General features: G+C 39.7%; 2 protein-coding genes across 9 annotated transcripts in view; both read right to left on the bottom strand.

Moving 5' to 3' along the window:
* Positions 1-2475: 2475 nt before the first annotated feature.
* Positions 2476-71141, bottom strand: ccdc87 (coiled-coil domain containing 87). Its single transcript, XM_048610585.1, has 20 exons — positions 71037-71141; positions 67611-67806; positions 64610-64758; positions 63238-63488; positions 61262-61496; positions 61069-61162; positions 57789-57880; positions 57170-57324; positions 49626-49755; positions 45926-46132; positions 43333-43449; positions 40856-40992; positions 32069-32174; positions 24012-24112; positions 19881-19996; positions 16510-16517; positions 13669-13839; positions 7420-7534; positions 5294-5436; positions 2476-2712 (listed from the first exon to the last, which is right to left on the bottom strand). The coding sequence occupies exons 2-20, from the start codon at positions 67792-67794 to the stop codon at positions 2476-2478; spliced, it is 2748 nt and encodes a 915-aa protein (XP_048466542.1). The 5' UTR covers positions 67795-67806; positions 71037-71141.
* A 10475-nt stretch (positions 71142-81616) lies between these two features.
* The window catches only part of LOC109919034 (T-complex protein 11-like protein 2), a 40789-nt gene continuing 13198 nt past the window's right edge, over positions 81617-109207 (bottom strand). For all 8 annotated transcript variants that reach the window (XM_048610226.1, XM_048610229.1, XM_048610230.1 and 5 more), the window contains exons 5-11: positions 105956-106076; positions 98449-98669; positions 98088-98224; positions 97149-97339; positions 93817-93998; positions 86907-87079; positions 81617-83812 (exon numbers count right to left, since the gene is read on the bottom strand). In XM_048610226.1, the coding sequence (XP_048466183.1) occupies positions 83571-83812; positions 86907-87079; positions 93817-93998; positions 97149-97339; positions 98088-98224; positions 98449-98669; positions 105956-106076 (1267 nt within the window). In that variant the 3' untranslated portion in view covers positions 81617-83570. The remainder of the gene's footprint in view (positions 83813-86906; positions 87080-93816; positions 93999-97148; positions 97340-98087; positions 98225-98448; positions 98670-105955; positions 106077-109207) is intronic.

The raw sequence follows: 109207 nt of genomic DNA, 5'->3' as shown, positions 1-109207 counted from the left end.
ATACCAACCATTAGAACACACAGCCGGAACATGCACCTACCGGAAGCAGCAAAAACCAGACCATATATAATTTTGAACTGGCACAAGACAACAGTGCATCACAGGAGGGTCCACAGCACTGAGGATGTCACCTAGAAGGGGATGAAACGTCTGCTATCAAACCTCCCAGCTCGGCGAATACACCAACATCTAAAACCAGCACTGAGCTACAAATCTTTACTCAAACCCTGATCATCTCAGCTTACTTCAGAGGGTTCCAGCAGCACAGGTGTTGTTGGTGGTCAGTTAGCTCAATTGGCTGGACAGCTGGTTTGCCATGCAGAGTGACACCAACTGCGTAAGTCTGTCTTCGCACACCAGCTTAGGTTACCATGAAGGTCCTGATTTCTCAACTTTGCCCTCATCTGAGATTTGGTGACCCTCAGGTTGAACGCGCAACCAGTCACCTCTCTCTCATTAGACAGCAGCCCTATGGTCCTCAAGGACTAAAGTGACTTACGTTCTTCAGCTATTGCGATTCATTCCACTTGATAGCAAGAAATGGCTAAGTCACTGGACACTGTAAAAGTTATGGGCGCTGGCAATATTCTGTCAATAATGCGAAAGAAGTGCTCCAGAACTTGCTGCATGCCTGGCCAAGCATACAACAACAATATTGGTATCTACCTGGCAATATGGAAAATGGCTCAGGTTTGATTTGCCATAAAAAACGCAGATACCACCTGGTCAAGTATTGGCTTATCAGTGTACTCTCTATCATCACTAAAGTGATGGAAGGGGTCATCAACTATGCTATGAAGTGGCACCTGCTTAGCAAAAAGCTGCTTACTCATGCTAAGTTTGGGTTCTACCAGGGCCACTCAGCCCCTCACCTTAGTACAGCCTTACTTCAAACACAGACAAAAGAACTGACAGCAGAGGTGAGTTGAGAGTGACTGCCCTTGACATCAAGGCAGAAATACTCCATGTGGTATCAGGAGCCCTAGCCAAACTAGAGTAAATGGGAATCAGGCAGAAAACTCTCCCTTGTTTGGAATCATACCTAGGACAGAAGAAGATTGCTGTGGTTATTGGAGGTCAGTCAGCTCAGACTAAGAACATTGCTGCAGGAGTTCCTCAAAGTAGTACAGTAAGCCTAAACATTTCAGTTGCTTGGTCCATAACCATTCCTCCATCATAAGATCAGAGTGAGGATGTTAACTGACGATCGCACGATGTTCAACATCATTCGCAACTCCTCAGAAACTGAAGCATTCAAAATGCAGCAAGACCTGGACAATATCCAACTTTGGCTGACAAGTGACAAATAAAATATGCCCTACTCTAGTGTCAAGCAATGACCATTTCCAACAGGAGAGAATCTATCCGTTGCCCTTTGACATTCAATGACATTAACATCACTGAATACTCCACTATCAATGCCAGGAAACTCAACTGCACTATCCATATAAAGGGGCTTTTGTGGCGCTGTGGTAGTCTCCCTTCCTCTGGGCTAGGGGTTCCGTGTTTAAGTACTACTTGCCACAAAGGTGTCTCAAATCATGCCCAAACTATTTCAAAACACTTATAAATGATGTGGTTACAATAGCAGGTCAGAGGTTAGGAATCCTGCAACGAGTAACTTTTCTCTCGCAGAAATGGAATATTCCCCATTTGTCTTTATGTGTGCAGCACCAACAGCATTCAAGATGATTGACACCATCCAAATATTCAAAGCACAAGTATTCACCACCTCCACTAGTGATGCACAGTAACAGCAGTGTAAAATATTTAATTCACCAAAGATCCTTAAACAGCACTTTCCAAACCCATGGTCACTATTATCTAGGAGGACAAGGGTAGCAGGTATAAAGGAACATGACTACCTGCAAGGTCCTCTACAGGCCACTCAACATACTGACTCGGAAATATATTTCCACTCTTTCACTATCACTGATTCAAAATCATGGAGCTCACTCCCTACATCATTGTGGGTGTACCTACACCAAATGGGCTGCAGCAGTTTAAGAAAAAAGCTCACCACCAACTTCTCAAATACAATTAGGGATGGGCAATAAATGCTGGCATAACCAGTGAAATCCCGCGAATGAATTACAAGGAAAAATAAGTAAGTCCTAAGAAATGGAACAAACAAAATTAGTAGGAAAAAAAAAACTCACATACAGTTTAACTAAGATACTTAACCGAAATAAAGATGTATACAAATTATATTGTCTGCAATTCTTATGTAAATAGTTAAATAGTTAATGGGAATAGGTGGTTCTCTCTCCATTGGATGGAGTCGTACCTAGCACAAAGAAAGACGGTTGTGGTTGCTGGAGATCAGTCATCTCAGCTCTAGAACATTTCTGCAGGAGTTTCTCAAAGTAGTTCCCGAGGCCCGACAATTTTCAGCTCTTCAAAAAACACCTTCCCTCTATCATAAGGTCAGAAGATGGGATATTCTCTGCATGACTGCAAAATGGTCAGCATCATTCACAACCCCTGATACACTGAAGCAATCCATGTCCAAAGACCCAGACAGTATCCAGATTTGGGTTGCCAAGTAACATGGATGCCACACTGTTCCAGGCAATAACCATCTCCATCGAGAAAATCAATGCATAGCTTCTCGAAATTTAATGGCACTACCATTGCTGAATCCATCACTATTAACATCTTGGTGTTACCATTGACCAGAAACTGAACTGTATTAGCCGTGTAGGCCTGTGGCTACAAGAACAGGTCCGAAACTAGGTATCCGGAAATGAGTAACTCAACTCTGTACTCCCCAAAGCTTCTCCATCATCTACAAGGCACAAGTGAGGATTGTAATGGTATAGTCCCCACCATGTGAATAACTAAATCTTGAAAAACATTCAAGAAGCTTTACACCATTCAGGACAATGTAGCCAGTTTGATTGGCACCACATCCTCAATTATTCACTCCTTCCACTATCAAGACATAGTAGCAGAAACGTGTACCATAACAGCACGAGATGAAGAAGCAGAATAGGCCATTCAGTCCATCAAGTCTGCTCCACCATTCAATGAGATCATTGCAAATCTGATAATCCCCAATTCAATTTTCCAGCTTTTTCCCTGATAACCCTCGATTCCCTTACTGATTAAAAATCTGTGTATCTCAGCCTTGGATATACAGCCTCTACATTTCTCTGTGGTAAAGAATTCCAAAATTCAATACCCTCTGAGAGAGTCCTCCACATCTCTGTCCTAAATTGGCAATCCCTCATTCTGAGATTACGCCCTCTGGTCCCAAACTCTCCCATAAGGGAAAACATCTCTGCATTCACCATGTCAAGTCGCCTAAGAATCTGGTATGTTTCACTATTGTCACCTCTATTTCGTCTTATTTCCAATGAATACAGGCCGAACCTACCTACCAATCTACTCAACTTCTCATTATAAGACAGTCCCTCCATACCTAGGATCAGGCTAGACAACTGTCTTTGGACTACCTTCAATGCCAGTATATCTTTTGTTCAAAAAGTATCTGCTACTGTTCACAGTATTCCAGCAGTGGTCTGACTAGTGCCTTGTATAGTTATAGCAAAACCTCCTTATTTTTGTACTCAATTCTCTTTGAAATAAAGGCCAACATTCATTTGCTTTCCCTTTCACTTGCTGACCTTGTAAGCTAGCTTTTTGTGATTTATGCACGTGGACGCCCAAATCCTTTGGCGCATTAGCTTTTTGCAATCATTCTCCATTTAAGTAATATTTAACTTCTTTATTCTTCCTCACAAAGTGCATGACCTAATTTTCTCACATGACATTCCATTTGTCAGATCTCTGCCTACTCACTTAACCTGTCTATATTCTTTTGCAGACTGTGTCATCATTGTTTATGCCTTCCCATCCAGTTTCATGTCATTCACAAACTTAGCTATGGTACATTCACCTCCCTTATCCAAGCTATTAATACATATTACAGACAACCATGGCCCAAGCACTGATCCATCGCACTCAACTACTTTCAGGTTGCCATCTTGAAAATGCCCCCTTTATCCCATCTCTCTGTTTTGTGTTAGTTAGCCAATCCTCTATCCATGCTAATAAACTACCTCCAACACCATGGTTTCCTATTACGTAATCTAACATGTACAGCCTTATTAAATGTTTTCTGGAAATCCAGATATATTACATCCACTTCTTCCCCTTTATCTATCCTACTTTCTACCTTCTCAAAGAATTCTAATAAATTTGTGAGATATGATTTCCCCTTCACAAAGTCACATTGACTCTGCTTGATCATAGTGTGTATTTCTAAAATCTCTGCTATTACATCCTTTATAACAGATTCTAATATTCTTCCCAGAACAGATCTATAGTTACTTGTTTTTGTCTCCTCACCTTTTGGAATATAGATATCACATTGGCAGTTTCCAATCCTCCAAGACTTTTTGAGAATCAATGGATTCTTGGAAGATTACCACCAATTTATCCACTACCTTTACAGCTACTTCCTTTAATAGCCTAGGATGTATCCCATCAGGTGTAGGGGACTTATATGTCTTTAGACCCATTAGTTTCCCCAAGCACATTTTTTCTTGCAGTGAGTAATTGTATTTATTTCCTCTTCCTTCTTTCCCCTTGATGATTTAGTGTTTTTAAATGCTATTAGTGTTTTCTACATAAAGACTAATGAAAAGTATTTATTCAACTCCTCTGCCACTTCATGGTTTCCCTTTATTATTTCTCGTACCTCATTCACTAAGGGGCATATATTCACTTTAGCCTCTTTCTTCCTCTACATATATTGAAAGAATCTCTTGCTATTCATCTTGATATTACTTGCAAATTTACTGTCAAATTTTATATTGTTCCTCTTTGTTTTATTTTTGGTCATCTTTTGTTGGTTTTCGAAACTGCCCCAATCATCTGGCTTACCAATAACGTTTGCCACATTGAATATTTTTTTCTTTCAATTTGATGCAATCTTTATCATACTCTACCATGTTATGGTCACTGCTTTCTAGGGATATTTTACTCTGACATCATTTATTAAATCTAGTTCATTACACACCACCAGATTCAAAATAACTGAGTCAAAATCTTGGAACTCACTCCCTAATAATGTTGTGGGTGATTGTTGTACCCAAACAAAAAAGACTGCAGTGTTTCAAGAAGGCACTTCACCACTACCTTCTCAAGAGCAACAAGGATAGCCCTCAATCCCAAAGCCACATCCCATGAATGAAAACAAAAGCCAGTGCAAATATAGAAATTCCAAGCAGAAAATCACATTATGGAGAGCAAAGACTTTATTGCTATCATAAATTGGTGTTTCTACCTTGAAGGTAACCACATCCTCAAAATTGTTTTTGATTTTCTTTAGAATTGTTGACAATTGACTTTCAATTTGTGCCATGTCAGAATAAAGCTTATCCCTCTCTTTGGACTCCCTTAATCTTGCGATCGAAGTACCCCAGTAGCCTGTAACATACAAAAACAGAAATGATATAGCATTACCACCAAATTATTCTTGAAGGGGTGAACTTATTTTTGTCCAAAAATAAGGCCCTGTTCAATATTGCAATAACGACTATATTTTGCATTCCACTGAAGCTGACAGCTGTTAGTGGATCTCCAAGCACATTTATAGAGACTAGAATGCTACGCTGTTTATTGCTTGCCACAGAGCTTACATATCCACTCTAAACAAGCCCTCCTAGTCCTGTCTGGCTCTCCTTTACATACACACAGGGATATTTTTATATCACCTGGTTTAGGCATATTGCGATATACCTCTGGAGCAGGTGAGACTTAAACCCAGGCCTCTTGGCTCAGAGGTAGGGACACTACCACAAAAACCACATGAGCTTTTTTATATTAATAAAAAAGTATATACATATAATTAAGTAATCAATACCCATAATCAGTTTCTCTTAACAGTTTCAACTATTGGGTATTTAACATCTACTAACATAACCTATTAGATTCAAATGCCAGTAACGTATTGAGTCCACACATGCACAGATTAATGTGGATATCCAGATACAATCACTAATTCTAAACTCCTCCAACAAGTGTGCAATCCCCAAGAAATCAGCGAATTTACGAAAACTTCCACTTTTACGCTATTTGTTTCATTATAAAAACAACTAAAAAGTTACACCTTGTTGAGTGCAGTTTAACTAGGTTTTTACCAGTGTGCCAAGTTTGTGATCAGTGCAAAACAACCTAAGCGGCCCAGAAAAGCTGACTTTATATTTCTGCAATGTCAAATTTCTTCATTACAATAAAGAAAATTCAACATTGGTTAAAACAAAATTTATAATGTTTGTTTAGGATGATTAACCAGTGTTAATCTAACCATTCTCATATATTTAGCTATCTGAAAACTTCTGAGAAACTCAGAAGTGACTTTTATGGATTAATTGCCAAGTAGAATGTTGGTGAGTGCGATCTTCAATTTGAAGACATTGCACTTATAGAGTGTTAAGACCAAAGCACTGTTAGGGGGGACTTTGTTATTGGAAGTCCATTTGATTATGAATGATTCAGAGGATTGATTGAGGGAGATTTTGTTTAAAAGGACACTGAAAATTTCACCCTGGTGGGGTAGGGAGAAGAAGTGGAAAGAGGTTGGACTCTAAACACAAGACTATATTCTGCCGACATTGTAGTATATCTTAATGTGTAATGGGAGTTTTCAGTTTTGTTGAGAAATTAGTGGGAAATGCCTTCTCTGTAGTTTAGTGTATTAGCTGTCTACTAAGTAATATATAGTCCATGTTGATTTTAGTTTGTAACATTAAAAGCCTTAAAGTGTGAAATCTTATTGTGCAATTCATTACATTGGTCACTAGGAAGTTGTTTCTCCTTTTAAGAATTGTCATTATCTACCAGGATTTTAACAATACAAATACATTCTTTGCTACAGTAGTAAAATATTTATGTTTAGACACTTTATGACAATAATCCTGATGTTAAATGGAAGTAGAATATACAGCATTTCTTTTAGTTGAGCAATCAAAACAACCAATAACACACTAAAAAAAAATGCTCATCCTTAATCTTGTCCAAATTAAGTTTTTCACGTATGCTGTCTTTAATATTTAATTTGAAATTATTCATAAAGACAGACGATTAAACTATGACTGAATTCTTTTGCAAAACCCCACAATGCATATAAATTTTCTTAGTAAAATCTAATGTGGTCAGAAAAAAAAAAATAATTCTTGGCAAGTCATACTTACCTGACACCATTCAAAACTGTAGAACATTTAGAAATTTCAAAATACTGGATAACCAATCTTACTGAATCCTGGAATGTCATGAACACAGCATGGTTCAACAAAGCTGTGCAAATCCAGTAGGAAACCTGTTCATCACCAGATAGAACAAATCCTGTTTCTGCAGATAATTGAGGCTGCAGATGAGGCTTGTCATCATTTGGCCTTTTCAAAAGCCTACCTTTCACAAAAAATCGATTAGGGTTTGATGCAAATCTCTCAAATCGTTCAAGTTTACTCAAAATGCACTCTCTTTCTTTAATCAGTTTCACAGCAGCTTCCCAGGCCTCCAGAGCCTAAAACAAAAGAAGGAAAAGTACGCAGTTCTTACTAATACACCAAATATACGGAATTCACATATGACCAGCACAATGAATGAGAGGCAATGAGTGTGACAGTAGTTGGCTTCATTCTTTTTCAGAAAATAATTTATTTTAGATCACCACCATCCCTGCAGATACCTTAAAACATGGCCAACTCTTGCCATTTCCTACCATGAATTTAATTCTCTAATCTCACTGAGGGCACTTGTAGAACGCTCCTCTGTAGTCTTCCGAGGTTTAATAAGAATTAATTTGGTTATCTCTGAGCTAAATATGCTTGTTCAGCAAAGTAGCACTGATTTACAGAATTTAGATGAGGTTGCATGAAACAGTATTTAATTAGTGAATTTGGTAGTTGCACTGTATGGTGTTAAATTATATTATATGCATAGTCACTACGGCAGTTTCCATAGTGATAGGATACATGCTAAAAGCATTGAGGGCATACTAATTAGTTTTGGCACTTCGCACAAAAGGAAGGGTTTTGTCAAAGACATTCAACTTCCAGTGCTGAATGTGCAAATACACTAATAAAAAACTGTGCTCAAAAAAAATCACAATTTAAAATTCTGGATTACACAGTTCACAGATGTAAATCAGGTCACCACTGGACATTTTCCACAGCTTTTTACGTGGAACTGAAAGACAATGATGATGAGATTTAGAAGCACTTTAATATTAAACAGTAAAAGTTTTCATGACAATGCATACCATGTTCTAGTACCATCTTTAGGTCAGGTTTCGTTTGAATGAGAGGAAGAACTGTGCTTTAGAGCACAGGACTGAAGTGAAATTTGGGAAATTGTTTCAAGACAAACGTTAAAGCCTCTAAAGGAACAATGATGTGATGAGAGATTAAAGATGGCCTGAAGATCATGCAACAGGACAACAGGGATTCTATATTACACTGACATCAAACCTTTACAGCATGAAACGAAATTATGGATAAATTAGGTCAAGAGAGGCCTGGATTTTCGGATGGCCAGTCGTTAGGACCTTAAGAGTTTTAATTAGGGGAGTTTGTGGCTACTGGACCAGATGTGCTGAGTGTGTCCGGCCCGGAGATTGGTTTACCTTCCTCAGCCTGAACTGCTACATGCCTGATGTTGGCTACCAAGTTTCAAGGTGGAAAGCGTAATGACATCCAGACTTTTCCAAAAGGAGACTTTTCAGGTGTTTGTATGTGGCTCCTCTTCTGGCTGGACGCGTCTTTGAACAACCCTGTCTCCTTGTCAGCAAGGACCATCTGGAGTGAGGCCAAGGTGCCTCGTTCCCCTGACAGCTTGCTATTGGTGCAGAGCAATGGAGTGTAGTCTGTATACGCAACCAGCAGTCACAAAGTATACTTGACCTGCCTCTCCATGGCAGCCACCAAGCTGTCCACAGAGGAAGCACAGTACACACAGTGTAGGTAACTTCTCCAATATTCAAATCAGCTTGCCCATTGCCTTTGACAAACCTGCCTGCTCCTGTGTTTGTTTGTGTATTTTAATGAAGTTGTTAATTGCTGAGACCATGGAGTCCTCACCTGCCTGAGGATGAGCAGGTGCCTGGTCTCCAGCAATTCTCAGAGTATGCTCTCGACTCTAAGCAAGGTAAAATGAATGGAGGGAACATGTAACTGGAGGAGTAGCCAGGGCAGCAGGAAGAGAACCTATGATTGGAGAAGCTATTTTGGAGTCAGTCCTATAACAAGGAGAGTTTACTAAGGTCAAAGCAAATCAAGGGGAGCTGTCATTTTGCCTGCTTGAGCAAGGTGAGTGCCTAATGGGGCTGTGCCCTGAGTTTGAGTTGGGAAGTTGGAGTGGAGGGTGTGAAGTGTGGCAGGATGGAGCCATTCTACTGGTGGGGGAGGTCCAGTACCAAGGTGAAGAGAAACCTCTCACCCTTCCTCAGCTCCATCTTGACCAGCTTTTCGATCTGCCTCAACGTAGAAACAGAATACAGGAAGACTGATGATTCCTTCTCCATATGCCGGAGGAGACTGGCCAAGGCTGGGAGCCTGCGGCTACTCACTGAGTTTTTACCCCCAAGTAATGGTCACATAAACTTAAAGCTCATCACATATGGGATGGTAGTGGTGGTGGTGGTGGTTCGGAGCTGTGGTAGAGCTGGAAAGAGTTGGCGCAGAGGAGGTTAGCCTGGTTTTGGAGAAATTTTCTATAAACTGCAGAGTCAAAAGAAAGATGTTGTGAGAATCAACCATTTTCCAGGTATTTTATCTGGAAAACTGTATTTTATCTCTGTCATTTGATGCTGGAGGCTTAGAAATTTAAAGTTTAGGATATAGGCCAGTATCATAGGGAAAATAATATTTTAATATGTTTGGAAACAAAATATTGATCAGCTACAATGTTATAGGTCAACTTATAGTTCTAAAAGTTCAAGACAATCAACATTAATGTAGCAGAACAGAAATTTTGTGCTAATAAAATTTCACAGATAGTTAAATAATAATACAGTATCTCATCAGTAAAATACCTTACATTATATTGTGAACAAAATGTCAATTCAGGAACTTTGGATACACAAAATATCTTAGATTTTCAAAACAGTGAGGAAGCAAACTAGGGCAGAATAATCAAATAAACAGCTGAAATTCCATACAACATTTTGTGTTCATTACATTTTAGTATAAGAAATCACTAGGGTCTACAATTAAGGACACAGTGACTGATCAGCTGAACACTTTCAGTGTGTTAAGAAAAAACTTGTAACTGATGGATTATGCCTGACAAACCTCAGCACATTTTTAACAGATTAAATAAGTATCCAGGGAAATGTCTATCAATGTAAGTTATATAGACTTTCAAAAGGCATCTGATAAGTTTCTCATAAGATACTGTTTGTTAAAGTTAAAGCTTGTGGAATTGAAGGCAAATTATTGACCCAGTTAGCAAGTTATCAGTGGTAAGAGACAGAGTGGTAATGAGCAAGTGCTATAAGTGGATGGATGTGGCCAGCAAGGTTCTCTACTGGGGCTTCAATATATACAATGAAAATGAAAAATGAACCCTCAAGAAAATCTCAAAATGAACTCGATTAAAAAAAAACTTTTTTTGGTAGCCAGAATGGGTCAATTTGGTCTCCCTGCTCCAGTCTTCTCCAGTCTTACGTTTGTACAAATGGCTGAGTTGCTGAGGCATAAGCTGACTAAACATGGTTCTTTTAATCAGCTTTCTGAGAAAATCTCAGAAGCAGAAACACCACAAGATTTTATGGTGTCTTTCAGGATCACAGGTGAGGCTGGATTTGGCTGAAAAATCATGCCATGATCATGACCAATTTGCAAAAGTTGCAATTGCCTATAACTGTCAGATAAACTCAGAATAAAGAAGATGATGGATAGTGGAGATGGGACAGGGCAGCTGGTGGAAAAATCAGGTCAGATCACCAGTGGAACTGTTGATCACAAGGAAAGAATTAGTAAGTGATGCTACAAAGGCAGCCCAGCACATTAAGCCACATAAAGTGCTAAGAATGGACCTGTGGATACAGTAGAAATACTGGATGAGGCTGCCCTATCGGAGGCAGGGAGTAGACACATGATCACAGACTGGCAGGACAGAAGAGGTCATAGATGTCCAAAAGCAAGCCTCAGGAAACTGGTAAAGTAGCAAAACATTAGGAATGATAATTGTCAAAGTAATACTTAGCTCTAAGTGCTAACTGGCATACTGGAGGCCAAAAAATTTTAAACTGCTCCACAGCAACATTTCAGAGATAGTAGGAACTGCAGATGCTGGAGAATCTGAGATAATAAGGTGTAGAGCTGGATGAACACAGCAGGCCAAGCAGCATCAGAGGAGCAGGAAGGCTGACGTTTCGGACCCTTTTCTGAAGAAGGGTCTAGGCCCGAAACGTCAGCCTTCCTGCTCCTCTGGTGCTGCTTGGCCTGCTGCGTTCATCCAACTCTACACCTCGCTACCACAGCAACATTTGGTGGTTAAATCTTGTAACTGCATTGGAAGAGTTTATTAAAACACAAAATAGCAGTTATTGCATTTCACCTGTGTTTGTGGCAGGCAAGTTATGATACATTGAATGGTGAATATACTAGTTAGAGTACACCTACAGGTATTACAGATAGATACAGTCTCTAATATGGTGTGATTCTACATTGCATTGAAAAGATTAATGGCATCCATGTGTGCATGCACACGATTTAAATATAAAATAAATAAGATCATTAGCAGTCTACAGTTATTTCATTAGCAAAACCTGTATTTTGAGGTGAATAAATCGCAATTCAGATAACATTAATAACTGGTATTTTTGTAGCAACTGTATATAAATCTCTTTCTTTAAATATGCTGTCATCAACTCTCTCCTTAAAAAAAACCCCTCAACTTCACAGTCCTTCCAAACTTCAGCTCCATCTAAAACATCCCATTACTCTGCAAAATTGTTGAATGTGCTGTCGCTGCCCAAATCTACGCTTATATTTCCTGAGTTTCTACATCCGAATTCACCTCATCAGATTTCCAGCTGTGCCACAATACCAAAACGGCTCTTACCAAGACCATAAGTAATTTCAAGTATAACTGTGACAAAGGTAAACTTTCCCTGCTCATCCTTCTGACCCATTTGCAGTCTTTGACATATTAACGACACCATCCTCCTCCAACACTTTGTCACTGCCATCCAGCTGAATGGGACTGCTCTCATCAAGTTCCAATCTTATCTAATTGTATCCAGAGTTTCCATTGCAATGATTTATCATCCTGCTCCCACACCATCATTTCTGCAGTTGACTCCTTGATATGCTGCTATTTCTCAACCAAAAGAAGACAGCATTAGTTTCATACACATGTTGATAAAACCTAGCTCAATCTCACCATTATTTCTCAAAGCACTTCCACTGTTACTAAATGATTAATATTGACAATGTCTTAATTTTAAAATTCTCATCCTTGTTTTCAAATCCCTTCTTGGTTTTGTCCTTTCCTATCTCTGTAATCCCCTTGAGTCCCACAACCCTCCAAGATATCTGAGCATCTTCAGCATCCTCGATTTTATTTTTGTTCCATTGTTGCTGGACATAGTTTAGTTGCCAAGTCCCCAAACTCTGGAATTCACTTTCTATATCACTCCACCTCATTATTTTGCTTTGATCTTTATAGACATCCTTAAAATCTATCCTTACAACCAAGGTCTTATGCATCTGGCCTGTAGTTTGGTGTCTTAATTTGTTTTACAGTGCTACTCTGAAATATCTTGATGTTTTATTAAATATATAATACATAGTTGTCGTAAAATTAAAAATGTCAAGGCACTGAACAAAGTCTCAATAGCCCAAACAGTTTTGGATGCATTGAGACGGACTGCAATTTGGTTAAGTATTGAATTGGATCCAGGTTTTTAATAAATGCTTAAAAAGGTGCAAAAATTTGTTACCAAATCCCAGAAATCTCAGTTGCAATCAGATTACTTCATCATATGTGGTACCAAAACTTTGAGGTGAAAATCTCCAACAACAGATTATTCACATTATCGTATTAGGGTTTTGGGAGACTAGAGTAAACCTGTGATGATATCACAGAGTTGCTCCTCACTGAGCATTAACATTGTGAGTGGAGTTACAGAGGATCAAGAGAAAAACACACGGAGAGCTAGGCAGAAGCCTGAAACCTAACCATGAGAATGGTAGAAACATGTCGAGAGAAGCTTGTGGAACAGACTGACAAGCATAGGTCATTGAATTTATGCAATAGTCTTATAATAATGTCAGAAAGATTAGAGCCTGGTATACGTCTGAATACCATTTATTGTAGCATTTAATTTTGGTCTGTAATAAATAGTACTATAAAGAGTTACAAATCTGAAGATAGTTCTTGACCTTGCCTTTTCCTCGACCACATTAAACCACGCAACAAAATGCACAAATCTAGGACATTATGTGTGTCAGTCTTTTTCAGGGGATACAGAGCTTTGCAAATTAGCATTAGAAAGTTTCAGCAGATGTACCTTAGAAGTGCCGAGTGATGTTTCACTATACAACTATCAAAAGCTTGATAACGTGCAAATTTCCTTCAAACAAAAATGTATGTACACTATATTTATGGTAAAAGATGCTGTACCAATTTAAACCTATTCCATCCATATACCTTTGAAACACGAACTTTGTGTTTAAAAGAACTGTATTTAATAGCCATATCAAGACGTTCCGAATCAGGGACGTGCAGAGTGGTCCAAATACGTTGCAGTCTGTTCTGGATCTCCTCTAGATCTTCTTGGTAAGGTTTCTTCCCAAGCCGTTTCTGAACCTGTACATAGTCCTATTAATGGAAGGAATAAAAGAAATGCAGTAGAGGTTGTCCTTTTTGTTTTAAACACGCACTTGATGCATTTTTATAAAAGAAACCACAAAACTCTCCATTCAAAAGCTTAGGTTTATCTATTATGTCCCATTCTGAGCCATTTGGTACTGTGATTTAGTTGATAGTATTTTTGGCTTGCTTATAGGAGATACACAGCATTCATTGCTGCAGGGACTTTGGCAAAAGTCTGGATTGAATGGGACAGGACAAGTTCTTCTGATATTCCTTCCTGTGAGGAATCACTGGTGACGTGGTTGAGATTGCAAATTCAGAAGGCAATGGCTCAACATGAAGTTACTATATATGGAGTGAAAAAGAAACAATCAGAAATAGTTATAAAGTCAAAAGGATTTCAGAAAGGAAAATCATATCTAATAAACTGGATGAATGTTCTTTTAACAGATATAATAGGTAGAAAAAATTCAATCAATATGATGTGCATGATTTTTCACACAGGAGGCTACATTGACGAAAATTAAATGCATAATTAGAAAATGATGGAAAATAGGATGAAAACCTGGATAGGAGGAGGAAAAAAGGGTAGGAGGGAGTATTGGGAGCACTGTGAAGCATACCAAAGGTTTTGGTTCTGAACCTTTTTGTTTCATTGTTACATTAACGATTTAGAAGTTCAACCAGAAACTATGTTTGCAGACAATATTCAGTTTTTAAAGAGGCAATGTAAATTATTCTGAAGACTAAAGGGAGGTGCAACATAATATTGATAAGAAGCAATTATTAAACAATAGGAGGTTGAATGAAATTGCTCCACAGAACTTGTCTTCATTCATCTAAAACCATAGCTTGCTAACAACTATCTATGTAGGCTCACACATGGAGGATATCCACTTTATCTAAGTACCAGACAGTGATCACTGCCCTTAAAACCTACACCTAGCAATATTCTGCAACATTGGGAAGGCACATGGCGAGAAGAATTCTCACTCAGCTTTGGAGGTGATAGGTCAAGTTAAGAATGTTTTCAAAAGTGTACATGACTTTATTATTAGGGGAATCCATATTGCAAGGGAGTTATGTCAAAACATTATAAGGTCAAGCCTGGACTGGGATACTGTGCCAAATTACATGCACCACATGTTGAAAAGAAAGTCAAGGCTGTGGAGAGGATGCAGCAGAGATTTACTCGAATAATACCAGGGATGAAGGATTTCAGTCATGTGGAAAGGCGAAGAAGTTGCAGTTGTTCTCCTTATGTCTATGAAGGTTAAGAGAAGACTTGATAGAAACATTCAAAATTGTGAAAGGTTTTGATTGAATAAATGAGGAGAACCTTTCTAGTGACAGAGGGTCTGTAACCAGAAGACACAGATGACAGGGGAGTCATTGTATGGTTCCTTTAAAGATCCTTAAAGATACATAGTTCCTTTAGAGGTCCTTCTGTACGGTTTGATTTTATTTTATAGACATATAACATGATATGGGGATCTGAACAGGGTTATGGAGTTATGACAATTGCTCACTCAGCAAACAAATATCAAAACATACTGGTTAAGTCTGATGCCTGTTTTGATGTTATTTCTTTGTAATTCTGAGAAATAGCATTCCCAGAGTGCATCAAGTGCAGTGTGTAGTGCCAAACAAATCTACTTCTTCAGTCACCTTCTCCATTACAAAGTATAACCAAAATTCTTTCCAACTTTACAGCTCCTTGATAAAAAAAAGTCAGAGCTGCCTAAAATTAACTGTTAATAAAATCAAAGACAACAATGTCCAAATTTATCAGCAAAGACAATACACGTAGTAACTATCTCTAGCAATTACATCTGAATGCAAACAATAACTTTGAGCAAATAAAAACTAAAAGAACTGCAGATGCTGTGAATCAGAAACAAAAACAGAAATTGCTTGAAAAGCTCAACAGGTCTGGCAGTATCTGTGGAGGGAAATCAGAGTTAACGCTTCAGGTCCAGTGACCTATCCTCAGAACGTTCTGAATACCTTTGAGCAATTGTGTATCTAGCTGAGCGTACAGACATTTTCTAATTAACTTATTCAGAGATGTTAATAGTAATTACAGCAAGTGGACAATTCCTTTTCAACTCACATCTCTAAGCCTTGATTTTTAAGAACGCGTACCCAAGTATTCTAAGCTTAGTGAAGCAAATTGCAGCCCTATGGGGAAAATAAATACATATCCCTTGAGATTTACCTAAATTCCATTCTATTCTGTCCTATTCATACAGTTCATTTAGCAGTTTAATTTGAAGTTCCTTAGAGATAGCTATGCATTTTCACACATCAGAAAAAATTTACTAAAACATCTTGATGATTAATCAATCCACTTGTGACATCCAATTTATGAAAAATGAGAATGCAAACAGATAGCCTCAGCAGTAAAGAGAACAATGTTGATGACTTCAATTACAACAATTTGAAATTCTTGCATGCTGCTATATTACTGGGCATCCCCTGAAATGAGAAAGTTTATCAATATTCTGTGCTTGTCGTAATTATGACATGTGTATTAATATATATTAATGTTCATCTTACTCTACGTTATTGCAAGATACTTAGACACACCAGTATATGACCACCTGCATTATAAAAGGACATAAAATGATATGACGCAGAAATCATTACCTTTTCACCCACAGTGGACAACCTTACCTTGGCAACTGCAAAAGCCAAATAAAAAAACAAAATCAATACTAAAATAAAACAATTCTACATTTCCATTTAGCATTATAGTTATATATCACAGATAAATGCAGAAAACAATAATAGCATTTAATACTACATTAACCGGTTATTTAGATTCTTCAGTAATAACTTTTACCTAATTAACAATTTAAAGAACAAAATTATAATATTCAGAACAATTTAAACACAAAGATACAAAAATAGAATAATACACAATGGAAAAAAGTTTCAATTGAAATGAAGTCCCCAATGACATTGGATTTCAGAAATCTGATTTTCTTAGTTTTATATCAGACGATATTTGTATGGCACCTGGAACTCAAGCAAAGATCAACTTTCATTGATACCAGTGAGCTTGGTGTGAGTATCTTGTGTTTCAAAATAGGCAGTTGTCCAAATGGAAGAACTCATATTGCAATATTAGTTGCACATTTTTAACTTATCTGTGAATTTTTGCTCTTCGATGCAAATGCATTATTCATAATCATCCTCCTCAACACCTGCTTTCAGATATTCCATACACTCAAGTCTGCAACTATGTTTAGTTATATGTTTTCACCTAATCAGAACATTTGTTAATAGCTCAAACATTGTGGCCACCAAGTATGTACAGCATTGTTTATTCTGTGATATACTGTGACACAGTATGTGTGCGAAAGAAAATGGTTATAGAAATATATTGTCTGAAAATCATTATGCTGGATAAGTATCCAATGTGGTAGGTAGCATGGACATTCTTCTCCTGCTCTGAAAATGCATTGACCATAATGGATTGGGTTCTTCCATAACTGTGTGCAGTGTGCATACTAGAAACATCTTATTAAACTCATTTAGGGTCCTATATATGACGTGCAATGAGATCCATGCTTCTTTTTTTTTCATTAACAGGATGAGGGCATCACTGCCTAGGCAGCACTTACTACCCATCCCTAATTAAGAGTCAACTTGCATCCACTTTGCAGTAAAAACCTAAATGCATGTGTTGCATCCTCAAATGCAACATCACAAGTGACTAACCCCTACAATTTACAACAACTAGTGAGGCAGTATAAGTCCTAAGAGACTGTCATGCATGGTCACAGACATTCACCCCAACCATGGCAGAGAAGGAAAAACTGCTGATCTGCTTTACAGACAGGCATCTGGAGGTCGGTGGTGGATAGTGCGATATGGAGGAGGGCCGTCCTCTTCAACCAAGACCAATAGAGAAGGCCACAACACAAGACTTGCCAGTCTGGTTTGAGGGTACCACCCAGGGCAGTACAATCCCCATAGTCCAGTGGAATGCCCAGCAATAATTAAAGAGGGTTGATAAACTTCTCCGCTCCACCACTATAAGTGCCACCACCTGCTTCTGCTACTGCACTCACCTCCCAACTCATGCTCTACCACTCTTACTATCCTCCCTCACTCGCTCTTGTCCACACCAGCATTTCTCACACATGCATACACTGAGCACTCCTCTACCACTAACCCTGCACGACCTCTGCGGTGTCTACTCACTCAGTCACCCATTCAGTTTACCTCACTACATTACCCCACCTGCAACAGCAGCAAGTGTACCACCCACTTTCATCTCACTCACTCCCTCACTTTCTTTCCTTCCAAGAGAAAATAACTTTGAAAGGGCAGATGGTTAAATGCTGGACATTCACCTCCTCACCCACTACAAGGCAAGGACACTGGGGCCTGCCAGTGAAGACTGGACTACTCCTGTGGGGTTGCGGAAACTTCCATGTCCTGGCATAGAGATATGAAGTATTATTCGTTGTTGTGTTACTCTTCTTTACCCCTACCATACATTTAATGTTAATATGCCTCAACTTTTATCCCTTGGTCACACATTCATTCTTTTGTCTTCTTCAGGCATCGGTGGGATGTCCACAGTGTCTGCTGTCAAAAGGCCCATCCAGCAAAACATACTCTCCTCCAGGAGGATGCACTTGCCTCTGGGCAGTATGTCTGGTCCCTCTATATAAAAGGATTCCAGGGTTGCCTGACCAAATTTCCAAGGCCAACAACTCCACTGTAGGACAGACATCTTACACCCCAATTGCAAAATCTGGGACTGCACTGTGATATAGCAGGAGGGAAAGAAAGACGATGACATTCTGAGGAACAGAGGATCCAAGGTGTGAAGCGAGTGGCTCCGCAATCATATGTAGGCAACGGTTAAATCATCGTTCGCTGCTACTTTGGCAACTTGGCTCCATTTTATCAAGTAGACAAACATCGTGACTGCATTACATGCATCAGTGGGATTCATCTGTCATCTTGCACGATATGATCAGGATTGCTTGGGCCAAAGATGTGCAATACACACAACTGGCTAATGCCAAAGCTTCACAAAATGTGTTCTGCTCACTGTATATTTTTCTTCAGTGTATGGGTATGTCTGTAATGTTGTTGCCCTTTTAAGGACCTCACATCACTTCAGCTTAATGCTCTCTCCTTTACAGAATAAAATATATAACGTGCCCACTTTGGGCGTGGTCACAGCCACAATCATCTCCATTGCACACTTGTTATTGAAAGCCCAATGGGAGACAACAGAAGTTGGTCCTCAAATAGTGAGTCTCAGGCTCGGCCTCTCTGTCTTGGTGAATTGCCATATGGAAATATCCCCTTCCTGGTAGCCCTACTCATCACCTCCACAGGCCTTGCACTTCCCCAATTCCTGAGAAAACCCACCTATCATGTCTCCCTATCTAGTCTTCGTCTGTCCACTTTACCACCCCAGCCCCATACATATACAGTAGCCATGCCAGTATTGTAGTGCATTGTCTCCTCATGGAAGCCAGGAGTCTTGCTCACCATCAATGATTGTGCCTCTTGCATGACCCTTTTCCTTCCCATGCTCCATTGCCTCTCTCCCCACTTTACACATTGAGCCAGCTCCTTCAGTATTGTAATTCCTTCTGCATTCCAGCAATATGACTCAAATCAACACAATTAATTCTTTAGCCTTCAGTAGCTGGAATGAGCCTCCTCCATTCTCTGAGTCTTGATGCAGATTGCCAAGAGTACCTGTCATTTTCTAGTCAATCTTCATTAGCCTTCCGCTGAAAGCTTAAGGCTGTGAAGTCAGCTCCTGAATCCCCTGGACTAAACTAAATATATAATCACTTCCTCTGGCTAGGCATCCTATTCCGCTGGCTTCTCTTAATGCAATCCCAGACCAATGCTCACATGGTTCTTGGCAAAGGAAACATGCAGCATTCTTTGTCAAACATGCTCAAACATGCTGGATCGTCTCTTATAAAGCTATTCTCTAGGTAGCTCTTTTGTACAAGATAGACTACCATAGAAAAAAAGTTTACTGGGAACAAAAATTCTACCTTGTGATAGTGGTTCTTTTCCGAGGCCACCAAGCATTACAGAGTTAATATTCCATGATCCAGCAACAAATTCCTCCTTTAGGTGCCGAATTTCTGCAATTTCCATTTCTTGTTTCCTGTTTTAAGAAATGAAAAAAAGATTAATTAGATCCTTCAACCCACAAATTATTAAAAATAGAAGCCATAACAGCCCAAATATTGTAGTGGTATTGATGACAAACATGTCAGCAGTCACTAGCATTACAACTCTGAAAAAAACAGCAGTTTCAGCACTTTGCACATGCACAGTGTAACAGAAATTCTCTCCCTAATGGCACTGTGGTCGACTTACAGCACATGGTCTGCAGCAGTTGAAGAACAAAGATCACTACCATCTTCTCAAGGGCAACTGGGGATGGGATATAAATGTTGGCACAACCAGCAATGCACAAATCTCATGAATGAATAAAAATAAAATCACCAGCTACTGTCAGTCATTCTATTCTCCTGCTGAAGAAGATCTCCCAGAGGAAAAATAAATGAAAGGAAAAAAAAACCTTTTAAAAGCTCTGGTGTATCTGGGTTTAAAATTACTGCCATTCAGCCTCAGTTGTCCACATTTTATAATTGTGTAATGTCAATTTTCTCCATTACGATGAAAATCACATTTGTTTCTATTTATTATATTTCAGCTTTCAACTAAATCCAATTATAATTATTTATTTGTTGCATGAAGATTTAAACTAAAAATAAAATAATTTACTGATTTGTTATTTGTAAGAATGTTTCAATACTATCAGGTAATAACTTGCCTTTTTATATTCATTCATAGGGACGTGAGCATTACTAGCAACGCCAGCATTTACTGTCCACCCTTGAAAAGGTAGTCGTGACTGCTTTCTTGAATCACTGAAATCCTTGGGGTCTGGGTATACCCACAGTTCAACTAGGAAGTGAGGTCTAGGTCTTGATCCACCAGCAGTGAAATAATGGCAATACAGTTGCAAGTCAAGAGGGTGCGTGGCATGGAGGGAACTTGTGGGTGGTGATGTTCCCATGCAACAGCTGCCCTTGTCCTTCTAGGTGATGGAGGTCACAAGTTTGAAGATGCTGTTGATGGAATCTGAGTGAGTTGCTGCATTGCATCTTGTAGAAGTATTGCGTGTCAATGCTGACTGGAGTCAATGTTGAAGGTGGGACTGAGGCAAGTGGGGAGTTTTCCGAAACATGCCTGATCTATTCCTTTCAATGACGGACAGGCACTGGGAAATGGAGAGGAGTTACTCACAACAGAACTCCTAGCCTCTGCATTGCTCTTGTAGTCAGAATATTCATACGGGTGGTCCAGTTCACTTTCTGGTCAGTGGTTGATAGTTTGGTTCATAATGATGACGCAATGTAATGCCAAGGGGAAATGGTTAGATTCTCTCAATTTGGTCTTGGTTATTGCCTGGCACTTGTGTGACACAAACGTTAATTTCCACTATCAGTACAAGCCTGGATACTGTCCAGGTCTTGCTACATATGGATATGGGCTAAGTATCAGTACACGAGGAGTAGCGAATAGTGCTGAAAAATATGCAATCACAGTGAACAGCTCCACTTCTGAACATCTGACGAATGGAAGGTCACTGATGAAGCAACTGTAGATGATTGGGCCCAGGATACTATTCCAGGAACTCTGTGATGTCTTGGGATTGGGATGATTGACTTCCAACAACCAAAACCTTGAGAAGATTTATAGCTTGGGTTGTGGATGAGGTTGTAGACATGCTCGCCAAGCCGGTGGGTTTGGTTACAAACGTTTCGTCACCCTGCTAGGTAACATCGACAGTGCACCTCCAGTGAAGCTCGGTGCTCTGTCCCGCTTGTTATTTATATGCCTCAGTTTGTTGGGGTGTTTGGTACCACTTCCGCTTCTGTTTCTCAGTGGTTTGTACACAGGGTCTAATTCAATGAGTTTGTTGATGGAGTTCCAGTTAGAATACCAGGCCTCCAGGAGTTCCCTGACGTGTCCCCATTTGGGTTGTGCAATTACGGATGTGTTGTCCCAGTTGAATTTGTGTCCCTCGTTGTCCGTGTGTAGTGAGACTAGTGAGAATTGGTCGTGTCTCTTGGTGGCTAGTTGGTGTTCGCGTATCCGTATTGTCAGTTTTCTTCTGGTTTGGCCTATGTAGTGTTTCTCACAGTCCTTGCATGGTATTTTGTATATTAAGCCAGTTTTGCTGGTTTTGGGTATGGGATCGTTTACGTTCGTCAGTAGCTGTCGTAAGGTGGTTGTTGTTTTATGGGCTACCCTGATACCTAGGGGTCTTAGTCTTGCGGGCATCTCTGAAATGTCCTTGATGTATGGTAGGGTGATTAGTGAATCTGGTTTTGTTGTGTCTTCCTGTTGTGGTCTGTCTCGGAGGTAACAGCAGATTGTGCGTTTCAGGTATCCATTCCTTTTGAAGACTCCGTATACATGCCCCTGTTCTGCTCTGTGTAGTTCCGGGTTGCTGCAACATGTTGCGACACTATTTAAACGGGCCACAATACATTGCAGCAATCTTCTACATTTCCAGGCAGATGTCAACAGTACAGCTGTACTGGTCAGCTTTGCTAGGAGCTGGAGCACTCATCTTCAGTACAATGCTGGAATTTGTAAGGGCTCTTGGCTTTTGCAGTATTCAGTGTCTTCAGCTGTTCCTTGGTATCACGTGGGGTGAATCGAACTGGTAAAGACTGAAATCAAGAGGTGGCCAAGAAGCTGTTTGCAAACCTCAGCCTCATCTTTTGCACTGATGTGCTGGGTTCCACTGTTATTGAGGATAGTAATATCTGTGGAACGTCATCTTCCTGTTAGTTGTTTAATTGTCCATCTCCACTGCTCACTTGATGAGTTCAAAATTAGCACACTGCACAGCGGAAAGTATCCTCAATGTGAAGACCACATGTCGCCTCCACAGGAATTGTGCATTGGTGAATCCTACTAATATTGTCATGGACAGATGCAAATATAGTAGATACATTAGCGAGGACAAGGTCAAGTAGGTATTTTTCCCTCACCAACTGTCGCAGACCCAGTCTAGCAGCCCATGTCCTTAATGATTTGTCCAGCTTTGTCAGCAGTTGTAGTTGATGAGCTACTTTAGCCTATTGCCAGTGAAGTCCCCCACCCAGAGTACATTCCTCGGTCTCCTCAACACTCCTTCCATTGGTGTTCAACATGAAAGAGGGTGTTAAGGGATGGGTAGTAGGTGGTAATCAGCAGGAGATTCCCTTGTCCAGGTTTGTCCTGATGCTGTTAGGTATTACAGTGTCCAAGGCAACTCCCTCCTGCCCATACACTATTGTGCCACCACCTCTGAAGGGTTATCCTGCCAGTACGACCCAGGAATGGCAACGGTGGTATCAACAGCATGCTCTACAATATATAATTCTGTATGATTGTTTCAAACTGTTGCTTCACTGATCTGTTTGATAGTTCTCCCAAATCGGCACATGCCTCCTCATGTTAGTCAGGAGGACTTAACAGGTTTAAGCCAGCTAGATTTGCTCATGTCATTTCCAGTGCATTGGGTAAGAAAGGCTTCATTCTTCTCTTACACATAATAGTTATATACAACTATGTGACTTGCTTGTTAAGAGAACCACATTGCTGTGGGTCTGGAGTCATATGTGGCCATACCAGGGATGATAGACCATGTAAGACTTCTGTCCCTAAAGGGCATTAGTGATGCAGCTGGGTTTTTACAGCCATCACCATTCCAGATATATAAAGTGAATTCAAATTTCACCATCTGACATTGTGGGAGTTAAACCCCTGCCCCCCACAGCTTTAGCCTCAACCTCTGTATTATCAGTTCAGTGACATGTACTCAATGCCATGACCTCACTTTAGGACATTATTTGTGATATTACTGCTGCTGCACACTGTGTAATCACATACATTAATGGCAGATTTAAAGCGATGCTGGGAAATGGATAATCCGTACAAAAGAGATTGCTAGATTTTTAGTTTGCTTTCTTCAAGTTCAGTGCCGGGTACGATTGTTTTGTTTCTGACTGTACAATCTAGCAGGATTTGATCAGGATTTTAAATGATGATAGTTAATTCTAATTTAAAATACTCTACATCCATGAAACAAATTCTAAGCAGAAGCTATTTACTGTTTCAATTCTGTTTCTTGAGCAAGAAGTGAATTTATTGCCTCATCTCCTTCATCCTCACTGTCATATAAATGAAAGGCAACTCTTAAGTAGTCTGTGCCCTGCAGAAATAAAAGATAAAAGGTTAATTCTATTAAATGCTAGCTGTTGATATACATACCATTGTTTTGTTTCTCCTTTCCTAGGTGATTAAATGATTCAGATGGAGATTAGAGAATTGTCAATGTCCAAAAGTTGTTACAGCTCCAAGAAGTTAAATGTGTAGAATGGACATGACTCCATTTTGACTGTGTAAATTTAAGTACAGGCAAAACAGTATAAAAAACACCAGTGATAGTAGGAACTGCAGATGCTGGCGAATCCGAGATAACAAGATGTAGAGCTGGATGAACACAGCAGGCCAAGCAGCATCAGAGGAGCAGGAAGGCTGACGTTTTGGGCCTAGACCCTTCTTCAGAAATTTCTGAAGAAGGGTCTAGGTCCGAAACGTCAGCTTTCCTGCTCCTCTGATGCTGCTTAGCCTACTGTGTTCATCCAGCTTCTACACCTTGTTATCTAAAAAAACTCCAGTCACTGCTTTTATTATGCTTTAGGAAGTTTCAGTACTATAATTAGACATGAAGTAGAAAGATTTTTAAAAGTACATCACTGATGGTCTGTAATGAAGTCAGAAGTCACATGACACCAGGTTATAGTCTAACAGGTTTATTTAAAATCACAAGCTTTTGAACCACTGCTCCTTTGTCACCTCGTCCAACACCAGCACCTCCACATCAGGTCTATAATTAATGTCAACAAGGTTGAATATATTGCACAAATTTTTTTTATTAGAATGAGACACAAATTGTACACTTTTAAAAAGGCAAATTTATTTTGAATGTAACATATTGTGCAGTATTGAGTGGAGTACAACAGAATTGCTGAGGCCTGCAAGTTCCCTTCCAAGCCATACATCACCCTGACTTTGGTCTGTATTGCTGTTTCTTAATTGACATGGGATTAAAATCCCTTCCTAATGGCAATGCAGGCATTCCAACACCCCAAGGACTGCAGTAATTCAAGAAGGAAACTCATCATCACCTTCTACAGGGCAGTTGGGGCCAGGCAATAAATGAAAAATTGAGTGAGTGCTGCACTATGGAAGATGTCAAAAGAAAGATGTCCCATAAAATTCAATATGACCCAAAGTGGGCACAGCGCTCATAATGTGCCGTTGAACTATGTCCACTGCTTCTGTTGCAGGCCCAAGCAAACTTTGCACTGTCTGCTTATTTGCATGATTCTAGTAAGCAGGCAGTATGAAACACCCTGTAGAGTGGTAGGGTGGCTGCATATCTGAGAAGGGGGCTCAAGATCATGAGCAGTCAGCACAAGTTCAATCTAACCAGTCTACACCACCTAAAGGAGAGATATATTTTAATTGGAGCTAGTGCTGGAAGTGGCTGGGGAAGAATACCTGTTGTACAAGAAGCATTGCAAAGACACAACAGGGGAGGGAGCAAGTTCCGAGGTACAGGGGAGATGTTGGAGGTTCTAGGGACTTAATCCCACCACAGTAGGTGGAGTTTAAAATTTGTTTAATAAATTAGTAATGGTGACCAGGGCCAAATCATCCAGCCCTGAATAATGTAGGCATTAACAAAAAGGTCAGTATGGAGATTAGCATCGTGACAGATTAGCAGTGAGGAGCTTCTCAACATCAAAGGTAAAAAGTCAAATTTTCCAACCAAGATGAGATTCTTGCCCATCAGCATCAGGAGGCCTATTTACATGCATTAACATCTCATTATTAGTGAATCTTGCCTCATTTAGAATCATATGCTGTACAGCGTGAAAACAGACCCTTTGGTCCAACTTGTCCTTGCCAACTAGATATCCTAAATTAATTTAGTCCCAGTTGCCAGCATTTGGTCCATATCGCTCTAAACCCTTCCTATTCATATACCCATCCATATGTCTTTAAATGTTGTAATTGTATCTGCCTCCACCACTTCCTCTGGATACATGTACCACACTCTGCATGAAAAAGTTGCCCCTTAGGTCCCTTTTAAATCTTTCTCCTCTTACCATAAACCTATGCCCTCTAGTTCTGAACTTCCCCACCCTGGGAAAAGGCCTCCGCTATTTACCCTTTACATGCCCCTCGTGATTTTATAAACCTCAATAAGTTCACCCCTTGGCCTCCAACCCTCCAGGAAAAATAGCCCCAGCCTATTCAGCCTGTCAAAAACTCCAACCCTAGTAATATCCTTGCAAATCTTTTCTGAACCCTTTCAAGTTTCACAACGTCCTTCCTATAGCAGGGTGACCAGAACTGATTGCAGTATTCCAAAGGTGGTCTAACCAATGTTCTGTACAGCTGCAATATGACCTCCCAACTCCTATACTCAATGCACTGCCCAATAAAGGCAAGCGTTCCAAATGCTTTCTTCACTACTCCATCTACCTGCGACTCCACTTTCAAGGAACAATGAACCTGCACTCCATGGTCTCTTTGCTCAGCAACAATCCCCAGGATTTCACATTTATCTAAATTAAACTCCATCTGCTACTCCTTAGCGAAATTGGCCCATCTGATCAAGGTCCCATTGTACTCTGAGGTAACCTTCTTGGCTGTCATCGGCAAACTTACTAACCATACCTCCTATATTCACATCCAAATAATTTATATAAATACGAAAAGCAGTGGACCCAGCACTGAGTCTTGTGGCACATCGCTGGTCACAGGCCTCCAGTGTGAAAAGCAACTCTCCATCACCACCCACTGTCTTCTACCTTCGAGCCAGTTCTGTATCCAAGTGCCCAATTCGCCCTGTATTCCATGTGATTTAACCTTGCTAATCTATTTATTTGCAGTTTCTCAGTTTCCCACCCACCAAAGGGAAACTGGATGCCAACAATTCCTGATATGAAAGTCAGAGTGAGTAAGTGTCAACTGCAGTTCACCGCATAGTCTTCTGGACCTTCATCTTGCATTGCAATCAGCAATACCTCAGGGCATGAAACCCATATCACACCTTATAGAGACTCTGGCATCCATATGTACCACAATGTCATAGCTGATCTCTGACCCATTTGCAAGATGGATCTGCATTTTGGAGCACATGGCAAGTATCATTGTAATGTTGCCATTAGGACACTTTGCGCACAAAGACAGAAACCCATCTATGGATTGGATCACGCTGCATCTCAGGGTTCCTCATATGCTCTCTTCGTATTTAATCACTTTGCTCTTTTGTGAATATTCACAACATCCCAGCTTTGCCTTGCCGTTTTATGCTTTGTCACCTCAGCCAGAACTTAAAGATTCACTACTTCTGCTTTGCCTTGCTGTTTAACATTGGCCAAGTCAGGCAGCTTGCATGGTTGGTCAAGGTGGTTAACACATTGCTGTATGGCACTGTGCTATGTCAATCTCACACTTTGTCATGTGCCAACACTGTACATAGCAAACATGCTGCGTGTGCATCAAGCAAATGGCCGGAGCATAAAATCTAAGGTAAGTGGTCCTCGTTCAAGGGAACCAACCTACAATCAGTATGTCAAGGGTTTTGTCCACAATCTGTTCATGGGCATGGACACAGTCATCCGGTCAGTTGGGGCTGCCAGCATCAGGGGTTTGTATCACTACAGTCCAGGAAGTGAGCCTGAGTCAATCCTGCAGGTCTAGTTTAATCAGTCTGGGGAGTTCAGCACAGGCCAGTCAGAGATCTGGCAGTTATCAGTTGGAGTTGTCTGTGCAAGTCAGTGAGCTGAGCAGACAATCATCAGCCTGCGCAACAAAAGTCAAGGGAAGTTATCAAGGGCCACTGCTGAGATAGACAAGTGGGGAAACTCAATTCTGTGGATTGGAAGCAGGATGCCAGGATACAGAGGGGACAATAACTGTGAAGGGTTTAAACTAAACTCCATTTATCAGGGTGGGTGGGGGGAAAAGGGATGTTTAGCATGATGGTTGGCCTGATTAAACTGAAGGGCTAGAACTCAGGGGGTAATATTCAGAGCTGGAGGCAAGTCAAAGTGTTAACTTGCAGAGGTTCAGTACTGATGGGCTCAACAGGGTGAGCTAGGAACAAAGGAGATTTGGCAGGGAGGCTGTGATTATCGATCTGAATGTATAGTTCACTGTGTCAAGCTCAACCTGCACTGCTTTCCTAATTCATCCAATATGTGAATATGCAGCGGTACGAATGGAAAATGCTGCAATAACACACAGTGTAGACAGTGCTAGTTTTAAAAAAAAACCTGTCTGAGCATACAGGCACTTCTTGTAAATGATAATGCCCTTCAAGAGGGAATTGCGTTAATTAAGCACTTTCACGATAGTTGAAGTCATCTGTAATCATAGCATCCTGCATGTGAAAAGGCTCCTGTGGTGTCTCTACCTTCAAGCCAGGAGATCTGGGTTCAAGTCTCATCTGCTTTAGAAGTGTGTAGTAACACTTCTGTACAGGTTGATAAGAAAATATCTCGTGTGTGTGAACTGCATGCAGTTCCCAACTGCAAAAATTCTGATCACGAGCTATCTTGACCATGTCATTGGTCGCAGCAGATTGAAGGTAGCTACCACAATTTAACCACAAGAGATCTTGACAGTAGCAACTGCAGGCCACAATGTACAAAAATAGTCTAAGATCTCATAGGCTTCCTGGTGAATACCATCTTGAATTAGATGAAAGTGAGAGACCAATCCAGCATCTGACAAGGACAGCTACAACTGTACTCCATTCCAGCTGAAAAACAAGATACAACAGCTGGAAATGAAAAGAATAATCAAAAAAGTATCAATTCCTACACACTGGATTAGAAGCATGGCAGCAGTGAAAAAAACCTGGAAAAATAAGGCTGTGCTTGGATCCAAAAGATCTCAATTAAGCTTTGAAGAGATCTCACTATCCTATGTCAGCCATTGAAAAAATTTACTACAACTTGTCATAGCAAGGTCTTTACTACCACCAATACAAAGGGTGGTTACTGTCAAGTGAAGTTGGATGAAAGCAGCAGTTTTCTTACTGCATTCTGGGCACCATTCACTCAGTACATTCTGGACAACATTCAGAAGATACAGATGGCTATCAATGCATTCAGCATTTCCATTTCTCCAGAAAAGTATCAACGCAATTAGCGGTTGACCCAGAATCTAAACTACTGTGGATGATCTGCTACTTTATAGATATCGAGACACATTGAAACCAAAATGTTGGCCTTCATAATGCAAGGATTTGAGTACAAGAGGAAGGATGGCTTGCTGCAACTGTACAGGCTATTGATGAGACCACCAGCGTGTTGTGTGCAGTTTTGGACTCCTCATCTGAGAAAGGATGTTCTGACATTGGAGGGAGCACAAAGAAAGTTTGCCAGACTGGTTCCTGAAATGGCAGGGCTGACGTACGGGGAGACACGGGATTGATTAGCACTATATTCACTAGAATATAGAAGTATGAAGGAGGAATTTGATAGAAATCTATAAAATTCTAACAAGATTAGATAGAGTAATGCAGGAAGGATTTTCGCAATGACCAGGGAATCCAGAACCTGGAGTCACAGTCTATGGATAAGGGGCAGGCCCTTTGGGACAGAGTTGAGGAGGAATTTCTTCATGCAGACAGCAGTGAGCCTGTGGAATTCTCTGCTACAGGAAACTGTCAAGGCCATAACATTTTCAAGAAAGATGTTAATTTAGTTCTTAGGGCTGAAGGGATCAAAGGATATGATTAGAAAGCAGGACAGGGTACTGAGTTAAATGATCAGCCTTGATCATACTGAATGGTGAAGCAGGCTCAAAGGGCTGAGCAACCTACTGCTGCTCCTCTATTCTATGTTTCCAAGAAAAAGAAGCCATTGCAGATCATGTTCGGAGTCAGTTGCAACTAAGGTCAGTGCCTGTCAGATAAAAATGAAGTTGAACAAGAAAAAATTGCAACTGAGGAGTTCCAAGTCAAGTACATGCACTGGTATGCGCTGACAGCAAAAGTTCTCCACCCAAATCCTGATGAGATCAGAGCTGTAGCAGATGTGGCAATTAACATATGTGAAAGCAAAGCAACAGATTCATGAACTATCTATCAAAGGTCTTCCCAAACTTGTCATCAGAGTGTGAATCTCTATACAAGTTAAAGGATAAGGGTGGTGAGCAGAACAAGAAGGGCAGCTTCCTCTAGAATCATGCAATGAAGTCAGAACAACACTGAGCTATTACAATGTCAATGTTTGGGTCACATTGTAGTGTGATACCAGAGACCAGATAAGGAGAAGCCCTAGTGCAGGAAAGATAACTAATTGTATCTTCATCCAAAGTATTATACAGACTGATGCCATACTCACATTCAAAATGAATGCTTGGTTATGGTCTTTAATTGTGAACATTTTAATCAATACCTGTTTGAGAGAGACAAAATTACAGTAGAGTCTGAACACTTCAGAGTATCTTCCTCCAGCAACTTTTACCTGCTCCAAAGTTTCTGCAAAGAATGTTACTTTGTTTGCAGAGATATCTTCTGGAAATGAAACACAAACAAGGAAAGTACATATACATTTCCAACATGCTGTTGAGAGCAGTACTCCCTGTGAAGACACCTGAGGATGCTAAGGCAGAGTATGAAACCTTCCAAATTCAGCAAGTGCCAACAGCTTAAAATGCTCTGGAAGTCATAAACCCAAAAGACATTGAATTTAAGAGAAAAAACTTATTGCTTGAATCAAGTAAATTATACAACTTGCCAAGTGCTACAGGATGCAGTGCTGAAAGGATGTCCTCAAACCATGAAGAATACTTCCATTGCTATATGTGAATATTGGACATACACAGGTGGGAAATATCATTATCCCTAAGAAGATGAGAAGAGAGATGCTGATACACATCAATTTAAGCCATCAAGGAAATTAGTTTAATCTGAGAAAGGCAAGAGAAGTGTTCTACTAATAGGTAATGTTTTGCCATTTACACCTACTTCTTAGTAAGTAGGTTTTGCACAATGAAAAATTAATTCACACAAAAATTTTTAGCATTACTGTAAAGCTTTGAAAAGGCAAAGACCTTATGTGGTATAACTCAGCTGCTTCAGCCTAAACCGATTCTAAAGCAAAGTGGAATCTTACTTTGCTTCATTCCAATGTCAGATGAGGATTCAACTCCAAACTCAGTAGAGTTACCCTGAATCTCTCGCATTGTTCCAGTGCTGGGCTTTAGACCTAAACACAAGCTTGTACTTACAGCCAGGATTAAAAATTAGAAAATATGAAATTAAAGATTTACCATATTTAAACATAAATGATAATATAAAAATATCAAGGTTAAGTAAGTGAATTTGGACATTAAAACTGGAAAGAACATTTCTATTTTCCTTTGCTTATAATGTATACATTGATTTGGTTAAAATAAATTTTTGTTTATCCAAAGTGTTTGAGGGAAATGAAACAATTTGGATGAAACAGAAGTCTGTTATATGCAGGAGCAAACACATTGCAAAAGGACCAAAGTCAGAGATCAAAACATAACAATACAACCAATATTCTCCAACTGGTGCTTAGATCCAATGAGGCTCTAGATCGAAGATGTGGCTCTACATGGTTTATTCTCTAAAGTACTATGGTAGTGATGTAAAAACAAAATACGTATTAAAATATCAGTCAACAATAGAGTTTCATCACATTTGGAATTGGTTTGAGCTGACATTATTCCTTAATTAATATTTAATGACATAGTTAAAGGACAGTAATCAGGGTCATCACAACACTGAGAGAACTCACACAAAGAGAACAATCCTACTCTTTCAGTTATCTAAGGTACTTAGCAGCTATATTTCTGACACAAACAAAGCACTGTGAACTGCCTTGTTTGCTTTCTTTTCATGTGATAAGTAAATCACAAATAAAAGATCAAGTTATTTTCTATTTAATTGTGGAAACACTTGCAAATGTAGTAATGGATTCTTACAAAAAGGAGTATATTCATTCAAAGATAGTAGGAACTGCAGATGCTGGAGAATCCGAGACAACAAGGTGAAAGTTGTCTAAAGATCATAATGAAGCACTGAGTCAACAATTCAACAACATACCTGTACAGAAATGTTATTTAGATAATCTGACACTGAAACAACATTTCTGGATTCATCCTTAAATTTAGATGCAGCACTTTCAGCTTCCTGCTTTATTAATAAATACCTGTAATACATTCAAAGGGATGATATAAGCAAACATGTCAAGTGCTTGACTCTCCTTAAAATATTAATTCAAAGTGGCTGCAACTCTTTGTTTCTGTTACTTATAGTTGCAGGTTTAGGTCATTGAATTGTCTTGAAATACGTACAGCACCTTAGATGCATTCAGAGTACTATTTATTTTAAGTAAGGTCCCAAGCACTTGATGCACTGGGTGAAACATTTTTAGAATGCAACACATACTGATTTCAGACTTGGGGCTAATGAGGGGGACAGTTTGTACTAATTCAAAATTAGCCCTAAACTACACAGACTTTTTCTGCACTTTCAAATAGAATTTGAGCATCTTTTGCTCTGAATGGCACATGTTGAACATGTGTGCTGGCTGTGGAAAAGGGTTGTTGCATCCATGGGAGATAATGATCATAGCCATATCCTACATGTTGAATAACTTTGCTTTGCAAAGTTAAACTATTGCAGTGACCCAGGGAGTAGAAAGTCCCAAATAATTAAATAGGAATTTTAATAGGGTGTGGAACCATTCTGCAAGCCTTTGTTCAACAGACTTTCTGTTCTTTGCATTAACAGTCCCATCTTTCCATGTCTTCCACGACTATCTCTTCGCTGATAGTGCCTTAAATCTTTCAAACAACTCAACAATCACAAGCCTACCTTCAGATATCTGAGCCAGAAATCTCCTCAGAGCTGTCCTACTTTGCCAATGTAGGTTCAATGGAAGGGCAGCTGAAACACCATCTCCAGGAAACATGGAATGCAGCCTCAGGATAAGGGAATAATTACTCAGGACTGAGATGGGGAGAAATCACTCACTCACAGGTTGTAACTCTTTGGAATTCCCTACCACAGAGGACTGTGGATGTTCTATCATTTGAAATATTCAAGGTTGAGATCAATGGACATTAGATCTTTTGGAAAATCAAGGGACATAGTAAGCAAGTTTAGTTGAGACTGAAAGTGGATTTCATAAATGATCATAATCAATGGTAGATCTGGCTCATAAGGTCAAATGCTCTATTCCTGCTCCTATCTCCAATGATCTAAAACGCTGCAGACCTCTTGTAGCAGCTGCAATTTTCAAGCGAGAAACTGTTAAGTTCCCAATTACAAGAGGCCTGGAGCTCCCAGAGTTTGTGCAATCATCTTTTTCTGAAAAACAGACAAGCGTAAGCAAATTAATCAGGCAGATTCTCTTCACACGATGTCCTAATTTCAGTCAGTCTTTTGGCCTGTCAGAAAATCTGAGCTATAGAATCATGAAAATTATGGTCCATTATTCCTATACCACTACTAGTTTTTCAACTGACAATACTCCCAATCCCATTTCCAACTATGTTCTATTCTTCTTGTTCAAGTACTTCACCAGTTGCCTTTGACTTATGGTTTACAGCTTCTGCATCAATGGTCATTTCAAAGTCTGATAATGATGATCAACCCAGCCACCCTCATCTTCACAGCTTTGTTCCTGTAGTGATAATCTTCAGGCTATTACACTCATTAGAGTAATTAATAGCATGAAAAATCAACTTCCAAAGCTCTCCACCACCTATTACTCCCTATCCCTGCTCCTCCCACCACTACTAACCCCAACAGTTCAGAGCTTGGCCAGCAGAGCATTAGGATGAAAGTTCAGCGAGCAGCAGTGATTTTGGTATGCGTGATGCAACATAGATCTCAGCTGACCAGTGTGTGAACTCTCATTTAAGCCCCAGTCAAGAAGAAAGAATGCACAGCCCAAAGAATCTGCGTAACCAGGAATATGATGATTCATCTTCAGAATGTTACATCGGGAATGGCTCAAATACCCTGAATCCTGCAACATTAAACAGTACACAGGGAGACACACAATCCCAGAGATAAATGGAAATAGCTCCACTGGCCTGCACTACAGTGCTGCCCAGATAACCATCTAGTCAGTCTCAGCGCGTGGCTTCAATTTGGTCAAATGGATCATGGCAATATGTACGGGAAAAGGAACCAGATTAAATACACTGGAAAAGCAACCTACGATATCAACTTGAATAGGGATACAAGGGACAATAGGAATAAGGAGGGAGGTTGTGGGGAGCTGCTGCAGCAGCGGACCCGATCTGTTTCCTCGCAATCTTGGCGGCCGTGGCTTGACCAATGGCTTCAGCGTTAATGAAGGTGGTGTGGTGATTCAATTTCCTCAGGAATTTGGACAGTCCTTGGAATGGGACCCAGTATTCAGGAGTTGAGACAGTTTCCTGGCTGTGGCAGGAGCTGTAGTGGCGGTGGCTTGATGGGATCTTTTCCATTCTCCTGGCAGTGATGCGGCGGCTTTAGATTTGTCAATTGCGGCATGGTGGGTCCTGTCCAAGATCTTCATGGCAGCGCAAGGGGCTGTTTCAGCAGTGGCAGAGGCGTTGTCTTGACTTTGTCTCAATTATTCCTTTTTATAATTTCTGTATTTAAAATGGCACCAGATTCTGGTGACTTATACACTTTTCACTGTTTTTATAAATACAAGTGACAATAAATTCCTATAAATACAAATTACTAATTACTGTAAATAATTTCTGCAAATACATAACAAGCAGAATTAAACATAATATGACGAAATTTTACATTCAGTTTGAGGAAGAGAGGAGTGGGGCCAAAACTAGTATTTTAACTTAATTAAGGGCAATTATGAGGACATGAAAGCCGAGCTATCTAAAGTGAACAGGCAAATTAGCTTCAGGGCGGGTCTGTACAAATGTTGTGGTAGATACTTTAAGGAGCTATTTCAGTATACATGAAATAGTGACATTCCAAAAAAGTAAAGAAATTCCAAGCGAGGACCCACCATATGTGGTTAACTAAAAAGATTAAAGCTAGCATTAAACTTAAAGAAAAAACATATAATTGTGCAAAAATGGATGGCAGGTCAGAAGCCCCACAAAACCTGCAAACAAAGAATAGGCAATGACCCACCAGATAGTGGTGCCACCAAGGTACTGTAGGGAAATAAGGCAGCTAGCACACAAAATTCCAATTACTAGACATGAGGATATACACAAATCCCAAGCCTGCATCAGCCAGTACTTTTACTGGCCACAGCTCCATATGGATGAAGTAAATACTTGCAGAACCTTACACACATGCTAGGTAAACTCCAACCCACATTAAAGCCTGCACCAATGATTCCCATATCATACTGCTAGGAGTATCCCCATGATTGGGATAAAGGACTAGGTTTTCTCCTGCTCACCATCAGCTACTCACTCAATAAATCCACAGAGATAACAAGGTGTAGATCTGGATGAACACAGCAAGCCAAGCAGCATCAGAGGAGCAGGAAAGCTGACGTTTCAGGCCTAGACCCTTCTTCAGAAATTCACCCCAATAAATCCACAGGTTTTGTTCCATCTGAATCAGTTTATGGGCATCAAGTACAAGGGCCTCCGAAACTATTTCAATGAGAGGTTTTTAGAACAGAAGGAGAAAGTCTCCATGTTAGACTATGTAGCGGAGTTCTGACAGTGACTCTTGTGAGCCTGGGAAATGGCTCAAGAACACTTTAAAAGCTCCCAAATAGTGATTGAAACAAGAAGTCGACAAACATGCTAGAATCTGAACCTTTCAACCAGGAATCCATTTGTTAGTGCTCCAGGTTCATTGATAGTAGCCACCAAAAAGCTTGGGAAGTGATGTTTAACTGACATATCAGCATGATAAAGCAATATCATTGCTGAAAAGGAAACAAGCAGGTAACTAACCTAGAGAACAAGGGTCACAGTGGGGATTAATTAGAGGAAGATGTGAGTTAGGCCCTCACTGGACCCCTACAATCTAACTAACCAATATAGAAGTATTAGCAAACTTAGGTTCTCTATTCACCCAAGTAAGTGTAGAATGCAAATTTAACAGGGCTGTTCACTGCCCTCAAGAATTTATACAGAGATAAGACAGGCTGTACTATCCCAACTCTAGCCAATGTGGCCTCTCCAATAATATCCCTATCATAGGCCCAGAAAAGCTGACCCAAGTAACATATCAAGTGCACATAGCGAGGCAAGGAGGAGTACTGTCTAGTGCTTCAAAGGTGGAAGAAGTAATACAGTTCCCCATTCCCTCAGTAAAATGGGAAATTGTGAGGTTCTTGGGAATGTGTCAATTCTACCAAAAGCTTGCCCTACACTTTTGTACAGTTGTGCACCGCTGAGAGATCTACTACAGAAAAGCAGCAAAGGTAGTATGGACTGAGAAATGCCAAACTGCTTTTGAAAAGCTGAAGGTCACATTTACAAGTAAGCCTATGATTGCAGCTCCAATCTTTAAACAAGCTTTGAAAATAACCATTGATGCTTGTGGTGCTGATGCATGCGCTCCTTCAGGAAGATAAGTCCAAAATAAGGGGTGCAATCTGGAAGTACTCCATTGTAGAGAAAGAAGCTCTTGGTTTATCACTAGCTCTCTCCAACACTTCAAGATAATGTTTCAAGTGGGTACCGAGAGAACAAAACCTACACTGACCACAGCTTTTGTGGAAAGATTTCAAGACCAAGAAGCTAAGTTAATTTTATGTTTTTAATTTTTAATTATATTCCTTCAACTATACCACCTGAAAATTAACAACATTACGATGAAATCAAAATTGATTGCAGACACCCTGTCCAGAATCTAGAGACCCAATTGGAATTGAAGAGGAACTGACCAAGGCTAAAAGAATGAAAATGTTTGAAAGTGTGTTTGTTGTTTTATATATTCACCTCTTTTTCACTCTTTGTAATGAAATGGAAAGGAATCTCATTTAATTCTTCTGGCAGGAAACGTGAGTTGATGATGGGTCAGAATCTCTAAATATAATGAGCATTTTAGTCCTTAATTCCAAAATGTGTTTGTTGAAAAACAGGACTGCTACGCAAATACGATTTAGATTTATTGTCACATATATAAAAGTACAGTGAAAACGGTTTTTTCACGTGTTATACAAACTATTTAAAAAGGAATCAGGACAAAGGAACTTCTGTCAGCCAACAAAACCAAAAATCCAGCCATTCAACCTCCAACGTCAAGTGTTGCCATGCTCCGGCCCCACCTTGACACACTGAATATAATATAAAATTTTACTGAAGTAAAGTTCATCTTTCTCCCTTCTTCTTGATAACCACAGATCCAAAAGAAAAATCTGTATGGGGTACATTGGATACACCAACTAAAGAAACTCAAATAAAACTTCAAACAGATTGAACTGTGATCTCTTGCAACCACAAGGGTAACAACGAGCTGATGACCCCCTACTCAACAGAAAGTCACCCCCTGCAGATTATGTCCCAAACAGGAGTTATGTTTTGATTTTTGCCTTTGAAGGTCACACAAGGACAGGGATTAAAAAGCCAGTTTCAACCCTATTGGAATGTGCTAGCAGAACAGAGCATTCACATATGTACTCGTCTGTGATCAAGCATGAGCATGCTGTGAAGGCCACAGTTGAAGCAGCACCCCCTAGTTAGCCCTGTAGTGCAGGTAAAGACCCTGTTTCATTCTGAGTGCTAAAGGTCATCTAACCAGCAGGACAATAAAAAGAAGACTCTTTCTCACTCTGAGTGCTGCAAACTATTTAAAAAGGAATCAGGACAAAGGAACTTCAGTCAGCCGACAAAACCAAGAAATCGGCCACTCAACCTCCAACGTCAACACTGCTGGCAACCTCCACTGCTACGGCCGCCAACGGATAACTGTCTGTTCTTTGTGGACAATTCAGAGACTGATTTTTTTAAACTTTTATTCTTTTGGACTCACCGCTTTTTCTAATGTCTTTTTCTAACACGTATGTTGCATTACTAATTCTCCTTGCATTTAGAGATTAATAAATTGATCATTTTCATAGATTCGAGAAAGCCATTTAAATTGGATTCGTTTAAAACACAAGTTAATTTGGGCCTGAGAGATAGGTACCGAAAAAGGAGGTGGCCTTTTTCAAGTAACCTTGTTGTTTTTTCCTTTATTGATTCACGGGATGAGGGGCATCACTGGCTAGGCAACATTTATTGTCCATCCCTAACTGCCCAGAGGGCAGTTAAGAGTCGACCACATTGCTGTGGTTTTGGAGTCACAAGTAGGCTAGACCAGGTAAGGATGGCACTGTCCTTCCCTGAAGGACATTAGTGAACCAGATGGGATTTTGCCTGACAATCGGGCAATGGTTTCACAATCATTGGTAGATTCTCAATTCCAGATATTTATTGAATTCAATTTCCACCATCTGCTGTGGGTCTCTGGATTAACAGTCCAGTGATAGTACCACTAGGCCATTGCCTCCCCTGTCGGGAAGCAAGAAACAAGAGACAGAAAGTAGGCATAAATGGGTTGTTTTCTGTTCGGCAAGATGTAATGCGTAATACATCAGAGGGATCAATGCTGGGGTTTCTACATTTTACAAATTTCTAGAAATGGCGTGGATGAAGGAACAAAATTTATGCTTACTAAATTTGCTGATGACTCAAAGGTAGGCAAGTAATTGAGTTGAGAAGAAGATATATAAGAAAGCTACAAAGATCTGGCCAATAGGCTATTATTAAGGATAACATAAAATTGTTCTTTTCAGCGATTAGAATGAAAAAATGAGCATTTTATCTCAACAGTGAGTGCATGCACATGGATCTGGGTGTATTATTGCATGTTTGCAAATGTTCTGTAGACTAGAACAGCAAGTAATTAGATAGGCAAACAGAATGTTTTTACTTATTACAAAAGGAATTGAAAACAAAAGTAGGGAGGTTATGCTTCTGTCATATAGGACATTAGTGATACCACATCTGGATTATTGTGCATAGTATTGGTCTCCTCATTTAAAGAAAAATATAAATTCAGTGGAAGCAGTTTAGACTATCCTTGCAATGGAGGGCTTTTCTTTTGATGAAACTACACTTTACTGCATACAGTCCTGGTGGCCACACCACTTATTGTATTCAGTTCTGGTCACCACACTACCAGACGGATGTGGATGCTTTGGCCAGGGTACAGGAAAGGTTTACCAGGATGTTGCCTGGTATGCAGAATTTTAGCTATGAAGAAAGGTTGGATAGACTGAGTTTATATATAAGATTGCAAATGGCATGGGTAGAGTGGAAAGTATGAGGCTTTTTCCCAGGGTGGAGGGGTCAATTACTAGGGGAGGCAATGGCCTAGTGGTATTATAGCTGGACTGTTAATCTAGAGAGCCAGATAACATTCCGGAGACCAAGGTTTGAATCCCGCCACGGCAGATGGTGGAATTTGAATCCAATAAAATATCTGGAATTAAGAATCTAATGATGAGCATGAATCCACTGTTGATTGTTGGAAAAACCCATCTGGTTCACTAATGTCCTTTAGGGAAGGAAACTGTCGTCCTTACCTGGTCTGGTCTACATGTGACTCCAGACTCACAGCAATGTGGCTAATTCATAACTGCCCTCTGGGCAATTAGGGATGGGCAATAACTGCTGCCCAGCCAGCGACACCGTCATCCAATTAATGAATAAAGGAATAAAAAAGGATACAGGTTCAAGGTGCAGGGTGGGGGCAAGTTGAGTTTAAAAGAAATGTGGGAGTCAAGTTTTTCACACAATGGGTAGTGAGTGCCTCAAACGTGCTGCCAGAGGTGATGTTGGAAGCAGACATAATTGCAGCATTCTAGAAGCACCTGAACGAATAAGTGAATAGGGAGGGATTAGAGGGCTACGGATCCTTCTAAGTGAAGACAGTTTTAGTAAGGAAGGGCAAAATGTGTCGGCACAGGCTGGGAGGGCTGCAGAGCCTGTTACTATGCTGCATTGTTCTTTGTTCTTTGAAAGACATTCTAACATGGCACTTAAAGTTCAAGATAATCAGGTAACAAAGAAATGTTGGACGAGCAAAATTGTATATTTGTATCTACTGGAGTTCAGAGGAGAAAGAGGCGATGACTGAATCATGCAAGATCCTGAGAAGTCTTGACTGGTTGGATGTGGAAGGATGTTTCCTCTTCTGGAGGAATTTAGCACTAGGGTCACTGTTCAAAACTAAAATGTTATCCATTTAAGTGAGTGATGAGAAGAAAAGGTCGACAGTTTACTGCCTTTTGAGGTAGATAGTCTTTGAAATAATTTTAAAGCAAAGATAGGTATATTCTTGACAAAAGAGACAAAAGAACTGAAATCAGAAATCTGAAACAAAAGCAGAAATTGCTGGAAAATCTCAAGAGGTCTGGTGGCATCTGTGGAAAGAAATCAGAGTTAATGTTTCAGGTCCAGTGAGGGTTCTGAAGGAGGGTCACTGGACGTGAAATGTTAACTCTTGATTTCTCTCCACAGATGGCAACAGACCTGCTGAGATTTTCCAGCAATTTCTGCTTTTGTTTCAGGTACATTCTTGTTAAACAAAGAGATGAAAGGTTGTTTGGGGTTGGTGGGTATATGGAGCAATCAGATCAGCAGTGATCTTATTGAATGGTAGAGCAGACTCAAGGGGCCAAATGACCTATGTTTGTTCCTACGCATATGTTGGTATGTGTAGAAATATAGAGATATGCATTTATACTATTCCAAGTGGACTCATGGCTAGTAAATTCAAATTATTCTCCTTTGAAAAAAATTCTCCTGCAACTTCCTAACACCACAACATTAACACATTCAGAATGACTTCTCAAGCTCATACCACTAAGTTTCAAAGCAAGCTGAAACAACACCCAAACCCTACCTTTCAGTCCCAAACTTAGGTTGCAATAATTTCAGTTCAGGATTAATGGCACGCTCCTCTTTCTTCTTGGACAAAATGGAGGATGCAAAACACTTGGAAGGATGTACATCCATTGCTGGAGAAGTTACCATTGGATCCTAAAGAACAGAATACAAACATGTCCTGTGAAGTATTGATAAGTACCTTTGTGCATTTGAATCCAATTTGTAATACTGACTCACTCAAGTCCTTTAACTTTGAGATTACTACCAGTGGATTTCCAAAGTGTAACTCTTCCAAGGCATGCCAAATTTAAAAATACAGACACTCCCTAAAATCGATTCCCTGCAAGATCCATTAAAATTAAACTTTATGGCAGCTGGTATTAGTTAGCCCTAGCCATTTGAAATTAGGCTTGCATGGAGGTACACTGGCAAAAAAAAAATCAAGGAAAACTCAAATTTCACAACCACGCCAGGCATGTCCTCAGAGCAATTCATGAACTGCAAATTTTGTATATACTTATTTAGCCCCCTTTTAGTTTTTTCTTAGTGCACCAATTTAAAAAGAACTAACATCACACCTAAATGTTTTAAAAAAGATAAAGGTCAGTTTAATATACAACTATTGCTAAATTAGAAAGTAAGCAATGATAGTTATTAGCTAAAAGATAGATGCAAAGATTGAAAGTCGTTACAGATAAATAGACTTATAGAGATAAAACTAAGATAAGTTTCTGCCATCATTTCAAGCTTGGCTTGGTTGAATATTTCTCTGTCAGGTGAAAGGATCGGAAATTTGAAGACAAAAGTCTGCACATGGAATGGTTTCTGTAGTCAAATAATTGGAGGGTTCTGCCACGGATGGATTGAGTGTACCAGGTTTTAGAATAGAACGAAGACTCCTTTGTTTTGCTTTTATGGCATTGTAGGTTCTGGTGCTTGATAGCCTGCTTCAGTACAGTAGTGCCTTCCTCCACTTCCCTATTGAGAACCCACTCTCATAGCTGGTGCATCTCAGAATTCTTCTTGCAATTCCATCCAAAATGGTGGCTCATAGCCTGTCATATCAGTATCAAAACAAAATTGATGTTGTGTTAATTTCAAATGAGCCATTATTCTACAAGGCAAAATTAATTTTGTTGGAATTTCCTTTCCAATTTGTGTTTGGAAACTCCCAGTTCCCTGTTCTCTCAGGAGTTTTGAACTCTTAAACATTTAGAAGGATCCATTGTGTTGCTACGTGTTAGTTAAACTATAAATGTTTCCTTTTGTGATCGGTCCTGAGATAATATTGTTCAATAGCCTTTGAAAACACAGTGGAACTGACAGTTGTCTGCTGTGCCTATCATCTTGAAAGAACACTTGAAACTTAAAACAAAGAACTGTGGATGTTGGAAATCTGAAACAAAAACGCAGCAGGTCTGGCAGCATCTGTGGAAAGAAAGCAGATTCAATGTTTAAGCTCCAGTGACCATTCGGGACCCTACTGGATCCAAAACTTCGACTCTACTTTCTGTCTACAGATGCTGCCAGACCTAAGGAGTTTCTCCAGCTATTTCAGTTTTGTTTCACTTGAAACTTAATTTAAAGGATTTTCTTTTTAGGTTAGAGATTTTAAAGCTCATGAAGCAGATTTCTTTTAAAAATCTGCAATATCAGAACTTCACAGACATGACACAAAGATGTTTTATAAATATGAAAAGAGAAAGGAAACAAGGGCCCATTCAAGCGAAAAGAAACATGTGTGTGCAGAAGACTTAGAATGGATCATAATGAATACTTAGCATTTGTCTTCCAAAAGGAGGATTGTGCATGCTTGCAGGTATAGGGTTTGATGGTGAATTATCAGCATTCACTTCCATTAGCTCTACAAAACAAACTGCAATGTCAAGACTTAGCAAAAAGATCAAATTAACATGGAAATCCTGAAGATGCAGCCTACTGCTTAGTGTTCCACCCTGTTATGTACTAGGATTTCTACCACTGACCCCCATGCAAAAGGCAGTAATCATTTACGTAAGTCACGTGGTGTAAATTTGACTTTTTCCATTCTCATGTTGCTGTTAGAAACCCCACAAAAAAAATCATGCTTTATTTAATTAAGTGCTACAGCTTTTCATGGCAACATAATCATACCTATTGCTGAACATTCTAGCCCTGAAAAAATAATTTTGTTCTGGTGGAGTGCTGCTAAATCTTACCATTACAATTGTAAGACATTTTAAATTTTTTTTCTGAAAAAAGTATTTTCAGAATATTTCACGTCTACTTTCACCTCTTGTCTTTGTCCTAATCTTTATTTTTCTCCATGTAACATTTTTCGAAAGCTTTTTGATTTTAGTGATACTCATTTCCTGGTTATTTGTCGGTAAGAATGTTTTAATGTGATTAGCTACTTCGACAGCTTAATACATCACTGCAGCTTCATGCTAGGAATCCACATTAAAACAACATTACAATTTACTGAACCCACATATGAGAATAAATATTTCCTACCCAGTCAAATAACAGATAGTCCTCTGGAATAGTATTCAAAAGCTCCTTGTAAATCTCTTGGAGTTCTTCCCCAAGGGTCAACCCACTGTCCAGTTCTTTCATCATTTCTGAGTCCACCTTTAAGAAAATTACAAGAAATACACTTTTGTCACTTAATTCTCATTTCTTTAACAAATAAACTCAACCAATACTAACAGGGACTCTGCACTGTCTATTATGGTTATCGAAAAATCAAAACATTTGCACATTTCAGGTACTGTTAATGCCATATGAAAACTATTCTTTTCTCCTTAACTAAGTAGATTTGAAAATTCAAAGAAGAAACAAAAATGACAAAGAAAGAGTTCATAGACCATAAAATATAGGAGCAATAACAGGCCTTTCAACCTATTAAGTCTGCTCCACAATTCAATGAGATCATGGCTGATCTGATAATCCTCAACTTTTCTTTCCCATGTTTTTCCCATTACCTTACTGACTAAAAATCTGTCTTAAACATGCTTAATGACCCAGACCTACAATTTTTTGTAATAAATAATTCCGTAGATTCACTACCCTCTGCAAGACGAAATTCCTCCTCATCTCTATTAAACGGCGAGTACTTACTCTGAGATTATGCCCTTTGGTCCTAGATTCTTCCAAAGAGAGAAATAATCTCTCAGCATCTGCCTCATCAAGCCTCCAAAGACTTTTCAGTTTCAATGGAACAAAGGAACAGGAGTAGGCCATTCAGTCCTCTCGAAACTGTCCCACTGGTCAATGACATCACGGTTAATCTGTGGCCTAACTCAATATATTCATGACTTTGGCCCATACCCTTTAATATCTTTGCTTAACAAAAAATTACCTATCTCAGATTTAAAATTAGCAACTGATCCATCATCCATTGCCATCTGTGGAACAGAGTTCCAAGCATTTACCATCCTTTGTGTGTAGAAGTGCTTCCTAATATCACTCCTGAATGGCCTGGCCCTGATTCTCAGATTATGGCATCTAGTTCTAGAATCCCGAACTAGTGGGAATAGTCTAACTAACCTGTATTTTTTCTGCTTATATCCTGAAGACTTTGATCAGATTATCCCTTATCCTTCTAAATTGCAGAAAAAAAAAGGCTTAAATTTGTATAAAAACCAGAAGAACTGTAGATGCTGGAAATCAGAAATGAAAACAGAAATTGCTGAAAAGCTAAGTGGATCCTCAGAACCTTTCCTCAGACCCTTCGGTCTCAGGAAGGGTCACTCGACCAGAAAGGTTAACTCCGATTTCTTTCCACAGGTGCTGCCATACCTGTTGAGTTTTCCCAGCAATTTATGTTTTTGTTTCTTAATTTTCATAATCTCTCCTCATAACTTGACTCCTGAAGTCCAGTGCCATTCTTGTAAACTTAGACTGTACTCCTTCCAAGATCAATATATCCTTCCTAAGGTGTAGTGTCTTGATCTGCTCAAAATCCTCCAAATGGGAGTACCATCTGGCAAGTACCCTGTTCAATCCTTTTTCAGTTTGAAATAGATAATTTCATACTTCTTACATTGAACTCCATCTGCCACAATTTTGCCCATTCATATAGTCTGTCAATTCATTTAGTGTATCAAAGGTTTCAGTAAGGTTGCCATTAATTTGTTTATATCCAATGAATAGAGACCAATTTAACCTCTACTCGTAAGAAAATAGTTGGGTTCAACTTAGTAAGTGTTTTTTAGACTGGCTCCGATGCCAAAATATCTTTTCTTAAACAAGGGAATCAAAACTATACACAGTATTCTAGGTGTAGTGTGACTAGTGCTTTACATAGTTTTAGCAAGACTTCCCTATTTTTCTACTGTACTGTCTTTGAAGTAATGTGCAACATTCTATTTGCCTTCACTATTACATGTTGAACCTGTATGCTAGCTTTACTGATTCTTACATGAGGACACCCTAATGTCTCTGTGCAGCTTTGATATGATAATCAGTTCTTCCATTCTTCCTGCCACATTTTCTCACATTATATTCCATTCGCCAAGTTTTTGCCCCCACAGTTAACCTTTCTATAGTCTTTTTGTGTCATCCTCACCACGCGTCTTCCTAACAATGTACTACAGCCAAATCAAGTACAGAAAGATTAACAAAGGGAAAGAAAACTTAGATTAAGACAGCAATAAAGTAGTAAGAACAAAAATATAAATTAAAAATTGACATTTTCAAACACTTCAAAAGCAAGTTATCATCTGTAGGAATGAGACTGCACCAATTTCAGTCATTCCCTTTCTGACTTTGAGGAGTGGATTTACATTAGATTAACAACTAGCACATCGTTAATAATCTTAACTTTGTGATAAGTATAATGGGAAATTAATGTCCAAATCAAACAAGCTCTTCAAAATAACAAGCAATTATGACTAAAATGTCACTTGCATGAAGCAAACGATGAAGTGACCAACTAGTAAGCTTGAATATCTATATATATATATCATTTCTCCTCAACCTTTGAACTTGCTTCATGATCTATCCATTGATAAATGCATGCTTTGTTAAATCACCATTAGTTTCTCGGCAAGATCTGTTACATGCTTTAATCAAAAACAATAATCTTTTTACAATGAATAAATACCTCTCCCTCAATGTGATTGTATACAGCAGGATATATCTGGAGATAGATTGTGTCAATAAACTTTCTGTCTGAAATTCGAACATCTGCTGTTCGTGCTATCATCTTTTTGGACACCCTGATGTTGACAGTGGCAGGCTGTGCATGCTCTGTTCCCTTTCGTCGTATTCTCCGATTTAGTTTCTGTCTTTTCTCTTCCTCCTCAAGTTCCTAAAAAAAAGAAATCTCTTCCATAGATTAATTTGCATCTCGAACAAATGTAATTATTCATGAAATCTGCATTAGAGTTTAATTTTCTTTGCCCTACCCTCAGTTGCAGCCAGGTTATTTAATTTAATTGATTCATGATTTTATTGGGAAGTGAATTATAAATATATCTTGGGCAAATCAGAACTAATGCTCAGCTCCTGTACAATTTATTCCTTCAATGTCCATGCAGGGTAGTTTATTAAAAATGATCTATTCAGAAGAATAATGCATTGTCTTACTCAGTTCAAGTCTTCCTTTTGAAATATTCATCTTGTTAAAATACTGATTATTTGGACACCATATATAAAGTAATGCATATAATGTACATCATTAAAACAACTACTATTTTTCAATTGTGTTACACATTTGGGTTGAATATTAGGATCTAGGAATAGTTATTGATAGTGATTATTAAATACTTCAGAAACCACAAAGTACCAGATGCTGGGATCATTAAAAGTGTACAATGCATCTGGCAGGGCTTAAATTAAATAAGATGTGAATAGAATTAGTGACAATGTATATGTGCATTAGGAACAAGTATAACTTTTGCACTTAACTAGGGAAAGGGCAATAGTGTTGCAAAGTGGGCAAGAAATGCTGGCTCAGCCGGTGATATCCTCATGCCATCAGCAAATTTTTAAAAATCTTTTACTCTTGGAACATTGATTCAAAATCAGTCAAGACTGTAAGAATATGATATTCTCTCTGATGGCTGCAAAGGCCCAATATCACATCACTTGGTAGTCTCAAATTTGTTTCCAGCCAGTCCAAACCTACAACATAAAACAGATCCTAGTGTGACACAACCCCAATTTGCCCCAAGGCTGCAGTAGCAATAATTGCTCTATAGCAGTGGTCATGCCATGTGCATCAAGCCATCCCATATCTGATGCCGATGCTCGGTGGGAGAACTTTAAGAATTACAATGCTCTTTTGCAACACACGTGTTCATAACTAAAGCCTTGCTGGAAGGTTTTCTAACTAAAGCACTGCAGCCAAAAAAACACAAATGAAAGACATATCTGCAAGTGGCACACTGATACTTCATTAAATACATCTAACATAGTATTTGTTTCTACCATATAATTTGCACTTATGTACTGTTATGATTCCTGAATAGATTGATAACTTTTGAAATTATATTTAATTTTCCAATGATTGACTGCAAGATCACACAAGAATTCAAGTTTGAAGATCTTTACTGTAACAAACAAGCTAAAAGCAACATTGTTTAAACATCAATCAGCAGGCAAATTATAGTCTAAATTACAGCAAAAGAAACTCCCCGTTTAACTTCCAATGTAACCAAACATCCTATGCCATGGATATATGTTATGCTGTCCCTTCTTTATTGTCCAGGAGCCAGTCCATATTTATGCTCAGTTCCTGATGATTTCTTTTCTTTTCCTAGACAGCCATCTGCTAATCTCAGGAATGACTCCAGTTTACACTGGGGAATAGGAGATAGTAGGAACTGCAGATGCTGGAGAATCCGAGACAACAAGGTGCAGGGCTGGATGAACACAGCAGGCCAAGCAGCATCATAGGAGCAGAGAGGCTGACGTTTCGGGCCTAGACCCTTCATCAGAAAAGGGGGAGGGGAAGGGGGTTTTGAAATAAATAGGGAGAGAGTGGGAGGCGGATAGAAGAGGGATAGAGGAGAGGATAGGTGGAGAGGAAACAAACAGGTCGAAGAGGCGGGGATGGGGCCAGGAAAGGTGAGTGTAGGTAGGGAGTTAGGAAGGGGATAGGTCAGTCCAGGGAGGACGGACAGGTCAAGGGGGCGGGATGAGGTAGGTCGGTAGGAGATGGAGGTGCGGCTTGAGGTGGGAGGAGGGGATAGGTGGGAGGAAGAACAGGTTAGGGAGGCAGGGACGAGCTGGACTGGTTTTGGGATGCGGTGGGGGGAGGGGAGATTTTGAAACTTGTGAAATCCACATTGATACCATTGGGCTGCAGGGTTCCCAAGCGGAATATGAGTTGCTGTTCCTGCAACCTTCGGGTGGCATCGTTGTGGCACTGCAGGAGGCCCAGGATGGACATGTCGTCTGAGGAATGGGAGGGGGAGTTGAAATGGTTCGCGACTGGGAGGTGCAGTTGTTTGTTGCGAATGGAGCGTAGGTGTTCTGCAAAGCGGTCCCCGAGTCTCCGCTTGGTTTCCCCGATGTAGAGGAAGCCACACCGGGTACAGCGGATGCAGTATACCACATTGGCAGATGTGCAGGTGAACATCTGCTTGATGTGGAAAGTCTTCTTGGGGCCTGGGATGGGGGTGAGGGAGGAGGTATGGGGGCAGGTGTAGCACTTCCTGCGGTTGCAGGGAAAAGTGCCGGGTGTGGTGGAGCTGGAGGGGAGTGTGGAGCGGACAAGGGAGTCACGGAGAGAGTTGTCCCTCCGGAAAGCAGATAAAGGTGGGGAGGGAAAGATGTCTTTGGTGGTGGGGTCGGATTGCAGATGGCGGAAGTGTCGGAGGATGATGCGTTGGATCCGGAGGTTGGTGGGGTGGTACGTGAGGACGAGGGGGATTCTTTTTTGGTTTTTATTGCGTGGACGGGGTGTGAGGGATGAGGTGCGGGAGATGTGGGAGACACGGTTGAGGGCGTTCTCGACCACCGAGGAGGGGAAGTTACGGTCCTTGAAAAACGAGGACAACTGAGATGTACGGGAGTGGAATGCCTCATCCTGGGAGCAGATGCGGCGGAGGCGAAGGAATTGGGAATAGGGGATAGCATTTTTGCAGGAAGGTGGGTGGGAGGAGGAGTATTCTAGGTAGCTGTGGGAGTCGGTGGGCTTACTTCACTCCAGCCCAAGCTAGGGCTACCAGCCTCCTTCAAGTCTTCATTTACCTGGTCTCCTCAATGTGAGTGTGAACTCCCACCACACACCCACCCCAAGGTCTGCATGTTGAATCAACAAACTCAGTATTTTCTTTGCTTCGGGTGCAGGACTGCTGCCTCCATCTCCTGCTCTCTGTCTCTCAGACGGCTGAAAATTTACTTATGTTGTAAGAAACTGAAATCCAATATGATTACTGTACTCTGTTGACCCTTCTGCTCTCAAAGTTTATCACCATGACAATGTGAATCACATACCCTGGTAGAAATAATAATGGACCATCTTCTTAACACCAAATTCCATTCTCCCTTGGAATTAAACTGACAGCTGAAATCATATTTGATTATAAAACCTGACAATTTTAACATTTGCCTGCGAGTCTTGGAGACTAACCATTTTTCAGTCAATTTAACTGCTCTTCTCGTTGTCTACGAGTGTGAACATCTTGTACCTTTTTCACAGTATGTCAACCAGGGCAATCCAAGCTCATAGAAAGAAGACTATTGTTGGTTGTTGAGTAGAATTCAAAGACTCCTTCATCATTCCATCTTACCTTAAATTAAACAGGCAGTTCCAAAAAAAAACAACCTTACAAACATTTAATTCATAACAGTACCATCAGTATTTTCTCTTGCGTGTATTTTTTAACTTCCTGAGTCTGATCATATGTGAGTGCTTGAATCAGGGGAGGAAGGCTTGTTTCAGGATCACTGTCTCCTCCGTCTGGAGTGGAAGTTTCCAACAGCCTATATAAAGGTAATAAATATGTTACACAAATTATATTCATTGATTATAAAAATTAAAATTTTGATATTCGAGACATTGTGTTGGATCTCCTTGTTTTTGGTTGACCCAATTACACCATCCTATAGCAAATATGTCAAGGATGTCTTCCCTGGTGCATATACAAAATGGAGTTTTTGGTCATGTCGGGTTACCAATTCCCATTGTTTTATCTGCTCTCCGAAATGACTCTCTCAAACAGAAACATTGATCCAAGTCCAACAGGGTAGGGAGGAAAGATATGATCCAGATCTAATGTTGGGAGAAGGATAGAGTATTTAATCTTCATCCAAGCAGATGTGAAAGTGGTGCAAGGCTCAGAGAGAACATAATCTCAAACTGAGGGGAACAATTTGGGTCAATGGAGAAACAAAGGCTAAGACCCCAACTACATCACAGGCATGACCCCTGAAGACTTGCACTCCAGACCTAGCTCTGCCCCTCACAAACCTGTCCCAGTACAATCACAAGAAACACAAGTAACTTACAAACTGGAAACGTATCCTGGTATGCCATATTTACAATGAACAGGAAAAATCCAAGCTACCTAATTACCACATCATCAGTCAAACAAGGTGTGACTACACCATGGCATTGAGAATATAGTCAGGGTAGTTAAAAAGGTGTTTGGCATGCTTGCCTTCATTGCTCAGCCCTTTCAGTATAGGAGTTGAGAAGTCATGTTGAGGTTTTACAGGATATTGGTGAGGTCTCTTCTGGAATACCATGTCCAGTTCTGGTCACCCAGTTATAGGAAGGATATTATCAAGCTGGACAGGGGTCAGAACAGACTTGCCATAATGTTGCTGGGTATAGAAGGTTTGAGTAATAAAGGAAGGTTGGATGGGTAGGGACTTTTCCACTGGAGGTTGAGACACGACTTGATAGAATTTTGTAAAGTAATGAGAGGTATAGATAAAGTTAATGGTCGTTGTCTTTTCTCTGGGATGGGGGACTTCAAGAGGGTGGGCACATTTTTAAGGTGAGAGGAGAGAGATTTAAAAAAGATATGAGGCAAATTTTTTTACACAGAGGTTGGTTCGTGTGTGGAATGAACTTCCGGAGGAAGTGGTGGATGTGCTTACAATTACAATGTTTAAAAGATGTTTGGATACATACATGAATAGGAAGGGTTTGGAGAGATATGGGCCAGGAGCAGGCAAGTGGGACTAGTTTAGTTTGGGATTATGTTTGGCACGGATTGGTTGGACCAAAGGTCTGTTTCTGTGCTGTATGACTCTTCAACTCTAAGAAGTGTATTTTGTCTGGTTTCTTTTTATATAGAAAGGTTGAGACAAAAGTGTCAAGAGGTCTTCTCAAAGCCAATAAAGTAAACAGCTTGTGAGGCCTTAGGTGTTTTTTTTTGTAAGAGTTGGAACAATAGAAGCAAACTGAATGGATGGGGTCAAGCTCCCATAGAACCAGGAATTTTAGTTTTAGCTTTCTGCAGTTGCTGGGATTTTGAAGCTGGATGCGGAAGCTCTTATTCCTCTCTCTGTTACATAAGAAAGCTGGGGTTCACTTCCTGCTGCTAGAATAGCATGAGAGGCAATCGATTTTACAGAATTTGCCTTGGCCAAGTGTGTGTTTATGGGATGTTACTACATTGGAATAGTTAAGTAGTAGTACTTTATATACACATACATACATATATTTACGGGGCGGCACGGTGGCTCAGTGGTTAGCACTGCTGCCTCACAGCGCCAGGGACCCGGGTTTGATTCCACCCTCGGGCGACTGTCTGTATGGAGTTTGCACATTCTCCCCATGTCTGCGTGCGATTCCAGGTTTGAGGTGATAAAGTGGCAAATCACATTGGTGTCACACCACAAGCCCTGATTATTTGTCATATTCAATTAGAGAAAATCCAATCATCTCCTGTTGGTGTTCAATACCATTACCACCATTGAATCAATCACTATCAACATCTTGGGGGCTTACTATTGACAAAAGCTGAACTGGAACAGCCATTTAAATGCAGGTCAGAGATAATGAATTCTAAGGCCAGTAATTCTTATATTGCCTCCCCAGCGCCTACTATTCATAAGCCACAAGTCAGAAGTGAGATGAAATACTCTCCACTTGCCTGGACAGGCACAGCTAGAAACACAAGGTAATATTATTCAAGTAAAAACAGCCAACTTGATCACTACCCCATCCCACACTTTCAACATTCATTCCCTTCAACACTGACATACAGTGATAATATTTACAAAATGTACTGCAACAATTCACCAAGAGAATTTCAACGGCACTATCTGAACATATGTCTTCCACCACTTGGAAGGTCAGGGCAGCAAATGGATGGAAACAGCCCAATCCCTAAGTCCCCTTCTGACGATGTACCATCTTGACTTGTAAATATATAGCCTTTCTTTCACTGTTGTAGGGTGAAAATCCGGGAACTCCCTCCCCAGTAGCACTGTGGGTGTACCTACACCCCAAGTGCTGTAGCTTTTGAGACCAATTCCTTCTGAAGGGCAATTAGGTGTGACACCCACATTCTATTCACAATCCATGAACTGACGAGTTTATTAAAAGCCAACTTTTGTTAAATTGTCTCAACTTTTTCCAAGGGATTTTACAGCAAAGCTAATAGCACAAAAGTTGACGTTTGTAATAATTCACTTGATACCATATAATGTCTGCCTATACGGTCTTCAACATTTGACCCTATGGAGGACCAAGGAATCACCCTCAGCAAACTGAGCCTGACAGCCCCATAGGACTGAGATCAATCAATTAAACATCTTAGAACATTAAGGGATACAAGGATAGCTCAGCTGTGCCAAAATCCAATTTCTGTGTGTTCAAGTGTATCAGGGATACTGGCAGTGAGTGTGGGTAGGTGGCAATATTCAATTCTGCCCAGCAACAGAGGGCAAGGCTTATTGCAAGGCTCCTAATAGATGACACAGATGTCTTCGAGGATCACTGAACAGGAGTTCAAAGAAGACACACATTTATGTTAAGGAGACAAAGAGTAGGCTCTCAAATAAATCCACAGACGCTGGTATCCATCACCATGCCAGCCTTTAATTACACATGAGCAGCCCTTGACTTTAGTACTGCCTCATTCAGAGCCAGCTACCAGAGTGTCCACATCTCTGACATTCCCCTTTTTATCTGTCAGCCAGGGTTCCCAGATTGGACCACATTAACAGCCCCAATCAGGGAACTCATATTCTATGAGACCCAGCTGGCTGATCTCGTTACAATCACTCCAGACTCCATGTTGTAAGTGCTGATTTTTGGTTAACCTGCAAGAAAGGGAACTGAATGATATGGATCCTGTGCAGGGACTGTGAGTAAATCCCAGTAGCAGTTGGATATCTGCTCTGCTAGAACTCTGGCCACATTATAAGATTTATTAGGCAGATAGATGTTGCATTCAGGGCATAGGGAAAATCCAGGAGATTATGGACAGCTCAAAAGTAGTTGAGTGCCACTCATAGGTAAATATATAAGAATTGAGACAGAAAAGCCAACAAGCAATATCTGCTTGAGTCAACTGGGTAAAATTAGAACACAGGGAAAACACAGAAAAGATCTAGATCGAAGAGCTGTTAGCGAAGAGCTGGAGCTGTGCCTGGAACTATGAACTGGAGTGAAGTTTTCAGGGTCCAGGGGAGCAGTGATCCAGAAAAGGAGCCGTCAGTGAGACAGTCCATGATGGAGAGACTCTTGAGATGGAGTTTCAAGGCCAGATTAGCAAACATGAAGAATTATAATCTCTTGTGAAGCTTAATGCGATCTGTTGGCCCCACTTGGTGAAGGCACTGCTTCCTCAGAGGAACACAGTCAGAGACAGGTTTGTAGGACTATGAGTGGCTCAGCTGTACTGCAGCAAAGGAATAAGCAAGGAAAAGCAATAGCAGTCAGGGATTCATTAATTAGGGGAACGGTCAGATGTTTCTGCAGCTATAGAAGTCACTCAAGTACAGTATGTGGCCTCCCTGGTACGAGAATCAAGGATCACAGTTTGGCTTCATGGAGATGACAAACAACCAGAGGTCATGGTCCACATTGGCTATAATGCATTGGGTAGAAAAGGTGACGTCAGCCTGCAAACAGAATTTCGGAAGCAAGCTAACAAAAATAGGCAGCAGCAGGACCTCAAAAGTAGTCATCTCTGGATTACTCCAATTGGAGAATAAAGCACATAAAACATGGTTGGAAATATGGTACAGGAGAAAGAGATTTAGAAGGACACTGGCACCAGAGGACATGACTCCTGCACAAGCCAGGTGCATTGCGGCCAAACAGAGCATGGAGTCAATACTTGCATGCATTTGGCTAGTGCTGTTGGACACTACCTCTGCAGGGTCCGAGACCAGGAAATAATTTCAGGGAGGAATATCGGGGAGCACAGAATACTGGGAGAAACAGGTAGCAGTAGATTAGGCAATAGTAACATAACAGATGAAGTCTAAGTAAGGGACAAAGAAATGAAGTCTAAATCAGGGTTATATTGTAGGTATGTGAATGTACCAAGTACGGTAAATACAAATGATTAGCTGCAGGTTTAGATTATCATGTGGAATTAGAATGTTGTGACGATAACATTGACGTGACTCTAGGAATGTCAAGTCTGGAAGTTAAAAAAATTCTGGTTACAAGGTATTCAGAAAAAATAGGAAAGGAAGAAGAGGAGAATGGTGGCAGTATTGGTTAAGGAGAGCATTGCAGCGCTGGAGAATGAGGTCCCACAGTGTCCAAGGACAGAAGCAATTGGCTAAAGTGTATAATTACATTGCTCGATATAGCCTACAGACAATCATCTAATAGAAAGGTTTTAGAGGAACAAATGTGCAGGGAAATTACAGAAGTGGAAATATTTTACAGTAGTTAGAATGGAGGATTTTAACTACTACAAAACAGATGGGGATAGTCGTACTGTAAAAGGAACAGTGCGGGAAGTGTTCATAGGTTGTACTCAGGAGAATTCTCTATATAGCAGCAGATGTCCAGTTCAACAAGAAAAGCAGGCACTGATGGATCAAGGTTCTTGGAAATGTGGTAAGCCATGAATGTGAAGTAGTAACGGGGGAATACCCAACAGACAATGCTCATTGTATCATAAGGTCTAGGCCAATGGTAGAGAAGGTCAGTGCCCAATCCAGAATAACAACAATAAACTGGGGACAGCCAACTTCAATGGGGCAAGAATGGAGCTAGGCTGGATAGACTGCAACCAAAGGTTGGTGGATAAAACTGTAGCTGAACAATGGGCTACCTTCCAAAACAAAGAAACAGTTCTGGCACAGTCAAGGAATACTCCTTCAAAAAGGAAAGATCAGGCAAAGAAACACAAATCTCCCTGGATGAGAAAGCACATAGAAATTGATGAAGAAGTTCGCTTATGACGCATCAGTTCAAAAATACAATTGAGAATCAAACTGAATATAAAAGTTTCTTAGGTATAAAAAAAAAGAGAGATCATGAATAGAGACTGACAGGACACCCCAGAGCCTAATCTGCACCAAGCCCTCAGGACCAGGACTATACCAAGGCTCTGTGCTATAAAGTGAGGGTATGGTCAATTTTATCATACCCTGATAAACTCCAAAGGATTAATACTTTGCACATTTTTCATAGGTTTTGCTGAATATCTGAGGCTATAATAATATTATTGGATATAATGATATTTTGGCAAGAGAAGTTAAAGAATAGTTTGTTTAAATTTTAAAATGCTAATAATTCACCTTTGGGTCTTTTCAACAGATGGAATGCCATAACAGAACATGGCAGGCTGAAGTATATAAAAAGCTTTTACTTCATTGTGCTTCACAGAATTATTATTCACAAATCAATTTTATAGTTTCATAACTAATGCAAAAAATACATCATTTATCAAATACAAGTTCAATAGTGAATGTTATTCAGGAACTAAATCGGATGAAATAGATGTTCTATTTGATGGTCTCGAACTACCATTCCAACCCCACTCTGTAGCAACTTTAAATGAGCTGTTCTAACAGCTGCCTCAGTAATATAAGCTAATCAAAACCTTATAACATACATCGGGCTCTGAAGTGATTTTAGTGACCTAGTGAGCAATGCACAGCCTGTAAGGGAAGAAGTAGTGACAGGAAGAGGCATTATAGTATTGCTCCATCCATGTCTGGGCCTGAGCTGCTTCACAATATTCTCCATGTTGACTCACTATATTCCACACCCTACCCTCACCTTTTCCACTTGCTAGCGTGCAATTTCTCATTACTGACAGCCAGCAATCATCCAACCTCCTCTAAGTGAAGGTCAGTGCAAAGCAAATTCAGTTAATCACAGCTGAGGCCTGGAGTCCAGTGGGGTTGGGATGGGAAGGAATGAAGCCCGAGAGTCATAAGATCTTGTGGGGGAAGAATCAGATGCAAGGGGTGCAGTATCATGGAATCCCCACAGTGTGGAAGCAGGCCAATCAGCCCATCGAGTTCACATCGACCTTTCGAAGAGCATCCGACCCAGATCCAGCCCCCTACCCTAACCCTGCATTGCCCATGGCTAACGACCTAACCTGCACATCCTTGGACCCTACGGGGCAATTTAGGATTGGGACAAAGCAGGCTGATCACCTGTTTTAGTGTGATCTTCACACAAGTTCATGAAAATGAGATCACTTGTGATTGCAAGCATTGTATGGGTAAGATTTTTGCAGCAGTTTTGGAGTGTACTTTGATTTAATAAAGAACATTCGGGGAAAAAAAAACACCACTGTCCTACCAAACTGTACAACTGCTCTCTCGTAAGAGAGAGAGAGGAGTGGTAGTGGTTTAACATTAGTGTCCCCACCCCTCAGACTAGGGGAGAGATTGAGAAGGCCAGTCTTTTATGGTAACCTCAGCTGCAGCAGGAATTATCATAGAATCCCTACAGTGTTGAAGCAGGCCATTGTGCCCATCAAGTCACACTGACCCTCCAAAGAGCATCCCACCCAGACCCACCCCCTACCCTATCCCTACACTTCCCACCCTAGGCACTATGGGCAATTTAGCATAGCCAATCCACCTAACCTGCACATCTTTGGACTGCGGGAGGAAACTAGGGCATCCACAGGAAACTCAGGCAGACATGGGGAGAATGTGCAAACTCCACACAGACAGTCGCTTGAGGCTGGAATCGAACCCAGATCCCTGGCGCTGTGAGGCAGCAGTGCTAAGCACTGAGCCACCATGCCGCCCCACACTGTTGACGTCACTTTGCATTGCAAATGAATCATCCAGCCAACTGAGCTAATCATTAACATTTGGTATATTCCATTGTTAAAACTGCCTTTTTTTTTGATATACACAGTAAACTCAGTGAATTAAAGAAAATGGGAATAAAAGCCTACAATATCACTGAGTAGGGCAATTTAGTTAACATAGTAGTGCTTACTTCTGGAGATCATCAGCAACTGATGAATATTTTTGATTATTTCTTTCAGATTTTGGGACTCTGTCGAAGCTCTGCAAACCAGAAGTATATCCAATGGTACCAAGATCCTCTGCAAAAAATGTTCCTATTCTTAGATTTGGATTGGGTTGCAAACTCTGAAAAATAAAGAGCGTATGTAGTAAATCATTCTATTTCTAATAGGTCTCATTCACCTACATTATCTTTCTGTGAATGGTCAAATCAACAGAAGTAATAAGCATCTCACTATGAGACATTAATGTGACATATTTAAACTGCTAGATTAGAATTTCCAAGCCCCAGAAACAACTGGTCAAAGCTCTTATAGAGTCACAGAGTCATACGGCATGGAAACTGACCCTTTGGTCCAACCATTTCATACCAAACATAATCACAAACTAAATTAGTCCCACCTGCCTGCTCTTGGCCCATATCCCTCCAAACCTTTCCTATTCATGTACTTATCCAAGTGTTTCTCACCAACACAAGTCAATTGTGGTCCAGTTTTAAACCCCTGATATTTCCCTGACTCTTGAAATGATACCAGAACTATAAATAGTTGTGAATATGATTTTAAATAACTTCCCATTATGAATATTACCTTTAGATTTATATGCTGCTCTTGCTGTAAATATTTTATTAATAGTTGTTCTTTTTGCTCCTTTGAAAGAGTAGAGGTTCGTACTGCAGCAACTATAAACAGAAGAGACAATGTTAAACTTGGTTAGACATTTGTGAAGATAGTGCTTGAAAAATATTTCATGATCAGTCTGTTAGATCAGCCAAGCAATGAATAATAGTTCAGACGAATTTTTTTTAAATAGTTGAAATTTCCCATGCCAGGACCAATAGCAGGATCTGTAATTTCAGTAATGGCCAGCATTTTACCAGCAGTGACCAGAGACCAACGTCCAATGAGGGCAGCAACCTGCCTCACAAAGCTACCAGCTGCAGGTTGAAGAGTATTTCCATGATGATGCATATTAAAAGACAGGTATGTTTATTTTAAAGAGACAGGAAGGCAGGCCCTTACCATCAGGGTTAGGGTTTCAAGTTCACCATCGAACAGGTGGGCCAATCACATTCATAGTTTATGAAAGAGCTATAAAGAGGTCCCATTACATCCAGTGAACCCACTGGGAGAGAGATTATGAGGATACGTCAGTTGATGTAGTGTAAGTGCACTTCAAAAAGACATTTTGAAAAATGATACATAATAGGCTTGCCAAGAAAATGATGCCCATGCAATAAAAACGCCAGATACTGATGGGGAAATAGACTAGCAGTGAATGGGTGCTTTTGAACAAAAGGGAAAGTAAAAAATGAATGACTTAGACCTGAGTGTACAGGACCTAATTTCAAAACCAAAACCTTAGAATATTGTTAATTATTTCTATTGTCAACTATTCGGAAAGGGAAATGAATGGGCTCTTGAAAGAAATAGAACTGCATTCAGAGGGGATCAAGAGAGAGATGGGAGGCTTTGGATTGCTCCACTGGGAACCAGCATGGACTCAATGTGCTGAATGACCTTTTACAATGCTGCATATGACTTTGACTCTGACTCTCAACACACGCCCCTCCTAATTCTAGCCTTCCTGCTTCCGAGCCCATCACCACAGGACTAGTCAAATTCAGCAATGCGTATCTACTTTCACAAGAACATATGAGCAAGAGTAGGCCATTTAATGCCAGAAGCCTATTATACCATTCAACGAGATAATGGCTAATCTGCAATTTAACTCCACATATCCATGCCTGATTCAATTTCTTAATAGCTTCGGTTAACAAAAGTCTACTACCCTGATTTTAAATTTATAGTTTATTTAATATCGATTACTATCTGCATAAAAGTATTTTAAACTGCTGCCATTCTTTTTGTGCAGATGTGCAGAATTTATTTGAGACGGAAGCGGTATTACCAGTTTTAGCAGGTATGAAAGTGGATAAATCCTCAGGTCCAGATGAGATATACCCAAAGCTAATGTGGGAGGCAACAAAGTAGATGCAGAGGATCTGACATTAATTTTCAAATCCTCTCTGGCTACAGGAGGATACCAGAAGTCTAGAAGTCAGGTAACATGGGGTGTTAGGAATAAACCAGGAATCTACAGGCCTATGAGTCTCACATCGGTGACAGGGAAACTATTGGAAAAATCTGACTGACAGGATTAATCTGCACTTGGAGAGGCAAGGATTAAACGAGGATAGTCAGTATTGCTTTGTAAAGGTGGGACTCATGTCTACACCTTTGATTAAATTTTTGAGAAGGTGACCAGGTCCGTAGTGCAGTTGATCTAGTTTACATGGACCAAATCAAAGTCTGTTCTAGAATTGGTATCTCCTGTTCAAATTCAGGTATTAGGTGCTCCTGACTGATACCAAGTCTTACCAGTTAATTACCTCTATGAATTAATACAAGCCTCCATATAGTCTTTGTGCTAAATTTGATAGAAATTATTTGTCATTTTAAATATTTTTCTAGTAATGCCTTTTCTTCCTCTTCCCGACATTTCCACAAAGTCTATTCCACAGTAATAAACATTTTTGAATAAAAACAGAAGTTGCTAGAAAAGCTCAGCAGGTCTCGCAGCATCTGCGAAGAAAAAATCAGAGTTAATGTTTCCGGTCTGGTGACCCTTCACGGGACCGAAACGTTAACTCTGATTTTTTCCTTCATAGATGCTGCCAGACCTGCTGAGCTTTTCCAGCAACTTCTGTTTTTGTTCCTGATTTACAGCATCCGCAGTTCTCATGGTTTTATAAATCATTTTGAGGTTGTTTGAGTGATATCCGTTTCTAAGACTCCTGTGTTACACTTAAGGCAACCACTAAGCAACATACACAAAATGCCAAAAGTAATCACTCTCAGCTTTTCATTTATTTCTACAAACATTGTATCTTCTCTGCTTGGCCCTTTCCCCTTGGTGACCAATACAGGTGATCCCTGATTCATGAACATCCAACTCACAAACAAGATCTCATAGTAATATTAATTTTAAGGATCCAACATGCAAATATTTGCTTGTACTGACAAATGACTATTTAACATCACATTGTATTATTTTCCAACTTCTGGCCAAAACAATTTATGAACGTACTCAGGAACGGAACCCGTTTGTAAGCTGGGGACTGCTGTATTAAAAACATTGTGTGTACAATCCTCATACTGCTGATCATAGCACGGCTGGTAGAGTGGAAGCAGACTACACCACCATGTGAATTTAAACATGTCATTTTAAAAATATTTACGTAGAATGATTGTTAATTGTATATCCATTGGATTTAATTATATGCAGTGGAGGACATATGGGCTTTAACTTGAGCAGATATAAAGAGAAGTTCACAAACTACAATGTATTTGAGTTAACGGAGATTTGGTAGTAACATTTTTGTACTGTTTCACTTTGTAAATAAATATTAGACTAAATAAAAATTGCCTCCTGTACTATCCAACTGGCATTTTGCAATTTAACACTAATCGAAATTCAGAAGAGTTGGGATCAAGATTGGAGTTAGAAAACAGTAATGGCTCCATTTTTGTGCTCAAGCAGTTGCCATTGACCTCAAGGAAAGCTGGCTGCAAAAGTTTAGTGATCCTTCCAGTTTAATGTTGTCCTTTCTGATAACAATTGAAATCTTGAGCCAAGACGAAAGGGATAGAATAACATCCAGCAGCAGTGATTTTAGCCAGCAGGTAAGGAATCATTCACATCTGAGTATTTGCATGTAGCAAACCAGTGAGTTAAAAGCATTTTATATACTTGTAATTTAAGATTTTTGTGAAATAAATTATTATTATTGGACTAAGTCAAGATTCCTAATCCTGACGATTTCGCCATTATTATTACAGTATATCTGAGCCATTGCTAAATGCTTACTTTCCATTTGCCTACGATCAACAGCTGATTCAATTCGATGCGGGAACATATTATAAACTTGTGCTTTGTTCAGCTCTGGCATATTTTCATCGATCTGTTAAAAAAAATTACACAAGTGTTGGAAGAAAATAGAGAATTCACCTTACATTTAGTTGAACAAAGATCTACATTCATAATTTAATAAATGACTAACCTCTTGAAGATCTGTTTCTATAGTTTGTTCTCGTGGTGGTGGTGTTTTCTTAGGTCGGCTGAGACTGAAAAGCTGCTTCATTGAAAAGTTGGCTTCAGGAGACATTGATTTTCTAACCATATGTTTATATCTTTTTAAATATTCAATTTCAGATTCTTCATCAACAACATCTGTCGATTTGCGTGAAGCCTTGATTTCTCTAGATATCCAACGCTTTATAGCTGATAAATTCAAACTTTGAAAAAAATCATCAGAAAAATACAGTTGAAAACAAACCAAAGTCTAATACTTAAATCATTATTTCTATAATGTCAGACTTCTTCTCCTCTCTGTAATTTTCTCATTACTCTGATCCGAACATTTCTGTGCAATATTTTCAAAATAGCAATACAGAGGTAGACGTTTAAATTCCATCATAATAAATTTTGAAATCAAATTCAGCATACAGTAATATAGTAACTAGCAAAGTAAATCCTGGTTGCTAGATTGGCAGAAAATCACATGCTGGTTCATTAAATCTATCATCCAATGACTAGTGCTGCTGGTAACTGGTCTGAATCACAAGTGATTCATGTATCTAGCTGATTGACAACTTAAGATTCTGAGAAGTGATCTTGCAAGTTACTGAATTGTACAGATTATAAACCAATGGGGAAGAAGGTCCATTAGCAAAGAACTGGCTGAAGGAGGACAAAAAGGATTAACAGATATAATTAAACAATAAATGCAATCATCTCAGAAGAGAAAAGGAAAAGTTTTCTTGCTCACTAAAGTACATTATGCAGTTTGTGAATTACAGCCATTTTTCTCCTTACCTGCACTTCTTCAATCTTCCATATTTGTTTGTGCCTATCCTCTATAGTCCATCAACTATGAATGTATTTAAGCTACCATACGTCATAGAAAATTATAACTCAAGCAACTTGAATAAGTGGTGCAAACAGTCAGACAGTTACCACACAGTTGCCATTCAAATATGAATCAACAGAATTGGAGGGGGAGGAAGGGAAAGGAAAGAAAATGCACAACATGTGTATTTGAGGTACTCACCTTCAGAAACATTAGCACCTCAACAGTATCACAATGAAATAACACAAACCTATGTACACATTTACCTTACAGGTGGTTCCATCACTTGCGAAAGATAAAAATATAAATGGTAACATGTTTTCTATTAATATTAAGCAGATAACTAAGATTAGCTTCAAACAAGCTCTTAACTAAGATAATTTATTCAAACACATATTCTAGTCACCAAAGACCAAGGGAGACATCAAAGCATTTACAGGCTGGCATTGAGAAGAGTCACTGGGTTCATTCTTATTGACAATAAGTTAAGTTACAAAGAAAAACTGGAGAAACCTGGGCTTCTCTTCTTGAAAGAGAAGGAACCTACTGAGGTATGATTTTATAGAAGCATTGAATATAATTAAAGGAATGTGAAAAGCAAATTTAAAATAATTAAAATTTAAATTATGAATAGGGCAAAAGAGGACAATGGTTCAGATGAATAAATTGTAAATTTAGCACTGTTATCAAGGTCTTCATAAAAAAGAATAATCAACATTTAGTATTGAGTTTCGAAATGGGTCATCAAGTTAATAATCTTGAAATCATTTACAAAAAAACGAGATAGGACAATGAATGGAATGAATAGATGAATTACGATGAGCCAAATGAGCTCTTTCACCCCTAATCTGTAACACTGTATTAACTCAATTATTTGTTTTTTGATTTGTAAGAATTGAATATAAATAACTGCTGGCCATCATATACTTTTTAACTGTAGTATGAAAATTGCAAAACATTTTGTCATATCTCATTATAAATTAACTAGTTGTGCAAACTTTTGTTGCAACTCAAACTATTTTCTATAGTTGGATTTTATGTAACAACATTATAAAACAAAGCAGAAAAGAATACAAACAGGTGCATTAAAACAGTAAGGCCATGCTTATCTAAGTTGAAAAACTTACAATTTTGTGCAGTCCACGGTAAGCTGAGCCTTTAGTCTACTAAGATTAGCTTCATCAGTGAATATGGAGCGCCGTCTTACTACATCCACCATTTGAAGATAGTGAAGGAATAACTGTTCACAGACAGTGATGATGTGTGTAGTAATTCGTCGGCTGAGTTCTTTGTTTTCCAGGTTTGTCAAAGTAATGTCATCAGAATGGTGCATAAACTCCTCCCAAAGCATCTTTACATCTGCTAAAATCATTCCTCCCTAACAATAACAATTCCAACTTCAAATTAATCTGGTCAGAAGCACAGTATACTTTTAAAATAATATTGCATAATTAGTTCAAAAGAGGTACTGCAAACTTTTAATTAACTGGCACCTGTGGGATCAGGAATGTACTGATTGATCAAATACTCAGATTGATGAACAGGTCGAAATAATCAATGTAAACACACACATTAATACAGCGGTCATACTCATCACTGTCATACTTTATTCACAGCATAAATCACTTAAATAATAATGCAGCTTTGCCTTAAATAAAACTTACCGGCCTTACAGAGCCTCCTCAAGCACCATCAACTGACTACTTGGACATCACGATAATATAGTAAACTTCTGGTATTTGAGGTACATAATTTTTGCCAGTTTATCAAGAGTGCTAGTTCGTAAAGTGCCAGTTAAAACAAAGTTTGCTGTACTTGCTTTCTCTATATTAAAATTCATTGTTTTCCCAAAAAAATAAACTGGTAAATGAAATTTCTAATGTGATTTGGTGAGAAACAAACCAAAGATCCAACAAATGATCATTGGTTTGTAATATGTTTGCAAGTTTGAGCAATGCAAAATAGTAGAGTCTATATGACTTCACAGTTGCACAATGGCATAGAGAATAGTTAGGGTTCCCTCACCCAATCACTCCTGAAGAAGCTCTGAAGAAGTTATATTGGACTTGAAACATTAACTCAATTTTGCTCTCCACAGATAATGCAAGAATGAGTTCATCCAGCACTATTTGTTTTTATTCCTAATCATCATTCATGAGTCTCATGAGAAATCAATTTTGAAGAATGATAACATCAGGTTCAGCTGCGTCAATTCTCAAACCCCAACAGCCTACTAACATGCCACCAAAATCAGACAATAAAATGAATCCAACATGTAATGTCAAACATTAAAAAGCATGAATAAAATGCAAACGACTGTCAAAGCTGGACATCTGAATCAGAAAACATAAAATCAACACATGCAGAGAGATCAGGGAGTTCATATCAGATTCACATCTTTAACAATATTGGGATGAAAGATATCAATGCAAAACATTGACTGGTGTTGCTCACTCCATATATTAATATATCCCTTTCAAACAAAAAGGAAACACCTACCAGCGCTTGTTGTGTTGCTATAGAAACTGATGAAACTTCCGTTTTTGCAGCAATCCTTCTTTGAATTAATTGACAGAGTTCAGTGAGAGTGGCCGGGGCTGACCGAACATTTTGATCAATAGGAGTTACTGGACGCTTTAGCTGAAACACTTCAAGGACATAATCAAAACTGGATACAACCAATAACAAACCACACAAACTAAGTCCTACAAAGACGCTCTGTCTTTGCGATATCCTATAAATACTGCATGTCTATTTGAGTACTGGTTTGATATTGGTACCTTTCAGTGAGTGTTTTAAGGCATTAACATGTTACACTGCTCCGTTTGCATGTTCTTCGCTCAAGCAAAGAAGTCTATGCATTTTTACACAGCACATGAGAACTCAAGTTAAGTTTAAAAACTTTAATGGAGTACCTGATTCACACTGGTTACATTTGGTAAATTAAAACCACCTGTTAAATCAACTACCTTGAACAAACAATTTATACATCGATATGATTCAAAATTTATTCATGATATACTTTGCCTATAATTTTTAGAATTCTTATTTACGTTTACATACCTCTTAACAGATTGATAACTTTGGGTTGGGTATATTGCTGGAGGTTTCATTACAGGACATCTTGCCTCTAATCATTCTGCCCCAATTGTCTTGATATTGTTGACCTACTATGGCTTTCTTCATGGTAACCTGGTTTTCTATGTCAATTGGAATGTGAATAGACACCTCATTACTGACTGGTAACTCCAAAAACACTCCACTGGCTGTCAAATGCTGGCTAGGTGCATTAGCCTTGGTAAATGCTGGGTAACAGCGATTGGGTCGGGCGTAGTTGGGTCTGGGTGGGATGCTTTTGGAGGATTGGTGCAGACTCAATGGACCAAGTGGCCTGATTCTGCACTATAGATATTCTATGATGCTGTTTACCTGTAGCCCGAGTCTACTTAGTTTTAATGAATAGTGATTCTTGCTCAGTACAGAAACCTAATGTGTATTTTCTATCCGGCTACGTTTGAAAGTAAGGTAAACTGGGAAACATTTAAAATCTTTTAACTTCTGTGACAACTCCAAGAAAGTGGTACCTGATTTCCAGTGTACTACCCCAGTGAATCTTAACATTATGGCAACTTGCTTGACATCAGGAATATGCTTTTAAAATAATTTTTCGTAATGCATGTTTCAAATCTAATATTTTAGTAAGCAATGATTCTCTTGACAATACGAAAACTCAGATTTGGGTCCTAACATTTGGTTGGTTAATAAACTATTCTCAAAAGTATTCCTGGAGAGATATTACCTTCAATTCTAAATGATCCAGTGACCACAATACTCCTTGTTAAAACAAATAACAAATTAATTACCCAGAGTATCACCTACTGTTTCTAAAGCAACAGGCCTACACCATTTGAAATGTCTGATGTGCTCAGAATCAGTTTTGGCTATGATGTCCTCCACAATCCAATAACCTTTCTAATGAGACAATGAGTCTCCAGTTCATAATGAGCACTGAAGAATGAACAGCTTTCTTCCACGGCAGTTTCGGGTAGGCAAATTTTAAGTAAAGTTGCACTGAATTGCTGAATTCCATTATAAAACACTTTGGGGCCAGATTTTTACTGCCAAAGCAGGTAGCTTAATTCAGGGAGTTTTCTAACTTGGTAAACATGCTAGGATTCAAATGGTCCCTTTGGGTTCAATTTTGACTCTGGGGAGAAAGACTGGTTAGAAGGCTTGATTCAGTCCACTTTGTCCAGCTGTTTTAGAAGCTGTTTTGGCTTCCAGCACATGACATTCATAACTCCTCACCACTCACAAACCTGTAACTTTGATGGCTCCCCAACACCCTACCATGACCCACCTTACTTCCATAACAACTCATGCCCTTCATAACCCATGCCACCTCTATGGCTACTCATGAACTCCAATCACCCCAGTCCCTCATACTCCCAAGTCACTTCCATGCCAACTCAAGCACTTTAATTGCTCTCATATCAAACCACCCTCCAGCATATAAATTACGATTCATTCAGTATTCATCTGGAGCCATGGGGAGATGAAAAACAATACCTTTTTATTCACTGGATGCAAGTGCTGCTGGCTCAGCTAGCATTTACTACTCAATCCTAATTAATTAATTAGGTTCAGTTAAGAGTTAAGTTGGTTGAGGTTCAATGAGCCAAATGGTCCCTTTCTGCACCATATTATTCTAACTGCTTACCAGATGCTTGAGTCTAATTACTTTTAATGATTGTGATTCATGTCATCACAGAAATCCAGGGTCTGTACTTTCTATCAGGCATAGTGTTGTTGGTGTGCAGTCTCGTGTTGCTCAGAGAAGGTAAGGATGGCAGATTTCCTTTCCCAAAGGACATTAATGAACCAGGTGGGTTTTTATGATACATGTTCACCATTGGGCCCATTTTTCATAGTAGATTTTATTGAATTTCAAATTTCACTATCTTCCATGGTGGGATTTGAATCTTTGTCTCCAGAACATCAATATGGGGATGTGGTTTGCAATCCACTGGTATTATCACTACACTATTCATCTCCTTCTGCCAATCTTTCCATCTTTCATTCCTACACACTTCATCGTGAAAAAATCCTCCATTTAATAAACTCATTCAAAGTTCTTAAATCTTAAGTGGTTAATCTTTTGTTTTAGAACATTCCTTTCATTGCCCCTAAAGTGTCAACGTGTGAACACAAAACCCCCAATGAGATCATTGTAACCAGGCAGTTTAGAAAGAACATTGGTGACAACACTTCATAAGTGTTTCATTGCTTTGGGACATCCTGACATCATGAGAAAGGTATTTACCAATACAAATATATTTTTTGTTCCTAACCTCATCCAGATTTCCACAATGCCTTACAGAAATAAAAAGGAATGAAGATAATTTCTGCCATACTTCCAAAATATGGTTCCATCACAAAGACGAAAGGAAATAGTTGCAGAAACAGATACTTATTAAGCCTTAATATCATGTAGGGGTACCTGGAGGTTTTTCTTCAGTAGGAGCAGCTGGGAAGAGACTTAGAGGTTCCAGCATGTCTTTATATCGTTGGTGTAGTTCCTTAGCTGCAGCTGTGCTTCGCACCATAGTGCTTGAACCATTTTTATTTGATAGCTTCTTGCTTTTATTTTCCATAACAGTTACACCAAGGCATTTGGTCATCATTGTAGGAAATCACTGTCAAAAGAACATAACCAGAATGTATTTCACATAAATTTCGCAATTTAGCAATTTAAAAAAAGTAAAATATTCAGCCTCATGTTCACACAATCCACAGGTACATCAGTAATACTCAGCTCTATTTTTCACCATCCTCAACTTGAATTGCAATCTCTGACTATTGTTGAACTTTGCTATACCTGAATTCTATCAAACTACACAGTTCATCATGGCAAAACTGAAGCAATGACAAGATCTGTTTCAGGACTTGAACACACATCTAGGTTGATACTGAATGAATGGTGCAATTTCTGAAGTGCTATTGTCCAAGAGAAACTTTAAGCTGACAGCCATCTTATTGTTCATATGGATATAAAAGATTCTATAAAATTATTGAAGAAAAGTACGGGATAGCCACCATAGATCTGGCCAATGTCTATTTTTCCACACCTACGTCAAAACAGATTAACTGGTCATGGCTCCTTGTCATTTGTTGGACCCAGTGTATTAACTTCAAAATTTCTCTCTTTGTAAACCTCACCATGGCTTTGCCCACTTTAACTCTGCAACTTCTTCCAAAGCATGCCCTGCAATTTTCCAACTCTAGTTTCCTTCTTTACAGGACATTTGGCGACAGCTCTGGTACTAGATTCTTAATCTATTTTAACCACATTTCCTAAACTATGAAACATGCTTCTCAACACTTTCAGTTTTATTATCATTCACCCTTCTACTCAAAAGCTACTACATTGACCATACCTTAAATCAACACCACATTTTATACCGCTGCTCTCTGTTCCTAATACTGTAGAGTGCCTTGAGATGTTTACCACATCAAAAGTAAATGCAAGTTGCTCGTGTCGGACGTGAGAAAAGTTTAGAAATTATTTGTCCCTTCCAACCTTGTTTTTTTCAAATCACATATCATACATCAATAGAAATTCCACCAACGCCTCTTCTTTTGCAATGCCAATCTAGCTTTTTTTTTATGGGCTACAGGTGTCCTGATAAGGACGGAATTTGTTGCTCATCCCAACTGCATTGAGAAGTGATGGAAGGCTGTTTAATTGAGTTGGTGCAGTAAATACAGTACAGGTACACATGAGTGCTACTGGGAAGCAAATTTCAGGATTTTGATCCCAAGACTGTGAAGGAATGTCGGTATGGTTCTAACTCACTAATGTGCTGCTTGGAGAGAAATTCACAGATGGTGTTGCATATGTTGTCCTTGTCTTTCATCATGCTAGAGATCATGGGTGGTGCTGTCAAAAGAACGCAGCTAAAGAACTTGATGAGTTGCTGCAGGGAATCTTGAATATTGTACAAACAGCTGCCTCTGTGTGCAGTGGCGGAAAGGTGAATGAATTTTGATTTGAGGGATAATGCTGATCAAGTTAACTGCTTTGTCCTGAATGTTGTTAAGCTTTTTGAATGTTTCTAGATGTGTATTCCATGCAAATGAAGAGTATTACACTTCTTAATTGTGCTTTTTAGATGGCAGACAGGCTTTGGAGAATCAGGAGGTGAGTTACTCACCTCAGAATTCCTAACTTTTATAGAATCCCTACAGTGTGGAAACAGGCCCTTCAGCCCAACAAGTCCACACCGACCCTCAGAGAATCCCACCCAGACCCATCCACCTAATCTACACATCCCTGAACATTATAGGCAATTTAGCATGGCCAATCCATCTAGCCTGCACATCTTTGGACTGTGGGAGGAAACTGGAGCACCCGGACGAAACCCACGCAGACATGGGGAGAACGTGCAAACTCCACACAGTCGCCAGAGGGTGGGATCGAACCTGGGTCCCTGGTGCTGTGAGGCAGTAATGCTAACCACTGAGCCACTGTGCCGCCGAACTTCTTGATCTGGTCTTCTAGCAGGTTCTAGTTCAATTTCTTGTCAATGGTAACTGCCAGGATTTTGATAGTGGGTGATTCAGAAATGGTAACGCAACTGAACATTAAGATGCCGTGGTTAGATTATCTCTTGTTTAAGACAGTTATTTCCTGGCACTTGTGTAGCACAATGTTACTTGCCACTTGTCAACCCAAGCCTGAATGTTATCCAAGTTTTGCTGCATATTGGCATGGATGCTTCAGTATCTGAGGAGTTGTGAATGGTATTAAGCATTATACAATCATCACCAATCATCCCCAGCTGAAAATGGATGAACCTAAAGAATTCCTGCAGCAGTGTCCTGGACCTGATACACATGGACTCCAACACTCATAACCATCTTCCTTTCTCACAGATAGTATTCATACCAGTGGAGACCTTTCCCTCATGATTCCCATTTCCTGCAGTTTGCCAGGGTTCTTTAATTACACACTCAGTCAAGTGCTGCCTTGATGTGAAGAACAGCAACAATCCCAGCTCATGAGTTCAGCAATTTATCTATTTTTGAATCAAGGCTGTAATGACACCATTGGGCCTTGTGGCACGCAAATTGTGAATCAGTGAGCTATCCCTATGTAAATGTCACTTGATAACATTGTCAACAACACATTCCATTACTGTGATGATAGAGATGAGGTTGACAGGGCAGTAACTGGCCATATTGGATTTATTCTGCATTTGCTGTACAGGACATACTTAGGCAATTTTCCACAACTTCTGTTGGGTAAATGTCAGTGTCGCAGTTTAACAGTAAAAGATGCACAGACATTTCTTATGACAACTAATTGTCCAATATCACTTCCAAAATCAATTAATGAACATGTAAACGAAAATATTATGAATGCTATTCAATAAACATGCTGTGTATGAGACTGTTAGTTGCTACAGTATTCTTACCATTTCAAAATCACTACTAATTTTGTAAAGCATTAGATGTGTGAAGTATGTTTCTGAAAATCTAGGAAGTGCGAAGTTTAATCTGGTAATAATTTAACAAATGTAACGTTCAAGGATCATAAAATGCATGGGAACCAATTTATAGTTAATACACTGACTATATAAGTAAATATAAGCAGTGCACTAATGTCTATCAATCAATATGCATACTTTAGTACAGAAACAGTAAATATAGAGCTGACTATAGATAATAGGGTCGAAATGTTTATTCCTAGCGATCAAATTAGACATGATCATTGCAATCACGCCACAAACTTCCAACTGTCTTTGTTGCGCATTGTGGATATCATCACCAAACTAACTTTGGGAAGCCTCTTACTCCTCATTCATCTTCACAGCTACACACAACCGAGAATAAAGGTAGGAAAGGACCACCCCCGCCCCCTCACCTGAGTGTGTACGAAGCACACAGGCTCTCAATCCATGGTGTAAAGATGATGCTAGCCCATTCCCCTTCTCCCTCTGCACTTGAGGCAGGAACCCTTCACTCAGCTTTTTCCACCAGTCTGCCTCCGCCGCCCCATTCTCCGCCTTTGCGGCGGAGGGATCCCAACCAGTGCGAGCCGCCCGGTTGCCGGGTGACGGCCGTATACAGTGCGCGAGGCTGCCAATCATTCACGTGAAAGGAGGGCCGCAGGTGAGAGCAGGTAACACATGGAGACATGTCCCTGGTCTCACTTATAACTCACTGCTCTGCATTGACCCTTGTGGAAGTCGAGTTTTAATGTGGCACAATACAGAGGGACTCGTGGGCGTGCACACCCAACTGCCTTGGCCAGAAAAGGAGTTGGGGCTTGGTTTCTTGGGGTAGACCTCATCTCCACTGGAGGTGCGTATTACCCGCAATATGTCCACTGTCACTTTAGCGGTGTTTGTTCAAGTAGGGAATACCTTGACCCATTTGCTAAAAATACCCCCGATGACTAGGATATACTTATATTTTCTTTTAAAGGATGGTAGTGGGCCGACGTTATCCATTTGAAGATCAGTCCACTGTCCGGTTACTGGCCCAATATTCCTTAACTCTCCTTCATTGGCATAGTTGTCTCATTTGTTCTGGGCACAGATGATACAATTTTGAACATAATGTTTTATGTCTTTTCCCATTTCTGGCTATCTACATGATCCCTTCATTCTGTCAGTCATGGAGTCTATCCCTTAATGACCCTGAAATCTGTGGCATTGATAAATCACCTACTTTTGGTTCTGGACCGGTACCACGGACCATCCACCTTTGAGAAAGGGTTCATCGTTGGTATTTAACTTGTCCTCCCACAAGCTGTATGAGATGGGGATCGTTACCTCCTGTACAAGTTTTAACTCAGCATTGTTGCTGTAAGCCTGTACCAGATCTTAGAACTTGATTTGGCACACAGCAGCAGCAACTATTTGTTCTAGAATGGGGCGCATTGCCTTGGTTCTCCTTCAAGAGCACCCTGCTTAGCCAATTCATCTGTGCTTATGTTCCCAGTTGGGGAAGTTCAGTGGTAGGCACTTTAACACACCTTAACAATGGCATATTTGTGGTCTTGGGCAATTTGGAGAATAAATTTGATTGGGGGTGCATATGGTAATGGTTTCACACCTGCTGAGACGAATTCTGTAGCTTCAAACAATGGCAGGAAGTCAGTTAAACCATTGCAGACCTACCTGCTGTCTAGAATGTATGTCTGCTGGTGGGGGAAAGTTTCCAGGATGGCTGACCACGTGGGTTATAGCTGCGATCTCAGCAACTTGATCATTTTGTTGCAGAGCTTCAGTGCTAACTTTGTTAAGAGTTTGCCTCTGTGGTTCTCTATATATTTGCCACATCCTGTCTTTCAGTCTCCATCCTTCAGTGTAGAGGATCAGCCTTCGCGTATTCTTAACGGTGGTGGGGTAGGTGGGGGACAATGTCTCTCTTCTACTCCCCAGATTCACTTGGGTTTTCCCTCATTTTGCTTCAGAGCAAATGGTCCATTGGTCCTATTACATGACAGCTCAAATTGTTGGCTAGGAAAGTGGGCACTTTGGTACATTTGGCCACAATGTTGTGACCCTGTAACATTAGGGTCCAGTGCACTATGTAGTTTTGGCTGACTGTACTGTCTTTCATCTGGCCATCCAGAAAAAGTTGAATGGGGTGTGCTCCATCAGAATGGTTAGGAACTTCAGACCGATAATATAGTCAAAACTTTGTACCGTCCAGAACCCAGCTAGCAAGTGCATCTGTCTTGTGGAGAAGCCCTGATCTATTGGTGAAAGAGTCCAGCAGGCATGATTACCAGTTCGCGTTTATTGTGTTGTTCTTGGAGAAGTACAGCTGCCAGTGTGTGCAACTTCCAAAGCAAAGGGAAGTTCTCGGTCAAATACCTGCGGGCCTGTCCTAGGGCCTGTTTTAATTCGTAGCAGCATCCATGTGCTCCTCAGTCCATTTCCATGGAGCATTCCTTTTAAGGAGGCCAGAGAATGGGGCAGCTTTAGTGTCAAAACCGTCAATATGGTGCTGACAGTATCCCACTAAGTCCAGAAAGGAATGAAATGAGCTCACTTTCCTGGGGAGGGGCAAACAGATGATGGCCTTGATGCGCTTCCCTTCAATCACAGTTACCAAGTCTGAGACCTGGAACCTCATGATTTGTGCCTTCTTGAGGTTAACTTTTAGTGCTAGGATGTTGAGGAGGGTTAACAGTTCCTTTAACAGTGTCAAATGTTCAGTCTTTGTTTCTTGTCTGCAGGAGGAGATTGTCCATGTACTGTACCAAAGAGTGATTGTCTTTTTCACAGTCATTTTGGAGGGCATTAGTGATAATAACATCTAATTTGGTACTTTGGTTGAGGAGAAAATATGATTGGAGGAATTCAAACATAGACTTCCAGACAAAATGAAATGCATTAAATGAAATGAGGTAGAAGCTTCGTCACTCAGATTGTGTGTGGGCTTTAGTATCAGCAGATAATTAAAGTGCAGCAGCAATATCTAACTCATCTTATTTAGCTTTGCTCTATAAGTATTAGGATTGAATAAATGTTATCGAGTAATACAGCACAGAAACAGACCCTTTGGTCCAACTCATCCATGCTGACTAGATATCCTAAACTGATCTAGTCCCATTTGCCAGCATTTGTCCCATATCCCTTAAGACCCTTCCTATTCATACAATATTTAAAAGGCATGTGAATGAGTGTAATTGTAGCCACCTCCACCACTCCTTCTGGCAGCTCATTCCATACACGCACCACCCTCTGTGTGAAAAAGTTGCCCCTTAAGTCCCTTTCAAACCTTTCCCCTCTCACCCTAAATCTATGCCCTCTCATTTTGGACTCCTCTATCCTGGGCAAAAGAGCTTGGCTATGCACCCTATTCGTGCCTCTCACAATTTGATAAATCTCTATAAGCCTCCGACATTCCAGGGAAAAGCCCCCCAGCTATTCTACACTACACACGTGGTAGTTCAGTGGTTAGCACTGCTGCCTCACAATGCCATGGACCTGGGTTTGATTCCACCCTCAAGCAACCTTCAGTATGGAGTTTGCACATTTCTCCCCATGTGCTTTGGTTTTCTCCCACAGTCCAAAGATGTGCAGATTAGGTGGATTGGTCATTCTAAATTGCCCATACTTCCAGGGATGTGCAGGCTAGGTGGATTAGTCATGGGAAATGCAGGGTTACAGGGATGGAGTGTGTCTGGGTGAGAAGCTCTCCAGAGCGTTGGTGTGGACTCAATGGCCTGAGTGACCTGTTTCCACACTGTAGGGATTCTTTGATTCTATTCAGCCTCTCCCAATAGCTCAAACCCTCCAATCCTGGCAACATCCTTGTAAATCTCTGAACCCTTTCAAGTTTAACAACATCTTTCCTATGGCAGAGAGACCAGAATTGAATACAGTATGCTAAGATTGGCCTTACCTTAGTAGGGGAGGCAATGGCCTAATGGTATTATCACTGGACTGTTAATCCAGAGACCCAGATAACATTCTGGGGTAGTAGGAACTGCAGATGCTGGAGAATCTGAGATAACAAGGTGTAGAGCTGGATGAACACTGCAGACCAAGCAGCATCAGAGGAGCAGGAACGTCAGCTTTCCTGCTCCTCTGATGCTGCTTGGTCTGCAGTGTTCATCTGGCTCTACACCTTGTTATCTACCATTCTGGGGACCCAGGTTCAAATCCCATCACTGCAGATGGTGGAATTTGAATTCAATAAAATATGTGGAATTAAGAATCTAATGATGACCATGAATCCATTGCCGATTATTGGAAAAACCCACGTGGTTCACTAATGCCCTTTAGGGAAGGAAACTGCCATCCTTACCTGGTCTGGCCTACATGTGACTCCAGACCCACAGCAATGTGGTTGACTCTCAACTGCCCTCAGGGCATTTAGGGATGGACAATAAATGCTGCCTAGCCAGTGACCTCCTCATCCTGTTAATGAATAAAGGAAATAAAAACCAATGTCTTGTACAGCTGCAACATGACACGCCAATTCCTATACCCAATGCACTAACCACTGAAGGCAAGTGTGGTAAACACTTCCTTCACCATCCTGTCTTCCTATGACTCCACTTTCAAGGAACTATGCACCTACACCCCTAGGTCTCTTTGTTCAGCAACACTCCCCAGGGCACTACCATTAAGTATACAAGTCCTGCCCTAACTTGCCTTATCAAAATGCAACACCTCACATTTATCTAAATTAAACTCCATCTGCCACTCCTCGGCCCATTGTCCCATTTGTACTCTGAGATAACCTTCACTGTCCACTACACCACCAATTTTGGTGTCATCTGCAAACTTACTAACCATGCCTCCTATATTCACATCCAAATCATTTATATAAATGACAAAACAAAACAAAAAAAAAATCAGTGGATCCAGCACCGATCCTTGCAGTACACTGGTGGTCACAGGCATCCAGTCTGGAAAACACCCTCCACCACTACCCTCTGTATCCTACCTTCAAGCCAATTTTGTATCCAGTTGGCTAGTTCCCCCTGGATTCCATGTGATCTAACCTTGCTAACTAATCTACCATGTGGAACACTTGAATGCCTTGCTGAACTCCATATAGATAATGTGTACTACTCTGCCTTCATCAATCATCTTTGTCACTTCTTCAAAAAACTCAGTGAGACATTATTTCCCATTCACAAAGCCATATTGACTATCCCTAATCAGTCTGTGGCTTTCCAGATGCGTGTAAATCCTGTCCTTCAGAACCTGCTCCAATAACTTGCCCATCACTGATGTCAGGCTCACCAGTCTACAGTTTCCTGACTTTTCCTTACCATCTTTCTTAACAGCATAATATTAGCCAACCTCCAGTCTTCTGGCACCTCACTCGTGGCTATTCATATACAAATATCTCAGCAAGGAGCCCAGCAATCTCTTCGCTAGTTTTCCACAAAGTTCTGGGATACACCTCATCAGGTCCTGAGGATTTATCCACCTTTGTGTTTTAAGACATCCAGCACCTCCAGTTCTGTAATTTATTTTCTTTATTCTTTTCAAGACATCACTATTTATTTCCCCAAGTTCTCTGGCTTCCATGTCTTTCTCCACGGTAAATACTGACATAAAATACCTGTTTAGTATCTCACCTATCTTCTGTGGTTGACAGCTTTGTTGATCCTCAAAGGATCTACTGTCTCCCTAGTTACTCTTTTGCCCTTAAATGTATGCATAGAATCTCTTTGGATTCTCCAATATCCCATTTGCCAAAGCTATCTCACATTCCCCTTTTCCCTCTGATTTCCTTCTTAATTATAGCCCTACTGCCCTGATACACCTCTAGGGATTTACTTGATCCCAGCTGTCTATACTTGACATATGCCTCCTATTTTTCTTGACCAGAACCTCAATTTCTCTAGTCATCCAGCATTCTCTACACCTACCAGCCTTGCCCTTCACACTAACAGGTACATACTATCTCTGAACTCTTGTAATCTCATTTTTGAAGACCTCCCACTTTCTAACCATTCCTTTACCTGCAAATAGCCTTTCCCAATCAACTTTTGAAATTTCCTTCCTAATTCCTTCAAAATTGGCCTTACCCCAATTTAGAACTTGAGCTTTTAGATCAGATTTATCCCTTTCCATAAATATTTTCAAACTAATAGAATTATGATCACTTGCCCCAAAGTACTCCCCATAGACACCCAAGTCACTTGCCCTGCTTTATTTCCTAATGGAAGGTCAAGGTTTGCTCCTTCTCTAGTAGTACATCCACATATTACATAAGAAAATTTTCTTGTAGACACTTAAATTTCACTATGGCAGTCCCAGTCTTTCTTTGGAAAGTTAAAATCCCCTTCCATTTTAACCCTATTATTTTTACAAGTATTTGAGATCTCTAAGTATTTGCTTCTCAATTTCCCACCGACTGTTGGGGAGGGATCTATAAGCCCAATAAGGTGATCATCCCTTTCTTATTTCTCAGTTCCACCTATATTACTTTACTGGACATTCTCCCAGGAATATTTATTCCTAAATACAGTATAATTTTATCCTTAACCAAAGGTGCCACTCCCCCTTTCTATAGCTTCTATACCATGGAATATTAAGCTGTCAATCCTGTCCATCCCTGGGCCACACCTCTGTAAAACCTATGATATCCCAGTCCCATACTCCCCATCACGCACTGAGTTGATCTGCCTTATCTGTCAGGCCTCTTGCATGAAAATAAATTCAGTTTAATTTATCTGTCTTACCTTGTTCTCTGCCTTGACTTTTCAATTTGCTCATCTTCTCTACCGTACCGGCGTCAGACTTATCTCTTCTCTCACTCTCTCTTTGAATCCCATCCCACCCCTTACTTGTTTAAAGCCTCCCATGTAGCACTAGCAAATCTCTCCACCAGGATATTGGGCCCCTTCCAATTCAGATACAACCTGTCCTTCTTATATAGATTACTTCTACCCCAGAAGAGATCCCAATGATCCAAAAGTGTGAAATCAGCCACACATTCATCTGCCTTATCCTCTGACTCCTACTCTCACTAGCACATGGCATTGGGAGTAATCCAGATATTACTATTTCAGAAGACCTACTTTTTTTTTTAACCTCCTGCCTAATTTCCTATATTGTCTCTGCACAGCCTCATCTCTTTCTCTTTCTAAGTTGTTGGCACCAACGTGTACAACGACCTTCTTCTGGTCACTGTCCCCTTTCAGAATATTCTGCACCTGCTCCAAGATATCCCTGGCCCTAGCACCAGGGGGAAAACATACCATTGTGACATCTCACTGTCGGCCACAGAAACATTATGCCCCTGACTACAGAATCCCTATCACAATCTATCACTCAGAACCCCTTGTTACAGTAAAGCCAGTCACAGTATCAGAAACGTGACTGTCAGTGCTATATTCCATTGAGAGGCCATCACGCCCTACAGTATCCAAAACAGCACACTTGTTTGAGATGGGGATAGCCATGGGTGACTCCTGCACTACCTATCTTCCCTACTTTTTCTATCGGCAACCTATCTACCTGACCATATCTGCGGTTTTTCTACCTTCCTGAAATTGCCATCCATCACACCTGGCTCCTGTAAATTCCTCTTAAATGACAAAACTGGGTTTTTTAATATAGTTAAAAAAAATCACAGAAAAATCTTAAACCTTAGCAATACTTTCTTAACTAAACCAATTGTGTTTTCTATTTATACCAAACAATTATCATGTTTCATAATATGTATTGCTAAGGACCAAAATGTATTTGTTTTGCAATGACATGAGTATGTATTTGCAATAAAGCCATTGCAATACAAACCATAGTCTCATTAAAAAAAAACTTGAATGAACATATATTTGCTAGGCACAAACTTCACTTGTTTTTATCATGAATTTTGGCCATTCTTTTTATGCCAACATGCAACATAATCTATCAGGGAAATGCCACCACAATCAGATTAAATGGGAATTCTTTATATGAACAGGTTAAGTGGCATCGTAATTCCAAGTTGCAGTAATTAAGTAATATTGTAGCTTTTCATTGTATTCTGCATCACCTATATGATATGCTTAACATTTCTGATTTATTTCCCCCAAGATTTCCAGTATCTGTGGTATTTTGCTTTTGGTTGATGTGTTCTTTTTTGGTATGGTTTCTAAGCCTACATCCTACTTTTTAATCCTATTTTGAGCATAACACCTTCTGTTCTTACCCCACATTTCTACATTAAATGATTTTTGCATTGCTATCTCAATATTCCTTGCAAGTTGCCACAGCCCTATTGGTTTTTAAATGTACTTCATGTATTTTAATCATTTTTATTCTGAAAGGATTCCCTGCTGTTTATGAAGGTAGTTTAGTTGTATTAACATCGTGTTTACAACAATTCATTTACCTTCTAAATGTGTTTTGTGAACCACTTTCCCAAATACTGGAAAGAGATTTATATTTCAGTCAAGCTTATTAGGAACTCTGGATATTTCACATTGCTTTAGACAACAAATTACTTTTAAATTGCAGCCAATGTCGTAAGGTAGGAAAGAAACAGCAGTCAAATTGCACACAAGCTCCTTCAAACAGCAATATGATAACAACCTGATAATATATTTTTGAGATATTTGAAGTGTAAATTATTAACCAGGTCACCAGAGATAATTCCTCTGCTCTTAACAGTGCCATGGGATCTTTTATATGCATACAAGATGGCATATGGAAGCTTGATTTAATAGTTCATCTGAAAGATGGCAAGTCTGACTATGCAGTACTTGGACAGTAAACTTCGATCTTTGTGCTCAGGCTCTGGAGTGAGACTTGAATCTATAATCTGAGGGACTCAGAGGCAAGTATTCAACTGACTACAGCACCAGCTGCTGCATAACTGTATCCAAGGATGTTCATTTGGATTCCATACCTTTAATTTTGAGCTAATTTCAGGTTTGTAGCTTTCAGAGCTCATTTGTTCTCCTGGTGCAATTTGACCCAAAGTGAATAACTACCACTGAGTCTGCCTCTTTTTGTTATCTCTTCCAACTTTAATAAGCTTGCAATCACATGGTTTTGTTATGCACAATACATGGCCACACTTCATAAAAACTGAAAGAACTGCAGATGCTGCAAATCAGGAACAAAAACAAAGTTGCTGGAAAAGCTCAGCAGGTCTGGCAGTATCTATGAAGAAAAAAAAAATCAGAGAGTTAACGTTTCAGGTCCAGTGACCCTTCCTCAGAACTGTTGGACACGGCCACGCTTTCCTGGGGAAGAATTGTTGGCAATCTTGCTTAACTGGAAAGTGCATCTTTGTCCAAGGTAAATGGGTAAAAGGTAAGCTGTGATTGAGCAATTACTTGCACCTGGATGACACTCTTCTCCAAAGCTTTGTTTTTTATTTTATAATCCATAATTACTTATTAACTTGCTTTGATTTTGCAATGCCGGCCAGAGCTTCTATATGATACAAAAACAGAAAAGTGCTGGAGAAATTCAACAGGTCTGGCAACATCTGTGGAAAGAAAGCAGAGTTAATGTTTTGGGTCTGGTGACCCTTCTTCAGAACTCAAGGGATTCTTCTTGAAGTCTTGTAAATTTATTAACAACAGGATTTTCTGCATATCTTAACTCAGTTACTGCATTTCTTTCTCATTAGCAGACATCCTGCAACAAACAAACCCAATACTCGATCTTAAATTTCCTGGTCTCATTTATTTCCCGTTCTTGTTATTTCTCATCCAGTTTTTCATTTAACCTTTTCTAAGCCTAGATGTTCACTTTGGTTTTAGGTTATCTGTTGTGCCTTTTAATTTGCTATTTTGTTTCACTTTTTAACTTCATTGTGTTTCGGGGGGAATTTTACTATTCCCCAAAGCTGTGTTTGCACAGAGGACAACATGTAAATAGAATGGGTTGTCAACCCATTGCCTTCCTACCAACCTTGAGCTGAGTCCAGCCCAACACCATGGTGGGCGTGGAAGTCATCATCCATCTTGCTCAACCTTAGGCCTATTTCTCCCTCTGTTGCAACAGTGACAGTGCTGGGAAAGGCAAATTGAAGGAGACCAGCCAGACTTTCATAACCTTAGGTTAAAAAGTTCACTTTGTGGGTAACTGTTTTGGACAGGTACTCTGTGCCCATTGGGGGCACCCTCCCTCCATAATGACCTTCCTTTGCACCTCCCTCCACACTCCGACCCAGACCACCGATGCTTCCCCCTCCCTAATTGCTTTCTGACCAAAGATTACAATTGTATGCACATCTTAAATCCATAGATCCTCTTCTCATTTGGACTGCTTGTGGTATTGGCTACTGCTGGAACAAAGTTTACCTCATCTGTGAGCCAAACAGTTTGGCAAGCAACTAGATGGTGAGAATAATTTTCCCTGAGGAATTGAGATTCCACCCTCAGTTCATTAATTCTGCAAACAATATTATCAGTACTGTGTGGCCACTTTTAAAGTCAGTATGCTCAAGACAGACTTTTCAATGGGGTAGAGGTTGGGTGAAAGAAAACGGAATATGTCACCCCACCTCTACAAAAATTCAGGTCCCACTGATTTTTTTTCCATTGAGTGAGAATGTTCCCTAGACACAAGATCATCTGTAGTGGAGCAATGACTTTTAGCAATTTAGGTAACTTGCAGTGGACTCTGGTCCTTCAGGTTTCAGTTTATTAGTAAAGATATTTCTTAGTATGCATTTCAAAATGTTTACCAATGAAATTTTTTTAAGAGCCTGTAGTTTAGTGCTATGGATTATCTGGTCACTAACACATTGCAGTTTGAGACCCCTAGTCTATGCAAAATGAAAGCTGCAGTTACTACATTATCATAGTTACTACTTCATTGGCTACAAAGTTGTTAAAAGATATCCTAAGATCAGAAATGATATTAACGCACATCCATATTTAAAGATGTGATGCAGAAGTCAAATTCACAAGTTGTTACATGTTCTCTGCCATGACTATATTCAAGATATGTCCAACAATGGCTTTCGAGATTGTGAAAGTATAAAATTCTGCAATAAATACATTTTAGAACAGGCTTCATTTAAGATTTTATTAAATATAAAACTTCATACTTAATATACATTTTTATACACTGTTCTGTCAACAATGGAGAACGCAGGTGAGACTTGAAGTACAGCAAATAGAATAACAGCACTTTCACTTTCCATCCCATTTTGGAAATTCTTTAATTGCTTTCAATCTGACAATTACCAACTTTTTTCCTCCACAAGTGTCCTTCAGATTGTTACATTTCTAGGTATCCATCCTACCAGTTTAAATTAATATCATTGTCCAGGGGTTTGCACCTACCTCAGCCTCAAATGGATGCCAGTACAGTAACTGATAAATGCTGTACGGGGTGATTGCCAGTTCTGAATTGAATTTGTGGTATAACAAAGCATAATTTCAGCCATTTCTATTGTTTCTTCCATACAATAAAAGCTAGTAATGTTTCTTAAATTCTGTTCAGTTCAAGAAATAATGGCACAGATTTAGGGTTGAAGAAAAAAAAAATGTGGTTACAAGGTATGCCCACAATAGATTCCATCTTAATCTGTTCTAATTGAATGAAATTGCTCCAGTTAAAGCATGCAATTATGCACACTCAGGTTTTCTCTCTGCATGCTATCAATCTGTGGTTTAATTTCTAGGCAGTAAGGATGAAAAATCTATCTTACACCAAATAGGTAGATGCTGAATTGAGCTGTAATTTCTAAAAAAAGGAAAAGAAAAAGCTGTGAATGATTTTAGACATGAATCCTCTAACTATTACTGAAAAAATAAAGGCCACAAATAAGTGAACTTCAGGTGTTTAGTGAACATGTGGAGAGTGGTGTTGGGATGGGGTGATGACTAAGACACATTTTGCTCTGGTGGGGAAATTCTGTGCAAGAAGAGTCATGGATTAACAATAGCCAATGTTACTAGTTCCTCACAAAAAGTACAGTACTTCAGTAGCTAAAATTTGCAAGTTAGTGGCCACAAACCTACTATTGTAAAACAAAACAAGAATACAACTGTTTGATTTTAAAAACAGACTGGTCACGTCAGTTAACAGTAAACTTAGCACCAGTGTGACAGCAGTCTGTAGCAGAAATAAGATTAACAAGTACAGCTCTGCAACACTGTTCCAACAAGCTTAGGTCTCATGTTAAACAAAATTTTAAAAAAGCATGCAAGGATTAAATCTCTTCTAATGAAGAAAATATATCATCTACACCAAGTGTGAGTAGTGACCCATCTGTTGCAAATTGGCATCACCAATCCTGTTCCAAACAAGTGGAACTATAAAACTACATTCACAAAATAAAAGTTTATGCAGTAAAACCAGACTAAACATACAGATAAATGCATATAAAAAAATACAACAAACAATTAGATCTACATTTTAAAACAATTTTATGTTGAAGCTATCTTCACGTTTCTACTGATTGTAAAATCCATGAATTGCTCCTCAAGCACCATTAAACCGAAATACAGACAAGTGAACAGCAAAATATTAGGCTGAGGGCCAATGAATAAATGCATTTTGCGCAGCAAGGTGTTGCTGCAGATATCAAGTTCCTCACCTGCAAGCTATATCTTATGGTTGGCATCTTGTATAAAAGTATTCATGTTTTTGTTTTAAAAATGGTTTGATTTGCACTTAATAGAAAAATACTAAGCTATTGTATAATTCCCTTAGAAGTTATTTCAGAAATTAGGACAATTAAAACTGATGGCCAATTTTTAAAAAAAAAACTGAGCAGGCCACAATTATTTAGTAAAAATGCAATATAAATTTAGCTTCAAGTGATATTAAATAACTTCATATAATTGGGTGGTTTTGCATCAAGTAACAATTTTTTTTTAAAATATATGCAATTATCCAAATAGATTTGAGTGATGAGCAGACTATTCTACACAGTCAACATACAAAGTTGCAATACAAAAAAAAACAAACGCTACAAACCAGAACCATGTGTGCTCCCTTTTATTAACCTTCTACACTCAAGGAGAATGTGATGCTGTAGTACCTGCCGATGCTAGGTTATTGAACAGAAGCTTTCGCAGAATGCCAGAGTAAAATGGCCCATACACCTGTACATTGTATTTAATAATACAGACATATTGGGATCCAATCTCCTCGAGTTCAGCTTGAATAGGTGCAAGACCTCCTGGAACAACTGAAACAGCCTTCTGCAGATTTGGTATGCTGAGCAAATTTGCTATGTACTGTTCAATCCGGTTATCTGAAAATTAAAACAACCAAATTAAATATGATAGAAACACATAGTTGGACCATATTGAAAGACACTGTTTGGATCACAATTTGCACTCTCTGAATATAAGCTCAGTTGGGCTGGTGTGCAAAGCAGAACGATGCCAGTTGCACGGGTTCAATGGCATTTATCTAAGGTTATCATGAAAGCCCTACATTCTCAACCTCATTCCTGGCGTGAAGTATGATGATGCTCATACAGTTCTTTGAGACTGTGGCAAATTTCAGTTTTGCCACTGACTATGAATGATTTGATATCAAGCCCATTACCTATTGTGAAAAATGTGCAAACTTACATTGTTTTAGACTAGTTATAATTATGCTTGCTTGTGCATTTGCCAAGTGACAATTTCTCCCTCATCTATTCGAAGTACGCATTAATATTACAGATCAGTAATCACAAAAAAGGAAGTCCTACCCCACAAAACCCAAAAATAAAACTAACATTTTGCTTACCTTCCCCTTCCTACAACATGATGTGCACCACTCTTGCTATCACCCAACCCAGGCATGTTCATTAAAAAATGTACTGTGTTCTATTTACTTCATCACACATGAAGTCAAAAATCTAATCTACCTCCATTCTCCTTCAATTTTTGATGGCTACAACCTGCTGCTCTAGTTATTTTTCTAAACCATGGATGGAATTTTCCAACTTTAATCTTTATCCCTATTCTGCTAAGATTTGATTAGTGTAAACTTACATTGTATAGAAAGATTTTGATTCATAAGAAATACCACAGTTGATCCCTTTTTTGCAGTGCAAAAGTGTGGCTTTTTTAAATTCCCTTGATGCAGGTGTTGCTGGCTGGGCCAGCATTTATTGCCTGTCCCTCACTGCCCATGCAAGGGTGGTAGTGAGCTGCCTTCTTGAACCACTGTAATCCACATGCTGTGGGTTGTCCCACAATGCCATTGGGGAGGAATTCCAGGATTTTGACCCAAGGTCAGTGAAGGAACCGCAATATATTTCCGAGTCAGGATGATGAATGGCTTGGAGGGGAACTTGTAGGTGGTGGTGTTCCCATGTATCTGCTGCCCTTGTCCTTCTAGATGCAAGTGGCTGTGGATTTGGAAGATGCTGTCTGAGGATTTTTCATGATTTGCTGCAGTGCATCTAGTAGATAGTACACACTGCTGCTATTTAGGTGTCAGTGGTGGAGGGAGTGGGTGTTTGTAGATGTGGTGCCAATCAAATGGGATGCTTTGTCCTGGATACTGTCAAGCTTCTCGAGTGTTGTTGGATCTGGACCCATCCAGGCACGTGGGAAGTATTCTATCACACTCCCGATTTGTGCCTTGTAGATGGTGAGCAAGCTTTGAGGAGTCAGGAGGGGAGTTACTCACTATAGTATTCCTAGACACTGACCCGCTCTTATAGCCAGTGTTTATATGACAAGTCTAATTGAGTTTCTGGTCAATGGTAACCCCAAAAATGTTGATAGTGGGGGATTCATTGATGGTAACATCATTGAATGTCAACAGGCAGTGGTTAGATCATCTCTTATTGGAGATGACCATTGCTTGGCATTCATGTGGCATAAATGTTACTTGCCACTTGTCAGCCCAAGCCTGGATATTGTCCAGATTTTGTTGCATTTGAACGTGGACTACTTCAGTATCTAACGTGTTGAATATTATGTAATCATCAGCAAACACGAAATGTACCCACTTTTAAGCATGTGCATGGAGGTTTACTCTCTGTATGCATGCAAGTATACCTTTTGTTTATGTCTACAGGGCATGTCACAAACGTGAATCAATTAGAAATTTTGTAAAATCCTAGCTGAAACTTTCTACTGTTTCAATCATTTACAACATCCCTACTTACTTACCACAGGCAAACTACATATTTTAAAAAATCCACAGGAAAATTGTACTAATCTATTTCCTGATTATTTTGACTATTCAAAGCAGGTAGTCATTCAAGTCATTGTAATGAAGTGATAAAGTTGAGAAATTTGGTGGAAATCTCTACCAATCAATCATTCATTCATAGAATGAATTTCCCATTCCTAATTCCCTTGCAGAAGGAGATGAGGTGCCTTCTTTATCTACCACAGTCTTGGGCTGTAGGGACACTCAGTGCTGTTGGGAAGGGAGTTCCAGGACTTTGACCCCACCAATAATGAAGGAGTGGCAATATAGTTCGAAGGCAGGATGGTGTGTGACTTGGAAAGAATTTACTAGTGCCATGCTCCCATGTACCTGCTGCCCTTAGCTGAAGAGAAGTCATACTAGACTCAAAATGTTAACTTTGCTTCTCTCTCCACAGATGATGCCAGACTTGCCGGGTTTCTCCAGCATTTTCTGTGTGTTTCTAGCCATACTGACTTCCTATTCATGGCATGTCACTTTTGCCATGTCATCCTAGCCTACCATCCCAATTAGGCACAGAGCCTTCCTCTTAGCACTTCTTGTGGTCTCCTTCCTGTTGGTGGCCAATACTGGCCATTTGAAACTTGATTCAGCGAACTGAGATAGTGGGGGTAGGAATGAACGGACCTATTCTGCCTCTTTCAACACACTGTAAAACAAAAGCCTGTGATTGTAACTTGGAATGCACTACCTTAAAAGAGTTGGTGGACATTTATTTAATAATAGCTTTCAAATGGAATTCAATAAATGCATGATGGGGAAATTTTGCAGGTTTGTGGAAAACAGCAGGGAACTGGGACTAGTTAGCTAATTCTTTTAAAGAGCCATCATAGATATGGGCTAAAGGGCTGCCTTCTCTGCTGTAATAGTCTACGATATTAAGAGAGTCTATTTCTTGACTGCTAGTGTGGAAAATCACCATAAAGAGAATGAGCCAGGGTCAAGATCTGAATGCAAACCAGAGCTGACAGTTCCTATAAAACAATGGGTTAAGTTTATTAAACTTCTCTCTTAAAATTGAACATTCCTAATTGCAAAAAATGTGTTGTTATAATTTTCTTTTTGATACTTCCAATAAATTCTAGGGCACAGTTAAGCTGGGAATTAAAATGTTTAGAAAGATTTTCATATAAACACCCAGATCACAGAAGATGGAACGTATTAGCAAAATTAATTTTTATACTTACTGATCAAGGTACGGACAGGGTTGCTTTGTTCTGCAATGCTGCAGATCTGGCCAGTAAGATTTGTCTGATTTTCATCTGTAAGCACAGAGTAACCCCTTTCTGTCAAGGATTGGTTTATTTCAGAACAAATCTTCACACTTATAGTCTTCAGTGTTTCTTCAAGATTGAAATTTCTTCACAGGATAATCAATAATAATAAAAAAAAGTCAGGTTAGTATTTTGTACATTGGTCATCAAAATGAACTAATTTATTCTTGTGGTATTCCAAACAGTGAGCCAGACCAAAACTGTGATTTCATAATGAAATAGATTCTCAAGAAGGGCAGAAAATAATTGGAACAGGACAAGCTAATATAAATCATTTTAAACTCATGCATTTGGTCCTTTTATCAAATCCCTTGATTTATATGAAAAAGCAAAAAAATTTCCAAGCAATTTGAAGAGCCAATCTAAAAGCAGGTTGAAACATAGCTGAGGGGGATAAGAGTTATGAAAACAGAGTGTTACTGAGCAACCATCACTATGTAGGAGGTGTGACTGCAGCATGACATACATACATGTAAGCAATTCCCATTATAAAATGTGGATAGAACATATACACAAGGAAAAAAGTGAGTCATATTTAGACAATGTAACAACTGTAAGAATCTTAATGTTGTAGATAGCCTGCTGCTACCAAATCAAGCAATAGAATCTTTAATACATCTGCCCAGACAAAAATCTATGCTCACACATCCTTGTGCGTGTAGAATTACAGTGCATTCCAACATTTAAAATGCTTATAATGAACTTTATTTTAAGAAAAGTAAAGTCCATAGGATATGCAAGGGACTCCTTTTAAACCAGATTCTACATGCTATCATTGTGGTCTCCTCTAGATCCTTATTAAAAAAAAAACGTGCTCGAGATTCCAAATCCACGACTGTGATATTAATGTTCCCCTCAAATACCAAATTCAACACCTTAATTCATAAAATTGTACTGGAAACAGCAGCTTAGGAGCATCTTATTGCAATATCAGATCTTGTTTTAACAGATTTCCCCTCCCCCCCCAAACAAATCTGTCTCCAGTGTTGCATTTCACTTTAGTCATTTTAGACAAGTTAAGATGAATGCCATTTATAATCTTAAATATAATTTAAAAAGAAAAAAAACAAAAAAGATTGATTAGGAAATAACTCCCCAGAGGCCAGCATCCCATCACCAAGTCACCTTTCATTTACATGTGATGAGTTGTTGACACCGATCCAGCTCCCTCAGAGCCAGCTCTCAGAGTGAACAGAGCCTCTGAGACTCCTCTTTGTATCTGTCAGCAAGGGCTCCTTGATTGGGGCTGTTAAAATGGTCCAATCAGGGGACTCATTTCTATGGAAGTCCACCTGACTAACCTCGCTACAATCACTACAGCGTAAAATTTCCTAATCGTATTGTGATTCATTTTGTTGGAACACAAAATATGGAGATTGAGTGACTTAAGAGAAATTAACCTGCAACTCCCAATACCAACACATTGATCACATCCATTCTGCTGCAAACACATGCAGAGGCAGTTTATGGGAACCAAGGCATTCACCAGCTACTGCATTGCACCTCCCTACATCCTAGTCTCAAGTAGAATCAATTGAGACAAAGCAGATTTTTAAATCACATTTTCCAACTCGGTGTTTAATTTGCAGTGAAAAAATAATTACAGGGCTAGGGGTACAGCTTGGTGTGTATGAGGCTATTTGGACAGTTCTACCAATTAAAACAGCACAGGCATGATATGCCAAATGGCCTTCCTCTATGCAGTGTTATCTTCAAATCATGCGATTTATTCTTTTTTAGTTGATTGGATTTACATTGTTTGCATTCAGATATTGAAAATAAAAAAAAGGTTGTAAACTTAACTAACATTACTAGAAAAAAAAGCAACAATCAGGGTTAAAAAGAATAAAAACATGGAGGTGCACTTGTATACTTAGAAATATGAATTAAGAGCAGAGGGAGACCGTTTGGGCCCTCAAGCCTGTTGTCATTCAAAAAGATGTTAATTTCTTGAATTCCACATTCCCATTTACCCCCGATAACTTTTTACTTCCATGCCTAACAAGCATATGTTTTTAAGGCAGTTGTAGATATTCGAGAACCCTGCCTCCATGGTCTTAGAAGACAAAAGTTCCAAAATTGCACAACCCTCACGAAAAAAATCTAATCATCTCTGTCCTGAAAAACAGTGCTCCCTAGTTCTGGACTCACTCACAAAAAGGAAACATCCTATCCTCACCCACCTTGTCAAGGCTGTGCAGGATCTCCCCTCATGATAGTGGAAATGAGCTTAGCCTGTTCAACCTTTCCTCATAAGAAACCTGCTCTATCCAGGTATCAATCCAGTGACCCACTTCTGAAACACATCCCTTTCTTAAACAGAGGAGAGCAAAACTGCACACAGTGAGCGGTGGTCCCACTAAATATATTTACTGAGGTGTAACACTTTTCATTCAATTCCTCTCTTGTAAGGGCTAGCATTCAGGAGAAGGGTCCAGACCCAAAACATCAGCTTTCCTGCTCCTCTGCTTGGCCTGCTGTGTTCATCCAGCTCTACACCTTGTTATCTCTAGCATTTCATTAGCCTTCTTCATTACTTGCTGTACTTACATATTAACTTTTTTGTTGGTCATGCAATTGGAAAGCTAGATCCCTCCGCACCTCAGAATTCAACAATTGTTCTCTGTTTAGGTAAGACTCTGATTTCATTCTTCCTGTCAAAGTGAACCTTTCCCACTTTATCCTCCATCTGCCAGATCTTCACCCATGTAACCTATCCAAATCTGACTGAAACCACCAGCTGTCATCACAGTATACTTTCCTATCTATCTTTTGTGTCATCTACAAAATTTAGATACTATGCCGTTGTTGCCCTCTTCATCTAAATCACTGGTATAAATTGTAAAAAGCCAGAGTACCACCCTTTGCAGGATTCCATTCGTCACATCAGCATCAGCATTAAGTGCAGTTGGCACAGAATGAAGGCTTAGGGATTTGTCAAGTGTGAGAATTTGAAGGGTTAATCTCTTTCTTTAAAAAAAAACTCTCTGAAATATTGCATTAGTTTTCTGTTTAAATTAAAACCTAAATTTACTTTCAGGCTTAAAACAAGGATGCTTTTTCCTGAGAGTTGCAGTAATGTGGCTAGCTAATTAAAGAGCTGGCTAAAACTAGTTCTTAAAAATAGAGAATAACAAGGTGTAGATCTGGATGAACACAGCAGGCCAAGCAGCATCAGAGCCGGAAAGATGACGTTTCAGGTCTAGATCCTTCTTCAGAAATGGGGGAGGGGAAGGGGATTCTGAAATAGGGAGAGAGGGTGACGCGGACAGAAGATGGATAAAAAGAAGATAGGTGGAGAGGAGACAGACAGGTCAAAGAGGCAGGGTTGGAGCCAGTAAAGGTGAGTGTAGGTAGATAGGTCGGTCCAGGGAGGACGGACAAGTCAAGGAGGCGGGATGAGGCTAGTAGGTAAGAGATGGGGGTGGGGCTTGAGGTGGGAGGACAGGTTAGGGACGCGGGTACGAGCTGGGCTGGTTTTGGGATGCGGTAGGGGGAGGGGAGATTTTGAAGCTTGTGAAGTCCACATTGATACCATTGGGCTGCAGGGTTCCCAAGCGAAACATGAGATGCTGTTCCTGCAACCTTCGGGTGGCATCATTGTGGCAATGCAGGAGGCCCAGGATGGACATGTTGTCCAAGGAGAGAGAGGGGGGAGTTGAAATGGTTCGCAACTGGGAGGTGCAGTTTGTTGCTAACCGAACGTAGGTGTTCCACAAAGCAGTCCCCAAGCCTCCGCTTGGTTTCCCCGACGTAGAGGAGGCCACAACGCGAACAGCGGATACAGTATATCACATTAGCAGATGTGCAGGTGAACATCTGTTTGATGTGGAAGGTCTTCTTAGGGCCTGGGATGGGGGTGAGGCGGGGAGGTGTGCGGGGAGGTGTAGGGGGAGGTGTAGCACTTCCTGCGGTTGCAGGGAAAAGTGCCGGGGGTGGTGGGGCTGGTGGGGAGTGTGGAGCGGACAAGGGAGTCACGGAGAGAGTGATCCCTCCGGAAAGCAGGTAAGGGTGGGGAGGGAAAAATGTCTTTGGTGGTGGGGTCGGATTGCAGATGGTGGAAGTGTCGGAGGATGATGTGTTGGATCCGGAGATTGGTTGGGTGGTACGTGACGACGAGGGGGATTCTGTTTTGGTTGTTATTGCGGGGAGGGGGTGTGAGGGATGAGTTGCGGGAAATGCGAGAGACACGGTCGAGGGCGTTTTCGACCACTGTGGAGGGGAAGTTGCGGTCCTTGAAGAATGAGGCCAGCTGGGATGTCCGGGAGTGGAATGCCTCATCTCGGGAGCAGATGCGGCAGAGGCAAAGGAATTGGGAATAGGGGTTAGCCTTTTTGCAGGAAGGTGGGTGAGAGGAGGTGTACTCTAGGTAGCTGTGGGAGTTGGTAGGCTTGAAATGGATATCGGTTTCCAGGTGGTTGCCAAAGATGGTAACAGAGAGGTCCAGGAAGGAGAGAGAGGTATTGGAGATGGTCCAGGTGAACTTAAGGTTGGGGTGGAAGGTGTTAGTGAAGTGGATGAACTGTTCGTGCTCCTTGTGGGAGCATGAGGCGGCGCCAATACAGTCACTGATGTAACGGAGGAAGAGGTGCGGGATAGGGCCAGTGTAGCTTCGGAAGAGGGATTGTTCCACGTATCCTACAAAGAGGCAGGCATAGCTTCGGCCCATGTGGGTACACATGGCCACCCCCTTTGTCTGTAGGAAGTGGGAGGAATTGAAGGAAGTACAACTGCACCTCCCAGTCGCGAACCATTTCAACTCCCCCTCTCACTCCTTGGACGACATGTCCATCCTGGGCCTCCTGCAGTGCCACAACGATGCCACCTGAAGGTTGCAGGAACAGCATCTCATATTTCGCTTGGGTACCCTGCAGCCCAATGGTATCAATGTGGACTTCACAAGCTTCAAAATCTCCCCTCCCCTGACCAGATCCCAAAACCAGCCCAGCTTGTCCCCGCCTCCCTAACCTGTCCTCCCACCTATTAGCCTCATCCCGCCTCCTTGACCTGTCTGTCCTATCTGGACCGACCTATCTCCTCCCTAACTCCCCACCTACACTCACCTTTACTGGCTCCAACCCCGCCTCTTTGACCTGTCTGTCTCCTCTCCACTTATCTTCTTTATCCATCTTCTATCCACATCCCACTCTCTCCCTATTTATTTCAGAACCCCCTTCCCCTCCCCCATTTCTGAAGAAGGGTCCAGACCTGAAACGTCAGCTTTCCTGCTCGGCCTGCTGTGTTCATCCAGCTCTACACCTTGTTATCTCAGATTCTCCAGCATTGGGCAGTTCCTACTATCTCTTAAAAATAGAGCACAGCCAACTCATCTAAGTCAAAAGGGGTATAAATACACAGCCGTTAATGGGGGAGCCAGAAACAGGTGTAGCTGGCAGAGTGGAAGGCTTGGGTATTTGATCGTGTGGGAGTTCAGTGAAGTGGGGGAAGGACATGTACTTTTTCAATTCTGTTCCTCCCCTTTTTGGAGTGCACCATTTCAATTAAGGGAGCCAGCACTGTCCTGTTTGAAAACCAGCGTGAAACAAAAATGACGTCATAGGCATCTGGTAAGCCGACCAGCTGCTAAGTTCTTACATTAACTTCCAGTTGCAAGTGGAATCAACATTTGATTTCAAAATGATGTTAAAGAATAACAAATAACTTTGACTGAATTAAAATTACATTTGACTAACACACAGTGAGGAGATAGGTACTGTAGGCTGTATACATTGGAACTTTTGGACCCAAAAATAATCCAAGGCAAGCACAGCGATAATAAATGTTGAAAAGTGTAGGACCCCTAACTCAGCATCATTATATTGCAAGGCAGAATTGAAGACATTGTGATCCATCAATGGAGAAGGCAGTGATAGCTGGACAATTTGTTCCAGCATGTGGGCACACCCTTGAGAATAGGGCTGTCAGATTTCATGTGTAGTAAAGATGTAACCATGGACAAGGCACACAAAGGGCCAGAGAATACTGTAGTCTGGGACTTGAGCCATCGTACTTATCTAACAAGTTTGATATGCTCATCTGTGTGGGTGAAAGCAATTTCTTTAGGAGGAGAAATTGACGGAGCAGGCACCTTTCAAGTTGAAAGGATGTTAAAAAAAAAAAAAAAAAATGCCCTGCACAAGAATCATGTTTTCCTCATAGGCAGTGATTCAATATTACACTCCACTGACTGAACCCTGTGTAAATTTCCAATGCGAGACATTTGAAACCTGGACTTTAAAGCAAATAAAAATGATATGAAAAAAATTTAATACAGTAATATTTCACTTCTAGAATTTTACTTCAAAAAATGCAAAAGCAGGATCTCATCCTTGGCTTTGACCTGGCATGAGCCAATGCGCTAACAGGTCACGGAATACAACTAGTTCTAGTAGCCTGTTGAAAGAAAATTGATTTACTACCATTGGATTGAGAGATGGATGGACAGGGGAGGCAATGGCCTAATGGTATTGTCACTAGACTGTTAATCCAGAGACCCAGGTGATGTTCTGGGGACCTAAGTTTGAATCTCACCACAGCAGATGGTGGAATTTGAATTCAATAAATATCTGGAATTAACAATCTAATGACGACCATGAATCTATTGCTGATTGTCAGGAAAAACCCATCTGGCTCACTAATGTCCTTTAGGGAAGGAAACTGCCATCCTTACCTGGTCTGGCCTACATGTGACTCCAGACCCACAGCAATGTGGTTGACTCTGAACTGCCCTCTGGGCAATTAAAGACAGGCAATTAATGCTGCCCTAGCCAGCAAAGTCCTCATCCCATGAATGAATAGAGAGGAAAAAAAAATTCAAACTCACTTGTCATGCATGCCCTCAAGTAGAACCACAATAACTCGCTTTAATTTGTCTGCAAACTCAGGTAGTCCTGAAATGGTTGCCCCTACCATGTTGTAGATGATCAACATTATATAGGCGACAAGCCTTTGCAGGTTCAGTCTTTGTTGCAGCTCTTGGAGACGTGATCGGTCAGTCATCAGAGTCTAAAATAAAATCAAAGATATTTTGAATGCCATGAAGGGTTATGTTGTAATTTGTGATTTTGTGGGACTCTTCCATTTCAGTACTTCTTTCCTGCAATCCACGAACTGCATTATAGCAAAAGACGGAATACTTCTGTTGTCATTTCTGCAAATTTATTTTCTCTGACCCACTTCATAGATTTTTCCAGGCCATTCACCAAATGTAGCCAACATACTAACTCCTGAATCTCTATCACTGCTGCTTGGATCAGCCATGAGGTGATGACTACGTTCCTTCCTTCAGTAAATTCTGCTGCATTGTAACTTGACAAAAAGACAAAATTATACGAATAGCAGTTTTGTGGTCTAACACCATGCCTTTATTTGAGAGGGTGGGGATCAATATATAACACCCTGACAGTCAACACCTGAACTCACTTTCCATCCAAATGAGTTACTGACTTTGACAACATGATAGAGTGATTAGGGAAAAGTGCCTAACACTTCATATTGTTAAGACTGTGTTGAGAAGTTGTATTTTAAAAAATCCAAAACAGCCAGCAATTAACTGATAAGACAATATTACACACTTTATTGGAGATATAAAGAGAAATTAAACAAATCAAGCAACACTAACCAACATCATAGCATGGATTTAAACTATCAACTCAGTTCTACTACAACGGCTGTCCCAAGGTGATCCTTTCATTTACAAAACTCATTGAGGTTTCATTCACTTTTTCCAACTAAACCCATAAAAGGTATGCCACAACTCTCTGGAAATTACTTTAATATTCCAATTATTGTTTGATATACAAGTAATGGAAAGATCCCCACGTAATTGGTAAGGAGACCTTCTGGCTCTATTATAACAAAATGACAGACCCATAATCATTTTTTGCCTTTGTGTTACAACCTATGACCTTGTAAGACGAACACAGATTAGCTTTTAAATGCAGTTAACTCCAAGCTTCTTTGTATTGTATATACATCTAGGTTTCTCAATAAATTTGGAGAATCAGATGCTTCCCATTTGCCTACAGTTAAAACTTTATTTCCCAAAATTAAACATTATATTCAGAATGACAAGAATTATGAATTAGATATTTATAACCAAAATCTCCAAATGAAACTGCCACTGCCAGGCACCTAGAAACAAGTACAAAATGTAATACTTTTCCACAATAAGTGAGAGAAAGAAAATATTTACTTTTAAATATTCTGTGCATGTATAAATTTGGTCTTGTTAATTCTTTCAAAATAGTAAAAAAAAAGAGTTGGCCAGAAAATTGAACAATTTTTTTAAAAAATAAAATGATTCTATAGAGCCTGCAGTTTGTATTGGAATTTTCTGAATCTAATCCACCCATGCCAAGTCCATTATTCCATGATTCAGTTCTCATTCTGATAGGGCCCAACGACTGGCCCAATTCAGTGAGCAATGGTTGGTTCTTCCATGTCACCCTTTCCCATTGTATTGACGCCGACTTCAGTTTTTTGTTCAGCTACTACAGGTGTCCTAGCCATCTCTCCTCATCAGGTATGGTCAATTTTCAAACTCTTTTTTTCTAAATTGCTGCTGTTACACTTTTCTTAACACATATGCTGTACTGCAGCAGTTCGAGAAGGCGGCAATTCACCACCACCTTCTCAAAAGGCAGTTAAGATTGGGCAATAAATACTGGCCCATTCAGTGAAGCCCACATACCTAAATGAATTAAAAAAAAATACGATTCAAGGGCAGACCAGAAACCAAGGTGACCTGCCCCAAAACGTGACTGGTTTATTATGATGAATGACTAAAAGGATCACAGAAAAGTGGGGGTGTTCTAAATAGAAAGATTGGCTAATAAGGAGTGTTAGTGGTGGAGTGGGGTGGGGTGGTTGGCGCGAGAAATGCTGAGTGAGGCCTAATAACCACCTCAATACCAAATAAATTTGGTGAATCTATAATGATAGTGAAGTATTCATACTTCATGACAATCAGATAAACAAAATTATCACAAAATGCCAGAATCAAAAGCAGCACAAGTCTCCTCCAAAGAAGTGCAAAGGAATGCTTTGCTATTTTATGTACTCTATATAAAAGTCAAACCACCAATTGATCACTTTTTATTTGGAGGAAAAAAAAATGCAAAATCCAAAAAAAAAATCCATCTGCATCTAGACTATCAAAAATTCAGCCAGTTAGTGGAGTCAATATGACCTTAATAATATAGATGTTTGAAGAATTTTAAATTACACAGGCACAATTGGAATAGCTAAATACCAGTTCACTTCCATAGAAATGAAATGAACATTCTTCAGGTTTATAAGGATATAAATTAGATTTGACTGTGGTACAAAATGGAATATTTTGATTCATCTGCCCATTATATACAGCCCAAATACTTAGCTCATTAGCTGCAACAGAACTAAATATTAGGCACTGTGTATAATGGACCTGAACCAGTATGTCCCATTTTAGAAACAAATTTATAATCAACTTATTTGTGGAGGGGAAATAATTCTACTACTAAATTTGATTACAACTTGTGCAAATGAATGATTGAAAGTCCAAAATTTCCATTGTATTCTGGCTTGGGATGAAATATTCCTCTCTGGAGATTGCTGATTTGCTCTGCCTGACAAACAAATGATTTTTATTTAGGATGCGTTCCATCAAGTCAAGACTTGACAACTTCATCCCATATTTTAATGGATGCAAGATGACTGTAGAAGTTGTGCTATGACAAAGATACAACAGAAAGTTTCTGCAGCACCATGTGTCAGAGAAGGTATTTTTTAATGACAGCTGATTCTTTGCACATTATTCTCAGATCCCATGCTACTTAAAATGCCATTGCAACTCTCCCGCGAGAGCAGACTGTCCCAATTTTTCTGTCTTCAGGATACCTTCAATAGCAGTTCAGTCTTTTTTTTTCATAAAACTGTGTGATCATTCAACTTATTAAAAAGATTTCCTCACAATGATCTGAACTTATTGCCTGAAGAAATTTAAATGTTCATCCTCAAACCCTCTTTGCATTGTTAGACGTAAAGGGCAATCTCAGTTAGAAAGATTCTGAAGAGCTCAAAGTTTCAGACAGGTTGTCCAAACTCAATGTTTCTACAACTTTGAAAAAAATTTCCAAATTCCCAGGATCCCTTATACAAAAATCTAATATTTACCTCAGGTAAGGGCCTATTGTCGTAGTCCCACTGCAACAATTTCAAATAACCATTGTTTAACACAGACGATGGACTGAGGAGAAGACTGGCATTCCCGTCAGTATCAGAAGGTGATGTGTCTGAGGAGGTCACAGATGCTGATATTTCAGTAACAGACTCCGTTAGCCACTGAGTTGTATAATCAAGAGCATCTATAAGCAGAAATATTTATATTTTGAGTATTAAATATTGTTCAAGTATGTTAAAAAAGTCTTTAAAAGAAAAAAAAATCACTAGCTTTATGGACAAGAGTACCATTTCAGTTCAGAAGGGGTTAATAATCACTAGGTCTCTGCCAATTTTTGCATTTCCCAAGTAGTTCAGGCACAGAAAGTGTAAAAGTCATCATATACAATAGGAATTAATATTAGTTAGTTTAAAATTTACCTCAGCGCAGAGTCAATCCCATTTAATCTCGAGGGAAAATAATGCATAAACATTCCAGAGTCCTCAAAACATTTTCTGAATATTTATTCATTCCACATTTACATTATTTATATAGGGTCTATCATCATGTGGCCTCCCAGCAACACAGGAACTATTAAATTCTGTGGGCTATCTTCACTTTATACTTTTATCAATATCCCAGTTGTGTTTTAATTTCCTTCTACGTTGCTTTAAAAATTATTTGCATTCAAATTTAGATGCCATGCCCTATCTGGAGGATGTCAAATGCTTTGCACTCAAGACAAATCTGGCCACATCCCAAACTTATTCATATAAAATGTTTACTCAATTTCTCAAACAAAAAATTAATTCTGCACAATATTAGCAAAAACCAGAAGATGAAAGAGCAAGCAGTGAGCCTTCTTATTTGGTTAATTATTGTATGTTTATCACAAATCACTATTAAAATGTACTAAAAAAAAAACAAAAAAAAAAAAAAAAACAAAAACTTACTGGGTTGTTTATTGAGAAAATCCTGGAACTTGCTTCGTTCATAATCAACTGAACATTGTTGGATGTGTGGTCGGATATTTTGAATGGTGAAATTGACCATATCCATAGTCATCAAATCAAGGACGTGAAATATTTCCCTGGTAAAGAAAAAACAAAGCCCACTCAGAGAAGAATGCAAGAAAAAACATACATAACATTCTGGTCAGAAATGTATTGGTCCTTTTTCTTAAAAAGGAAATCAATATATATTTATTTGACAAGTTTCCACTTTACAATTTCCTGAATAAACTTAAATACTTAAAAAGTAGCAGCATGTAAATCTATCTCCCCCACTTCACCACCATGCAGAGAAATTATTTACCTGAACAATGGAACTATCTCAGTAACCGATTTCAATTTTTTGACATCATCATCACGAACTGGAGCGCAGAACTTTCCCATTAGTGTAATTATATAAGCAGCCAGTTTATGGATGTCAATTGCATTGTGCTCAGCCTGCTGTTTGATTAGATCCAAATCTAGGACCTCGGAGATCTGGTTACGAAGTCTGTTTTGGCCAGGTATCAGAAATGAGAGAATAATCTAAACAATAAAAAGGAGTTATATAAATTAGAAGGCTTGCTTCTTTAATACTAGATGTTACATTAATAATAAATAACTTCAATTTTTAGATTTATTTAGCTGGCTTCAACACTTGTCCCACAAGCGAACATAGATTTCCTTTTTTTTCCATATTCCTATCCCCGAGCCATTTTCTTCACTATTTTCAGTGATATCTTGCCGTTGCCTTCACTGTAGTGCAGGCCTAGAATAGGAACACAGAATGTGTAATGAAAAGGTAAGTGGAAACCTGAAGTGAGAAATGGAGAAAAAAAGTGGAGAAGTTTAAACATCCTATGTAAATTATGATGGACAAGGGAAGGTGATGGACAAGAGGAGGTAAAAATGACGTACTCAGAAGGAAATGGGCATCTCTGAAACGAATGGGAGTGTCTAAGTCTATATTCTCATAAATCAACATCCAAACGAGGAGATTGAAAAAAGGTATTATAGAATTGAAAACCAAAATCAAACAGGAGCGTGGAAACAGCTATCTATTGTTATGGGAGATTGGACTAGCATTGTTGGAGAAGGAAGAATTGCCAAAGACGTAGGACCAAAATTGACAAGGCAATGGGAGCAGCTGAAATGCACACAAGGATTTTGAAGGGACAGCAGCAATTGCAGAGGCACTGGGCACAATCTTTCAGTCTTCCACAGATCCAGAGGACATGCCAGAAGACTGGAAAATTACAAACATTACAGAACCTAGTTCAAGAAACTCATTACATATCAGTCAGTTCAACTTTGTGGTAGGGAATCTTCCCAAAACAATTATTTGGCATAGAATTAGTCGTTAAATGGAAAAAGGTGGATTGATTCGCCAGAGTCAATATGGATTTCTAAAGGGGAAATCGTGCTTAACTTAGAACATGTTTGAAGAAGTAACAGAAAGGCTCAATGAGGGTAACACTGTTGATATGGTAACTTGGATTTCCAGAAGGTGTTTGGCGCAGTGTCACGCAACAGACTCGTGAGTAAAGTTATAGTTCATGATTTAAAAACAATAAGGAGAGTAGTAACGTGGATACAAAATTGGCAGAGTGATAAGAAACAGAGTAATGGTTAACAGGTATCTATAGTTCTGAATGTGGTTTGTAGTGGAATTCCCCAGGGGTCGGTATTGGGATCCTTGTTGTTCTTGCTATATTCATGATCTGGATCTTGGTGTGTAGGAGATAATTTCAAAGTTTGCAGATGACACGAAACTTGGAAGAATTGAAAACTGAGAAGAGGAGAACGTGGAACTCCAAAAAGACTTGACAAATTGGAGTGAATGAATAGGTGGCATACGTGGTTCAATGCAGAGAAGTGTGAGCTGACGCATTTTGGTATGAAGAGCATTGACAGACATACAACCGGAGTATGATTCTAAGTGGGGTGCAAGAGTACAGGGACCTGGGTGTATGTGTACAGATTATTGAAGGTGGCAGATCAGGTGGGGAAAAAAAAAACAACAGTTAAATACATACAATGTCCTCTGCTTTATTAATTGGGCATAGAGTACAAGAATAAGGAGGTGCTGTTGAACTTGTACAAGGCACTGTTAGACCTTAGCTGGAGTATTGTGTACATTTGTGGGTGCCACATTATACGAAAGATGCAAATGCATTGGACAAAGTGTGGAAGTAATTTACAAGAATGGTTCCAGGATTGAGAAAAATTCATTTATGATGATAGATTGACGATGTTGAGTCTATTCTTCCTGGAGACAAAAAAGGCTGAGTGGAGTTTTGATAGAGGTTTTCAACATTATGAGCAGGCTATATAGATAGAGAGAACCTGTTCCTGCTCATAAAAAAGGAAAAAGGGCATAGATTTAAAGTGATGTGCAAATGAAGCAAAGGTGACGTGAGAAAAGAAACATTTAGACACAGCAATAAAAATAGCAAGAATTGTGGATGCTGTAAATCAGGAACAAAAACAGAAGTTGCTGGAAAAGCTCAGTAGGACTGGCAGCATCTGTGAAGAAAAAAAAATCAGAGTTGATGTTTCGGGTCCGGTGACCCTTCCTCAGAACCAATGGTAGCTAGGTAAACGTCAGCTTATATCCCCCTCCCTATGTTCTGCATATAAGCAGACGCTTTCCTAGCTACCAACAGTTCTGAGGAAGGATTATAAGACCCAAAACGTTAACTCTGATTGACTATTTTCTTCAGATGCTGCCAGACCTGCTGAACTTTTCCAATTACACACAGCAACTAGTTAGAGCATGGAGTGCATTTCCTGGAAAATGTGCTGGAGGCAGGTTCAATTGAGGAATTCTAGAAGGCATTGGATAAAAAAAAAAATGTGTAAGTATGGAGAAAAGCCAGGGAGATTAGCACTAGGCAACGATACTATTTTGAAGAGCTGGTGCAAGCACTATGGGCCAAATAACCTCCTTTTGTGTCTTAACAATGTTGAGATTCTGTGACCAAATGGTGTTGGAAAAATAAGATTAGCAAAGCAAACAAAAACTTTAGAATTTTATACAAGACTGAGGATAACAAACGCATTTTTAAAACAAGGCAATCGTATACATGGAAAATGTTTGACAATCGTGGAAGATTTGAACATACAGGAATAATGTTAGGAAGTCTATAGCTCAGCTGGGACCTGACAAAAACTGGATCAGAATTTTGCAAAACAAAAAAGGAAACAGTACTTAAAATAAGATCCAAGTTGAGGAACAATAATTACTGATGCAAATGAGCAACAGAAACATTAAATAATCCTCAAGGAAGGACAGGCAAATAGTAGAGATTTTAGAGGAAGTGATCAAGAAAGCACGAGTTATGACTGCGATGTTCGGATAAGTGAGAATGAACAAAGAAAATAAACATCAATATCAAAGGCAGCAGGTTGAAATAAAGTCACTTGAAAACAAAGGGAGAAAAGGGCACCTAAATAATTGTTACAAGAGTAGTGTGATATACTCTAAGAATTGGACCAGCCAAGAAGAATAGATCTTATTTTTGCCAAAGCAAAAACAAAATTAAAAAGCATAGAAGATCTGAAAACAACAAAGAGGGAACAAGGAAGGTTTTGCATTAACAAACCATTATTTAATGAAGATGGAAGGAGCATATTGACAGATTACGTGACAAATGAGAACCTCAAATGATTGCGCTAAGAGATGACAGTAATGTTGGCATCAATTTCATGAACCAGAAAGAGAGAATGGGGTAAAAACAGCAATAGTTAAGTTAAAAACTTGAAAAGCAGCTTGAATAGTGGAAATTCTAGTAGAGTTGACTTAACATGGGAAAGAACTTAATGTTTCCTAGCAGTGCAAAAATATTTAGTTATCAGGAGAATGACCAACAGACTCTGTTGTTGATAAATGGTCACCAAGAAAGAAGTCACAGACATATCAATGTTTAGTCTTTAACACGATGTCACAATCCACTGGGATAGTGCACTGGAAATGGTCTGTATTTCTTTTAGTCTTGGTACCATAATTTCTTGTTAAATTTTATTTCTTTACTCCCAAGGAATCTTCAGCAATAACTAGGATTATCATATTCTAACCATTAACCTGTTTAAACTAAAGCTGGACTGCTGGTCTGTTTTAACTTGACTCGAGTCATAGAACATGGAAACAGACCCTTCAGTCCATGCTGAATATAATCCCAAACTAATCCCACCTGCCTGCTCTTGGTCCATATCTCTCCAAACCTTTCCTATTCATGTGTCTATCCAAATGACTTTTAAATGTTGTAATTGTACCCACATTCACCACTTCCTCAGGAAGTTCATTCCACGGATGAACCACCCTCTGTGTTTAAAAAAAAATTGCCCCTCATGTCTTTTTTAAATATCCCTCCTCTCACCTTAAAAGTTGTGCCCCCTAGTCTTGAAATCCCCAATCTTAGGGGAAAAACAACTACTGTTAAACCTATCTGTACCTCTCAATATTTTTTAAAATGGTCATAGAAGTTTACAAAATAAAGGGGGGTTACAAGAGCTATATTAAAATCTACACATCATGGACACACCTTGTGGTCGTGACAAGAGATCAATAACTCAAGATATTTTTACATGAAACAAAGAGCTATGAGGTGTAACCAAATATTGAGTATGAACCAGATATAATTGGAAGAGGGTGTTGTTTAACACCTCTTCAATATCTATGCAGATGTAGCGATCAAAGAAGCTTTTGAAGATTAAATTTGGTGCAGGACTGGGGAAGTAAATAATAACACTAGTTAGACTGGCAGATGACAAAGCACTTGCAGTAAACATAAGGAGGATTATTCAAACTAGTGAATAGATGAATAACAATAGGCATGAATTTGGAGGAAGGTGATAATGGACAAAACTAAAGAAAAGAAAAAATCACCAAGATATAGAATCCCTACAGTGTGGAAGCAGGCCATTCTACCATCAAGTCCATCCAGACATGCTCCCCTACCCTATCCCCATAATCCTGCATTTCTCATGGTTAATCCACCTAGCCTGCACGTCATTGGATATTATTTATGAGTTAGAATGGCCAATTTACCTAACCTGCACATCTTCAGACTGTGGGAGGAAACTAGAGCACCCAGAGGAAATACACACAAACACAAGGAGACTCTGTGTGGAGTTTGCACACTCTCCTGAAACTGGAATCAAACCTGGGTCCCTGCCGCATTGAGGCCTTAAATATTCCTATATCCACAAAAGGAAATAGGTTTAAGAAGTGGGGCTAAATCATCTGGTTTGCAGATCATTTCAGACAAGATGCAAAACTAAAAATGCATGTTGGAACCCTGCAGAGGTCCTGGCGTGTGAACCTACACAGAAATTGCCCAGAAGACGGAACTTTCCTGATAGGAATTTCCCGTTCCCCACAACCCTTTGTAAATGTCTCCAACTAGAAATTAGAGTTGAAGACTTCAGCCAGATGACTGACTTCCCTGTCACACGACCACCCAACTCCCCTCTAGTCCGGCTAGCCTGAGCAGACCATCTTCCTGACCCATACTGATTACCTCACCTCACCTCAGTCCTCCTCATACTCAAAGTCTGGCCCTGACCCTTTAATCTTACCATGCAGCAGCTAGGTGCCATAAAAAGAAGACCTGCCCTTTCTTTCTACCGATTCTACTCCATTCCAATGGGAGTTCCTAATGGACATTGTTCTGCACATTTCTATGACCCAAGATTAGAAGGCCCTGGGTAAGAAAAGACCCTGGTAAAGAAAACACGTACAGCAGCTACCCATTCATCATTGTTGCTGCTCTGAAAATTTGGGCCCAAGTGTTTAAAAATCATTATGGAAGATACAACAAATAAATAACAACAAAGATTGTAAATGGGAACAGCTACGTTTGTTAAGAAGCAGCTGTTACTAACTGTAGATATGGAAGCGAGCAAACTTGGAAAAATAAATAGTGATATCTTGAAAAAAATAAGTGTCCATATTACAGAGGATGTGCTGCTGGAGGTCTTAAAACTCATAAAAGGTAGATAAATCCCTGGGACCTGATCAGGTGTATCTCAGAATTTGGTGGGAAGCTAGGGAAGTGATTGCTAGGTCCCTTGCTGAGATATTTGTATCATCAATAGCCACGGGTGGGGTGCAGGTAGACTGGAGAGTGGCTAATGTGGTGCCAATATTTAAGAAAGGTGGTGCCAGGGAACTATGGATCGGTGAGCCTGACATTAATGGTGGGTAAGTTGTAGGAGAGGATTCCGAGGGCCAGGACTTACGTATATTTGGAAAGGCAAGAAATGATTAGGGATAGTCAACATGGCTTTGTGCATGGGAGATCATGTCTAACTTGATTGAGTTTTTTGAAGAAGTGACAAAGAAAACTGATGAAGGCAGAACGGTACATATTGTCTATATGGAGTTCAGCATGGCCTTTGACAAGGTTCCGCATGGTAGACTGGTTAGATCACATGGCATCCAGGGAGAGCTAGCCAATCGGATACAAAATTGGCTTGAAGATAGCAGACAGAGGGTGGTGGGGAGCATTGTTTTTTGGACTGCAGGCCTGTGACCAGCGGTGTGCCGCAAGGATCAGTGCTGGGTCTACTGCTTTTTATCATTTATGTATATGATTTGGATATGAATGTAGGAGGAATGGTTAGTAAGTTTGCAGATGACACCAAAATTGGTGGACACTGAAGAAGGTTATCTCAGAAAACAAAGGGACCTTGAGCTGATGGGCAACTGGGCCTAGGAGTGACAAATGGAGTATAATTTAGATAAATGTGAGATGCTGCATTTTGGAAAGGCAAATTAGGCCAGGATTTATACACTTAATGGTAAGGTCCTGGGGCGTGTTGGCAAACAAAGAGACTTTAGGGTGCAGGTTCATAGTTCCTTGAAGGTGGAATCACAAGTAGACATGCTAGTGAAGAAGGCATTTTATATGCTTGCATTTATTGGTCAGTGCATTGAGTATAGGAGTTGAGACGTCATGGTATGGCTGTACAAGATATTGTTAAGCCACATCTGGAGTACTGCGTAAAATTCTGGTCATCCTGCTACAGGAAGGATGTTATTATACTGGAAAGGGTGCAGAAAAAAATTTACAAGAACGTTATTGAGACTGGAGGTTTTCAATTATAAGGGGAGGCTAGATAAACTGGGAATTTTTTCCTCCTGGTGGGTAGGAGGCTGGAGGAGTTTATAAAATCATGACGGGTACAGACAAGGTGAATAGACAAGGTCTTTTCCCCACTGTAGGGGTATGCGAAACTAGTTTGGTTTAGGGAACCTGATCGGTATGGACAAGTTGGGCTGAAGGGTCTGTCTCCATGCAATGTGACTCTAGTAGTATGAGTGAGTGAAGTCAGGCTTGGAGTTTTGGAGTTGAAGCTGCTACATATAGCTCTCTCTGCTGCTGAAAAAAACTCGAGTTCTTGCTCTCTGTTGCTAGATTCATTCTGTCAGTGTTCCTTCTCCTGGACTGTAGGAGATAGCAAGTGAGCAAGTCTGTTTTGCTGGATTTGCCTTTGCCAAAGTTATATTTATGGGATGCTGCTATATAGGAACAGTTGATGAGTAATAACCAAATAATATATTATTTTATTAAGTATTTTGATGGAGTTAAAATTATGCCAATTCTTCTTTTTCTGTTTATATTTTAAACTGTAGTGTAAGAATAAAGTGTGTTTTGCTTAAGGCCTAGCAGTTTGACCAATTAATCACATCTGGAACGCAACATCTTCCACTTGCTTCAAAGTAAGACAAAAGTTAGGGTCTAGGTTATCTCCTTGATATGTTTTGAGGTCTGGTCCATAACAGTCTCAAAAAGCCACAAGAATGATTGAAGTATTCATTCCTTTACCTCTTTAATTTCTCCCAAAAGCACAAGGGCGTGATGGTATTCAGGTGGATCCTGGTTCAACTGAGCTTCCAGACAGTCCCAGAATGCTTTGTGAACTATTTCTTTCACTTTTCTTTGTAAACTGTATTTAAAAAGAAAGTTGTCTAAGGTGCATTTGCTAACACAAATTTACAGTAATTATTCAATAGTACGCTTTAATTGTTTTGGCAGCTATAGCCATACATGAACATTGGGAAACTTAATTCTCACCTTAGAAATTACACAATATAAAGAGAGAGACATGTCAGTTTAGAAATTTGGTTGTATTCAAATTGGAATGTAAGCCAGGTGCCATGGATGCTGCAAAAGAATAAAATGAGGCTGACACGAGAATCACAGCAAAAAACTGCTCCCACAGACATGGCATTTGCAAATGGGTGAAGGGAGAGAGTCAGGCACTGCTGCTCTTCCTCTTCCCAATTGCAATAACTGGGAAGCACTGGAGAGTGATTAGGTGCTAAAATTGAAGGCATGCTCAGAAATAATTTCAGATGGCAAATTGGAGAGAATAGAATTCATCTAATAGAGTGCATTTTGCAGCTTTGTCTAGGAGACAGTGCAAAAGAAGTTAGAAAAAAGTTAATAGCTATATTTTTAAAAAAAGCAGTGTTCAACAACACAAAATATATATACATATATACTTTTTTATATGACAAAGTCACACTACTTTTCACAATGCGACACAGCAAGCCTGTTTATATTGCAAGTGAAGAATACGAGGAGCTATTATATCTCCAAGAAATCTCACAATAGCCATTAAAAAGGGAAAAGAAAACTAACAATGTTATTAAGAAATTAGGCATTAAGTAGCTCTACAGACTCCGAAACCAACTTTTAGAAAGTACAATTGATAAGTGGTGTCCGTTGACAACAAACAAGTGAAACATTAAAGTTTCTAGGATGGTGTAGTTAACTTCACGGTCAGTAAAATTCACTCGAGACTTGGAAGCTGTTCTCCTCTATCCAGTCTCCCCGAGGCTTCAGTCATCAGCTAGTGCAGAATTTGAAAGGTTCAAGCGCAGGTCCATAGCAAACTACTGTAGTAGACAAAGTAGCCACAGGTACAGTGGTCAACAATTTACGGATGTGATTTGTCCATTCACCATTCCTCCATCCTCAATCTATCACCCCAACTCCACGAGCCCTCATCTTGTGCATCAGTCTTTTGTGTGGCACCACACTGAAAGTGTATTTGGAAATCCAAATACACTGCCTACTGTTTCCCCCTTATCTACCCTATTAGTTATACCTCAACAATACTAATGAATTTATCGAACAGGTTGCTCTTTCATAAAACCATGTTAATTTATTCTATGATGTTTTCTAGGTGCATTGCTAAGACTTCCTTATAACAGATTCCAACACTTTCCCAGTGACTAATGCAAGGTTAACTGGCCTATTGTTCCACATTTTCTCTCTCCCTTCTTTCTTGAATATCAGGGTTACATTTCCTAGCTTCCAATCTGCTGGCACCATTTCAGAATCTAGGGAATTTTGGAAAATCATAGCTGCAGATATGGTAGGTATCTCCTTTAGAGATCTAGTACTTTTACTCTAATCAATGTTAACTGATTACCTTCGTTTCTTCAATCACCTGCATTGATTTCTGGTATGTAACCTATGTCTTCTATTGTCAAAACAAAAAAAATTATTGGTTGTCTCTGCCATTTTCTAATTTCCCCTTGATAATTTATCTTGCTTTTAAAAGGATCAAGACTTACTTAACCACTCTTGTCCTTCTAATATACACTTGTACAAAATCTTACAATTTCTAAAAAGTAAATGCCTGGCCAGTTTACTCATTCTATTTCCGCCCCAGCACCCCACCACCACCACCACCACCACCACCCCCCCACCTCAAATTTGTAGCGGCTCTTCCTTGGTTTCTAAAATACTCACAATCCTCAGACTTACTACTATCATTTGGAACATCATAAGTTTCTCGTTTTAATCCAGTACTGTCTTTCCCCTCTTCAGTAAGCCACAAAATGGGTCCTTGAGTGGTTTCTCAGTTGAACATGAATTATATCCTTAAAATGTTTCCCACTGTATATTTACCACCCTACTTTTAGTCTATTTGCCCAATGAAGCTCAGCCAGCATGCATTTTTCTTTTTATAGATTTATGAAAAGCTGATCGGGCTTAGCATTTGTTGGAACTGCTTTGAAGATTGTAGGTGATGGTAATGAGTGCATCACCTGTGTTACTGCTCACATAAAGTGAGAACAAAGTGAATTTCCATTCTATAGATCAAGGTGTAGATTAGTACAGCTTTCTTAATGCTATACTTCTGCAATCTCAGGATACTGTCGGAAGTGATTTTTCAGGGCATAAGGAGAAGACACTGCAGGAGGAGATGGAGAAGAACAATTAAATATACACAAGGCTGTGAACAATATTACACCAGCAATATAGTTAACTCAACCAACTTACGATTTGAACCAAAAGGGGGAAAATGTCACCAATCATAAGTCCCAGGAGGCAGAAATATCCTAGTAACTCATTTATTCCAACAAGCAAAAGATCATTAAACTCTCTGATTAGGACTGTTGTTGTTGTTATTGTCTGGTGTGTTAATCTCTACCTTGCAGAGGCTGAACAACAACTCTTAGACATTTCCTTCCATCTCCCCCTGGATCATGACTCCACCACTGCACATCAAGCTGTTGTTTCCAGGACTTTCACTGACCTCATCTCCTCTGGAGATCTTCCCTCCACAGCTTCTCACTTCATAGTTCAAACCCCTCCCCCAAACCCACACAGCCTACTTCTATCTTCTTCCCAAATCCACAAACAGGACTGCCCAAGCAGACCCATTGTTTCAGCCTATGCCTGCCCCAATGAACGTCTGTCTTCCTATTTTAACCCTACTTTAGCCTCCATCTAAATTCATGATTCTTCAGGTGGCTAGATGTCAGTTCCACAGTTTTCAGTTTCTCTTCCAGCTGTCTCCTCTTCATATGGATTTACAATTTCTCTATATGTCCATCCCCCATCAGGATCATCCTATGGCTCTTTGAGGGCTGAACAGTCCCCATCCACCATCACCATCCTCTCTTGCTGAGACAACAAGGTGCAGGGCTGGATGAACACAGCAGGCCAAGCAGCATCATAGGAGCAGAGAGGCTGACGTTTCGGGCCTAGACCCTTCATCAGAGAAGGGGGTTTTTGAAATAAATAGGGAGAGAGTGGGAGGCGGATAGAAGAGGGATA

Source organism: Rhincodon typus, chromosome 22 (genome assembly GCF_021869965.1).
Source record: "Rhincodon typus isolate 14 chromosome 22, sRhiTyp1.1, whole genome shotgun sequence".
Taxonomy (NCBI): domain Eukaryota; kingdom Metazoa; phylum Chordata; class Chondrichthyes; order Orectolobiformes; family Rhincodontidae; genus Rhincodon; species Rhincodon typus.
The sequence above is the reverse complement of the archived record's forward strand: the minus strand, read 5'-3'. Positions and strand labels throughout refer to the sequence as shown.

Bases quoted from the DNA above. Each gene is read 5' to 3' on its own strand.
- ccdc87 (XM_048610585.1), bottom strand. From the start codon at position 67,794: ATGATGACCAAATGCCTTGGTGTAACTGTTATGGAAAATAAAAGCAAG. The intron at 61,497-63,237 runs GTAAGTTTTTCA...TTTTTTTCAAAG, and splicing joins ACCGTGGACTGCACAAAATT to TTTGAATTTATCAGCTATAA. The intron at 2,713-5,293 runs GTAGAAACACCA...CTGTTCTTGTAG, and splicing joins AGGATGTGGTTACCTTCAAG to CCACAGGCCTACACGGCTAA.